The 144,179-nt window shown below is 34.9% G+C and overlaps 6 protein-coding genes, 1 long non-coding RNA gene and 4 pseudogenes across 7 annotated transcripts; 7 read left to right on the top strand and 4 right to left on the bottom strand.

Annotated features, from left to right (window-relative positions):
* Positions 1–24,289: 24,289 nt before the first annotated feature.
* LOC126710674 (small nucleolar RNA snoR118) lies at positions 24,290–24,367 on the top strand (annotated as a pseudogene).
* A 3,419-nt stretch (positions 24,368–27,786) lies between these two features.
* Positions 27,787–27,878, top strand: LOC126710670 (small nucleolar RNA snoR118; annotated as a pseudogene).
* A 5,054-nt stretch (positions 27,879–32,932) lies between these two features.
* LOC126708485 (uncharacterized) lies at positions 32,933–38,061 on the bottom strand. The gene is made up of 8 exons (XM_050408278.1): positions 37,507–38,061; positions 37,068–37,355; positions 34,936–35,021; positions 34,282–34,765; positions 34,131–34,183; positions 33,481–34,015; positions 33,141–33,352; positions 32,933–33,056 (listed from the first exon to the last, which is right to left on the bottom strand). The coding sequence occupies exons 1-8, from the start codon at positions 38,059–38,061 to the stop codon at positions 32,933–32,935; spliced, it is 2,337 nt and encodes a 778-aa protein (XP_050264235.1).
* A 6,464-nt stretch (positions 38,062–44,525) lies between these two features.
* Positions 44,526–46,038, top strand: LOC126708909 (dehydration-responsive element-binding protein 2A-like). The gene is made up of 2 exons (XM_050408907.1): positions 44,526–44,684; positions 45,128–46,038. The coding sequence occupies exon 2, from the start codon at positions 45,161–45,163 to the stop codon at positions 45,827–45,829; it is 669 nt and encodes a 222-aa protein (XP_050264864.1). The 5' UTR covers positions 44,526–44,684; positions 45,128–45,160; the 3' UTR covers positions 45,830–46,038.
* Positions 46,039–56,577: 10,539 nt separating this feature from the next.
* On the top strand, positions 56,578–57,770 carry LOC126709365 (uncharacterized). The gene is made up of 3 exons (XR_007649372.1): positions 56,578–56,640; positions 56,736–56,798; positions 57,687–57,770. It is a non-coding gene; the product is annotated as an uncharacterized LOC126709365 (long non-coding RNA).
* A 2,345-nt stretch (positions 57,771–60,115) lies between these two features.
* On the bottom strand, positions 60,116–64,579 carry LOC126710006 (probable phosphopantothenoylcysteine decarboxylase). The gene is made up of 3 exons (XM_050410391.1): positions 64,409–64,579; positions 62,135–62,482; positions 60,116–60,649 (listed from the first exon to the last, which is right to left on the bottom strand). Exons 2-3 carry the CDS (start codon positions 62,477–62,479, stop codon positions 60,356–60,358), a joined length of 639 nt encoding a protein of 212 aa, XP_050266348.1. The 5' UTR covers positions 62,480–62,482; positions 64,409–64,579; the 3' UTR covers positions 60,116–60,355.
* A 15,302-nt stretch (positions 64,580–79,881) lies between these two features.
* LOC126708484 (uncharacterized) lies at positions 79,882–92,534 on the top strand. Its single transcript, XM_050408277.1, has 8 exons — positions 79,882–79,968; positions 81,131–81,217; positions 83,524–83,625; positions 84,602–84,766; positions 84,914–84,967; positions 85,055–85,201; positions 91,189–91,280; positions 92,462–92,534. The coding sequence occupies exons 1-8, from the start codon at positions 79,882–79,884 to the stop codon at positions 92,532–92,534; spliced, it is 807 nt and encodes a 268-aa protein (XP_050264234.1).
* A 36,358-nt stretch (positions 92,535–128,892) lies between these two features.
* Positions 128,893–128,970, top strand: LOC126710672 (small nucleolar RNA snoR118; annotated as a pseudogene).
* A 3,407-nt stretch (positions 128,971–132,377) lies between these two features.
* Positions 132,378–132,469, top strand: LOC126710669 (small nucleolar RNA snoR118; annotated as a pseudogene).
* Positions 132,470–137,743: 5,274 nt separating this feature from the next.
* On the bottom strand, positions 137,744–139,256 carry LOC126709598 (uncharacterized). The gene is made up of 2 exons (XM_050409895.1): positions 138,910–139,256; positions 137,744–137,940 (listed from the first exon to the last, which is right to left on the bottom strand). The coding sequence occupies exons 1-2, from the start codon at positions 139,250–139,252 to the stop codon at positions 137,840–137,842; spliced, it is 444 nt and encodes a 147-aa protein (XP_050265852.1). The 5' UTR covers positions 139,253–139,256; the 3' UTR covers positions 137,744–137,839.
* A 221-nt stretch (positions 139,257–139,477) lies between these two features.
* LOC126708483 (uncharacterized) lies at positions 139,478–142,613 on the bottom strand. Its single transcript, XM_050408276.1, has 3 exons — positions 142,479–142,613; positions 141,621–141,908; positions 139,478–139,567 (listed from the first exon to the last, which is right to left on the bottom strand). Exons 1-3 carry the CDS (start codon positions 142,611–142,613, stop codon positions 139,478–139,480), a joined length of 513 nt encoding a protein of 170 aa, XP_050264233.1.
* Between the last annotated feature and the right edge of the window lie 1,566 nt (positions 142,614–144,179).

The following is a 144,179-nucleotide window of genomic DNA, read 5'->3' as shown; positions in this document are numbered from 1 at the left end:
CTCTTCGGACCACAGATTTGGGGGAAATTAACCATTATGCGATTCTCAATAAGCGTTAAAGGTAGCCCAAGTCCTGCACGGATTCTTAGCCACGGACTTGGGAGAAGTCAGCATTGTAATCGTTTTTGCCCAATTATAAAGTATCGCCATTCTAACGTATTCATTCATTATTGCTTGACTTTCAGCAGTAAAATGGCAAAACCAATATCCATTCATGATGAAAACAAAATAGAATAAAGTAACGATATATGAAATGAAATAACTTTTGTCATATAATGTTCAAAGTAACTCAGTTCAGAAACATTAGAAAGGGTCAAACAAAACGAGGCACAAAAAGCAAAACAAACGAATTCCTATACTACGTCCCTAAGGGCCCTAAGTCGGGGCAGGCTGATCATCCGCTGCTGGGTTCTCCGGGGCGATTTCCTGGACTTGGGCAAGGATCTCGCAGATGCGAAGACTATCCTCGGGTGACTGGCCCTGCGTAGCTTGCTCCGTGCCCCTAGTCTCGGGAACAGAGGAATCTGCTGGAAGAGGCTCAGTGGAGGCGACCTCGCCAGGAATCTCACGTATTTTCGCAGGGAAAAAGATGTTCTCAGCTTTCCTGAGATCAGAATCTGCGGGGACGGCTGGTCGATCCATGGCCACGTCCCAGGTCGAAGTGACGTATTCCCTGCAGACGGTGGCGACTTCCTCGGCCAGTCTCTCCTCAGTATCGTGGACTCCACGTTCATATGAAGCCGCCACAGCTTTCTCGGCAACCTCCCTGGACAAGCGAGCTTCCTCCTTGGTCCTTGCAAGCTCAGCCTTAAGCTCCGAAACCGCCTGTTGCTCCGCTGCAAGTCTCTCCTCAGAGTGATGGAGTTGCTTGCGCAGCTCGTCAGCTTGTTTTTCAACATTTTTCAGGCCAACCTCTCCACTCGCATTGGCCTTCTTCACCTCCTTTAGCTCATTACCCTAACGATCAAAATCTCGTTTGAGATCGCCAGCGGCCCTCTCAGCTGCAGAACGGGACTGAGCCTCTTTATGCATATCCTCACGGGCCTTCTTGGCCCACTCCTCAGCAACATAAATTTGTTGAGTGACCTGCGCTCGGACGGAAATGAAGACGATATCAAAACAAGACAATAAGAGGGTACTCAGTACAAAGACAAGATAGAAGATTCCACTTACCATGGCCATGTCCCTCTTCAGTGACATGAAAAGTTCTGGGTGACGAGTCTTCCTGAGACCCTCCATGTCACGGGGCAAGAGAAGAGGCTGTTGCAGCGCCTCGACCAAGAATGAAGCCTGCTCTCGCTGGGATTCCCATAGGGTCGCATCCCAGAGGATTGGAGCGCCGTCTAACTCGATCCGAGGAGACCACGTTCGTGGTCCCCTCAAAATGGCTGCCTCTTCTCGGCTCTCAGTGGACCTGGTCCTTTTCTCTCGGGGCTCTTTCGTTTCCTTGCCCTTCTTTTTAGGCCCGGCCTTCTCACGGGCAACCTCTCCCTCCTCCGTCTCTTCTACAGGCCTTTTTCGCCTTAAGTTAGGCATAGGCTGCAGCGCCGCATCTGATGAGGGAGGGGGAGGAGGAGCGGGAGCTTTGGGGACGGTCTGTCCCTTCGAGACTTCCTTGGAGGTCTGCCCCTTGGACCTGTTAGATAGAAGACCCCTGAGGCCAGTCCTCGGCTGGAGATCCATTCCTTCTTCTTCTTCTGTGTCTTCGCTGATATCAGGTTGTGCGATGACCAAACCAGTACCAGGAGCCGCTGAGGCGCAGTCTAACTCAGCGTCAGAGTCGGAGAGCTCTACTATTCTGACCGAAGCCTCCCCTTCCTCAGTAAATTGAAACTGGTCTATCTGATCCTCTAAGGATGAATGTGAAGAGCCAGCCTCCTCCTCTGGGATAACTACTAGGGGAAAGGCACGTTGGGGAGGTAACTGAATAGGAGGCAAGTCTGTGGCAGCGAGAAACCCTGGTATGGAAACGTCAATGCGTGCCAACCTCGGACTGCCAGCCCTTATAGCTTGTCCGGCTTCCACCTGGGCTCGAGTGAGTGGAGTGAAGTCCAAAATCAAGGGAGCCGACCGTAGTTGTCCGTCCTCGCTAACGAAGATCTCGGACCTCAGGAGGTAATTTAGGGCCGGGATATTGACCAAGCTCAGCCGAGGGGATGTTCGCTCCTTGTCTGCGAAGGCCGTTAAAAGGTTTATGTTAGTCCGAGGAGACATGCAACCAAGCCAACAAGTTTAAAATAAAAGAAAAATGAGGGGGAGGAGCTTGAAACTAAAGTCCTCCCCACGGAATCTAGTTCTACGACACCCCACCTGGCGTTCCCGCCCTAGTCGGACAGTGAGGGCCGTCATGCCATGGTCCGGAGACGATCAAATGGTCGTCCTTCAAGCCTTTGCTGGACTTCGGAAGGCAGGATATCAACCTCACTTCGTCAGTCCTGGACTTTAGATAGTATGAGTCGCCGAGCCTATGGCATTCATAAAGATGAACCACGTCGTGCCATGAGAGGCCAAGGTTCATCTGATCGTTCAGGGTTTCGACACACCCCAGGATCCGGAATAGATTAGCGGTGCATTGATGGGGGGCCAATCTATGACCACGTAGGTAATCCCTAGTTATTCTCCCCATTGGAATAGTCATTCCTCCTTCCACAAAGGCTATCATTGGAATTGCGACTTCCCCTGTTCTCCGCTTGAACAAAATGTCCTCCAGATGACAGTACTCTAAACCTACCTCCGGTGGGATACGATATTTCGCCCTGAAGCCCGCCATACCGGCCGGAGAATCTACCATTTTCTGAAGCCTACCCATCCCCTCTAATCCTAAAAACGACTTGAAGGCAGTATGATTAATGAAGAATAACGGAGAAGAAGTGTGCACTTACGGGTAAGAAGCTCAAAGGAGTCTTCAAGAGAATGGCAGCGGAAGTGAGAGCGGACTGAAGGAGAAAGCTCTGAGACGTTCTGAATATTGGAATGCTCGTCAAAAGTGAGGGACAAACGTCCTCAAAACCTATTATACTCGGAAGGAGTTGAACAGACGCACTTACGTCTAAGGCGAGTGAAACGCTGTCCACCGTAGATCCGGCCTTCAACCGTTGGATCGGACGAGTGTAGAACCTCGAAAGCTGCGGTTACTTTCCCCTGGGTCATTAAATGCCCTCAACATTAATGAGGCACGTGAAGGCATGCTCCCCCCCTACACGTGTGAAGCAGTGATTCACCACGAACTATCTAGTGAGTATCAAAATCTCGCCTTTTCTCCTCGGACCCAGAAAAAAGGCAGGAATTTTGAGGGGCTATTGTGGGGGTAAAATCCGTCAGTCGACGTTGGGCCATAGTACATGTACTAATCCCAACCACGACAAGAAGAAAAGGCATGGGCATAGGATATCCCGGCCCAACCATGTTGGGCCGGGCCTGCTTAGGGGCGTCCGAGGAGGAGTACCTCCTCGGACTCGCCAAGTGTGTGTCCAATTCACACCCTATACATGGCGAAAAGTCATCCAATACGAAGGAACAGTGCATGACGTTCAGGGAGGGGGGCAACCACAATTGCCGCATTAAATGCCAAGGAGCTACTTTTCCAGCCGCATTAATGTGGAAAGGACAGGCGCACAGAATCATCTTGGCCAGTGCAACTCACAGAAAAGAGGGATGATGTCCTATGGGACAGGCACTCAAGTAGAGGCCCAGATGATTAACAAGTGTAGGGTCGTGATCTTAGGAAGGATGCTATATAAGAGAAAGAGATCACCATGGTCAAGGGATCGCAAGGAGGAAGAAGAAAAAGATATAAAAAAGAGAAAGGAGTTAGAGAAAAAAGCAGAAGATACAGCCCCACGGACTGTTATTCCAAAAGCTTGGAGGATTATCTCTACGTCCAACTGGTTGCATGGCTTGTTCATAATTACGTTCCCGCTGTCAAAGACCTAGTTCTGTAACCTACTCTCTACAAATTCATTGTTGAGGGACTTTTGGGCCAGAACCACCCACCTGTTGGGCCTGAGCCCCAAAAACTGCCCTTACAAAATTAATGAAACAACTAAACAACAATAATTAATAATTTTATTAATATTTCAAATGAACTTATAATTTATTTTTTATTTTTTTTTAGAATTATGGACAAATATTTGATAAGAAAACCACGTACCCAAGATTCATCTCCTATACAAGATTCATTTTCTGTATAAGATTCATCTTCATCTTCTAAGTGAATTCGTGTTGACTTTAACTTAGAAAATCTTCCTTCAGATCCTGGGCTACGACTATGAGAAAAGATATCATCTTATCATCCTAATAATCATGATGAAATAAGAAGATTTTATTTACAAAAAGGCCCTTGTCAACCTGTTTTCCAAAACCATGATTACCTTCTAACATATTTTTCTGGAAAGCCCCATCGATTTAGGTCTGAATGATATGTAAATAGAAACTGGTTGGAATATAGTATAGACAAGGATGTTGTGAGAGACCGCGCCCCCGGCCCGTTTTATAGGATGTTGGGCCAAACCCACGTGAATGGGTGGAGTCGTGTTATTGCCTCTCAAAATGGAGGTTCGACTAGTTATATTTTCCTCTCTAAATTAAGGGTTTTACAATGGAGTTGCTACTTATTTAATTATTGAGACAAATAAAAAAACCAAAATTGAAAAATTCCTCATTTTATTAATTTTCAATTGAATTTACATTGATCATAGGAAAATTACATGGCTTTAGTCCTAAATACAATCTAAGATAAAGTACATAGCTTTGTTTCCTAGTTACAATCTAGAAATTGAAAATTACAATGATAAGCATTGGTCTATCAACCCTTGATCTAAGTTCGGAAGTTATGTTACAAAGTAGGAAGGTGTTAGGCACTCACCTTGCCCGGTGAAACCGGTCTTCTAGACTATGGTGGCACATATTCATATCACATCATCCAATATGTTATCCATCAATTTGCATGTTGAATTCATCATGTGTGCATGTGATAAACCCTAATTCCATTTATTAAGCATGTCATTTTGATTGAAAAATAAATTTTAGTGAATGTGTGTAGATGATGATATCCTAAATTCAAGGATTTGAATGAATTATTAAACAAACATGTTTTTCATATTTTCATATTTTTTATGTGGATTTAAGATTAAAATTAGTGTTATACATGAACATGTAATGAACAACCAAGAGCATGTGAAGAACATATAAGAACAATTAAGAACATTCAAACATATTCAAGGAAATTTAAATGATTACTATCATGCTTTAATCTTAAACTCTCATCATGTCAACACAAAAAGCAATTAGGAAAATGGATTATACCTTCATGCAAGATCCATATGGTAGAAAATGAGACTTATGAGGGAGGTCCTAAGGGTGGAGGAAAAGAAGAGCTAGGAGAGAGAGAGTGAGTCTCATTCAATACCTTGAGTCTCAGGAAGATCAAGATATGATAAGATTACTCAACTCCACTAGAACTCAAGAGAGGAGAAGAGAGAGGGGCTTTTTGTGTGCTTTGAAATAAAGGAGATGAGAGGTTTATATAGTAATGGTGGAGTAAATATGAATGGAAGACCATTTAATGAGGGTTAACAAAGAATCATGAACTTAGACCTCATTTTAGCCTTTGAGGAAATCTGGTGCATCAAATGTGGAGATTGGTAAGAGTGAGGAGCAAGCCAAAATTCGGTTTTCCCGTAGCTGCTGTAACAGCCTGTAGAACCAATTTCGAAAAATCATATTTGACTCAATTCTGATCTGAATTGTCTCGTTCTTGTACTCAAGTTGAAACCCCAAATGTTTAGTTTCTAGGAAAATTAACCTCATTCACAGATTTAAAATATTCTGAGAGATATCAATGAAATAGTGAGCAGAGGTCATTTGTTAGAAAATTATTTCAACACAATTAACATTAATAGATCCCAAATTAGCTCCCAATTAACATTAAATGGCTCTAATCACTCTCATTTCAGACTTAATTGGTTTCCAATTTCCCCTAATTAAAAGATAATTGTACAAATTACTTATTGAATAATTAATGTTTATCTATCTAATTAATAGGTGTATGCAATCTCACCATAAAATGTAGTCCTAACCAATCAAATTATGACACATTATTAATCTCAAATTGATTATAATTATAACCAATTAGAATCAATTGTTCATAATCACATATAGTCGGACTCAATTTGTGATAGTGCATCTCGACCATTAAAACTTAATTTGATGATAACTTTCAATCTGATGGTCCGATTAGGGCTTACGACCAGTCGATTTGATCGTTACAACATCAAAATCATTTTGGTGAAGTGGGATTAAGGACTAGTGACCAGAATCAAGATGCATATTTCTAAGGCGAAATTACCCTTTTACCCTCCATGTGAGGTTAATTACGGGTTGCAAAATGAGATGTTAACAAATGCAGTATTTTGTTTATATTGCTACCTATTTGGGCAAGATGTTGGTAAGCAAGAAAGAGGTGAGACTTTTGTAATGAAGGGATTCAAACTTTGAAATCAAAAAGAGAAGTTAAATTCCCATGTTGGAGGAGTTAATAGTGCTTGTAACCAAGTTGTCAAGAAGAGTGAAGATTTAGTGAATGAAAAACAACACATTTAAAGTGTTTTGGTTAAGCAATTAAATCAAGATAAAATTGAATATCAGGTTCAATTAAATGCAATAGTTGATTTCATAAGATTCCTTTTATGTCGGGGATTAACTTTTCATGGTCAAGATGAATCTCAAGATTCAAGTGATAAAGGAAATTTCCTTGAGCTTCTACAATTTTTGGGGGATCACAATGTATCTATCATTGAAGTGCTGCAAAAAGCTCTGAAAAATTGCAAGTTTACCCACCATGAAATTCAAAAAGACATTGTGAATGCAATTGCATGTGAAACATCCAAAGCCATCATCAAGGATCTTGACAATGGGTTCTTTTCAATATTAGTTGATGAGTCACATGATATCTCAGTAAAAGAACAAATGGCCCTCGTTCTTCGTTATGTGAACAAAAAAGGAATTATTATAAAGCGGTTCCTTGGTATTGTACATGTAGCAAGTACCACTGCTTTGTCATTCAAATATGCTATTGGATGTTTACTTTGTAAACATAATTTGAGTTTATCGAAACTACATGGGTAAGGTTATGACGGGGCTAGTAATATGAAAGGTGATATCAATGGTCTCAAAACTTAAATTTTGAAAGAGAATAAGTCAGCATTTTATGTCCATTGTTTTGCTCATCAAGTTCAATTGACTCTTGTTGCTGTTGCTAAAAATAACATTAACATTGCTAATTTTTTTAATGTGGTTAGTAATTTAGTGACTGTTGTTGGAGGCTCTTGTAAGAGACGAGATGCTCTTCGAGATGCATAATTTGCCAAAATTAAAGAAGAATTAGCGAATGATGTACATAGAAGTGGACAAGGTTTGAATCAAGAGACAAATCTTAAACGTCCTAGTGATACATGTTGGGGATCATATTATGGGACTATTCTCAACTTGATTTTGTTGTTCTCTATTGTTATTGATGTACTTGAGATTACTGAAGATGGCCTCTCTGACCAAAAAGTTGAAGCTCGATCTATTATGAGGTTAATTCTATCTTTTGAATTTTTCTTTCCTCTACACTTGATGAAAAACATTTTAGGGATCACAAATGAGTTGTCAATAGCATTGCAAAAAAAAAAAAAAAAAAAAAAATCAAGATATAGTAAATGCTATGGATCTTGTTAAAGTGTCTAAGCAACGATTTCAAGTAATGAGAGATAATGAATGGATATCTTCATTGACTGAAGTGTCTTCATTTTGTACCACACATGATATTCCTATCTTGAACATGGATGAAATATTTATAGTTAGTAGGAGGCTGCAACGCAACACCTAAGAAAATACAAATTTATATCATTATCGTGTTGAGCTATTCTACTTAGTCATAGATTTACAATTTCAAGAGCTTAACAATCATTTTTCAGAGGTAAATACCAATTTGCTACTTTGTATGGCTTGCTTGAATCCAAGTAATTCATTTGTGGTTTTTGATAAGAAAAAGTTGATATGTCTAGCAAAGATCTATCCATCTGATTTTCTTGGGACAGATATCTTAGCACTTGGCTCTCAACTTCAAAATTACATTTTTGATATGCACAGCAATGACTTCTTTTTAGAGCTTCAAGGAGTTGATGAACTTGCTGAAAAGTTAGTGAAGACAGAGAAGCACGAGACTTATCTATTAGTCTATTTGCTTGTGAAGTTAGTGTTGACCCTTCCTGTCGCTACTGCAACAGTAGAAAGAAGTTTTTCAGCAATGAAATATATAAAGAATGAACTACGCAATCGAATGCGAGAACAGTGGATGAATGATTGCTTGGTTGTGTACATTGAAAGAGATGTAACTTGTAGCATTGATAATGAGACTATCATGCAATAATTTCAAAATATGAAAACGCATAGAAGACAATTGTAAACTTTATGTATTTGCATGTTTTTTGATTGTTGTTGTTGTCAATATATGAATTTCTCTTTTTATTAGATTATGTAATTTATGCTTCTTAAGGAATGTATGGGCCCTTTTTGTATATGGTATATTGGGCTGCCTCCTGCGGTAATAGGCTGGGTTGCTTCCTGCGGTGATGGGCCCTAGTGTTTCTGAGCAAGGGAGCTGGGGCCGGTCCAATTGTAACTTAACTTGGGCCGATTTGTGCACAAACTTATGCCTTGTCTGCTAGGAGTAAATTTACGGCAAGCAGAACTGTGGCAGACGAGTTATGATAGGCAGATATAATAATAACTAAAACAGAGTACTTTGACTTTTTTAAATAAATGGCTACGTATTCCCTGCTAATAAAGCATGATTACAGTCATAATGATATTAATCACAGAAAAATGAAGAAAATATTATTGGCTATTCAAATGGGCATAAATTAAGTTTTAAGCTTAGTTTGTCGCAACAAAGCCAAAGAGGAGAGAACGCCTCTTCTCAATGCAAATAATCTCCCAGGAAAAAGATCCTGCCGTGAGGATTAATGGCTTTGAAGGAGTCGGACCTGAATGGTTATTGCCCAAAAAAGAAAGAGTTCTTGTTTGCGTTTTGGAAGAAAGTAAGATTTAAAAAGGGAGAGAGGGAAACCAATCTATTGATGCATGCCCATTGAACTAACTCTCTTTTTTCTTAGTTTTCCTTTCTTTTCTTCTCTTTTTTCTTTCTTATCTTTTTTCTTTTCTTCTTGCTCTGTTTTTTTCTTTTCACTCTCGAAAATATACTCCGTTTTCCTCCCCTTTCTACAGGGCACGGCAAGAGCCTTTTTATAGCGCCTGCCGTGGCTAGTGTTTTACCATCTTGCCCCTTAACTGTCTTTGTCTGGTCTGGGCGTACTTGCCGACCACCAGGACTGTGCAACATCCACCCTTGCCAGACAGAGGCAGGTTTGTTTTGTTCCTCTGTATACCGTAACATTTCTTCCTGCCACGGTATTAATGCTTTCTCTTTCTACTCTCAAAGCATGCACCCAACGGTTCCCCCTCAAACTTGCCTCTTTTGGATGGTCTATCATCCCAGCAGGACGTGCCTCCCAAAAGAGGCTTGGGCAGGAGCCGCAAATAGATCTTTTCCCTCTCCCCACCACCAAACCATACCCCCTTTACCTCTTACCTCTAGCCCATGACCCCACCATGTCCTATATTGGCTGGATACAGGCTAGTGGTGCTTGGGCCTTACGCGTGCTTCCCTTTCAAATTTGTCCAAGAGTCTGTCTGCTGCTCATGCGTCTGCCGCGACCTGGAGACTCTCCGTCTGCATTTCCTGGCCTTTCATGTGTGCTTTCCTTTGGTTTTTCGCTCCATTCAAGAGCTGGGTTTTGTATGATGATGGGCTTTACATTTTTTTGGCCCACTTTTGATTTTCTTTATTGCCTGCCACGTTGAATTGTTATTCTTATCGTAATAATTTAATCCTGCTGGACCTCTTTTTGGGCTCCTATGTCCCTTTGGGCTTTTCCTTTGGGCATCCATGGCTCGATTGCTTTCTTTGGGCTTCCTCGGCCCGTTTTCTAATTCCACACTCCCATGGGCTTTTTACTAACTTCATTGGGCTTCCTCGACCCAATAACCTTATCCTTATTTTTGGGGTTCATGGGCTTGCCATAAACCCCTTACTCTCTTAGTTTGCATTGTCTTGGGCCTACGGCGGCCCTTTCTCACTTTTCTACCTCATACTCTGCCCATGGGATACTATTTCTTTCCTTCCTGACTTCTTTGAGCCCGCTTGCCTCTTCAAGACCCATTTATTTATTTGTTGGACCTATAATCCATTATTCCTGCCGCTTGGGCCTAATGAGTTTTTTGCTATTTATCTTGTCAATTCTTTGTGGCCCTCATTATTGGGCTTTTCTGTCTGCCTGGGCTTCCACAAATGGCCCTCAACAAGGAACATTCTGAGAAAAATTACTGTCTTTAGTGATCCACATGCACAAAATCATAGAAACCTTTTACTGTGAAATTACTCTTTAAAAAAAGATATGTTAGCAAATACATTGACAATCAATATTATTTTCATACATTTTATTAAACAATTAAATAGAGAGAAATCAAGAATTAGAAACCATGTAAGCTCCTTTACTTTGCAAAAATTCAAAGTAAAAGAGATATCAACAAAAACACTTGCAATCTATTAATGAAAATTTAATATCTACAAATACTAAGACAAATGGTGATTATTTTTTTTTTTTTTTTAAATTTTCCTATGGTTTATCAACAACCAAACATTTGAAATCAAGAGAAAGAAACACTAAACAAACAAAACATCATAGAGCTGGCGTATAACTACATAAACAAAAAGAAATATCAAAATGCACAGAACATAACCCATAAAACAAACTCACAAATAAATAATTTGACAAACAACTAATGAAGAAAAGAGTACGTACGTACCTATTGGATTGAGCAAGTTAAAAAGAAAAAAAGAGAACACCCATTTAAGAAATTGACATTCAAATATATACTACCTACTAAATGGATATGTTTGAAGAAGATGAAAGTTTAAACCAAAGTGGAACCAAACCATGGATTGTTAACCTTAGATCTTCCCTGATGAGGTTTTATGACAGCATTGCCTTTTATTTTTGACATTGTTTGTGTTAGAGATATATTAGCCCATTTAGCATAGGCTCAAGCCTAATTCTACTTTGTATATAAGCCAAGTCTCCTACTTGTACTAGAATTATATTAGTCTAGGGTTTAATCTACTAATATATTCTCATGTTATGGTTCATTATAAGTTGTAACACAGGTTTTTTATTACACTCTTATATAATAAAGATGTAGTCCTTAAGGATTTCCTTTGTGAACGTAGGCCATAAAGCTAAACCACATAACTCTCATGTTATTGTATTCCTATTTTATGCTTCCCTCTTCCACATCTATTCAAGCATATTCAACATAGAATATATCATAATTCAACAATATGTCATTGCTAATATTTAACAGTTTAGAAGATTAAAAAAAATGGAAGATCTAATTGAATAATACGTTGTAGTAGTCATTCTCCTTGTTTGGAAGGTTTTCTTTTTATATATAAAAAATAAAAAAATAAATAAAAAATAAAAAATCTTATCATGTACTCTCAGAATAATTTTTATAGTTTTTAAAAAAAAAAAAAAAATTATTATCCATTATGCATTTATAATAACTATAGTGTGGAATGCATTTATAATAATTATAATGTAGCATTATTGAAGGAAATTAATGGCTATAAACGTGTGTTGTCAATTGTGATTTGTGATGCCACTAAATAGTTTTTGAAGTTTTTTCTTTTATTAATTGTTGGTTTAATGCGGCATCTCTCAATTTGGAAGTTTTTCCCCTCTTTTGTAAATATTGGATACTCTATTGTCAGCGGAACATTTTTGGTTATGTTTTTTAAAAATAACTATTAGTTATTATGCATTTAAATTTATGCAAGGCCTGTTACAATTTAAAAAGTTAAGAACCGCCGTGTACCCTTAGGCCTTAGCACAATAGTTACTCCATAAATATAAATACTTGTGAGGTGTGAAAAAATAAAAACCAAGATTCAAGTCTCTAGAATGAAGTTTTACATGCCTATATACTTAGATTAGACTAGAGTAAAATTTTTATTTTGTATCAAAAAAAAATTAAGAGATTAGTGATTCAATTTAATACTAAAGCATAGAGGAAAGAGAAGATTGATAGTCGGAGGGAGAGTAGGAATGAAACATGAAAGTGAAACAACCGAAATAACAATTTAAAAAATAAATAAACTAAATAAAATCATTGTAGTAGGCATAACGGAAAAGTAATCATTGTTCAATACCTGAACATAAAAAGAGTGGCAGGAAAATATCAATGTATGTAGGAATCATTGAATGATGCAAATAAAATGCAGAATATTTTTTTTCTTTTTTTTTGTGTGAAAATAGAATAGAATGGAATAAAATCAAGTAATCATATTTGAATGTTTTAAAATAAAGAAATGGCAGATAAACAATCTTGTTTGGGAGTAACATAGAAGGAAAGTAAGACAATCATTTTTTCACAATATTACTATTAAACCTTAATTTTAATATAAAAATCTAAATATATAGAAATATTTTAGGAGTTTTAGTGAAAATTTCAGTAAACTTAATTTTAGTCCTTTCAAATCTTACAAATTTCTAGAGGAATGAAAATTTGAAATTTTAAGGGAATAGTGAAAATTGACCAAATGAGTATTCCTACCAATCCATTTTATTTCCTTCTATTTAAACTTCTAAAAAAGATATTAAAAGGAATATTTTAAAAGAATTCTTTTTCATTTTATTCCATTCTTTTCTCTTCTCCCAAATTAAGTGAGATGTCATTAGTGGTTTTCGAATTAGCATACCTATAGAGAATAGAGACTAATTGGTGATTACACATAAATATGAACTTTGCATCTTTGCATACAACAGTAACTAGAGAAAAATTTTTAGGTCCTCTATGGAGGATAGCTACTTTGGTCCAACCATCCATAAGATTTTGCTACATATTTAAAATGCTGAATCAATGGCTAAGTCATGTCAGTGTTGTTTACTTTTAACTTATAGTTATTTGTTTTATTGTTTCGCCGATGAAATTGTTGTAAATGATGTTTTAGTAGATCTAGAGTTCATATATGTTCTTTTCTTTTCAAAAAAGGAAAAATATAAGTAAAGATTTTTGGTTGGTCATATTGCATGTGAGTTTGGATAGCGGCAGGTTACACATTTTGCGTGTCTGAGTTTTTTTTCCTAGGTCCCGTGCACCATTCACGGGACCCACAAGTACGCTGGTAAAATCAACTTTAAAACTGGGTCCCATGGCATTATTCACACATTTAAAAATTATTTTGCTACAATGTTTTCAGTTTTCTACGATAAGCAGTATTCAAACAAAACCTTGCATTTCCTATTGGCCTTCTCATAATTTGTTGATTTTAATGAGTATTCTAGTCCTAGTCATTGCACGGAAATTTCATTATCCATTATTAAATTCAATAATAACCCTAACAATTAAATTATGTTGACTGATTTGCACAATTTGGGATTGTGCATTTCAATTTAAGTTCGTAGGCTTTCAAATGTGGCTTTCCTTTAAGTGTACTTCAAAACAATTACATATTATGTTCTTTTGTTGTGGGTTGGTTCTGAAGATTTGAAATTTGATTGAAATTTGGTTTTTTGTTGTTTGTAAGCAATACTTTGGTTTTTAATTAGAACTAGGCAATACGCGGGACATGTTATTAGCGCAATATTTATCTCATTGGTTTTCGATTTTGTAGAGGCTTTAAATCTCCTTATTTTTCACTGTTAATTGGAATAAAAATAATTATAAAAAATGAAATAAAACATTTTACCATTTCAGTTGGATCTAGCTATTTCATTAACTTCAAAGATTTAATTCTAAAGATTATTTCTATTATCCCTATAATGATTGCACCTATATATATTTAACGATATTAAGATCAATATTATCTCTATAATGATAACACCTATTTAACAATAGCTTAAGGGCTAATCATGAAGTATAAGAATTTGCAACATTGGCAGCTTTTGTATGGTGAGCCCCATCCCAGCTTATGCATTTTAATTCATTGACACCCCCATGTGACATTAGGAATTTAGGATTGTAATTGTACAGTGTCCTTCCATAGCCAAAACATGCCATTAACGGTTTCTCAAAGCCCTTCAAAGTATTAAGTATTAACCACTTAATTGGTTGGGAATCAATAGAAGATTATCCTTTACAATCTCATATTGACCCTAAATAAATGTGCCATGCCTATGGTTGCTTAAATTAAATACAGGAGTACAGATGTAGAAAAGCCCTTGCTTACCACGTTCGAAGTTCACGGATTGCAGAATGTGCATGACACAGGAGTGTACCATAGATGAGAATAATCAATATATATATATATATATATATATTTAAAAAAACAAACAAACAAACACTTGGATCTTACGACTTTAAAAGTAAATAATAATGCATGAAACAATGATACAAACAGTCCAGGGCTGATATTTTCTTTAGTTATTAACTGTTCAAATGGAAGTTTAAATTTGAAAGGCAACCATGAGCCATTATAGGGAAGAGGAGAGAGAGTGTAACGGTCGTGGGTTGCCATGAGACTGTTGGTGTGCACAGGCCAAAGAGAAGGGTTGAGTATTGGGGAAGGTAAACTTAAGGGTCGTGTATTTAGGGTGAAGGATGGAAGACAGTATGCTCAGCATCGTTTTACCAAGATTAAATAAACTTTCTTAAAAAAAAGAAAGATAAAACTTAGTTACAGTACTTTAGTAAGGCAAATTTAAAAAATAACACCTAAGTATAGTACCTAAGTTTTGCACACAAAAAAAGTATAAAGAGGGGCTTTGAAACTTATACTAATTTCAGTAATTTGATTTGCAAAATGACATCGTTGGGCTATGAGTAAGTTTAGGAGTGTTTTTTTTTTTTTTTTTTTTTTTTTTTTTTATATAAAAAAAAAAATAATGTGAGTTCAATTGAATCGTTTAGAATAATGAATATGATGGGTTTTTAAAAACAGAAAGAAAAAAAAATGTGAAGAGGCTCTTGACAAAAAATAAAAAATAAAAGGGCAAATTACAACTTTCTCACTTGTGCTTTGATCGAAATTTAAGTTGCTTATATGTGATTTGAAATTTAACATTTTAAGAGGTTGTCTGGTACTAGATTTTAAACAATAGTTTTTAGTGTTTTTAACACTGAAAGATGTATTTCCACGACACTTTTTAACCAACACATATTTTCACAACATTTGAACAACGATACTAGAAATCTCTAACCAAATAGGCTCTTACTCGCCTGAGTTTTAACTGAAATTTAAGTTGTCTATCTATAGTTTGAAATCTCATGACACAAGTGTTCTGCTGGATTCTTTTTTATCTTGTATTGTCATGTATTTTGTGTTTTTGGAGAAGAGTGACATAAAAATGGAGCAAAGTTACATATTTAGCCATATTTTTAATAGAAGTGAGTTACAGAACTCTAACTGAGCTAATCTCAAATGGGTAAAGTATCAAAATTGAAATCACAAGTAGGTAATTTAAATTTTGATCAAATCACAGGTAATTAAGTTGTAATTTACCTAAAAATAAAAGAATTCGCAGAGGTAATATAAAAATCAGAGTAATTATAGGAAATATATATGGATAATTATGGGTATATAAATTTACGATAACATTTAATGATAAAAGCAGAGTCATTAGTGACATGTGGCCACCATTTTTTTTTTTTTTTTTTTTTGAGAAATTGACATGAATTAATTAATTTTATGTCTAAATCATGTTAAATATGGATAAAGGTTAATTTGTAGAAGAAGCATACACAACACATGACAGAACCTAAAATTGGGTTTCTGTAACCAATAATAGTATGACAAGGTTTTTAATTATGTATCAAACATAACTAATAAATCATGGTTAACTTACGCTACTATATTTTCTTAAAAAAAAAAAAAAAACTTATTCTACTATACACATATGAGCATAGTCATAATAGTGAGCCTATACAGGAGAATGTAACACACCACCAAAAAAAAAAAAAAAAAAACCCTACTATGGAGCATCCTCATCCCATCATTTGGAAGTCCCACTCAATCATCTCCAAATGAAATGACACCTCAACAATAGGGGCATGTAGAGGCTAGAGCCAAGTAGGGTGCAATGCAACTGCGATGGAACACATGCCTGCATGGTGGAAGACTCGACAACTCATCTCCATCAACAAAGCAATGCAGACAAATACAACACTTCTCCGTGTTATAGGGAACATGAGACCCATCATGAAACACAATCACAGGAATCTGGGAGTAAACTCTAATCCTAATAAGTCCATAATGGTATGCCACGTAGAGCATCGACATAATGAGCGCAAAAACACAAGTCATGACAACTAGTGCAGGCACATAATGATAACGCCAAACACTAAGTACGCTAGGCTCACACTCAAAAGGAAGTGAAATAATTGCATCATCCATGTCAAAATCTCTGCAAAAAGAATATTAATTAATGTAAGCAAATTCTCAAATAGAATTTTTTTTTTTTTTAATGCAAAAACAAGAATTTGATTGTTCTTATCTAATTTTCCTCTAGTGTTTTATCCATTCTTTGGATAGACACAAAAACTTAATTGTCAAATAGGTAGGGTTTGGGTTGGGCATAAATGGAGTGACTACATAAAACTCATTTACCCATTATAACCTATTTAACCAGCTAATTATAATTCAAACCCAACCTAACCCAATTATTATAGGTAAAACTCAACCCACTCAATTACCCATTAATCAATGAATAAATACAACTAAAATACCCCTAAAACCTCTAAAATAGCCAAAATATCTCTAAAAAAAAATCAAAATACCCCCTTAAAACTTGAAAAATGACCAAAATACCCCTAAAACCCTCTCAAATGACCAAAATACCCCCCAAAACTTAAAAATAACCAAAATACTCTAAAACTTACAAATAACCAAAATACCCACAAAACTTTCAAAATGACCAAAATGCCCCTAAAACCTCCAAAATGACCCAAATACTCCTAAAACCTCCAAAATACCTTGTACACCGTAAACAACAACAACAACAAAAACTAAAATACCCCTAAAAACTCTAAATTGATTAAAATAGCCCCAAAACCTCTTAAAAAAAATACCCCTAAATCTTTAAAATGACCAAAGTACCCCTTGAAACCTTAAAATGACCAAAAATACTCATGAAACCTCTAAAATAACCAAAATGGCTCCAAAACCTAAAAACAATAATAATAAATAAATAAAATAAAATAAAATCATGAAACCTCAAAATGACAAAAAATACCCATAAAACCTTTAAAATGACCAAAATACCCTGAAATCTCAAAAATGACCAAAATAGCCTCGAAAGCTCAAAACGACAAAAAACCCATGAAACCTCTAAAATGACCAAAATACCCTGAAATCTCTAAAATGACTAAAAATGCCTCGAAACTTCTAAATGACCAAAACTTTTCTTGAAATTGCCAAAAATATAACTTATTGGTCATGCTGAAGGTTTTAATGTTATTTTGGTCATTTTAGATATTTCAAGGGTATTTTGATCGTTTTAAAATTTTGGGGGTATTTTAGTTGACTCATCTGACGGGACCTCCATAAACTCCTCCAATGACTTAATGATATTAGATATGGCATGTCATTAATGTTTTTTTAACCATTAGATTTAATGAAAATCAATAGTTTAAAAAATGCGTAACTTGAACTCATCTTATATATATATATGTATGGGTTGGGTTTAAGTTACCCCTAATGTAACTTTAAACAATATTACACCACCCAAAATTTTTTAATTAGATATGAATTTTGATATATCCATCATTAGATTACATTATCTTTATATATTTTCTATACTTGCAAAATTTCAAAGTGATTAAAGACTAATAGTCATATTATCAATCAATTATTTAAATTCAATTTTTTATAGTTTAAAATAATGCATGGAAGATAAATTTATGGATTGAATAGTAAATAGCATCAAATTGATATGAAAATTGGCATGAATGTTAGGGTCCAAATTACACTTGGTGTGACTCTGTAAAAGTTATACAATTTTTACACCATAGATCACTGAGAGATCTAACGGCTAAAAAAACATAGTTGACTATTTATTGCTTTCCAACTATTTATGTAATTAATAGCAAACTTTTTCTCTCTCCTTAAAAAAATTTGGTTTGCAATGCAATTGTAAGTGAGTGAACAACCATTGATATCTCCTTGTTAGGAAAACAAAAGCTACGATATAGTTAAATGCCATATCAAGCCGCGGATTACTAAAGATGAGATCTCTACAATGTCTATTTTTTATTTTTTTTTGGGTTAAGAAATACTGAAACAGTGTCAATAAGGAAAACTTTCAGTAAAATTAGTACTTTAAAATTCAGGATATGGCGGGGTGACCTGCAAGTTTTTTTTTTTTTTTTTTTTTTTTTTTTTTTCCTGAGAATAAAAAAAATCTTCATTGTATGTGCAAATGTGTGATGAGTCTAATATATATAAATATATATATATATATATATATTTATATATATATTTCTAAAATCCTTCAACCAAATAACACATGTACATGTTTTATTATTTTTATATTTACTCCAACATATTTTTAACTATTTTCGCTGATCAAGAACAATAAGGGTATGTTTGGTAACTGTTTTTTCCCCTTATTTTCTGTTTCCAAAAACAATTTTCTATTTTTGAGACTAAAAAACTTGTTTGGCAACCCAAAATGGACAAAAAACAAAAACCGTTCTCAAAACTCATTTTGTAAAAGAAACTGAAAACATGTAAAATGTTGTTTTCAGTTTCTAATTTTCAAAAGTCAATAAAAATACGCATTTATTTTAATGAATTTATCTCATTTAATAAGTTAACATTAAAGTTCAAACCCTAGTAATAACATATTTTAGTATTTTCTATTTTTTTCTTCAAAAAATTATCTTTTTAATTTCAACTAACCAAACATGTTTTTGATTTCAAAAATATAAGAAAATTGTTTTTTTTTTTTTTTTTTTTTTTTTTATATATTTCCAAAAATAAGTTTTTGAAAATAGAAAACAAAAACTGATACCAAACATAACCTAACATTCTACTTAACAACAATTTCAAAATACGTGACATGATAAAAGCAAGCTAATAGTTTTTAAAAAGTAAAATATAAACTAGGAAGAGCATTCTCATCAAAAGTGGGATAAATGCTAAAAGCTATTTTTAGTAACAAAACCACTAAAAAGGCCCCTACATCAATGGTACTAAATTTTAAATTTTTTAGCACCTTATTATAGTAAGATGTTATTAATAACACCCTACTGTAGCAAGTTGCTACTCATTTTTTATTATTTTTTTCCCCTAACGAGAATGCTCTAAGAAATATAAACTCATAGTATATACCTGATGGGAATGCTCATATGCTAGCACTTAGTTTTTTTTTTTTTTTTTTTGACAAAACAAGAATTATATTATAGTTTAATTTAAGTGTATATGTATGTGAGGGTTCTAGTTAGCTTAACCCTTAACTGGTAAAGTTTCTGAATAAAAAATTTGTGTTCAATTCTTGCCTACCAAAAAAAAAAAAAAATTATGTATATGTGTGTGAAGCTCTCTCATTAATATTGCTTCCTCAACTTATCCTTTTTATTCACATTTCTTCTCTTCCTATTCTATAAATATGCGTAAAGAATTTTATCTAAATTTTGTCATGATAATTATTAAATTAAAATAAATGTATTTATATCATTAATACATGATAATTAATTAATATTTGACATAAATGCAAAAACTTAATGAGATGAAAGGTTAAAATATATGATGATTAATTGTTGTTTTGACATAAATGCAAATTATCAATGACGTTGAGGTGGAAATTAAATAAAGAGAATATTCTCTTTTTATCTCAAAGAATATATACCATACCATATATATATTAATTGATTTTTTTGACATAAATACAAATTATTAATGAGGCGGAACGGTGGAAGTTAAATAAAGAGAATATTCTCCTTTCTTTTCAATATTTTTTAATTTGTATATAAATATCCTCTCGTTTTTTTATTTTTTTTTATTATATATATATATATATATAAAATAGAAATTCTACTTTAACACAATCTAAGTATATATATAAGATATGTATGTGAATCACCTTCTTGGAGGCTTGAATTCTAAGGGCACGTTTGATACATTGTAATGATTATTACATGGGAATAGGAATAAGTATTATAAGGGATACATTAAGTTGGAATGTAATAAGTATTACTATTAATTATTTTGGTGACCATTTAGGAATAGAATCCTGAATATGCATCTACAATTTAGTTGAGTATAACAAGAAGGTGTAATTAAATTATTTTTAAGTCAAATTTCCTAAAATACACTTATTTTAGGGTGTTCAAAATAGTGCTAATAATTAACAATAAATTTTTTTTTTTTTTCCTTTTGAAGATGTGACAACTAATAGCCTTTTAGGAAACTTTTTAAAAAAGTTATTACATAAGGTGAAGGAATAGATATTCAGTACTTTTGATAAAGAATAGTTATCCCTCATTTTGAAGAATAGCTATTCATAAGGAATAATTATTTATTGTAATAAAAACATAACAAAACAACCGAATAGTTATACCATAAGAATATATATTACATTACAGTGTCTATTACAGTCTACTAAATGTGCCCCAACTCTTACCTAGGGATGACAATGGGGCGGAGCGGGTTCGAAAGATGGGGTCTTCGCCCTTGCCCCACAAGATTTTGTCTTGCCCCATCCCTGCCCCACCCCGCATGAGGGGGAAAATTTTCTTGCCCCGTCTCCGCCCCTAGGGGCCTCGCAAAACCTTGCCCCATCTCGTAAAACTCTACTACTTTTGTTAATTTGTCCTACAATTGGTACATTTTTTTTAATGAAACCTATTTCATTAATAAAAATATACTTGGAATTACAAATGAATTTATCCCATCAAATTAAATCAATTTTTAGAAATAATTGAATAATATATCAAAGTGTTTAACAAGGCAATCATAAAAAATAAAAAAATCTCATAGTATAACATATGACAAAATAAAGGCAAAGAACCACATTGGGAAGAATAAAATAAACTAATATTGATATCTTTATTTAAATAGTAGGGTTTTAAGGTATGAAAATTTTACAATTTACAATTATAACCCTTAATTATGCGGGGCGGGGTGGGTTTAAAAAGTCTAAACCCATCCCTGCCCCGCCCCGTGGTGCAGGGCTAAAGTTTTGCCCCATCCCCACCTCACCACGTTTGTGGGGCGAAGCAGGAAGAGGCGGGGAAAAATTGTCATCCCTACTCTTACTCCCTACATCCCATAAGTACTTATACTTGTGAAGGGTATGCGATGGTCCTTCTCTAGTATTTTAGTATTGTTGGTACTTACTATATTACCAAATTCCATTAATTTTAGAATACATGTCTCATCAAGTAGGATGGTATTTATAATTTTTCCTTATAATTATTAAAGATATACAACATGTAATCCATATTAATTTTTATGACAAAATGCTTAAATTTTGACTAAATTATATTACTCCTTTTGGCATTATAATTATTTATTGAGAAAAGTTGTCATTGTATACAATTTATAAATAAAAAAATCAAAATCAAAATTTATTTTAATTCAAAGGGGCTTGATGTTGGTTTGCAAAGATCAATCATATTGTCGACATTGATGGAGGGCCGATTGTTACTGCAATTATTCTAATAAAACAATAACACTTTATTTATAAGGAAAAGTTAACAGATGTTCTAAAAGTATTGGTTTGCAAAAACAATTGTTTTTTGTTACAATTTTTTATATTTATCATGAAAATGGTATTAAAAATTTCATAAAATGATCCATTAACAAATGCGCACCCATTAATTAGACCTAATCTTTCAATGGCAGAACTAGGAATTTCTTCTGGGGGGGGGGGGGGGGGACCTAAATATACAAAAGGCAAGACTTAGGTACAATATCTAGATGCTATTTCTTAGGTTCAAATCTTAAAATTTTGCCATGTGTCTTTTTTCTTATGGAATGAAAATATATTTTTTAGTTAAGTCAACACATGGCAAAATTTTAAGAAGTGAATTTAAGGGAATAGTACCTAAGTTACTGTATATAAGTTTTGTTCATGTACAAAGGGCAAGACTTAGGTATAGTATTTAGGTGTTGTTCCTTAAGTTCACATTTTAAGATTCTGCCATGTGTCTTTTTTCTCATGGGATAAAAGTATATTTTTTAGTTTAGTCGTTACATGGCAAAATCTTAAAAGAGAATCTAAATCAAAATATTATTACATCAATGAGCTCTTTTATGGTAATAAAATCTATATTCTTAGACTTTTATATTTAAGCATTTTAATGAGTTAAACATCTAAAATTTCAATATTTGGGATGAAGAATTGAGCAATAATATAGAACGGACCACAGAAATAGAGGTGATCTAGACTAGGCCCAAATCCCTTCTCTAGGGTATGAATTCCTAAAGAAGTTCTCAGCGCAATGCAAGACTCATAGGTGAGGTAGCCATATATGTTACATTTCAATAACAAACCTTTATATTTAAGAGCTTATTAAGATGGTTCGAAGGGCACCAAAAAATATTTTAAAAAATGTCATGCTAAAAGGCAGCTTTTTTAATTTGTTAACAATCCACTTCCTGTATAAAGAAAAATGTAACTAATGACTATGGAGAGAGTGAATTCTTATACAAGCCTTATACGAAACTCCTCCTTCACAAGATCATCAAGTTGCCTCATAACCTACAAAGGATGTCCTTCTACTGATTTGGGCCTCAACCAATTTATCATCAATGAGACTTGAGAGTGACAATGTTCCTCTTAAAGTTATGGCATATGATATTTGGTGGGTTCTTCATGCTACTTGGAGTATATAATATTAGGCGGTTTGCTAAAAGATTTAGAGATTTCAGTTATTATTGTAGTAGGAAATAGCAGAGTCATGTTGCTTATATACTTTGGCAAAGGAGGTGTTAATTGTAACTCCTAGATTTGTGTAGAAGATTGTCCTAACTTCCTTTTGCCTTGTCTGTTACATGATATGAATGAATTTAATACTTTTGTTTAATTTTTTTTTTTTTTAAATTGGGGAAGAGGATTTGAGTATGGTTCTTTTTACTAGAGTTGAAATAATATTACTAAAAACACAAATAACTAACTAAATAAATAAATTTGTAGTTTCATTTTGAGTCTGTCTAAAGCCATAACAAATTTCACAATGGTTGAAGTGGTGACTTGTAATTAAATTATAATAGATATGAATATATGATGTTAAAGATGATTTTGATCTAGGTAAAAATATTACTTTAGTCTCTACATTTTAGGGTCATAGTCAATTTAGATCATTCATTTTGGTCAATGTTATTTTTAAATTGCAACCAATCTAATCGTCAACTTACTAACGGAAAATACATATATGACAAACGATTTATACAGTTGGCATACTTAAGATTTATGTGTCTAATATAATAATAATAAAAATATAGAGACCAAATTGACTGTAAGTTAAAAATTGATTGTGAACTCAAAATCTAGAGACCAAATTGACTGTAATATGAAAATAACATAGAACAAATTAACTACTACAAAAATATAAAGACAAACTTAACCTTTGATTTAGAAGTGATATTATAAATGCTAGTGCCACAAGCCCACAATGCTAGAGCCAGTCCATGTGAACACAATATCAGTGGGCTTTCTTATTTTGTAACAGACCAAGGAAGGCCCAAATCTTCAAACAAAGCCTATTCGGGAAAGCAAGGTTTTTTTTGGGTAAAATTATCCACTATAAAATCCAGGAATGGAAACCTAATTTTATCTTCTCTCTTCAGTCATCACCTTGCTTTCATTTCCTCTGTCTCTGTGTTATAATTATTGTTTGGTAGAATAGTCCTTAATTTTTTGCCCAATGATGTACACCAAAATTTTATTGAGCGGTTAGGCATGGTTTTTCAATTCATTATCAGATCTTTACTCAACACCACCTTTCACTACCACCACAACCACGACCACCTTCTACTCTTCTTTTATCATATATATATATATATACACACACAAAATTTATTTTCTATGGTGGTGGTTTGTAAAGGCTTTTGATGAATGCCCATTGCCTTAAAAAAAACAACCGTGGATGATCATTCAAAGCTATGAGATCTGAGGGCCTTTTTTTTTTTTTTTTTCTTTCATTTACCTGCATTTCTTATATCTGGGTTTTTGTTTTTGTTGTGAAAGATGATAAATGCACTGGGCTCTGAGAAGTTTTTATTTATTGATGGAAATGCAGACTAGAAAGCTGTTTCTGATACTCCATAAATTTTTTTTATTATATATATTGTTGGGTCAAAATTTAGTGCATTGAAAATACCCATATGCACCCAAGTAATTTATCTCTATCTGCGTTTGTTCAATGATTAAAAACTCAATTGATTTTCTTCATCAGCCTTTACTATGTTTTCTCTGTTGTCATCATCATTATTATGAGATATGGCTATAGCTATGACTATGAGATATGGGGGATTTATCTCAGTAGTACCCTTCTCCTATTTTATTAGAAATCTAATGTTTGAATTCTTGAACTGCTAGATGGTGATTAGAAGTACACTATTTGACTCAGTCAATTCTAACTTATTAGTTTGTAAAACCTTTATTGCTCCCTTGTTCTTTAATTCCTTTTGGTTGTAAGTGGTGCTTTTGGTTACTATTCATGTTCCAATTAGATTTTTTTTTTTTTTTCAAATGGTGAAATTATTTCATACTTGCTTGCTTATTGTTATTTCTTTTAAACTGTGGCATGTTATAATAGTAAAAAAATGAATTTTGACAATAAACTTTGGTCAGTCACACACCTGTCTTAAGATTGACATTAATTTTAGGCATTTTGGTTCCTTTTCTAAAATGCATGTGGCTCTTGCTTGGCTATGGTTATAGTAGGTAATTTCTGATTCCTTTCCAATTTCTACCATTTCTCTAGATGTTTTAGACTACCTATTTTTTTCTCCTAGTATTCCTCAATTGATGAGGTCACTTATTTGATTTCTTTAACCCTTAATTACATTGAAAGAGCATTGAAGCCGTTTCATCTGCCCAATGATGACTTCAAATTGCACTGTGACAGTTATTTTGATTTTCATTTTGAACCCCCATCGACGCATCCAGTGAGCCCACCAGCATGTGTTCTAGGCTACTAGTCGCTGTTGGCTGCTGGTTGTGGTTGTGGTGGTGGTGGTGGTGGTGGTGGTTGTTGTTGTTGTTGTTGTTGTTTTTGTTTTTGTTTTTGTTTTAAAATGTGGGAAGGCTCTTAATGAAAATCATAAGCTTCACTGTTCACGAATACATGGTCTGAGGGCTGCAGCAGCTTCTTTCCCCGTAACCAACTTTTTTCCTCCTTAAAATTGATATATTTTTGTCTTTTTAAATTTTTTATTTACTCCATTTAGCATTAAAAATTTAAACTTGTGTTTCGCATTGAGGTCTTTGATGGTGATGGTTAATTGGAGTCTTAGGCATGGTCATTTTATCTTTGTTCAATGGGTTTTTATTTTGACAAGGTTCTATGTTAAGTGTATCTTTGTTCAGTGGGTTTTCTAACTCAAAAGTTTTAGTCAAGATTCTTAAATAAGTCTCCATGTGAATTTTGTCTCTGGCTCTCATATCATTATGTATTCTATAAACTTGCGAAATATTATTTGTCAGACTTTAATTGGACCATGTGATTATGCTTCTCCATTTCCTGATTCTTTCATGTACAGGTTAAATATTAATTTACATTTGGCTATCTGAGTTTAATTTTTTAGACCATATTTACTTGATTGCAGATTTGTAGTAGCCTTGGATTTTTCATTAACAAAATGTTTGAATTATGTGTTCTTTTCATTGTATTGTTACCAAATTATCTTAATGTGTTGAGTTAAACAAGTATATATATTTTTATTTTTTCCCTTTAATGCTTGATTCTTGTCAGTTTGTTTTTTTTAATTGGCAAATTAATAATTTTGATTTCCTAAACTAGTTATTTGGATGGTTTGACTATACTATCCTTTTTATTTTCGTCAATTTTTGGCATGCTACATTTCCATACTGCCCTATGATAGACTTCTGAACTATATTCATCGGTTGCATGGTTTCAATTTATTGATAGCCTTTGCGCACCACCACCCTGTTTTGTCCGTTATGTAGTTGTGTGTGTATGAGGGTATGTATTTGTATATCCTTGGTGGTGTGCGGAGTCTTTTGATGATTGGCATTTGCATTCCGTAGATGATTTTGTCAGAGCTATGAGATCTGAGCTCTTTCATAGAGAGCATACATGTTTATGAGGGTCAACTGTATCTAGACCTGGTCTAATGTCAGACACTGTTAAGTTGTATCCTTTTTTGTTGCATAAATTCTTGTTCCAAAAGGAAGTAATTGTCTTGATTACTCAATTTGACCCATGCATCTGCAGTTGGTGGAATGTTTCAGATCCAAAAGCACTGATTAGGGCCTTTGGTAAGGTTATGGACTTATGGTATCAATTACCTCTTTTACTGTATATTATATTGCTTTTATTTATTACTTATGTGACTGAATATTTCGGCTGAAGGTGAAAATATTGTATATCACTGTAGTTTTCATTAGATGTTAAGATTTAATTAAATGGTTTATGCACTGGGCTCTGAGAGATATATTGCTTCTTTAGATGGAGTTAGACCTAGAAAACTCTATATCTGAACCTACCTGAAACAATTGCTGTATCATGTTTTGATTGTTGGAATTTGGGATATAGATGATCTTCTGTCTTTGGTGACGAATATCCTAAATCCACGCCCATTCCTCTCTCGTTTGCCTCTTGAGATTTTTAGTTCTCTCTCGTTTTTTTTAATAATTTATGTTTGGTTGCTAGGAAAACGAAGGAAAATTATCCCTTTTGTGGGATTTATAGGATTTTTTTTATCTGGGCCTTGTTTTGTTGTAAAGTTGTGATATTTTTTTTTTTCATTTCCATGATTGTAATTTGTACTAAATACAGTGAAATTGTTGAATAGGTTATTTGTTTTGGCTCGTATTATAGATTGGGCTGTGTGTTTTTGTTTAGTTTTTGCCTATGCAAAAAAAAAACTTGTGTGGGCCTTAGCAACCTATTTTGGAAATTAGGAAGGTCCATGTGAACTCAATTTTAGTGGTCTTTCTTATTTTGTAAGAGACCAAGGAAAACCTAAATCTTCAAGCAAAACCCATTTTCAGAAAGGTAGGTTTCTTTTTGGGTAAAATTGTCCACTATAAATAAACCGGACCATCTTGACTGTCCACACATGGAACCCTAATTTTAGCTTCTCTCTTCAGTTTTCACCTTGCTTTCCTCTGTGTCTTTGTTTTAATTATTGTTTGGTCAAATAGTCCTTCATTTTGCCCAATGATGTACAAATCAAATTAATTGAGCAGTTTGGCATGGTTTTTATTCATTATCAGCCCTTTACTCACCACCACTTTCATTACCACCACAACCACCATCTACTCTTCATTTAACATACATACATACATATATATATATATATATATACACACACACAATTTTGTTTTTCTTTGGTGGTGGTTTGTAAAGGCTTTTGATGAATGCCCATTGCCTTAAAAAACTGTGGATGATCATTTCAAAGCTATGAGATCTGAGGGCTTTTCTTTATTTTCCTTTACATGCATTTATTATATTATATTATGTGTTTTGATTTGGGTTTTTGTTGTTGTTGTTGTGAATGATGATAAATGCACTGGGCTCTGAGCAGTTTTAATTTATCACTGCATTATTGATGGAAATGCAGCCTAGAAAGCTGTTTCTGATACTCAGAATTTTTTATATGTATATATAGTTGAGCACATTGTAAAATTTGCAAGATTTCTTGTTCTTTGAATTATTCTATGTAATGTTGGGTCATAATATATTTTTTAAAATAGTGAAATTCTTTCATATTTGCTTGCTTATTGTTGTTTCTTTTAAACTGTGGAATGTTATAATAGTAAACAAATAATTGACTATAAATTTTGGCCACACCTGCCTTAAGATCGACATTAATTTTTTGCATTTTGGTTCCTTTTCTAAAATGCATGTGGCCCTTGCTTGGCTATGGTTATAGTTGGTAATTCCTGATTCCTTTTCTATTTCTACTAGTTTGCTAGATATTTTTAGACTATTTTTTTTCTTCACTTATTTGATTTCTTTAACCCTAAATTGCATTGAAAGAGAGTTGAAGACCTTTTCATGTGCCCAATGATGAATTTAAATTGCATTGTGACAGTTATTTTGATTTTCATTTTGAACCCCCATTGGCTCATCCAGTGAGCCCACCAGCTTGTGTTCTAGACTACTAGTTGCTGCTGGCTGTTGGCTGCTGGTTGTGGTGGTGGTTGTGGTGGTGGTGTTGGTGGTGGTGATGATGATGGTTGTTGTTTTTGTTGTTGTTATTGTTGTTTTTATTTTTCTTGTTTCAAAATGTGGGAAGGCTCTTAATGAAAATCATAAGCTTCACTGTTCTTGAATACACGATCTGAGGGCTGCAGCAGCTTCTTCCCCGTAACCAACCCTTTTCCTCCTTTAAATTGGTGTATTTTTGTCTTTTTAAATTTGTTGTTGCATAAATTGTTGTTCCAAATGGAAGCAGTTGTCTTGATTACTCAATTTGACTCATGCATGTGCAGTTGGTTGGATGTTTCAGATCCAAAAGCACTGATTAGGGTCTTTGGCAAGGTTATGGTCTCAATTACCTCTTTTACTGTATATTAGGTCTGTTTGGGATCTGTTTATTTTGTTGAAACTGAAATCTTTTTGCTGAAAATAATGTTGATAAAGGTAAAAGTTAGCTAAAATAGTATAGTGAGATCCATGAATAGTACCAAAAAGTATAGTGGGGCCTATGAATAATAGTAAAAATAAGCCGAATAATAAAATAAGTTGGCAAAAATCATTTTTGCCAAACACACACATTATATAGCTTTTATTTATCACATATGTGACTGAATATTTTGGCTGAATGGTTTATGCACTGGGCTGTGAGAGTTACATTGCTTCTTTAGATGGAGTTAGATCTAGAAAGCTCTATATCTGGATCTACCTGAAACAATTGCTGTATCATGTTTTGATTGTTGGTATACGGGATATAGATGATCTTCTGTCTTTTGACTAACATACTTAAATTGTGGAGAGATTTTTTATTATTATTTTTAAATGATGTTGCTTTGTCTAAGTTATGCCTTCTGTATGATTGAAGTCTTTGAGCTTCACAGTATTTACATCTGCCCAATGATGAAAAATAGTCCTGTTGAGCGGTGCTTTTGTTTTCTCCTTTTTAGCCTCCATCTCTACTGCCACACTCACCATCATCATACGCTGCTGTTGCTGTTGCTGCATCTTCTTCTCCTTCTTCTTCTTCTTCTTCTTCTTCTTTATTATTATTATTATTATTATTATTTTTTTTTTATTGGTTTTGGTAGATGTGGTAGTGGTTGGTATTCTTATTGCCCTAGAAGATGTTGAATGGCTTTTAAAGAGAATCATAAGTTTCACTGTCGGTGAATCATTATAGCTATGAGATCTGAGGGTTGAAGCTTAGTTAATTTTTTTCCCTTGAAGCATTTTCTTTTACAAGTTTTGGTTCCAGAAGTGTTATATATTATCCAGATATCTTTCAGTCTTACTTTACTTTATTCTCTTACACTTGTTTTATATAAACTTTCAGATTTTGATTGCTAAATATGTAGTAAAAGTTATGGCTACAATTTGTATGTTTGCATAGCTGCTACTCCTTGAGTACTTTCAGTTGATCTTAGGTTTGTGAAGTAGCCTTGGATATGGTGCTGTAGGTTTATCATTAAATATGATATCACCCACCATCCATTTTGCCCAATGATGTACAACTCAGAAGTATTGAACGATTGCATTGTTTTCATCCATGGTTGCACTTTTTGCACCACCAAATGGACTGTGTGTTTGTGTGTGTGCGCGCGCGCGTGCGCACGTGTGCTTGTATTTGTGTTTACTATTTGGTGGTGTGAAAAGGCCTATGGTGAAGCCAGTGGCATTAATCAGAGATGATCTGTTTTAAGCTATGAGATCTGAGGACCTTGCTTTTAGCATTTTCCTTTTGGGTGGTTTCGAGTCATTTCTCTGTAATCTGTAAACCTTGGATGATGTGTTTTGAGATAGAGATCTATGGTCTTTTCTTTTTTAATTGTATTTATTTTCTAAATGTTATTTTATGTGTGTTGGGTGTGTTTCACATAGTGATTTGCTTTGGAAAATGAAACAAGGATTGGTGAGAAATATTTAGTTTAACTTTACGGTTTTTTTTTTCTCTCTGTCTCTCTCTGGGTTATTTACCCTGTGATTTGAATTTATGGGGATTCCAGTGTTGTTTTTTGTTTATTGATTTTCATTCTCTAGTTTGTTTTCATTTTTTGATTTTGTATTGACTTTACTAAAGCATGGTCTTGTTAAATACACAAAGGATGATGTTGAATAGCGAGTTTATAGTTTGCTGAGGTGGTCTCTTGTCATGTCTGTTCTTTTAGTCCAGAATCAGTGGAGCATGTATTTTTCTTGTGTGGACAAAACCCTCTTCCGCCTGCTTAATTTCTTCATGCCTGGTTCAGGCTCCATCGGTGATTAGGTTAAATACCTGTTGTACTTGTACCTAATAATTTAGTGGTTACTCAGAGATTTACTTTTATTTGTGGCTATTCTACGTGACCAAACATGGGTGCTACAATCTAGTTTTTGACAATGAATGAATCCTTGTAAGCTGGTCCTCTCCATCAACAGGGTTTTTCCTGCTCCACAAACATGCTTGGTCTTCCTTGGTTCCAAGTTATCGTAAACCTGTTCATTGAACCTTTACCCAACAGGGTTGGTTGAAGTTAATTTTTGGTGCTGCAGTTTGTATTGATTGTATTTCTATTCTTGGTGTGCGGTCAAAGTAAGAAACTCTTGGGGAAGCTCTTGTGGGCTGAAGTAAAAGTTGTGTCGTTTGCAATCTTTGAAGAGAAGAATCCTTGGATATGATGTCATTTTTGCGGGGCATTCCCGGAATCTAATCACTTGTTTGAGAGACTTATGTACCCCCAACTGGACTAATAATATCTAGGCCTAGCTGATGCCTCTTTAAATTTTTTGGATTTCTCCTCTCTTTTGTGCACATGGAAGCCGATATGGCTCGTCACTTGTTAGCCTGTTGGGCACAATTGTACATGAAGGGGCCTTATCTGGGTCATCCTAAATGGTTTGGGCTCCAAGGCTTCTTTTCTCAATAAATGAAATTATTAGTTGTAAAAAAGTGTTATGCTTTCCTCATTGATTTGACATATACCTCCTGGATTAAAATGTTGATTATTTGAATTGTGTATGTGTGGAACGTAATGAGATAACTGAGTTTTAGTAATGGCTATGTATCATTTTATTAATGTCATCGATGACAATTTTTTCCTCCCCTCGACTCTCACCTTCCAACATATGAATAAAAGTTTGAAGATATACTGATAAATGGAAAACAACAAAAGAAACTAGAGATCGATCGTACACAACTTCTCCTGAATCTTCTCCTGAATTTTTAAACTGACGGAAAATTGGTTTTTAGTAAAGCAGCATTAGGATCGTAATTATGATCCTGGTATACCTCAAAAGATCCACTAACCATTTACAATGCAGCATACTAAAAATCTAAGAGTTCGGAAGGCCACGGAAAAAGGGACAGCAATGTGTTCATGGCAACTAGACTTGATTGGAGAAAGGAAACGCAAGCAAGAGAGAAAGTGACACAGGGTCTTCATCACCATCTTTATTGTTTTTGTTTGTCTGTGGCTCAGAATGCTTCTCCTGGTTAATTTTATTGTCCATTTTACAAAGAAATTAAGGCATGACTCCCTGTTTCTTTAATTTGTTTTCGGGTACTTGCCCCTCTGTGGAAGATTTAGACATATCATATTCCCCACATTTTCTGAAATTATCCCCGGAAAAGGTAGTTGGACTGACACCATTTCTACCAAATGGAAATCTATCTGTAGAATTCTTTGTGCCTCTAGAACTACTCTTCATCCTCTTGAATTCACGTTCTTGGTCCACAATATGTTCACTACTTTCTTGAAAACATGGTTTGAGATTCATATCCTGCTTCCTAGTATCTCTTTCTTGTCTCTGCTAGAAGAAAAAGCTTCATCAGTACTATACTGATATTCTAAGGTAATCAGCACGTTTATCTATTATTTAAAACCGGAAGAACAAATTAAATTGCACATTTGCCATGATTTTACGGTAAGGAACATAACATATTGGCCTTCGAATAAAAGTTAACTGACATTTTGGTAAAAACAAATTGGAGGTACTTAAGTTAAAACCAAATCAAGATGAGAAATAGATAAATCGATAATTGAAGAAGCATATATATTCCAATCAATCAAGCATCAAATCTTTACTTGGCATTATGTACAAGTTAATTATATGCTACACTACATACAATGAATTCCTCAAATTCAGTAATTAATCCTTTCTTTTTAAACAAAAACAACCAAGTGCATTCTAAAAATATAAAATATAGAGTGGAGTAGTACTTCTATAAACCAAGTCACTAAACAGAAGAAGAAATTTAAAAAATTTCATTTAAACATTGGGTATTTACTGAATGTAGTATATATATGTGCGTGTGTGTGTATGATTACCATTTGGGAACTCTGTATGTCTTGTAAACAACTAAGCCTTCTTCCACGAAATACACCCCATAAAAACAACAGTTTATTCCAACTTGCCAAGGACAAACAGGGTAATTTAAAGACGTGAATGAAAATGTGTAAGTGGATCCCTATATAACATTTGTCATTTATATGGAAGAAAATTAAGCTAAGTACAACTTACGCTAAGAATTTTCAGGAAGATAATTAGATGAGAAAATTAATAGATCAACTCCGTCCAAATTTCCTTTGAGAGCCATGTCATTCTTAATCATGCATTTAAGCAATCTCTTGTAGTTTCTTCCATAGCTGCATAAAAGAATTTGGAAATATGTATTGAATGTCAGCATGAGGGGAGCACTTTAATTCACAAAAGCAAATGCCAAAACAAACCTTTCTAAGTCTTTTGCAAAAAAGTAGAGTGCAATATTATCTTCTGTGGCATGATTTTGAGAGAACTGAGTTGGCCAAGCACTTAAGCGAGGTACTTCCTCCAATATAATTTTTTGAGGAAGCTTGAGAACTACTTCAAGAACTTTAGGTGAAGCATTAGTTGATAAGTGTGCTTGCAGCCCATAACAAGAACTTGGAAGTTTTTCACTTCTCTACATTTCAAATTCCCCTCTGCATGAAATGTTAGAAGTTTTTGCATGAGACATTTTTATCGAGGCACAGAAGTGACTTCGAGTTTTATTAAAAAAAAAAAAAAAAAAAAAAAAAAACACACACACACACACAGCAATGAACTTTCAGAAAAGAGCAAAAGACCATACTGCCAGATGCAATGACTCTGGGGAACAGCAGAAACTTGAGAAGGAATGACTGTTGTAAATGAGGTAAAGTTTCTCAAATAAGGCCTTTCATTGGAAGGAAATGTGGTATTTGAATTATTCGTTTTTATTGAACATGCTGCTTCTGTGGAATGCTCAATATGCCGGCTCACATCATCAAATTCGTTTTTTAAGCCTTTTTTAGCAAGATGACTAAATGCATTCAATGAATTGTTTGATTGTTCATGACCCTCAACTACCTCAATATAATGATATTTGGATCCTGATGAAAAGGTTTCACCACGCGATACAATTTCATTTCCACTCATTGATGCAGAAACACCAGAATTAGCAACTGGTGAACTAACTTTAGATTGTAACACAGATGTATACTTCCCTTGAGTTGAGTTCCATTTTGCATGGTTTAAGTTCTTCAAATCCTCAACAAGAGAAAAATGGGAAGCTAGTGGTTTAACCTTCGCATCAGTAGCATTTGAGCTAAATGACATAGATTTTCTCATCATTCTGAAACATTCTATTCTCTTATCCTCAGCAGCAGTACTATTGCTGGAAAATTTTTTCTTTTGGACAACAATGTCTTTTGAAAGTTGACCTTTCACTTTTTGAGTCCATAATGTCGAACGATTTTGACTTAAAAAAGAGAACCTGTGAGGTCAATATTTTTAAATTAAGTGAACTAAATCTCAAACAAACATTATAATGAACAAGTCAACACATGATTAACTTATCCCACTGCAACCAACTTTGTTATTTTCAGGAATATAATTTGAAGATTGGTTATCTAAAGAATTAACTTGATGGTCTGGCTTCATTTTCGACTTACCCGAGTTCTTAAATGAAGAGTCACCACGAAGTGGACCTCGTCTGAAGGTTCTTGATGCCCCAGATAATTTCACATTTGTTTCAAGAGTCCTTTTTGTCGCCGTTACAGCTTCTATATTGCTTGCAGGTTTCTTAGCAGAGAAGAGAGAAGAAGAATTTACTTTCTCTGTTTGGTTTTCCTTGACACCTGATTTTTCTACATTCAATTTTAAACCATCCTTACATCTTAAAGTGCTAGAATTTCCAGAGCTTTCCATACTTTTATGCATGAATGATGCTTTTGATGTTCTAGCTGCTTTTTGATCTTTATGTTGATCTCCTTTTTCAATTCTCTCCTCAAGCATGCACTCTTCGCACAACCAATTGCCTTCAGGAACTTTATCCAGCACAACACACATGCAATAGCTGTTTGATAGAAACCAGAAAACCACAAAAGGTCAATTTTGTCACCTTCCCAAGGGCAGACAATGATGGAACACTCATGCAGGAAGTTTTCTTTTAAAATTTATTAAAAATATGTGTGTGTGAGAGAGAGAGAGAGAGAGAGTCAAAGATTCAGAAGATTAGTCATTTACATGTGCTCTGCCACATCACTGCATTTGCTACAAATAGCAAGCAACTCCTCACGTCCTGCATCTCCACAGATATCACAAACTCTCATCTGTTCAATTGCAAAAGGAAATTAGTCTGTCAATGTTTTTCTTATAGACAATATATAAAAGAACTACAGAGATCCTACATCCATGATCCATGAAGAAGAAAAATGATGATGGACAAGTAAGCAGACAGACATATAGATTTACATGCAAAGGCGCACGTATGACTTAAGTCAAAACTATAGCTTGGCTTCATCCAAAAGCAAGTCAAAATATAATATTTTAAAGTTTTAACTTTATTCATGCAAATATGTGTAAAAGTTTTGAATATATTTAATGGTGCAGTACTAGAAGTCATAATTTTGTTAATGATGGTTTTATCAAATTCTGTAAGTAACAAAGAATATCCAACTTTCACTATCAAATTTGGTGAGATACCAACATGTTGGATATGTCCAATAAGTTCACATGTATCAATTTAAGTCTAATATATATACACTAATTTTATTTGTGTCAAATCTATAGCAAGTTCTCTCCTCCAACGTGATGTGTTGCAGGCGAGTTTAGGAATCAACCTTTCCAAAATTTGTAGGTAAAGTTGCTTACCAATCAAATCTCCTATTTGCAGGTAAAGTTGCTTATCAATCAAATCTCCTTGACCAGAAAAAGTAATCTATAGCCTTGTGTATTGAGAGCTTCATGTAACCTAATTTCATCTAGCCAGCATAGCAGTTGATAGCAGTGGTGGAAACAGTGATGACTGTATAACCTATTTAAAATTAGTTAAAGTATTTCAAAATAGGAGGAAGAACAAAAGGCATGTTCATCACAGTGGTTGGAAGGGTTATAATTGCGGAGAATGGACTGGAGGTTGTCGCTCTAGATGGAATTTAATGGGAAAAATGCTCATGGAAGATGGCCTGTTCTAGATCTATGGCCTCGGTGAAAGCATTGAAAGAGCTAAATAACCTAAATTTGATAAATGGACAAGTCTTTCGAATTTGTGAAGTGGTATGAAAATGATCTTAAATACATTGCTAACTTAAGCTATTCATTCCAAACAGCACCTAGAAATTCGATTATTGAAACATAATACTAGACTGTATAACCTCCTTCAAACATTAAAAAACAATCAATGAATTTTTAGGTGAGGTAAAATTTGTACCCTAGGTTTATTACATTAGGTTCCCCAATTATATTCCAACATATAATTGCATTACAATAATTATTTTTTTTTTGAGAGAGTTGAATTGAATTTGATTGTCCTTGTAAATAATAATACTATTTATGTTTTATTGGGCAATGCAATAAGGTTTTTGAATATAATTGGGGAACGTAATGTAGTGCACCTAAGTCAATGTACCATTGAGCCTAAGATACTAAGATACTGTATGTAATTTTTGTCCTATTTGGTGATATAGAAAATACAATAGTAATAATTTATTTTATAATACCAAAAAAGAAATTAAAACCAATCATATTCTACAACTGCTTATATGATTAACTCCAATTAACTCAATATAACCTTATGGCCATGCTCATTATATCAGCCACAAATTCACCTTTGCAAATTAACTCTATATAGGGAAATATTTTCTACTAAATCATTGGTAATAAGGTCTATCCTCCTACCTCAAATTTTACTCTTACTTACTAGTGCATTACTTGATTTTCATTACCTATGAAAAGGCTGTCTTAGATGACTTCCTCATTGCCAAGTCTAACTCCTAAAAAATGCATACCTTTGTGATTCTGCTTTCCATCTATTACCATCAATCATAAAGTGATCTCAAAAAATAAATAAATAAAGTGATATCAAAAAGAGCATAATGATAACAAAGTTAACATGTTGAACAATATATTTGTCAGTAGCAAATATAATTGAATAAAGATACAGTTTCCAGAAAGCAACAATATATAGTTGAATAAAGATACAGTTTCAGGTTCATTGAAACTTCTTTTTAATCGTTTGAGTTTTTAACAGCCAAATAGAAACTTAATAAACAATTCGAATTAGATTTCATGATATCTCAATTAGGTAGATAAGCAGTCCACTCAATGCCATAATAGTATATAGCTGTAAAATATACCAAGAAGGAAAAATTACATACTTCATACTCCAATGTAATTGATTTATCATTATAGCCAGCAAGCTGGGATTGCGAAGGATGCTTCCATTTATGGGGTTCCCTAACCAACTCGCTAGAATTCCCAACCTCGACCTTTTGATCTGAACACGATCCAGCTTTAATTACTAGGTTTCCACAATTCATTTCAGTATCATCTTTCACAGATCCAGCATGGATATTCACATCCTGCAATTGACCACCAACCCTGAATGTTGTCAATTTTGTTAATGATGATTCCGCCTGTTCCTCAGAGCAATTAGAAGGCTCTCCCTGAAAATAAACACATAAATTTCAAATCTATTATCATGAAAAAATTGATTTGCCAACTAATGAAGAATCTAAAAGACACACCTTTAGCGAGCTGGCACCGCCAAAGAAATCTCTTATGGAAGAAATTTCTGATTGAAAAATCCGCTACTGCCTGTGAAGATTCTCTGTTTGGCCTCCAAGGATGATTAGTGGTCACTTTGTCAAAATGACTACTACCCCGATAATAAAAAGAAAATTGATCATTTATAGCCTTTCTATCTGTAGGAGAACCATCAATTACAGCTGAAGTACATGATAAATTCTGCATGTCACTAGCACTAGTTTTTGTGTCGTCTGATCTACTGATGCACGATATGTTATCCCCAAGGCCCTCTAATTCTTTTTGCTTCTGTAGATGATTTGAGTATGTATGAGGATAAACTATTTGTGGTTTAGGAAAACCATATTTGTGGTTTACAAGCATCTCAATGTTTTTTGAAACGTCCATAGACCTTAAAGCAGCTTTACTTTCTATGTTTTCAGAGAATGAATCACGACTCGAACATGCTCTAAAAACGTTACTCATCTCACTGCTTGCGTGCTGTCCACCGTTGCATCCACAACTTGATGAAGGAGATAACAGTTCAACATCACTAATATAGCTCCCAAGTGTTGCCTTTTCCTTACATGTGGTTTCATCTGAAAACTCATTGGCCTTTGTGTCCATTAGTGATGCCACTTGTTCAAGATGCATACAAGATGAGCATGGGGCAGCGGACACGTGCATTTACTGCATCCTTCCCTCTTTTGAAATCTCTTTTTGGGTAGTTGCATGTCCTAGATTCTTCTCCCATTTGAAATGTATAGCTTGAGAAATGTCTATCAAATTGTTTTTCATTGACGGATGATCCCTGATATGAATGCTACAGAAAATTAAAACCACAAAAGGAAAATCTGTATATATATACAAAATTGTTTACTTATGGCCGATGCCTAATGTTATATTTATATGAGCATAAGGGTTATCTGATATGAATGCATGGTGCCATATTTTGCAATTTTGGACACATATATAAGGCAGGAGAACAATGCAGTATTTTAATAAAGAGAAAGGAAAGATACAGTGTAATCAAAGAAAACATTTGAAAATTAAATAATTTAGTAGACTATATAAGGTATATCTTAACCATGTATTGTTAATTAATCAGGTCATCTACTCAGGAAAATATCTTTGTAAGCTTAATTATGTAATGTTATTTCCTTGAAACCTTAAACAGGTTTAAAGTGATGAACTCAATCACTCAACAAAAGAAGTGTACTAATGGACTCACTCCACCCAATTCATCTCTCTTATCATGCGTGGTGATGGGGGTTTGGTGGCTTTAATGGCCAGTGATGGTCAGCAGTAGTTGATGGGTGAAACTTCAGGTGGGTTTGGAGCAGCCATTGGCAGCATGATAAGGCTCGGTTGGGTGGTTAATGTAGGTGACTAATGGTATCATGGACTCTTGGGTGTAGGTTGACAAGCGGAGTTTGATAGGGACAGGGTTGGCATGGGGAATTATACCCAATTTGTGCATTGGGGCAAGATTAGGGCACCCATGCCCTGGCCCCCTCTTGCCCCATTTCCATCCTTACAAGAGGACAGTCTAAAAAACTATTGAAAATATGCAAAAATTAGGCTCAATTCCCTTGATTTCAAGTTGTCTTTTCCCAAACTAATGCCTTTGACTTTGTTACAAATCTTTGACAAAATTGATGTCACATTGATTAAAAGTATACTAGGATAATGCATATGAGGTGGGAGAGGGAAATCGTAATTGGTTTTGGTATGATCCTTGGAGTGGACACCTTCCTCTAAGGGAACTTTACCTTGATCTATATGCTTGTTTTGTTTCTAAAGAAGCTATGGTATGTGTTGGTTTCTTCTCAAGATGGGAGAGTAGGAGCTGGAATTTACGAGCTTTTCAGGATTGGGAGTTGCAGGATGTGTATTTTTTCTTTAAGTTTCTTTATTCCAAATTGCCTAGTGAGGAGGGAGATGATAGATTGAGTTGGCGGCTGAGCTTTTGACGTATGTTCCTGTTATAACTCTATTTCTAGTTTCCTCACTATTTGTTTCCCATGGAAGAGCATCTGTTGTGTAAAGACCCATAACAAGGTGTTGTTTTTTTTTCATAGGTAGTAGCTTAGGGTTAGATTCTTACCATTCATAACTTTGTTAAGAGTGTACTCCCCCTAGTTAATTGGTGTTGCATATGTCGATGTTATAGGGAAACTATGGTTTATCTTTCACTTCACTATGAGCTTGCTCATGCGCTGTGTAGTGAAGTTTTCTTGATCTTTGGGATTCAATGGGTGATGCCAGAGAAGGTAGCATCTCTTTTGTTTGGGTGGAGGCATTGGTGGTGGAAACATTCTTCAGATATTTGGAATTTGGTACTAGTGTGTTTGATGTGGATAGATTGGGGGCAACATAATAGCCACACTTTTGAAGATGTTACGACACCATAGATCAGTTGATTTGATTGGTCTCGGGTTTGGAGGTTTATGCAATGTACTTCTATTTTTGATTTCCAACACTTTGTTAGAATTTCTATTTGATTAGCTTGTAATTGTTTCAAGTACTATGTGCTCATCATTGTCTTTATCAATAATATTTCTATTACTTATCATAAAAAAGAAAAGGTCTACTGGTATGTCCAAACAAACATTCACCTAGATATACTATCATTGCAAGAGAAATATCTTCAAAAATGTAATAAGTAACACCACAAGAATACCATAAAAAACTTCATAATAAATAACTATGCCAAAATAATATGGTTCATCATGTTTAAGCAAACAATAGGATCCACTTCACCCAAAGGCCCTCCCTCCTATATGAAATCCTCTTTCAAAATTGGTGTGATCTAAAATGTAAGTCAAATGTCAATATTCATTATTGATTGTGTCTCAATACCAATGCTATTAGCTTTTACTTAAAAAAAGAAAAGAAAAAAAAGAAGAAGTACCAATGCTATTAGAGTAGTACTAGAATCGCAACATTTTCCATAATTTTTTATTTTTTTATTTGCAATTGTTGATATGACCAGTTGTGATTGGAACATTACTTTCACATGGCTCCACCACTAACACCACTTTTATTATACAACAATTATAACAAACCAAATCAACAATTATGAAAAAAGAAGAAGCTATTAATAATATTGTGTCCCTATAATTATTGATACTATTACTATAGCAATAAAGTGACTACTGCAAACGCCTACAAATTTACAACGGCATTTAAGCAATCCTTTTGATTTAGAAAGTTTTGTCAATAAACCTTTCAAATAGAGACTAGAAAGTAATCAAAAGTAACTTGGTTGTTATTTCTTGTATTTGGTTATCATTACCAATAAAATGTAAGGGGGGGAAAATAAATAAAAATGTTCGTACAAACTATTCATTTAGAATTGATATGACCCTGAATTACTTCAAGCAAGATCAAACACCTAAATGGTACAACATTATGTTGACATATTGATGTTGTCATAACTTTTGCTTGATATTCCCAACAAGCAAAGAACAACTAAATGAATTGATCAACATGCATTATTGAACTAGACTGTAAACATTCATATCATCCCACAAAATCATCATAGAACTGTAAATTGATCTCAATCACAATCTTAAACCCACTCAAATCAATTGCAAACTATAAAAATACAATTTCTGCACTCACCAAAAACAAAAAGTAAAGTAAAGAGAATACATTTTCCCTTAATATGAAAGAAACTTATAAAACCCAACAAAAATAACAAACCAAATACATAAAACCTACACCAAATGGTCACAATCAAACTATAAATTTCATCAAAATCACAACTTGGAATCCAAAACCATGACCAGTTGAATCCAAACAGGAACTAGACAAAAAATAAACCACAGAAACAATAAGAATTCAGAAAGAAACACAGAGAGAAGCAGCAAAAGTACATGCCTTTGTTGGTTGCTCAAACTCCTCAGTACCACCATACATCTCTTTCATAGTCCTAAACTTGACTTTCCTTATACCTTCCAACAATGATTCATCAACATGACCACCGGTACTTATGTACACACACTTTAAGAACAAGAACCCACTATTTATAGACTTCCTCAAAATCCAACAACGCACACAAAATTATGAGTCCTGAAATGAAAGATGTGTGTGTATGTTGTTCTTGCCATATATACCATATTGCTTAAAAATGGCAAGCATTTTTTTATTATATATATTTTTTTCTTTACTGGGTTGCTTTCTTTTAGAGGGGTTGGTTTTTTCTTTTTATTTATATTTGTGTGTGTGTGTGTGTTGTATATGATTTGGTGCTTTGCATGTAAGGAAAATAGCAAATAAAATAGCACCACGTAATAGACCTATATGGACAATTGAAATATTTGCCAGGTGGAAGAAAATGAATGAAGGAGAATAGTACTAGGAAATCATCAAAGCAATTTATTATTTTAAAAATATTGAGGGCGTGTTAGAAAGATATTAGAGACCATTCAAAATATGACACGTTTATGACGTGTGTAAGCTAATACTATGTAGCTGCTATAACTGATTCATAAATTGTAAAGGCCTGGTGTGTGTGTGTGTGTGATGTGTCATGGACTGTTTCATCTTTGTATACATGGCGAGCAAGGGCAGTGGTAGTACACGTATGGAATGTTTCATAAGATTCTTGTTTTTCATTTTTAATAAATCCTAGATGTAAATTGTTACTAGTTTTAATTTGAACCAAAATAAAATTATTTTTTAAAAATGTTATATTCACAATATTCTCATAACACACTAAATCCTAAATAAAAAATTCTTATTGGCTTGTGGGTAAAAAAATAATTTCAATTGTGAATTCAAATTAAAACTTGTAAGTAGTAACAACCATCACCTATGATTTGTTGTGAAAGTATTATAAAAATGTTGTGGATGTAGCACTTTTTTTCCCCCTAGTAACAATCTGGTACTTTGAATTTGTTATGAAAATATTGTAGACATACATTTTCTCTTTTATGAATAAAGCTACGGAAAAAATATTTTCACAAGTTGTGTTCTAACTTATGTCAATCTCTGTTAGGTCAAAAAAGAAAATAAAATAAAATAATAAAATATTAGACTTTGGAACCCACCACAACTAAAAACAATGGTATTGTAAAAAATGTTATAACAGTTTGTTGTATCTTTAGACTTCATCTATTTTTACAATATTTGCATAATAAAGTATTGGTATTAAGTTGTTCGTAGATAAAAAAAAGTGGCCTAAACAAATAGCAATAACAACTTATGATCTAAGTTTTATTATTTTAAAATTATTATGAAACTATAGTGACTTGAGCACTACTCTTTGTTGTGTTATCACTCTCACAAAATAGTGTTATGGAAGTGTGTGTAACAAACCTCTAGTTTTTTTTTTCCTAGATTTATTAGAATCAAATGTGGTTATTAACTTCCACTTAACTAATTAAAACGTGGCTGCTTTTCTAGCACTTGTAGTGTGAGGGTTTTTGGAATATCATGACATTCTAAATGAGGGAAATTTGAGGTAGTATTTGCAATAGGTTTTTCCGAGGCATTAATAAATTTAATGTTATGGAGTGAGGGTCTCAATATGTTCGGTTTTCAAGGTGGTGGCTTTGATCAAGTCATTATATATGTGTAATGATTAAAGAATCGAGAGCGCTAGGTGGCAAACAATAATTTGATCTATACTTATGAGACTTTGTTAAGGAGTGGCTAATAACACTAGAATATTGTATTTTAAAACATTCAAAATGCTATTTTAGCACACCTAAAAGTAAAAAAATGACATGCATTAAATGTGTCACATGCTAATTTTTTTTTGCATTATATTGCTACTCTCTCTCTCTCTCTATACTGTTTGTGGTTGTGGGTTTGGTGGTCATCAATCTCGCTATTTGGTTCAACTTAGGGTTTCTGGCTAAGGCTCGCAGCTGATGGGTTGTGGATGTGACTTGCCATTAATGGTCAATTTTGGATTGTGGTTGTGTCGTAAAATTTGGGATGATTATTTGTGGGTCGTTGTGGTGGTGGTTGAGTTGATTTTGGGTTATGGTTACGATTTTGATTGATTTTGAGTGGTGGTGGATTACATTCTAATTTATTTTATACCAAGTGTCATTTTTTATTTAAATTATACATGCTCTAAATTTGTTGTAAGTGTTCATCCAATTTAAAATTACTCCTTAACCATTATACTTCAAGCTCATTCTACACAACTTTCTAACCCATTTGAAACTGATTCAATTTTTATTACCAAAAATTATTTATTAATTAAAGTATGAACTTCAATGAAAATTTTATCATGTTCAAAAAGGCTATTCCTTTTCAATAGTTTTTCCACGGTAACTAATTTTTAATAAATTATTTGAAAAATCTAAAAATTAAATAGCATTCCATCACAAAAACAAAAATTACATTTTAAGTACATAAATAGATTAACAAACTAACTTCTCTTTGTTTTTACTTCATAAAATAGTGTAGTCAAAAATGAAAAACTAGACACTCTACTAAAATGATATCTCACAAGGTTTTTTCAACAATAAAACCTTTAGTCTCGGCCAAATTTTTAGTCCAACTATGGATCCTTAATAGATTAGTTAGGTTTGATTACGTGTATTCTTTTCTTCCATTCTATTATATTAGAAGTTGTACTTTATGTTACTTTTCTCACTGATGTGTCCTTTTTAATAATAATTTTACTAATTATATATATATATATATTTACACTATCTTTTTTTGTTCCCTCAACCTAGATCAATTCATTCATTTTTATGGGTACATTAATTGCTTTTGTTTGAACATATGGCCAAATAAATATAGAATAAGCTTTCTTTTTTGAGAGAAAAAAAAAAAAAAAAAAAAAAAAAAAAGGGGAAGTTTTTGTTTACGTTTTGGTTTTAGTTGTAAAAAGTACACTATAGGCGGACTGGACATTACATAAAAGAAACTGGAAAAGAAACGAAAACCCTAAGATTTCTCTCTAACTAAAAGGTTTTCCTTGACCGTTTAGGTTTTGAAATTTACTTAGTAAAATCGAACGGTCCAAAAGCGCCACGCCATAAAGAAAACTCTAATATCTCTCTCCTTAACCCACACGAACTGACAACTAGGGAAGACTATAAATACGCCTCACTCCTCACTCTCTCTCTCTCTCTCTAGGCTCAAGCTTTCTCTCCAAGAATCCAAAACAAAAGCTCTCTCTCTCTCTGACTCATAAATCAAACCTCACTTAACGCAGGAAAGAAAGACCACAAGTTTACAATCATTGCCGTTGGGGTTTCACTCTTCTACGACTAAGAGAGGTTCGTTAATTTTTTGGAAAAATTCTACTTTTTTTTTTTTTGAATTTCTTCTGTTCTATATTTTATTTTTGGGTTTTCTTTATATTTCTTGTTTGAATTTTTCTGGGGTTTGTTGCAAAAAGGTTTTGTGATTTTTCCAGTTTGGGAAATTCAAATATTGTTAAGGGTTTCAGGGGTTTTGTTGAATCTCTGAGAGGTTGGGTTATTTTTAAACAATTTCTGATTTTTTAAATTTCCTTTTTTGTTAAGGGTTTCAGGGGTTTTGTTGAATCTCTGAGAGGTTGGGTTATTTTTAAACAATTTCTGATTTTTTAAATTTCCTTTTTCTGTTTTGGGTTTTCTTGATTTTTTTCCTGGGGGTTTGTTGCAAAAGGGTTAATGTGATTTTTCTCTTTGGGAAATCCAACATTGTTATCTGAATCTCTCTGTTTTTCGTTGAACAGAGCAATCATTGGAGTTTTCTGGAAAAGTCTCACATGGGTTATCTTGATCAAGGTGTGCCCATGGAATCTTCAAAGAAGAGGAAGACTAGAGGCAATGGATTGTCTGTGGCTGAGACATTGGCCAAGCTTGAGTCTTATGGTGATGATGCGAAACGTGCTCGTAAATTTTCCTCCAAAGGGCCAAAGAATGGGTGCATGAAAGGAAAAGGAGGGGCTGAGAATTTACAGTGTAATTACAGGGGGGTTAGGCAAAGGACCTGGGGCAAATGGGTTGCGGAGATTTGTGAACCAAATAGGGGGAAGAAGCTCTGGCTTGGGACATTTGATACTGCTGACGATGCCGCCTCTGCTAATGATGAAGCAGCAAGAGCAATGTATGCTGCCTCGGCTAGACTCAACTTTCCAGAGTCTGTTTCCACTATGTCAGGTCCTACTCCTGCGGGATTTGAGGCTTCTGCTGATGAAAGTACAAGTAGTTTGGTAAAGGATGAATCTACTGATAATGGACAGGAGGAATTGCTGGCTTTTTCTGAAAATGAGTTATTTGATGCGGCAGAACTTATAGCACTATTAGAAGATAATCTTGACTTCACAGATTCAGTACTGGATTTTGGTTTTGATGTGAATCAACTTAGATTCCCTGACACTGAAGCTGACTTGCCAAGTTTGGTGGACACTGAAGGAAGGGATGAGCCTATGTGACAAACTACTCTGTGGATAATGGACTTTTCTGTATATGAATATTTTGATGTGGGATGACTTGGGATAGGGAATTTAGTTTGTTGACTTCATGTAAATGAAAACAAAGTTTTGATCATTATTTGTATTACTTATTGAAAAGTTTTGGTAGGGTATTTGTATTTTCTTAACGATTCTGGTTCAATATAATTGTTCATTTTACAGTCTCCTCATTCTTTTCTTTTTACCTCAACGTTCTTTGTTTTTTTCCTCAACTGATAGGTTGCTCTGTGTTTCTATAACTGCCTGTTAATGTGTTTCTATAATTGCTATATGGTAGAGGTAGTGTTAACTCTGAATACACATTCCTATGGTTGGTGATGCTGTCAAGATCAGTTATTTTTTATAAGTTTTTTGCTTTTTACAAATGGTACATTCTTGAATTTTGATTGTTAGTGTTTTGGTTCAAGATGTTCCTCACATCTGGAATATTCATTATCTGCATTTGAATCAAAAGCTAAGTGAGAGGATAAACGGAGGAACTGAACTGGGACGGCCTTGAACTAGGAGATTAGTATTGAAAATGTGTCAATTGAGGGGCCACTGTCAAGTAAATGAGATTGAAGGTTCATTGTGGATGCTTCGTGGTATGGCTCAAAAGATGCTAAGAGCTTTGTATTGCTTGTATATTATCGTTTAAGATTGGGAGGAGCCATACTTTGGCCTCAATTTTCTTCTTTTTGGCAAAATAAACAAATCACTGTTTAGTATGTTTGTTGCTTGATTGATGAGCTAATAGAAAAATATGAGCTGCTGGTTGGTAAAATTAGTGAAAGTACTTTATTTGGTGTATTTATTTGTTTTCTATGAATACAGTCAGACAGGAATTTTCTTATATGTGTGTGTGCATGTGTGCGTGTGTTTCTTTTAGGCATGAATTCATTTCTTCTGAGTCAGATCACATACCCACAAATTCTATAACCCATAGTTTAATGTGGTATTGTTTACCTGCCATGCTAAAGTTGCTTTCTAAGCCAGGAGCATAAGTTTTTAAGTAACTTTGTGATCATATGTTGAATTCATTTCTGACGTGCTTATTCCTCCAATCTAGGATTGATGTTTTGAATTCTGTAGTTAACTGCGCAAATAACATTGTAATTATGCTAGCTTTCCTTGTAAAATAAACGTTCTTTACCAGCATCAAAGCTTCTGCAAGAACAAGGTAAGTCTTCAATAATTGGCTTGCCTAAGTTAATTCTCCTATAGAAGCTAAGACTAGAATACCTATTAAGAGAATTTCACCAGCACAAATGGAAGAGAGGAAGAAAAAGGGACTCTGTTATAACTTTGATGATAAATGGGCACCGGGTCATAAGTGTAAGAGTGCTAAGCTATTTTTGTTAGAAGGTGTAGAGATAGTTCCATCTTCAGGGGTGCAGATTACTGAAATGGAAGAAGATGGTATGGAGGGTGTCATTAAGTCTCAGGATGAGGGAATAGAAGAGGCTGAGATTACTCTGTATGCACTTGTTGGTAGTCCCACTCCAGGCACAATAAAGGTTAATGACATGATTATGGGAGAAGGGTTGATCATTATCTTAGATTCTGGTAGTACTCATAACTTCATTGATGCTGCTTTGTTGCTTAAATTATCAAAACACAAGGGGTATGTAGAGATGTGGCGATACAGGTGCAAGGTTATACTTTTATGGTGCAATTACATGTGTTGCCCTTAGGAGTTTGTGAAGTGGTTTAAGGAACTTATTGGCCCAGTACATTAGGAGTAATCAATTGGGATTTTAAGCTCTTGACCATGAAATGACATCATTGTCAGAAATAGGTTCTGTTAGAAATAGTCAGAGTCCATTTGCTTCTCCTGTCCTATTGGTGAGGAAGGCAGATGGATCTTGGAGAATGTACATCGATTATAGAGCTTTAAACCAAGCTACCATTAAAGACAAGTACCCTATCTCTGTTATTGATGAATTGTTGGATGAACTTCACGGGGCTTGTCCCTTTTCTAAATTAGACTTGAGGTCAGGATATCATCAAATTAGAATGAGGGAGTAAGACATCCCTAAAACAGATTTTCGAACTCATGAAGGCCACTATGAATTTTTAGTGATGCCATTTGGGTTAACAAATGCCACCTCAACATTTCAATCTTTAATGAATGAGGTGTTTAAACCATTTCTTAGAAAGTTTGTTTTGGTTTTCTTTGATGATATTCTAGTTTACAGTAGATCTTTGCCTGACCATGTGGAGCATCTTAGAACTGTCTTGGGGTTATTAGCTAAACACCATTTATATGCCAAGAAATCCAAATGTATGTTTGCTTGTGAGGAAGTGGAGTATTTGGGGCATCTCATCTCAACAGTGGCCTGTCCTTAACGATGTCAAGCCTTGAGGGGATTTCTGGGTCTCACTGGTTACTACAGGAAATTTGTTAAAAGTTATGGTCAGATAGCTCCCTTGACTGCTGTTTTGAAGAAAAACTCTTTTGTCTGGTCCGACCTTCCTGCTCAGGCTTTCCAACAGCTCAAGCTTGCTATTTCTAATCCTCCAGTGTTAGCCCTTCCAGAATTTTCCAAGACTTTCACTGTGGAATGGGTTTGGTCTTGGTGCTGTTCTAATGCAAGATCAAAAGCCTATTGCATTTTACAGCCAAGTCTTAAAAGGTAGAAGTTTGGTTCTTTCCACTTATGAAAAGGAGTTCCTTGCTGTGGTGGTAGCTGTTCAAAAGTGGAGGCACTACTTGGTGGGTAAACCTTTTGTTATAAAAACAGATCAGCAGAGTCTTATATACTTGATGGATCAAAGAGTGGGTACTAGAGCTCAACAAAGGTGGATTACTAATTTTGGTTACAATTTTTTGGTTGAGTATAAGAAGGGTAAGGAAAATGTTGTAGCAGAAGCTTTCTTAAGAAAAGGGGAAGAGTCCATGGATGTTTCTACTGCTGATTTGTTTTCTGCAGAGGGTGATGAGAGTATTTCGAGTACAATGAGCCGAAGACATAAGACCTTAGGAATTTAAGAATTTTAATTTGCAATGACATATTTGAAAAAAAATGGGTAATTAAAATACTATCTTATAGATGTGAATGATTGCTCTACAGGGTGTTCCCAGCAGAGGCTTGTGATGATCTTGGAGGAGAATTTCATGAACCCGATTATCAGAAAGGAGTTTACTAAAAATCCGATTCACAAAGGGAAGTTTGTGATGCTAATATCTAAGGGTCATCTTCTATTTTCCCTTCTTGGTTTTGCTGTTGATGTTTTTCTTTTGTTTATGTTGTGAAAAACTATAACTTGGCAGTGATTGTAACTATGAATAATGATGCACTCGTCTTAGAAGCTAATTATGTAACTTTCTTTCGGCAGAATAATATCATGGATGAGTCAAACAAACATTATGGTGAGTTAGTAGTAATGGGAAATCTAGTTATAGATTGTTATTATGCATTGAAAAGAATTGCCTATGCTTGCCTATTTTGATAAACATGAATTTTCAGTTTTAAGTTTTAGATATTAGAGACTGCCAAGAAGTTCTAGTCCTATGATGCAATTTCGTTTGCTTGCGAAGGCACCATACCTTAGAAATTAAAGCTTCCAAGATCCAGAATATGATGCACATTGAAATTTTGAATGATATCTGAATTGTCCATTACCTATTTACCTTAGAAAAAATGTACAAATTCAAACCAAAGGAGAGCAGCATCAAAGTAGTAATAACCTGATTCCTACTATTTCTTTCTTAGGGTAACCAATTCGTCTGCATAATCAATATGTGATCCAAGATTAAGACAAAAAATTGGAGCTGAATTTATAAAACCCCTGCTTATTAAAAAATTTGAAGTAGTGAGATTCAAATCATATACCAAAAGATATAAATACTATGAAGTTTTAAGCATTTCTACAGAATTAGAAGTTGCTTTGTGACAGAAGAGCTCCAATACTGATGGTGACATGGTAGAACTCAGACACTTAATTAGTTCAATCAGAAGAGAGTAATTTAACAACTATATTTTCGTAGACTGAATCTACAAACAATGTTACTGTTCACTGTCTTCAGTTATCCCCTCCAAAATCAGATACTGCAAAGCTATGGAGTACTTTGCAGTTCTGATACTCACTGAGCTGCCACTACCTGAATTGCTATTGATTTTCAAATAAACGATCCTAAGCAACCACCAGGAGCACAACATCCCAATACAAATCATGTAATTTACAATGAGATTCAAAAAACAGCACAAAAGTGCACATAATCAGAGAGAAATAGATAATCAGGCATTATCTTTCATGACCAAAAATGGTCATGACAACCAACCTTTAATCGTAAAAATAGTTGGAACCCATAGAAGTTAAGAAACAAATATTGTTAGTACTTTTCCTAAAAGAATATTAAGCTAATCACTTGAATGGTAATGTCAACCTGCTCACTCACTTAGCATGATTAACTGGGTTGTGACATAAAGCTAGAGTCTCTTCCACGATGATTATTCTATTTCAGTTTTTTTTATCATCTGAATTTCCTTTTTCTACGCCCAACCACTTTGATGATGAGTTGCGAATTCCTATTTGAGATATGAGTTTGAGTCGGCTTGCTGAGATCTTGAGGTTATGATTATTCATTTTTATAGGCCTCCTGTTACCTACAGACAAGAGATTAGGCAGTCAGAATAATATCTATCGGATTTGGAGTCTTCCCATCATGAACCATTGGATTTCTATGGTTCCAAAGAGACTATATAATGGTGAAAAGGGATTGGAGATACGAGGTCTTCTCTTGATTAACTAAATCTTTTCTTATGATGCAGGTAGAAAGCCATTGAATGGCAAGGGCTTGGTTTAAACTTAAGGTATAGATTGAGAGATGAGAACCATGCCATACAGCTCTTGTGAAACCTATCAAACTAATCAACTATGAAGATAGTTGTGATACAAAACCCTTTAGGTCTATGTATATTTTCTTGTATCCGAGCTCCTCCCACCTAGTAGCAACAAGTTGCACCAATTTCTTCTCTTCAATAGCTTTCGGTTTTCAAGTCTAGATGTTGACTATAAATCCAATCTTTTGTATTCTTTAAAGCCACTTGAAGGTTCGGAATTGCCTTTGTGGTTTCCAACACCAATCCAATACACACAAAGGAATCAAGATGTTTGGTCGGGTTCTCCTCTCAAAGGGTAAATTAATTTGGAAAGGGTGAAGGTACGGAGGCTACAAAGATTTTTCTCTGAAGGGGACATGATAGTCTCAGCCTTCTCTCTACATTTTTAGGGTTAATCATGGATATATTAGTCACAATTGAGGCTTGATTGGCTATAAATACAATAAAGAAATAACCAAAGTTTTTCTCTAGTGAAAATTCACTAGAACCAAATTCAGACCCCTTTCAAGCAAATATATTTGGGTAATTATTTTCCGAAATCTGTTGAACTTGCCTAACATGAGATTGTCGCTCAAGTGAAAATCTTACTATAGCACTTTATACACTGTCATCTTACATACTTGATCTTCTTTGACACAATGCAATTACAAATGAATTAAATTTCAATGTATATTAAATAATATGATTAGAAAAGAAATATAACAAAATTTATTATAAAATGACTTCTTCTTCCTTCTTTTTTTTTGAGAAACCATTATAAAATAACTAGATACCAAATGCAATTACTGTCATGTCAATAATATTATAAATAGGTTTCCTAATTTTTTGTTACATGTGTTTAAAATGTGATACTTCAGTTTGTAAAGCATATATAATAAAAATTGTAGTGCCTATTATTCTAAAATAATGGGTATTAGATTTTTTTTTTAATAGAAACGATGGGTATTAGAAATGATTAGGTGTAGTTGGGCCTATTTTTTAATATGTGATTTGATATTGTGGCATATTGAGATTGAAGGGTATAAAACTTGAATTTTACACCACATTTTTATAAATTTAATCTCTTCTAATATACATATAAATATATATATATATATATATATTGTAAGGACTTAATTTGTAACGACCCCAAACTGGTATTGGGTTCACACGTTTAAGGCCCAAACAATAAAATTTGTAGAGCGTGGGCTAAAAGGCAAGGCCTTAGTCACCGGATAGTGGTTGGCCATGGCGTTCATGATGGACGCACAGAGGTGAACTTAGCGTATCTAATAAGACTTTTCCCCCGGCATGGCCTGAGCGGCTCCGATCCTTAGACCTCGTCCGAGGAGCTCCATGTTCTTATTATTCTCCGCTTTTTTAGGATTCAATGGCTTGGGAGACGATATGTTCCCCCCCCCCCCCTGACTTCTGAATTGCTTCTCTTTCCTTTTTATACTAGCCTTTACCCTTCCTCCAACGTCCACATGTAGGTTCAACTTTTCAGGACTGATACTTGTCCCATCAGCCCATACCCAAAGTGGTTGGGGGTGGTTGTAAAAGTTGAAAAGTATTGCTCTATCAGACACAGAGTATTTAATTGCAGTAATGACAGCCTTTCCTTTGTCCTTTGTCGCCATATTGTCTAGGGGTCCTTTTTCTCCATCAATGTGGAGGTGTTCAGCTTTTCCTTAAACTGTTCCTATACCGTATTTGCCATTTCTTTCAGGAGCGCTTTGGGATGCCGATGACAGAATCATCATCGGCTATATCTCTAGGCCATTTGGACTTTCACTGTATGTCCTCGGCAATGTCCCTCCTCGGCTCGAGCCTTGGGCCCTAACGCAAAGTGGGCCGGGGTCACAAGTTCTCTGGCCCTATATATATATATATATATATAAGGCCAAGACATCACTTTTATTTCCCTAGTAATTTAGAATTTGGACATCAAAGTCATTCCCCCAAATAAGTAAATACTAGTTCTATATATTTTGCTTTGTGAGCATTTATTTTTAAAAAGAAAAAATCAGTTCATCTTATTAAAGGAGGCTGTAGTACAGAAAAAAATCAGTTCATCTTATTTTTCTTTGTAAATCAACTTGTAGTACAGAATTAACATCTTAGGGAAGAAAATATCTTCCATCCAAACTAATAGGTTGGGACATAAAATAGCTCTACGTGCCAGTGCGTTCCATCTAAGGACAATTTTTGGGTCTCTGACTTGTAGGCTTGTAGCTGAGTCCAAAGTTGGGCAGATAAAATCTGAATGGTATAAATTATCACACACCTGGATTCTTTGTCTCCAGACTCTGGAGTCTCACCATAGTCACACGAAAGTGGAACCGTTTGATTTGAATAGATTAGTCTGTATTCTGTTTTGGCATGTACCTTGGTACACTCATATTTTTCAAATGATGTAAAGAAATATTCTCATTTAGATATATTCCATTTTACTTAACCAATTATATTACCTATCAAAAGAAAAATCTCATTCAGATACTAATTAACAAAAAATTATTTAAATTTAGGGCTGTCCATGGGTCGGGCAGGTTGGGTTTTTGCCCAACCCGCAACCGACCCATACAAGATCGGGTGGTCATTTTTCAACCAGAAACCGACCCATAACAGTAACGGATTTGTCGGTTTGGATTGTCGATGGGTGGTTGTCGGTTTCAGGTGAACCCAATTATCATTGGAATCCTTCAAAACACGGCGAGATCTCACCAGATCGTGCGAGATCTTGCCAGATCCATCCAAGATTTGGTGAGATCCCATCAGATTCGGTGAGATTTTTGCCAAATTGTGATGAGAAATCACTGGTTCGGCCAGATCCGTTGTTTATTGTACCAGAAATCAACAGATTTAAGTGAAAAAGTTGCCGAAATCTGGAAAAAGTGGTTGAAATCTGGGAAAAAAAGTCGGAATCTGGAAAAAATGGCCGGATTTTAATGGACGTCGGACAGGTCGGGTTTCACGGTTTTAGAGGAAGAGATCCGACACCCGACCTGCTAGCATCGGGTTTTTGGAGTCGGGACCCGAGTCTGACCACCGGAGCCATCGGATTGGGTGATTCCAGGTCGAGTCTAGGCGGGTGGGCGGTTTATTTGGACAACCCTAAATAAAGTAATAAACAAAGAAAGAAAAGTGAAAACATGGGAACATGATCTCTCTATTTTAAATATTGTCAATATTGTTTATTTCAAGATTCATATTAATTTATTTATTTTATCTAATACTTTATAGATTATCACGTTGTTTAATTGATGTGTCAATCTATACACCTTTCAACAAAAATAACAAGAAGAATTTAATTCCCAACTCTTTGGGGTCGATTATGGATTCTCAACAAATTAGTTGAAGTCAATCACTAGTAAGGGTGCAACCTAGTGGTTGGAAGTGTTTGGATGAGTTGTAGACCCAAATATTGTGAGTTCAATCCCAATAAAGAGTTCCCTTGAACTCCCAATATATGGTTCTGGTGGGTGAGGTTGTGTATTTATGTTTGCTCCTTAGGGGAGAGTTCAAAGAGCCCTGCCTTGGTGAAGTTCTTCGTCAAAAAAAATTAGGGTCGGTCATATATATTATTTTCTTCCATTTTATTTTATTTGCAACTATATTTTCTTTTACTTATCTAATTGATAAGTTTTTTTTTTCTTAATTCTACCAATGTAATTTTGAATTTTCGTCTAAGTTGTTTCATTTCCCCAACTTGTACTTATTCATTCTTTCTTATTGGTGTACTCGCCTTTGAAAGTTTGTATACCTTTAAATTTGTAAATTTTAATTTGAAACATAGTTAGTAATATATGACACTTGTAAAATGCAATAAATATATGGACGTGTATAAATTTGACATCTTTCAACAAAAGTACATATAAAAAATTCAGCATAAAAATACAGAAATAGAGAAATAACAGTACATATATGTATTTAATAACAGTACGTTTATTATTGAAAAATTTGCCATAAAAAATATTGAAACATTTTTCATATACTTTTTTTATTAGATAAATACAATAATCTCTTTGTATTATGTTTAATAGAAGCTTCTCAACATTCTTATTTGAAATAATCTAATTACTTAAAAAAGAAAATTAATTCAATAATATTTAAAAATTCAACAATAACAAAGAAATGAATAAATTAATTAATAGTGTTTGGTATGATGTGAAAAATAAGAAATGAAATGTAGGTTGAGTTATAAAGTAGTGTTTTAAAATAGATAAAATAGATTTAAGAATTGCTTAAAACTAAAATTATAACTGGCAAATAGGTTAGCTTCAAATTGGCTTTGCTTTAGATTTTTACCATCTTCTCTATCCCATTTTTCGTAAGAGATTGTTTCAAGTACAATTTATATCAGAAATTGAATTTATAAATTGAAGGTTGCGTTTGTTTCGCTTGAAAAAACTTTTAGGAAATTATTTTACACCCTTGTGTGTGTTTGGCAGCTATGGAAAATATGATCAACGGAAAATCATTTACGCTTTGACTGGAAAATAAGCCACTTTGAGCGTAAAATCATTTACGCTTTGATTTTACCTTCAAACAATTTCCGGAAACCACACTTGAAGAGAGAGAGCTCGAGCACACTCCTCACACGGTCCAAAACCCATCTCTAAGCTCACCTCAGCCAAGCTCCAACTAGCCCAGCCAAGCTCCGGCTAGCCCAGATCGTGCTGTCCTATGGTCCAAAACCCATCTCCAAGCTTGCCTTCAAACCATTTCCAAAAAAAAAAAAAAAAAAAAGAACTAAACCGAGAGAGAGAGAGAGAGAGAGAGAGAGAGGCTGGTCACTGTCAGAGAGTGAGAGAGAGCCGCCCATCGTCAGAGAGAGAGAGGCCAGTCACCTGAACTTGAGATCGACTCCACTGTCATCTAGGTCATGCCTCTCACTACCGATTTGCCCTGTTTCTCTCTTCCTCCCTCTGCCACCCATGTCACCGATCTACCCTTTGTCTCTCTACCCATGTCGAGCAAACCACCACAAGATGAGCGACCCACTGTGACCCAGTCTCCTCCACCGTGCGATCTTGCCTCTGCCACCTCTAGATTGAACCCAATCGCCTCTCTCTTTCTTCCTTCTTCTCTCAATTTGACCGGATTTGATAAATTTTTGTTGTTGTTGGGTTTTGTTTCTTTTGTGTTTATCTACTGAGAAATGATATTATATATTTGTTTGGAAGCTGAGAAAATGTAAGCAACAAGTAGAAAATGTGTATTTTATAGTATTTTCAAGAATACAACCAAACACCAGGAAATATTTTTCAAAGTATTTTTTGAAATGCAACCAAACACTTGAAAATATTTTCATTTCCCGATAATATTTTCACCTGAAAATATTTTACACTTGGAAAATATTTTACACTGAAACAAACACAGCCGAAATAAATGCCTTTGATTTTGTATCATTGGTATTAAACGTGTAAGTATGCACAAATTTTAATTTATTACATTCGTACGAAAAGTATTGTATATGTTATGCATGTATATTAACTAACTAGGATTTGAATTATAAAAATAAAAGAAATAGAGAGATGCAGACAATTCAATAGTTTAATTCTCTTCACTTTTTTTCTTTTTTTTCAAGAGAGTTTTAACTTATGGTTGTATAGGTGGGGATTGAATCTCAAATTTTTTATTCAATAATTAGAGATTTTATTAGTTGAGCTAATTCTCTTATTTATTCATTCTTATAGGAGTTTCATCTCTCCTCTCAAGCACAGGTCAGGAGGTGTGGACAATTCAATACATCGAAAAAAAAGAAGAAGAGAATTTAAATTCTTGACGTTGGTTTTGAATAATAGATACAAAAGAGAAAAGTAAGAAATGTGAGTTATATAGTGTGAGTTTGTCAAAAATTATTTTTGCCAACTTATTTTACTATTTAACTTATTTTTGCTACTATTCAGAGATGTGAAGGATGAGGAGCTATGGAGCTTCTTTTATGGAATGTCTCCTTGGCAGGTATATATCTAAAAGCTGTGTGGTTTTGACATATGTTTTGAACTTCAATGGATACAGTGTAAAGGAAATGGCTTAATTATCATTCCTCTTCGTAGTTTATACTAATTGTTGCTGCAAGCTCAGTGGGAGAGGAGCTATTTTACCGAGCTGCCCTTCAGGTCTGTTCTTATAAAGATGTTTATTCTACCCTTTATAGAGTAAAAGATACTATGAATTAGTCTTGGGAATTGTTGTCAACTTATTCCTAAATCTTAGCCTTCAAAACTAGCCGATCTGAGTTTCCTGTCAGTCTATTTCACACTGAGGAGTTGTAATCCTTCAGATATAATTTTATTAAAGTCCGGGAATAACATTGTAACTTAGGAACAAATGAAGCGCGGTCATCATGTCTATGATAAAAGCATACTGAGTAACCCAGGGGGTTCGCCGAGTTGGTTGGACTCTCGGTCTTAAAGTGCTTATACTGGGCTTGACTGGGTGTGCTCCCTAGTTCGAGTCCTGCTACCTACATTTTGAAAAGAATTCCCTGGACCAGCGCTTTACCTTTTCATGGGCCCATCCGGCACAAACAGTGATTAGTCTCTGATTGAAAGCCTTAAGGAAATACGGTAGAAAACAAAAAAAAAAAGCATACTGAGTCAATCTGTTTTGAACTTTATGAAGGCCCCAAATTAAATATTAATTTGTGTGGTTTCAGCCGAACTTGTTACTTTTTGAGCAATGTAGAAGCTTTAGAATCTAGTCCATCCACTTGCTTTTTAAAATTCCAAGATTTTGGATACTGCTTTGCTATATTTAGCAGAGTTCAATATATTCTTATTATTTAATCACATTCATACTAAGAAAAATTTTAAACTACGTTTCTTTTTTCATAATTTTGTTGAAGTACTTGCCCTCTTATATTGCCTGTATCTCAGAAACCATGAGAGTTGTACTGTTAATCAATCACTTTTATGCCAGAAATATTTAAACTATTATCGTTTTATTTCTATTATGCTTTGTTTCATCATTACTAATATATGTTTCCTTTTTCTCCAACTTTGTAGGGAGCGTTGGCTGATATATTTCTAAGGGGCACTGATCTAGTAACTGATGCTCGAGGAATGGCATCTCTGGTATGTGCCCTAGTCACGTTCCTTGCTGTCATTAGTAGTAATAATGAAATATTCATTTTATTCCTTAAAACTAAATTGTTTTAAATTGTTTCCATTTCCTCTCCTCATATTCCATCTCCCTCCATACAATATTTAGGAAGAGCCAATTTGGTGATAGTTAGCTGGTATGGTGACAATTATTTATGTGAAGAAATGTGTCCAAAGAAGCTCAGGTTGATACCAGATGACCTCTTGGCCATCGAGAAGGTCAAGGAGTTTCTTGAGTGGTCAATCTTACGGTTGTGGATGAAGGAGTGGCTAGCATACTCCCATTGGTACTACGGTAGTACAAAATAACTACGCATCGGGTTGGACTTGGTTCTAACAATTGACAAATTCACTTGCTTGTCATTGATACTATGGTAGTTCAAAATAAACTATGCATTGCGTTGGACTTAGTTATAATACATATTTTAAATTTAAATTAACACATTTATATATAAGAAATAAAATATAAGGAAAATGTTAACAAGCACCGACCGTGCTTGTTAAGGTGCAAAAAAGACCCAAAAAAAAAAAATCAGAAAAAGTCAAAAAAGACACCAAACGGTACTTATAAAATTGAAAAAATAAGATAAAGTTGTAAATAAGACAAAACAATTGTTAAAAAATTTTCAAAAAAGTTGTTAACGGGCACCTATAACACAACCCAATAAAATAAACCTTGGTGTTATTGTTTCTATGTCATACAGCTCTAAATCTGTCTCCAAGAAATTTCTTCCACTGCAATTCTGAACTCCTATTTCTTTCTTCTTATGATAAGCAATGGTTACCTTCTCATCCAACATTTGTTGCTCAAACAATTATCCTTCCTTCTTCATTCCCATATCTCCAAATTCCTACTTATTCCACTTCTTCAAGAGCTTTCAACTTTTTTGATAAGACAAAGTTAGGAAGACCAACAAAATTGTACTCACTCCATCACGATTGTAACTTGTCCACAAAACCCTCTGTTTTGAGACAAATGTTTAAAGGCACCTCTACCCTGTAACAAATCTCTCAATTCTACCAACATTGGACGATGGTTTGATATAGGTTATGGAAGCATTTTTTTTGTATGGCATACGTAAAGTGTTCTTCCCAATCTATCGAGACCAATACTCGATGTATTCGAGACATAGATGGTGTATCTAAACTATTTGACCAGTGTACCTACTTCTCTCTCTGATTGTAAATCAACCAAATTAAACTCTATAATCACATTTAAAAACTCATGCATAGATGAATTAAACTTATGAGTCACAACCTTCACTTGGATATCGAATGACATTAAAATTCCTTGCCAAACACCATGGCTCCTGCCACTTTGACATCTCTTCTTTGGATTTGTCCATAAACCATCTCTAAGATTATCCTCATTAGGCCCATTCGCTCACTATATGCCCATTGGAAATTGTCCTCTTATCCTCTACATTATTCAAGACGCAAGACAAAGAACTAGTCCACTTAAAGCCTCCATTTTTCTGACACCATATCCCAATAGCAATATTCCTCATGCTATTTGCACAACTTCTAACAACACCAAGTCTGTAATAGTACAAGATTGATCTTATACTCCATAAGATCAATCTTTGACTTTCATAAACAAAAAAAAAAAAAAAAAAATCACATTTTCATTACCTAAACATGTTCTTTTCCATTGATCTTTTGCGAGGGTTGTTCAATTCTCCAATATTCCATTTAAAAATTACTATCTTCATAAGCACAACTTTAGTAACCCTGACCCAAGCTGATACTCAACTCTCCTTCAACTACTACTAGCAAGCTATCCTTCATCATTCACCGTGGAGAGAATTCTTAGGCAACCCATAGGTTAGGTTGGCCTCACAGTTGGGGGATGGGATTGGTCGACCAACCAGTTTGGTCACTCACCAACCTTTTAAGTCACCTCTTTGCGAGGCTCCCTCAGTTGTGAATATTAGCATAATAACAGAAGAGCTGGTTAACTTCAATTTTTAGTCTTGTAACCATTTTGGTAGCTGTGAAAGAACCGTTCAGTCTATTAGATTTTGTTGCACTGATTTGGCTGACAGATTTATTTCAAGCTCACAAACCACATCCATAAATCCCCTACTGATCTACTAGCTTTAGTTTCACAAATATTGATGGGGAACCACGATCACTGCAGAATTGCCATTCAAAAGTTTTTTTTGTTTATAAATCAAAGGCAATTAACTCCAGCTTAGTAGGGGTGATTTTGAGTTACGGGTTGGTTCATTTGGGGTGGTAGTTGATTTGCTGTTTGGACTTTGGCTAGGTGGTGGTGTGGTATTTGGTTTTTGTGAGAACAACAAACCAAGCATAACTGAAAACATGAAATATGCCAGATAGAAAAACCATGCTTATTTAATTCATTATCATTCCTTTCCATTCATTTCTTCTATATCTATTCTATTCTATTCCATTGCTATACAAGATTTAAAGGACGACAACAAATCTAGCATGTTATGCATAAAATGCAAACCAGCTCTTCCATTACCCCTAAAAATAGAAACTCTTTTCTTTTCTTTATTCCTTTCTCTTTTTTCTTTAATCAGTAAATGCCAGCTTTGCAATACTAGTTACTGAATATTACTGCCACCTTGTTGAATCTTTGACTCTAAGAAAAGCCTTACTGTTGAGTATATTACAGAAGGTTCAGCCATTGCACCATTGCCATAATCCCCACAAGCCAGCCTCTTTGTGACAGGAGGGATGAGAGAAATACCAAGCTCATCAATTAGCATGAGATGTCGTTCTGTGAAAGGATTGTTCCACATGAATGTGTTCATAGCAGGTGCAACAAAAAGTGGCTTGCTGTAATCCCATGCTCGCACAATGCATGTCAGTAAATTGTCACACAATCCCCCCGCGATCTACAATTACATCACAGCAAATATTTAAGAAATAAGCAGGGATTAAACATGTGATTATTGCAAAACTCTTGAAAAACAAAATTCAGAAATAGGTGTAGAGAAAAAGCCCATAGGAGCCAGATGATGTCATTCTAGACAGTGGATGTACCTTAGACTCACAGTCTCTACCACTTCAATTAACATGCACACATAGACATAAGTTTGTTTGATGCACAAAATAAAAAGGTAAATTACACCAACCTTGAGATTTCACGAAATGACACTCCCCCAAACTATAAACAAAAGGACAATCCCCACCTTGACATTTGTTTAAATGCAACCAATAAATCCATGCTTTCACCTTTTTTTTTTTTAAAGATTTCTAATCCTTTATATGAAACATACACTAACCGAATACAAGCACTGGCAGAGGGAGGGGCTATGGCCCCCTGGATTCTAAAAAGTCCCTCCTCCCTCTTATAATTTGTGTGTGTGTGTGTGTGTCGCTCGCTCTCTCTCTCTCTCTCTATATGTACACACACACATATGTATACATATAATTTTACCAATGCCCCCCTCCCCCAACCCCCAGATTTTAGCAAATTGTACCATATTTATGACATTTTAGTTTGGTCCCCCTAAAAACAAATTATGGCTCCAACACCGTACAAGTATGGTTCCCCCTATTTATAACCTTAAAAACAGGAGCCGAAACAAATTCACAACATAAATACATGGTCCCAATCATTGCTTAGATGAACATGGAAAATAACTTACTCCCAATAACCATGAGTCTGTCTGTGTCATTCACAGGGTTCTTAGACCAAAAAAAATAAGCAAAGACTGAAATGAGCATTATTTAACAATAGTACCTTCGCAAGTCTACAAGAAAAGGCACAACAGGAGCAAGGTGGCTTGGTAGTTCACAATGCAAAAAATGGATCCTTTACACCCAAAACAGCAAGGAAAGGTCACAAACAAATGTATTCCCTAAAGAATGGGAGCAAGAACAAGGAAATGAAGTAGTATTCTTTTGTATATAGCATGAAATATCTTTTAATAAGCTTATTCAGAATGAATTTCAGATCTTCAATGCATACCTTTACAATTTTTTTTTCCTATTTAGTATTGTGAGAGATCTACAAAATAATGCATGTGTGTATCAAATCAATGAAATAACTAATTTTCAATGATGAACCAGACAAATAACTTGACCTAGTTGCATAATGAACCAGACATATTGCTAGTACAATTGGCTCCCACAAATAATACGTCCTTAAACTAAGAAACCACTTTTATGCATTCTCTTTTCCTTTTAACTCATCATTTTCAAGAACCAATTTGGGGACTAGAGGCACTAAATTTCCAAGTTGTCGCAGTAATCAACAGTTTTAATGAGTGTGTGCTGTTGCCAGTAACATGCACTCACCTATATCATACCATTTCCAGTTTCTAAAAGTTAACAGCAAGAGGGACAATTTTTCTGAAATTTCTCAAGCGTATTACCTTGCCAAGTGTGTTGGCTGACAATGGAGCAATGACCATAATATCAGCCCATCGGCGTAGCTCAATGTGAAGCACATTATCACCAATTTTCTTCCAACTAGACCATTCATCATCATCCGTATAAAGAACTACATCTTTAGGAAGAGATGCCCTATCTATGAAATGTAAAGACGCTGTTGTGGCAACTGCTCTTACCTCTGCCCATTCTGAAAAACAATGGCAGAGATTTCCAAACTTTATCCCAGCAACACTTCCACTAGCAGCAAGTAGAATCTGTGGCTTCCTGGGAGCAGCATTGACGTGCATTGGCTCCGTTTCTTCACTTACAGGTTCTGAGGATGACATAACCTATTCAAGGGGTGCCAACAAGCAACATAGAGCCCACAAGCAAATCAACTTGTAACAAACCTTTGACTAGAATTCATAATACCTTTGCAAAAGTAATTAACAAGAAATGCTTTACAAAGATTCTTAAGAAAGTAGAGCCAAAATCTGAAAAGGTTTACACTTTATCAAGAGATACATGCACAAATCAATTGAAAATAAAGAGCAACAACACTTGTGCATGTGTGTGTGTGCTCAGGGGTACATGTGTGAATTAAAGGTTCATTAATAATGCATGAAAGCAATTATTGATTGTTCCATTTCATTGCTCCATGGAGAATAAACACTCTTCACAACAACAATAAAAAGTAAGAGGAAACCAAATGTTGTAGAGTCAGTATGCTGAAAGCATCTCTAACCAAAATATATGAAACTGAAACATAGTTGCTCTAGGAGGAGCCATAGGTGCAAAGTTATATGGATGTATAAGCTCAAAAAGCTATTTGTCCATATAAATAGTTTGGGATAGCTTAAGATTTTAAATGTATAAGTAGAGCTGTAAGTGAGTCAAGCCAAGCCAAGGATAAACAGTTCATGTTCGTATTTTGTATGTGTGCCAATCTCAGGCTCATGACCAAGTTCAAGCACATGTTCAATCTTGATTTTTTTTTTTTTTTTCCTTTTTTTGTAAAACAAGCTCAAACTTATTCATGAGATTCTTAATCACATTATTCTTTCTTCATAAAAATATCAAGGCTGTATTTTCTTTTTTATCCTTTCAGAAATCTGTTTTAATTATTAGTTACTAGATTAAAGTTATGATTTTATTGTTTGAATTAATTAGATAGACTAATTTTCATTTATGATCTTATAAATTTCAACTAACCTACGTTTAACGATGAAATCAACTATATACATTATCAATGAATTAAAAGATTTTATATCTTATGATATTATCTACAAATTTAGACAATGCAGTATGAATTCTACATAAGCATGTTCATACATACATAGACAAACTTCATGCTTATAGGCTAGTTCACGAATAATATAATAATGTATGAGGTTGACTTGTTTAAGAATCAAGCACAAAAGTGAGCCTAAGCTTAGGTTGATCACTAAATGAACGGACAAAAATAAGATTGTCGTCAAACTGAGCCTCACTTATTTATAAATAGCTCGGCTCATTATAACCCTATATATTTGAAATTGAATTGATCACATATGCACCTTTTCAAGCTACACATACTTGCACCTGCAAGAGTACAATTTTAAGTGCATTATCACAGCTCATGCAACAACACCCCCCTCCCATCCCAAGCCAAAAAAGAAAGGGTAAGGCTTAGGTCTAGTGCATGTAATGCACTGGACCCGTTAAAATGGGGACACATGTCCTAAAGTGAACATGTGTCATTATCTCAATTGAGCGCAATTGGACACCGGACCCAAAAAATAAAAACACCCCACCCCACCAAAAGAAAAAACTCTTATACTCAAGAAAGGCAGCTACTTGCAACTGACAGATGGATTCCTTTTTCCATCTCCATATTATTGAGGAACTACTAATGAGAACACCTCATCACAAGTTGCAAAATAATGGATTCAAGTTGAAGCTAATCATAGACAGTACTGTCATCTACATGATACAAAGCCACTTTCTTGGGACCAGCTTTGAGGAAAATAAGACCGTGACAAGTATTTGCGTTTCCACAGAGACCTTCACGATTGGGGTTCCCCCACTATTTACCAAAAAGAAAGGAATGAATTTTGTATTGTTGGTCATAAAGAAGACTCATTTGAGCCTGAGCTCATTGGCAAACACAAACAATAATCCCGGAAAACGTAGTGAACCTTTTCTAAAGAAGAACATGGATTGGAATTTGAAGTGTAAAAAAAAGAAAGAAAAAAAGAGTGTGATTATAGTTGAAGAAGACAATAATAATGACTTACCTTAATAGTAAAGCGAGTATATTTTAAGGTTTTTGGTCCGAAACTGAAACGAGGCAGACGCGATTGAGTTTCGCTCAACGAGGAATGCTTTCCATTTGTCTCCTCACTCTGCTGCTCTGTTTCTCCAAAAGCTACCGTCTATTCAACATTTGAATCCCCTGAGGTTATTATTTTTATAGTTTTATTATTTTATCAAAGATAAACTGATTCATTAGGAAAAAAAAAAAGTATTCCCAAATCAAACTCAAAATTACTATTGATTTATACTGTTGAAGATCCTATATCCATTTTTTTTTTTTCCTAATGAGCCAACAACAAGTTTTAATTTTTTAATTTCAAAATTGATGCCACCGCAACCAAATTTTGCCATTTTTCTACGTTAACCACTTAAGCATTAAGACGGACATATGTTAAAGCAATAATTATACACTAAATTAACATATTTTGAATATTCGAAAAAAATGTTTAACATTCTAATTTGATAATTACAAGAATTTGGGTTAAAAAGAAAAAGAAAGAAAAAAAAGACTAATGTAACGTTCGCAACATTCTTACAATAATTTTATAATAAATCATATATGGTAAGATGTTACTGAATCGGGCTTATATAAGATTTTTTTTTTTTTTTTTTTGGAGAGATTATTACAATATGCTGCTAACCCACAGCTCAAACATTTTCCCCCCAGTTCCCCAAACACTCTATGCATGAGGAGGTGCCAATTCAGCTACAAGGCATTTAGCATGTTCCATAAAACTTGTTGTAAAAATGTTGTGAATGTAGAATTACCCCAAAAATAATTATGACCCTCCAAATATAATCATTAACCCCTTAAATAAAAAAAATAAAAAATAAAAAATAAACTTAAACAACAACAGTTATTAACCCATGCTTTTTTTGGCTTTGTAATCGTAACAATTTTGCTCTTTTCAGAGACTTAGCTTGCAGTTGTAGCAAGTATCATATTTTTCTTTCTCTCACTCTCTCTCTATTATCATTTTAGACTCTCACTTTATTACTCTCATTTCAGCATTTTCAGTTCCTATTTTATATCTTATCAATCAATTTTTTTTTTTTCTGTGGTTTTTTTTTTTTTTTTTTTTTTTTGTGATGTTGATATATTTAATTTAAGTTATCTCTTCATTTTAGGTTTTTTAGTGACCACCCTAGAAAAAATTGCTAAAGCAGCAACTACTAACTGTGAAGCAACAGTTGCAGCTTAGGGCGGCAAGAAGTGAAAGACCAAATTCACTTCGTTTGGTTATACCTATTGGTTATGTGGCTAACCAGATAATGCGGCCACTTTGTGCATTTTTAGTTGTGCACAAAGAGTTTATCTTTGAAACAAAAGTCATTATGCTGAAGATGGAGAAACTAAAAAATAAACTAAAATTATAGGGTAGTTTCTGTGTAGAAGCTATAGGAAGATTCTGGGGATCTTGCTTTATTTTGGAAACATTGGGTAGAACTTGAACTTGAAGTGATTTTCAACAATAAAAATGTTATAGTATGTCTTGTGTACTCGGAACCTTCGACTGAAGTTTGGATGTTATTACTCAAGTTGCCAATAGAGACTGATTTTTGAGCTTAATGATAGAGATCATCTCAGCCTTTGACCGACCTGGGTTATTGGTGGGTGATTACAATAGTATCACCTCTTGTGAGAGCCTAGAGAAAGAGGAAAGCCTGGCCTTGGAATAGGAAGAATGATAGATTAGGAAAGAGCTCAAATGGAAACAAGATTCACATGAATTGTGGTTAAAAGAGGGAGATTGTACACTCATCTAACCCTTCCTTTCCTGATAATCTTGAGAACCTTATTGAGCCTTGTATATTGGAGGAAGAGAATGAAGACTTAATCTGGGTTCCTACTACGAAAAAAAAAAAAATGGAATGCCTGGCCTTTTCTTTGGAAAATATTAGCAGATAGTGGGACAACAATTGGTGGAGGCAATTTAGGGGTGGCTACTCAAAGAGCACAACCAGACATTTATTACATTAATCCCTGAAGTTCAGGGGGCTTGCAAGTTTGGCCAGTTCAGGCCAATAAGCCTTTGTAACTTCTGCTATAAGGTCATATCTAGAATTGTAGTTGCTAGAATTAGACCACTACTAGAAAGAATGGAAGCCTTCGAAGAGCTATCGACGTTCAAAGTATCGTCGGAAGCGGTATAAAGAGCAACACGAGAAGTAGTGGTCTAGTGAGAAGAAAAAGTGCAGCGAGAAGCATAGCAGCCGTCGCCCAAGCAAGGGTGGCAAGGAAAGGCGTTGTTACAAGTGCTACAAGATTGGTCACTGCGCCAAGCCTACTGCGGAGCTCGCCCTTCAGTTTCCCCTCTTCTCGGAAATCAGAGGAAAATCTCTCATCTGATGACCCTGAACAAGAAGGAGCTGCTCTCGATGTGAGATCAGCAGCAAAAGAAAGAAGAGGAATTGGATGCCCCAGAGCAGCAGCCCCCGGATAAGCCTTAAAAACACACACACACAACGGACCGGGCACAAACAAAAGAAACAAGAAAAGGGCCACGAATATGATCCTATGTTCGTTTTCGCGCTCGAAGCAACTAGGCTATCAGGGATCCACGGCCTTTCTTCCGTTTCTCAATATCAAGAATGATAGATGAAAGTGAAACTCGAGTGGCCTTCATTCCAAACAGGAATATAGCAGAGAATATTCTTCTAGCCCAAGAAGAGTGGTGCACACTTTCTCATCTTCTAAAAGGAAAAATGGTTATCTAGGCTTGAAACTGTGAAATACACAAGCCTAGAAAAATGGTTTTTGGAAGTAAGACACAGGTTGATATATCTAGATAACCTGTGAGTGCACAAGAAGTGGTGCACACTTGGGCTAGAAGTGGTGCACACTTTTTGGAAGTGAGACACACATTTTGGAAGTGAGATGAATCTAGATACAACAGGAATCAAGATTGGTTTCAGTCAATTTACTTTATAAACTTAATATATTAATGTGTGTCTATAGTGAAATACACAATCTTGATTAATGGTGGGAAAGGGCTTGAACCTGCTAGGGGGCTAAGGTAGTGAGATCCATTATCTCCCTACCTCTTTATTTTTGGCAAGTTAAGTTTTGGCAAGATTGATTAACGAAGAAAGAAACCAGGGCGCCAAGCAAGAGTAAGTGAGAACTTTAATGGGCAATTTGAGTAAATATTGTGTCAGGTTTGGGCAGAGCATCAGTATGGATAAGTCTGGGTTGTTTTCATCAAAAGGGGTTCATGTCCAATTCTTAAAACATGTGCGCAATCAATAGGGACTAAAGAAACTCAATCAGAATGCAAAATACCTCGGGGTTCCACTGTTTTTTACTTGATGCAGAAATAAGACTTCAATTATCTAAAGAAAATCTTGATAACAGAATTGGAGGCTGAAAGCAAGACTTTTGTCATGGATGGGGAGAGCAACTTTAATCAAATCGGTAGGCCTTGCCACTCCAACCTATACCATGTCAAGTTTCTTAGTCCTAAAAAACCTATGTGAGGAGATGGATGCTATGGTGAGAAAATTCTAGTGGAAACCAAAAAAGAAGGGCAACCATTGGGACCAACTACGCCAAGCAAAGAGAGAGAGAAGAGTGGGGCTCAGACAATTTTATAATTTCAACTTAGCTTAACTTACAAAGCTAGCGTAGTGGATTGTTGAAAGAAAAGAATGCCCGTGTATCCAGAATATAATTGCTAAATACAAAGTGGGAAGGAACTGGCTAGAAAGAGAACCACCTAAAAAAGCCTCATGGTCATGGAGGAGTGCGGAGAAAGCCAAATCTTTACTGACCTAGGGAGCCTACAGATTAATCAGTAATGGAGAGAGTACTCTCACTTGAGACGATCCATGGATCCCAAACTTACCTACTTTCAAACCTGTCCCAAAATCTCCAGATTATAGAGATAAGTGTTTAGTGGTTTCCCAATTATTAAAGGCGGATGGATCAGAATGGGAGTAAGCAAAACTTCATATTTTGTTTGATTACCAAACAGTAGATGCAATCAAGAAGTTGCCAGCATGAAGGGGGAGTGGTTAGGATAGTGGATTTGGACAAAGGCTGCAAATGGAAAACAATCAATAAAATCAGCCTACTGGGATTTAACAGCCTCAAATGTTGGCAGTTCCACTGTCGTGAATCTTGTGATGACAAATATTTGGAAAGCCAAAATACATGAAAGACTATAAAATGCCTAGTGTAAGATAATAATTCATACTTGGCATTTTATAGTTTAATTTACTAAGATGGCAAGAAAAGCCCCCACAGATAAGAAAAAAGTAAAAGAAGCATAAAAATGGCGGAAATCAAAGATAAATATCTAAGACTAAGAGCATAAATAAACTCAAGAGAGAGAGAGGAACTAAATCTTGGATGAGCAAAGGACCTAGAAACTCAAAATCCAAGCTTAAGCTTATGCCTCAAATGCTCTGCTATAATATTTACTTCTTGATTGCAATTGGCAAATTAGTGATATTTAATGCTATGTTCCAAATGACAGAGTCCAAAACAAAAATATCTAGTCTAGTGAAGATAACAAAGAAAATAAATACAAGTATTGTGATTGTAAGTCATAGAATGCTGAACATCACCATCTTCTTCCTCCTAATTATCAAGGTGGCATCCAATCAGAGAGATGCTCTCTCGAATGCAAGAGTAAACTCCAATCAGTGTTGGTGGTCTCGACATTCGCATCCGCAGGTCCTCGTTGTTGAAGCTTCTTGATTCGAAACTTGTACACCATGTAGACCATCAACATAATGATGGCAAAAAAGCTGACCGCGACAACAAGCGGACTGCAATAATGACGCCAGACACTGAGTTCGCTGCGCTCAAACTCAAAAGGAATGACATCATCCATGTCAAAATCTGCAAAAGGAATATTAAAATTTCTTTAAAACTTGTTTATATGATATGATCGTATGCTTGAACTACCAATTGACACCAAAGAAACTAATATACAGAGTCACAGACCCATCAAGGAACAAACTGATCAAGCTTAATTGTTTAAACTTAAAAGAATCACAACTTCATACAATTTCTGAAATTCACCAATTTTTTACAAAAGAACGATTACCCCAAACGAGGTTGTTAAAATTGGGATCCTACGTAAGATTGTTGAAGGTATGTGAGATCGTAGATCGTAGGATCGAATTGCGAATCGTAAGATCCTATATATTTTCAGATTTAAAGCAAAAAACATATTAATAATGACTTTGTATGTTGAAAAATCACGTAAATTTTAAATTCATCCATAAAAAAACTAAGATTTGCATCATATGACGTAATTTGCAGATCATGCATTGCTAAGTCTATACTAACGAAACAAATATAATTAAGTTTTGACCCAATGTATCTATAAAGTTCAATAAATGTTTAATTAGCAATCAAATACCAAAATATTTATCAAAACATATGGAAAATATTTTCCAAGTTCTAAGTTCCAAGTTTGAAATCCAAAATAAGTTAGCAAATGGAAACTAGCTAATTACAATATGAAATCCAAAAGCAAGATGAATATTAAGGTGAAGTGAACATTTAATTATTCCCATTCTAAGATTCTTATAACCACCATCCTAAATTCCTAATCATCATCATCCATTTCATCATCTATGTAGACATTATATATTTGTATACTAGAGTTGCAAAAGACATCAAGATACAATTTCACACTCAACTATTCAAGTTATACCACTCAGTAACAATTAAAGAACATGCTCAAAAAAATCAATCAATCAATATACAAATACAAGCATAACTAATAAAATTATATATAAAAATATATTTTAGTAATATTAGAACATAAATTAGTATATTGATCAAACAAATTTAACAACATTATAGCTTAAAAGGCAGCAAAGCCAACATCAAATTCTTTATTTAGAAATGATGAAGCATTCATTCATTTTAATTACAAGTGAACTAGAATCTAGAAAACATTTGTTTAGGTTTTACATATTTTTATAAAAAAAAAAAAAAAAGTTATACCATCACAACATGAAAATATAAAAACCCTTAAAGTTTCATCCAAACAAAAAATTTATCCCATAAAAAAAAAAAAAAAAAAAAAAAAAAAAAAACCAAAATATTTTGTTTTTGGTAGGATCGGTAGGATCCCATATGATCCTACTACGATCCTATATGATCCTACACGATCCTACATACGATTCTACCATTTTTACAATCCTAGTGCGATCCTAAATGCTTTGGTGAGGTGGGATCATAAAATCGTGCAATCTTACGATTCAAATCGTGATTTTGACAACCATGACCCCAAATATCCAAATACACATTTGAAAGTCCACATATAGCTATATATATTCACAAACACATACATATATGTACTCTCAAGATTCAACCAGAACAAACAAGAATAAATCACAACTTTCACATGTAAAAGATTTATTTTACCTAATTAATGAAATCAAGCTAGAACAGAGGAGTGCGGTGGCCGACGAGGGAGAAAGGCAGAGATGAGAGTGAGGTGAGCTGCGATTTGAGTTGAGTACTACGGTGGTTAACGATGGAGAAGGGCTAGGGGTGTGCAGCCAACCCACCGATCCGCCAAAACCGACTCGTCCCAACCTAACCTACCGGGATGGGTCGGTTTTTAGGGCTTGGTGGGTTGGGTTGGGTTATAACATTTGTTTTGATAGCAGGTCAGGTTGGGTTTGGATCATAAAATTCCAAACCGGACTCGATCCACCCATATATTTAAAATATATTATATAATTAATAATTTTTTTTAAATAACCAGCTCTTCCTCCTATTCTATATAAAAGCCAATAATAATGTATATTAGTTCATATATTAATGTATAATTGAGTTGGAATATTAATTCATATATTAATGTATATTTTGTTTATCAACTCAGGTCGCATGTGTGATATATATATATATATATTTTTTTTTTTTGCTCAATTTAATAATAATAGTAATAAAAAAAAGTTATCCAACCCATGGGTTCAACCCAACCCAACCCGACCTATGTGGGTTGGGTTAGGTTGGACTTATGTGATGGGTTGAATTTTTTTTAACCCACCATAGTGGGTTGGGTCAAAAAATCCCCTCAACTCGACCCGGCCCGACCTATGCACACCCCTAAAAAGGGCAAAGGTGAGAGTGAGGCAACTGAAGTAGTGAGGTGAATTTGAGAGAGTGAGCTTAAGGAAAGACTGAGGGTTTGGTTTCTATTTTAACCCTTTGAGGAACCAAAATGATGTCGTACAGGGAAAAAAACAAAAGACGTAGTGATTTAACTCCAAAATGGTGCCGTTTAAGGCTTAAAAAAATGGACTTGTGAGAGCTGCTAGGTCGGACCACGGTTCGTACGGGTCCTTACTTTTTTTTGCATAAGACAGTTCTTGATGTTAAACAGACCGCAAGAGTTAATAGTTTGAGATTTTCCCGGTCAAACCATTTCAAAACCATGTGCACCACACCACCATTACTGGTGGTGTTTATTACTGGTGTCACCACCACTAGTGGCTAGCAGGTCCCTTCCTCTCTTTCTCTCTAATGTCTTCTTCATCTTTTTTATTTAATTTATTTATCAATTCATCCATTCAAAGTGTGGACACATTGGGGAATCGAAGGCTAACTCCATATAACTTCAAATTGGACACGTTCTGTTTCTAAGTCAATGAAAAACAACTTGACCATATGGTAACAAAAAATTGTGCCTCTCTACTGTAATTTGGAAATATTTATGCAACATTAGGGAAGAGTTAGGTCCAAGTTTTGTTACAATTTGTGCACACACACACACACACACACAAAAACCCAATTGGGAAAATGAATAGCCAACCAATGCATGGCATAGTGCTAAGCATAGTTGAAGTAGATTTATCTATGGTCAAAGCTGATTTGTGGCAGGTGTTAAAGTTGATAGCTGAGATGAGAGTGGAAGAAAATAGTTTTAATTGACGAAATGGTGGAGAAAGAAAATGGGGAAGTTGATTATGTAGTATAAGGTGCAAACTTGACATTGTTAATTTTGGTAGAAGCTATGATTGATGGATTGTAATTAAAGGGACAAAGACTCATTTTTGCAAACTATATGTAACCTGATAAGGGGAATTTTTTGAGAAAATAAAAGTTGTTGTTGATCTCCAAAGACCCGTTAGCTCTATTATGCATACTGACGACTTCACGCAAGATGAAGCCATCAATCTCTAAGCTGAAGACTTCACAAAAGATGAAGTTGTCAGTCTCTAAGCTGAAGACTTCATGCAAGATGAAGCCATCAATCTCTAGCTGAAGACTTCATAAAAGATGAAGTTGTCAGTCTCTAAGCTGAAGACTTCATGCAAGATGAAGCCGTTAGTCTCTAAGCTGAAGACTTCACAAAAGATGAAGTTGTCAGTCTCTAAACTGAAGACTTCACGCAAGATGAAGCTGTCAGTCTCTATGCTGAAGACTTTACGCAAGATGAAGCCGTCAATCTCTAAGTTGAAGACTTCACAAAAGATGAAGCCGTCAGTCTCTAAGCTGAAGACTTCACGCAAGCTGAAGCCGTCACTCTCTAAGCTAAAGACTTCACAAAAGATGAAGCCATTAAGCTGACGACTTTATCTTCTGACCTGTTGGCATCTGCGCCTAGACAGGGAGAAAGCTGAAGGTAGGAAAGGATCCCACGAGATATGTGTATTAATGAGTGATAAGGATAAATTTACAATATTAGAATCACCAATGAAAAGGGATGAAGCGAATATGGATAAAAATAATGCTTACTCATATAAGGCATAAGCTGACGGTTACATGTAAAACCGTCAGCTTCCATTAGTAGGTGTCAACAAACAAAGTGTAGGGAGTTCGCAAAACACACTTGAGGGCAGACACCAGTAAGGCTGAAGGATGTAGGGTAAGCTAACAACCCTGATGCAAGTTTACTTGTTGCTCATGATTGCATATATAAGGAAATGTCTTGCTCTCCACGTTTGGCGCTACTTAAAAGGATTCCTATAAGGAAAGGATTCCGCCAAATACGCCCAAAGAAGACTCCTATAAGGAAAAGACTTCTAGTCCAAGGAAGAGAGGTCAACCCTCTACTAGTATAAAAGCCCTAATACCCTCATCAACCAAGGTACGCATAATTCACCCCAGCTCTAGTACTCTAGAGTTGTAAACAAGATATTTCTCTAACTTGACAGTTGGAGGGTATTTGGCCGGTACCACACCGGTACTCCTCTTAAGGTCTTCAGTTTTTGTGTTGTACAGGTTCTTGTCAAGAGCACGTGAGGACCATGTGGCTCACTGGTGATTTTTTCGGCATCATCATAACCAATGGGGTTGGTGATGAAGGGATTCGAGGGCCTATAAATGGCTAAGGGAAAGGTGGTAGTGGAAATGGACTATGGTGATCATGGTGAATTGGTGATCATGGTTCTACCTGAAAATCAAATTGCACTGCTCAAAACTAAAGTAAGCTTGGAAGGAATTGGAATATCGTTTGAAATAAAATCGCAAGAAAAGAAAGATAGTACTGATATACGTCAATTTTCTCTTTTTAGAGCATTAGTTATTGAGTGCAAGTGTTTTTTTTTTTTTTTTTTTTTTTTTTTTATCAAGGAGTGCACTTAAGTGAAGTCAATGTAAACACAGGGAGTAGGTGAGTGCAGATATAAAAATCTAGGTATGTAAAGGATAAATAAGTTGTGTGTGCTACCTTGTTGTTTCGTTTCCCTTTGCTTTGATCTGTGTTATTGCCTTGCTTCTTTATTTTAGCTGTTCTTCTCTTCTGTCCGTTGTACCTCCTGAGCAATTTTAGGAGGGAAAAAATTGGCCTTTGCCCTTTTTAAAAAAACAATCCAGCATTTTGTCATCTTTCCCAAACTAATTAGGGAAATGCCCCTCTTTTGAAACTCGATTTTCTCAAAATCGAGTTAAACCCTATAGTGGCGTTTTTAAGGAGCCTATAGTGACTTTTTAAGGACCTATAGTGGTGTTTTGTAACTTAATCTCCATGAAATCGAGTTATAGGTAAAAAAAAGAAAAAAAATTGCATGTAACTTGACTTTATGGAGATCGAGTTAAAAAACGCCACTATAGGTCCTTAAAACGTCATTATAAGCTCCTTAAAACGCCACTATAGGGCTCCTAAATTTTTTTTTTTTCATAACTCGATTTTGAGAAAATCAAGTTTCAAAAGAGGGGCATTTTCTTAATTAGTTTGGGAAAAGGGGTAAAATGCTGGATTTTTTTTTTTAAAGGGGCATTTGTCCATTTTCTCCATTTTAGAAGTATACTTCTTTTTTATTTTTTTGGGCTGTTGTTGTTGCCTTTTAAGTCTTTAAGATCAACCTTAGCTTGATTCTAAAAAAAAAAAAAAAATCAACCTCAGCTTAGTCACAAAGTTATGGCATTTTTATTTTTTTGTCCTTCTAATTTTTCTGTAGCACATGTTCTTTCCCTAAATCTGGATCGACTATAAAGTCTATGATGTGTATTTTGAATATTCAGAGTACACATCATAGACTTAAAAAATCAAAGATGAAAAAGTGCCATGTCAGCTAAAAATTTGAAACAAAAAGAAAACAAAAAGAACAACTGACTCTCTATCTCTCTTCGATTATTTCTCTCTTCAAAAAATCAAAGATCAGATCAAAATTTTTTTTTATTCCAAACTGAAATTTCATTCAATTCAAAGATGAAAGTACATTAATTAGAAAGACAAAGAAGGTACAGATTGTAGAACATGCAATACCCCCAAATGGTTTTGTACCAAGGTGGTCGATACCGTACCGGTTCATGTACCGGTATCGAAACGCCAATGTCTTTCGGTACAGAAAAAAGCCTTTTTTTTTTTAGTTTTGTAATTTTTGAGTTTTTGTAAGGGCAGAATGGTAACTTACTTGCATTAACTTATTAGTATTATTTGTTTTCTTAGTATGCAATGAACAATTAAGTTTTCTGTCTTTTGTATTTTTTTTTTGTTTTTTTTGTTTTTTTGTTGATGCTAAAGTCTAAAACCATGAATAATTTATTTTGAATTGAGGTCATGTTTTATGGTAAACTTTTATATTTATTATAATATATATATAAAATTGCAGTAAACCTAAATAGTATACCGGTATTGACAGGTACCGAAATATATAGTTTCACTAGTCAAACCAGTACAGCCTCCAATATGAGATTGACTCCCTTGTTTTGTACCCTTCCAAATTTGCGTATTGGTGTTCATTAGGCCATTTATACTAGTTTATGAGCTACCTTGTTATTCTCTAGCTAGGTGTTGGAAATTGGCAAATTGGAAAGCCTTGAATAATATGATTAATTGACCTCACTTCTTTTCAGAGTTTATGGCTTGATTCATAGTTAAAGCATCACTTTCAAAAATTGCTTTCGAAACTCCTATTTTTGGAGCCAACATCACCATAGATCTATGTAGTTTTCTTACACAAATCCAGCTAAAACCATAAATCTAAGCTCATGTCAATGAGTGAGTAATAGAGAGATCCAGCCAAAACAACAACAACAATCAAAACCCATATAAGTTGCTGGGTTTGAAAGGGGTGGATGTGGGTGGGTCGGCCACCATGGACCCATTTCTGAACAAGGGATAGAAGGGTTTTACAAGTGGTGAAGGTGGTGCCGTGTTTTCCTATTGCGGTGGCTAGACTGGTGGTGTTGGTGGGGTTGCGATGGCGGTTGGGAAGAGAGAATGAGATATTAGAGGAAAGAGAGGGAGAGGTTAGAGAGAGAAAGATTTGGATTTTTTTTTTTTGTTGCTTTTTTAAAGCTAATTTGGCATTTTTTATGTTAACTAAAATTTTTAATATTATTTTAGAAGCCACATATGCACACCATTTGCCACATAGGAATTTCTGTTAGTGAGTTAACGATATGGACCAAATTGACTACAAGTTAAAAATAACAGGGACCAAATTGACTGCTACAAAAATATAGGGACCAAATTGATTGTGACCCTAGAATGTAGGGACCAAAATAGTGTTTTTGCCTTTATTAATATAGTCTTTTCTATATTTGATATGCTTGATGTTATTTATTTATTTTGATATATATATTAATATGATTTTGGGTTGATATAATCGGTTCTATTTGTTCTTGTGTCTTTATTTTATTCTTATGTTATATTAACATGTTATTTAAGTGATGTTAGCTTGAATATTAATATTTGTTTTGTTTAATGATTATGATTCTTGTTTGTTGTGTTAACATGATTATAGGTTAGTTTTATGTGGTTCTTAGTTTAGTACTTAGGGTTTCTAACATGCTTATTTTTTAAGACTTTTTTTTTTTTTTTAAGAAACAAACACACACACACACACAAGGGAGAGAGAAAGGGGTTCTAACACAAAGGAACACCACAACTCCACTCAAAAGCCATGATAACTTTTAAGGGAGGGAGGAGTGAGTTATGCATTTTTTTTTTAATACCTTTGTTTGTTTAAATTTGCAAAAACGTGATTTTTCGGATTTCTGTATGAAGGAATAAGAGACAAAATGTTGCATCTCTAGTTTAGTTTGTGTTATATATATATATATATATATATAGGGTTAGGTTCAAGTTACACTTGGTGTAACTCTAAACAATGTTACACCACTCAATATTTTTTAATTGGATGCGAATATTGATAAATCCACCGTTAGATTACATTATTTTCGTATATTCTTCATGCTTGCAAAATTTCAAGGTGATCAAAGATTAATAGTCATGTCATCAATCAATTGTTAAGATTCAATTTTTTATAGTTTAAAATAATGCATAAAAGATGACTTTATAGAATAAACGGTAAATAGCATCCAATTGATATGAAAATTGGCATGCATGTTAAGAACATGTAGAACATGTAATTTAACGGATGGATTTTCAAAATATTAATTTAATAACAAGTTATTAGATGGTGTAACATTGCTTAGAGTTACACCAAGTGTAACTTGAACCTAACCCATATATATATATATATATAATATGTTGTAATATATTTACCAAAATGTGCCTATTGAAAGGTCATAAACCTTCAAATTTGATATACCAAAAGGTGTCTATTGAAAGGTCATAACATTTAATATTGGTTATACCAAAAGGTGTCTATTGATCCAAAAAATGCCTATTGAATGAAAATGTGTCTATTGAATAAAAATATGTCTATTGACTGAAAAGATTCCTATTGAATGAAAATGTATCTATTGACTGAAAATGTGTCTATTGACTGAAAAAATTCCTATTAGGTGCAAAGGTGCTTATTGAAAAATGAAAATGCACAACTGTTCGTTATTTTTAAATGTATATATGACATTAATTTATGTAACTACGTGACACAATGAAGAGTAGTCAACAAAAAGTCAAAAGTTTCGCTTTTATATTATATATAGATTATTTATGTTTAATTGTTTTCCATGTTTGTTTTAGTCTTTTTTCCATGTTAGGTTTATTTTGTAGTCTTTCCTTATGTGTGTAATTTAATAGTGATCTTTTTCTTTTTTAGTATATATCTTTTTAATTCTGTTCTAATGTGTTTCCTTTTCTGTTTTTATTTGTTTCCTATAATGTTGTGATGCAATCTTTACCATGTTGTGTGTGTTATTCTTTTAAGTGAATGATGTATGTTTAGGTTAAGGATTAGAGTTCTCTTAATAAACTCTTTATTTAAACATGTCCTAGGCTCCTAGCAACACATAATGGAGGCCGGCCTACAAGCGGGACAGTCTTGGGTGCCTAACACCTTCTCAAGTCATACCAAAAAATCTGATATACAGATCTATGCATGTAAATACTAAAAGGCCCAATTTGGTTCCTAGACCTAAACTAGGTGGCGACTCCCAATTCCTCCACCACCAATCCATTCAGATGAGGCATACTTCCCAAAGGGGGACAAACCACGCAGCGTGAGTCAGGCGCGAGAAGGTGTGCTCACACATAGCCACGTAGTTTACTTAACATATCTTCCCTTTTGCCAAAAAAAAAAAAAAATGTATTTAAGGGAATTTTGGAACAGCTGAAAAGTTAATCCAAAATGGATAGTAGGTTGGAAAAATTATAGAATACTAATGCGTACTCCTGGGGAAATTATTGCCTAGTCCCGGACTACAAGATCAGCATGCTGACCTTGTAGTCCCAGTCAATAGGAGCATGCCAGCACATTAAAACTTGCTTATCTCAGTTGAATTGCCACATTAGCCCGTGTTGATGATCCTAACATCTGTTTAACCATGAAACGGTGAAAGCAAATTCAAAATTTGGGAACGTGAATGGTGGGCTCAAATTTGGGTTTAATTAATGTGCTGCAAATTTCAGAATCCATATCTCTCTCCATTTTCTCCCTTTTCTCTTCTCTTTAGCTCACTTTCTTTGTTCATTTTCTTGATTTTTTCTTCAGCTTCACCAAACTTTAAAATCCCTGTTTCTACCATACTTTTCTGTGGGACACCCATGGCCGAATCTCCATGGTTGCATCAGCCACCAAGTCCCACACCACCACCACCAGCTATGCTTGTCCATGTGACCTCCTATCTTAAAGCTTTCTCATCTCTCTCTCTAGCCCAAATGTGGCTGATTTATATTTGATTTGATTTTAATGTTGTTTTTTAAATGCACAGATGATGTTTGTGAAAATACCTATTAAAAACTTTGTTTCCAAGGATTTATAGAGTTTTATTTGAGAGCAAATATATCACCACAAATAATTAAACATTCTTCCAAAACATAAATTAAATCAAAACAAGACAAAACAAAATATACCTTTATAACTTTCTAAGTCCAGTATTTCTACCATGGTTTTACTTGAAACTAAAAAAAAAAATCGTAACTTGTTCCTTTTTGTCCGCCATTGTCTTCAATTGAGAGCTTATGTTGCTGTCAATATTCTTTATGGCTTTTAAGCCTTTGTCTTCTACTGAGAACCCTATTTATTTTATTGATGTGGGCCCAAACCTTTTAACTGAGAGTTCATGAGGGCATGCGTGAATTTATTGAAGGAGTGCCCCTGTTAAAAATTTCCAAACGTTAACAAGAGCTGGTAGTCCTGCTGAAATAAACAAGTTTTAATGTGCTGGCATGCTCTTATTGGCTGGGACTACAAGGTCAGCATGCTGACATTGTACTCCGGGACTACACAATAATTTTCCGTATTCCTAACCCATAATTCATGTAAGAGGGGGAGTACGCATTTATGGTAATCCGGGAGTAATCAATAATTACCCATTATAATGTATTTAAAACGGGTAATAACAAAAGAAGTGACCTTATATTTGTAATGACCATTAAATCTATAATAACTAAAACAACTAATATTTTCTCCTAATGATTTTTTATTTTTGGAGGGGGGGGGGGGGGGGGGGGGAGGGAGAGGGATGAGCATTAAATCTAATAATAATATATTGCTTATAATAGTTACCAAACAAGGCTCGGTTTATGTCTAGTAGGTTACAACACGTATTTATAGGTTAGGAACATGGGAAGATGAATCAAAAGGACGGTAATATTGTATGTTGAGTGCTGGCTTACGAGTAAATATGGGTTTACATCTCTTAGTAGTTCTAAGTCTTTGTTTGTGCTACAAAGCTGTTGGAGAAGGAATAACCAATGTGAAGCCAATTCAGGTACTTACATTTAAGTTTTTAAAAACTAATATCGTATTTAGAGATTGTTTTCAAATACTGTACAATGTTTTTATTCCTGGTGAGACCTTTATATGTTTACAAGCAAAAAATCATGCTTAAAATATGGGAGAAAATGGGCTTTTGCCCTTTTTTTAAAAAATATCCAGTAAAAAAATTATTATTATTATTTTTTTTTTCTGAAACTCGAGTTCCATGAACTTGAGTACTTTACATGGAACTCGAGTTCATGGAACTCGATTTCCAAATTTTTTTTTCTAAGTCCATGTTCACTATAACTTGATGTTCCAAAAACTGAGTTATATATTTGAAACTAATTAAGGGCATTTCCCTAATTAGTTTCAGACATGGGGCATTTTGCTGGATATTTTAAAAAGAAAGGACAAAAGCCCATTTTCTCCTTAAAATATGTATATGTTTCGTTTCGTTGAAGATTTTTTTTAAAATATCTAAAAGCGTTGATATAAAGAATAATTGAAAAAAAAGTACATAGTGGTATGTATAAGTAAATTACAAATTTCGATAAATAATTCAATTTAGTTCATAATTATGTTGTTTTGATTGAAGTTCTTATATATGAAGGTTTTTTTCAAGAAAAATAACAAACAATATTATTCATTTATATTTTTATTTATAATTTTAAAATTTTATTTTTTTACTAAATCATATGTGTGTAGAAAAAGGTAGTGAAATTTGTCTTTTGTTTTAAGTATATAGGAATAAACAGATACTGTCAAATACAAATAATATTTTACTCAAACGGATCATTAGTATTTATTTTTATTGATCTAACAATTAACACAAGCTATTTGGATAAGAGAGTGAATAATTATCCAAATGTAAGATTGCCTTGATATATAAATAGAAATAAAATTTGAGATGTCAAACCATCAATGGCATATATGACAGATATAGTTTTAATGGTAATAAGCATATTTATAATTGACACTAGGAAAACCCAGGCATGCATTTCTTGATAAGAATTTGTTTACAAATTTAGCAGGAAAATATAATAAATTAGATTACTAAAGTCAATTTTCTATTTTTCTCATCTACTTGCTTCAGATATATTAAAATCTATTGTTATATTAACCATTTTTATTTCAAAGATCCAAGACTGATTTTTTTTCTTTCACTTGTACAGCAAAGAGATGACCGTGAATTTGATTGTGTGGATATATACAAGCAACCGGCTTTTGATCATCCTTTACTTAAGAATCACAAAATTCAGGCACCACTTGATCCCTCGTATTTTGTTTTCCTTTATTTTTTTATTTTTCTAAAAATTAAAATAATGTTCTAAATAATTAGGATTCCACAATATCTGCTTAACAAACTTCTTGCAAATAAAGCCCTAAAGTTAGGATTTTTTTTTTTTTTTTTTGACAAATGAGAGTATTCAAACCTCTTCAAGTATCTATATATTTCTTTGAGAATATGCAGTCCCCCCATCCCACGCACACTAAGTTATTACAGGGAGTTTTGGATATCATGAGACCTTAGAAATCGCTAAATTGACTCCTTAGGGTTAAGTTAGAATTTCAAAAATGATTAATTTTATGTATTTGACCGTATTACTTAAAGTTTTTAATTAATTTATAATTTGGAACACCTAAATAGTGGATAGCAAAGAGTGATAATTTTCCTAATGGTAGCAATTGTATAGATTATTGGTAGACTATGCAAATTTATCATTCGTGAGTGCCTTATTTTATAGAAAAAAAAATCATAGTTTGTCATTTTTTTAATGTATTTTTTGTATGTATAATGCAATAAATTTATTTGATGTTTCATTTTTCAAATCATATACTTTATGATACAACTTATGTTCTTAAAATTATGTGTCTCCAAATTCTACTACAAATATAAAATTCTATTACCATATAATTAAAATAAATTTAAAATTCATTTTATCAATCAAGTCTCAACAATTAGCGATCACACTCTAAAATAGGGATGTTCACCAAAACGTACAAACCACAAAAATCGCACAAAAACTACTCATAAAATGAAATAACCGCACCACACTGCAAGTAACAATGCACCGCATCGCATGATGCAGTGCAGTTTGCAATTTTATAATAAGAAAATCACACAAACCGCACCGCACCCTCTCTATATATTAATATATTTATTTATTTTTAATATTAAATATATTATTAATAGTTTAATAACCTTAACTTTCAAAAAAAAAAGGTTTGATAACTCTAGCAAGTGTTGACTAAAGAAAGCCAGCCCAAAATGAAGAAAAAGTAGCTCAATAGTTTAAAATTTGGTTCAAAATAAAGGGAAAAATTAGTTTTGAGCTAGGTAGGAAAAGCCCAAAATTTGAAAAATATGCCGAGTTCAAACCGTTCATACCGCATCTTATACATCGCACCACACATGTGACTACAAAAATAAGATACAATGTAATTATAGTTTTAGCTAAACTGCATCGCAAAAGGCTATGCTAAAATGGCCCAAAACCACACCGCAAACACCCCTACAACATTCTTTACCATCTATCATCAGACCAAAACACTAATCAGTTTTTGATGTAGGCGGAGATTGAACCCCAGATCTCTTATAAAACCATCAAAGACTTTACCAGTTGAGTTAACTAAAACCCACAAAATAGTATCTTATTAATTGTTAATAAAAGCAATTAATTTTTAAATTAATGTCATTACTTTTTATAGTTGTTAGAATCTAATTATTTAATATCATTAGCGTCCTCTCGATCAAATTTAGATCTTCTACTCACTCAAAAGAACTATATTACTTCTCCGTTATTCATAATTTTTTAATTACAATTACTTTATTCTTATTTAATTTTTAATTCGTGCTGAGTAGTTTTATTTTATTCTAATTATATAGAATTTTAGTTCATTTAAATTAACATATTAATTTACCAAACTTCATTTAAAATTAACTTTCACAAAAATAAAATTCCCTCCAACTTAGTTCATAAAATTATTTGGATCCAGTTTTCCCATTTTCTTATTATTTTAATGTACAAATAATTCAATTGAAGACTTAGAGTTACCCATGGGCTTACCCAACTGTACCGTGGGGCGTGGGACAATGACTGCTACATGTGAGTCCCCTTTTTTTTGTCTCAGAAAATTTAAAAAAGAAAAAAAAAAGAAAAAAAAAAAAAAAAGAAAAAGAAAAAGACTTAAGAGTTATTACTTTGAACCTCAAATGGACAGCTTACAAAGTTGCCAATTTGGGTTGTGTTGGTTCGGCCTTCGCTCTCACAGCCCAAAATGCCAATAGCAAATGTTGGAAATATTCAGATAGCCAAAAAGATTCAAGTTAATTATTTGCTTGAGAACAGTATCTTATTGTGATTTCTAGTTTTCTATGGTCTTTGTCTCCACAGTTAAGGTTGTTCTGCACATATTGCTTAGATACCTGTGACTTGTACTAAGTAAACATTTTTATTTTCCCTCTTTACTTTTATTTTTTTTTGGGTGTGTATTTTGTATTTACCAATTTAGATTTAACTTTTATTGTTTACTAAACTAACATGCAATTAGTTTAACTTTACAGATGGCTCCAAGTTTTTCTGGAAATGTGCTGAATAATTACGACACCAAAATTGGTAAATTTTCCAAAATTGGCCTTCAAGATGAAGGTTGTCCACCAGGAATGGTACCTATTATGAAGATTAAATCCAATCACCTAAGAAATGAGTATTCTCACTCAAAATATCATTCTAAAAATTTTACAGACGATAACCCGAGCCAACAAGTAAGTTAACTATTTATATTCACTTTTTATTACTATAAAACACAAATATATTTAAATGGAATATTCCGTACGTGCTCAAATTCTTATGTTTTATTTATTTTTTTCTTTTCTATTTCAATGACCTTGTGGTTTAGTGGCACTTTTTTCACCTAACCTATATCACTTGCCTGTCATATGATATGAATGACCACCTGTCTATAATGGCAAAAATCCAATTTAAAGACAAAACTTGGATTTTGACTATGAATAAACGAGGCTGTCCTAAAAGCATCATTTGTTTCTTATACAATCAACAACGTTTGAGTTTGTGAATATAATAATTGGGTAAATTGTATGCTAAAACTCTATAGCATACAATAAATTTTACAGATAATATATATCATTAGCTAATATTATAAGGCCAAAAGGTGTTAGTGGAATTATAAAACTCTTAACAGTTGGCATTACAAATGCTTTATAATGTAGAACATCATTAGTCTAAAATAAAAAATAATTAAATTTTTTGTAGGTATATTTTTTTCTCAATAATTATAATCTTCAAAATTTAACATGCATTCTACGATTCGAATGCAATGTTCTCTTATTTATTTGTTTCTTTAAATTTTTGTAACCACCCTCCACTCTCTGGATATCAATCTATACCTACCAGTATCACCTCCTAGTTAACATTGTCAAATCTTTAAATGAATTTTTTTGGTATGTCATGTATTGACATAAAATGATAAAAACACTGAATTTTATAGGGGAACTTTAACATTAATAAAATATAATTTTCTAATTCACAGTATTTAAATGGTGGCTATTGATGGCACAATTATGTTAAACTAGATGTAGTTCATAAGCTAATTCTTTTTTCTTTTCTTTTTTTGGTTTCTAGTTTGCTACATATCACACAAAATCGAATAATAGAATTAATCATGGTGCTCGGGCGATCATCTCTTTGGAAAATCCAAGTGTGGAAATGGGCCAATACAGTATGGCTCAAATTTGGGTTCAAAAGGGACAATTCAATGGACTTGAAAGCATACAAGCCGGTTGGGCAGTAAGTGACAAAATGTATTTCTGTGTCTCTTGAATAATCAGTTCAATATATATACATAGATTGATGTCATTAATAATATAACCTTTCTTTATATTCCATATTACACTGTTAGAAAGGATTTTTATATCATGGTATTGACATTCATAGGTGGATCCAGTGTTATACGGTGATAGTCGTACACGAATAACAACATATTGGACAGTAAGAACCAAATCATTTTCATTCTTACCTATAGTGTTTATAAGTACTTTCATGAATATATCCCTACTTTCGCTTATATGTTTACAGGTAGACAACTTTGGGAAAACTGGTTGTTTCAATTCTGAATGCCCTGGGTTTGTACAAGTGCATCCTCGTCTTCACCCTGGTTCGCCTTTCGCCAATATTTCTGTATTTCAAGGACAACAATTCGTTACTGATATTTTGATAGCTCAGGTAATACATTGTCCATTAAAGTGAGAAATCATGCTATGATACATCATTCTTTTATTATATAAATCATTTATGATATTATTTTTCATTTAAAATATTTACTAATAGAACTTCAACAAAATTGTAAGTGTCATTTTTTTTCTATATAGGATAGAATTTCAACTTATGACGGTTACTTCATAATGATTGTTTTTTATCATCAAGCCAAGACAACAAATTGTTTTTGGTGTTGACGGAGTTTGAACTCCGAATTTATATTTACTAACAAGATATTTTACCAATTGAGCTAACATAAACTCATAGATGTCATTTTACTTTACTAATAAAGCCAATATATTTTTTTAAAACATAACGAATCACACCTATATCATTAGACAATGGTTGAAGGGAAAAGAGAATACTATGTCTCATTAAATAGCCCAAATACCTAAGAGACAATCCTATGGACCAAGAAAAAAAAAAGTGGAAACAATCACATTGATAGTAATTTCTCATAAAATTATATGTATATTATAATTATTGAAAAAAAAATACTAAACCAAAGATTTTTTGCTTAAATGCGAAAATGTTTGTACTTTTTGATTGACATTGAAGCACTCAATGAGAATTTGTTTTGTAGCACTCAATGAGAATTTGTTTAATAAAAGAAAGTATGATAAAGGAAAGATTCAAAACTTGGATGCATTTATTTTTTACCTTAAATTTTTACTTATGATACACTAAGTGTGCTCTCTATAGTCACAACCGATTCACCAAAACAGAGACATAGACTTTGAGTTTGACGGTAGAAAGTGAAAGCGCAAATGATAGAATCAATTTATGCTCTGTTTGTTTCAGTAATGATGTTTTCTAGAAAATTAATCGTTTTTCAAGAAGCATTTTCTATAAAACTATCTCATTTTCCAATGTTTGATGGTAACTTTAAATGAGTTAAAAAAAAATAAATAAATAAATAACCCTCCTAACTTCCCTTATTTAGCTTACCGTGAGATAGAGTTGTTTTCCAAAAAAATTTAATGGAAAAAAATTTCTAAAAATAAGCCATACTTTTTATATTGACCAAAAATAATTTTCCTCTAACTTATCTTTTTTTATGCGACCAAATACTGGAAAACACGGAAAATTATCTTTACACAAAGTTTTCCATCGAAACAAACAAAACGTTACAAAAAAAACACTGGAACCTTTTTTTGCTTTACCACATAATAAGTACAAAAAATAAAATAAAGGCTAGATTGCAAACTACACCCTTAAAGTTTGAGAGTGTTTGAATTTTACACCCAGAAGTTTGATGGTATTTGGATTTTATACCCTGACGTTTCAAAATTTGAATTTTACCCCCCAACATTTTAGGGCTGTTTGGATTCTATTCCATAAAGTTTAGGGGCATTTGGATTTTATACTCTGAACTTGAGAATGTAAAATCCAAACACTCTCAAATTTTATGGGTAAAATCTAAATTTTGAAATTTCAAGGTGTAAAATCTAAACACTCTCAAATCTCATCCCTAAAGTTTGGGTTCAATTCCATGTTGCCCACATGTTACAAATCTTGGCTCTAGTATGTATATGCTTGCATTGATTGGTAACAGTAATTGCCCAGGCCAAGCATACACATGTCTTACTTTATACTTATAGCCCGGTAGCATGCATACACCCACACCTTGGCCAGTACTATAAAGAACAAAGTTTGGAGAGAAACCCTTCAAGGTTATCGTATATCTCTTTTTTTGGTGTGAATTTTGAAAATTTAACCGCTGCAGTTTATGTGTTCCTTATGTTCTTAACATGCATATCAAATTTCTTTCAAATTAGTTGTTATTTATTATTCGATCAATAAACTTATTTTTTTATTCACAATTTTAGATAATAAAAACTTGAAATTTTAACATTTGATTGATGACGTAGCAATTGATTTTTGATCTTAAAATTTTGCAAGCATGAATGATATAATAAGAACATGCAATCCAACGGTTAGATTTTCAAAATTCACATTCAATATAAAAATATATGATAAGTTTGAAGGGTTTCTCTCCAAACTAGTTTGGAGAGAAACTTTGTTCATTCTTAACATATATATCTGAAGCTACCCAGTCTGCGATGCTTATGACATCCCAGTTCGCATGCATAATTGCACATTTATGTAGCAAAACCTTGTCCTATTACTATTTGTACAATTTTGCATCCCTACCCACAAAAAAATCCATATATGAAGCTACCCAATTTGCGATGCTTATGACATCAATTCACATGCACAATCGCACACTTATGCAACAAAACCTTGTCCTATTACTATTTGTACAACTTTGCATCCCTACCCACAAAATCGCATTGTTATGTCACTGGCTTTTGATTTGGTCAATTTAGTAGACCTTGTCCTAAAATCTCTCTCTCTCATATAATATGAGATTAAGCAGTGACTTTGTTCTAGAGAAATTTAGATTTCTCTTCATGTGATTTTGGTGAGAGAACTCTTTGGGTGTATTTGGAGTTTAGATTTTGTGGAAGTGCCTTTGTGTTTAGTGCTTTCAGTGAGAGAGCTTTATGGGTGTATTTGGGGTTTGGAACCCTGTAAATCTTTATGCTTTGTGTAATTGTCTTTTCCATTTTGCATAACATACTATTATTTGGTTACACACCTAATAAATAAGTATCAAATGCATGTTTCGTTGCATTGTAGATGTATTAAATAGTAGCTTACATGGCAAGTTTTAATTGGTAGAACATAAAATGGAACACAAAAAGTGGTACAAAAGATTTGTATTATTTGCTTTCCTACACTCTGCTGCAAAAAAGACTGCTAATTTGTTTGCTGCTTCTAATAATGCTTTTCATTTTAATCAAAGTCATTTTCATTTTATTTTAGTTAAATTTTTCACATTTCAATGATTTTTTCTTCTAAATTTTAAAGATAACATCTAAGACTTATAGTATCAAAATATTCTCATTTGTTGACGTTTCTTATACTTCATGCAGGATAAAACAAGCGGTCATTGGTGGTTTACACTGGATAATCAAAAAATAGGATATTGGCCCAAAAATATTTTCACTCTCTTAGCCAATGAGGCTCGCTTTTTTCAATTTGGGGGCGAGGCATATAGGAATATAAATAAGCCGTGTCCACCGATGGGGAATGGTCATTTTCCAAGCAGGGTTTTGAAAGAATCAAGTTATTTTGTACAAATGCAATCTGTCAGTCCAGCATACAATTTATTGGATATAGACCCCATTATTATGGATAAGACCATTAGCAATGTAGGATATGACTTGGTACCTTGGGGAAATCAAGGTGGAAATTTGAAAATTGCCATGACATATGGGGGACCTGGAGGGAATTGTGGTCAATAATAGTTGGTGTATGCAAAATACAAATAAGTTGGTGTATGCAAAATACAAATAAAAGGAACAAATGTACTTGGTCTTATGCCTATGACACAAGAGTGTTCAATGGCCTGTTTGGATAAGTTGTTTTAAAAGGTACATTTTCAAAAAATAGCGTTTTTAAAATGAGCATTTTGAAAACTCAGTTTTTAAAGTTACATTTGAGCATTTGGTAAAACATGTTGCTCTAAAATTGTTGTTTTGAAAAAATTACAAAAAAGGACACGACAGGCTATGCTATAATGATAATAATAAGAGTAGTAATATATATTTTTTATTTAATAATTCAATAATAAGAAAACGTCCCATAAAATGGAACCATATTATAATAATAAAAAATTACACAAGGACACCTAATTTTTATCTTTCCCAATGTCTGTCTCCTACTACCTCAAGCTTCTTCTCCTTCACTTGTTGGGTAGCTGGACAAAAATCCTCTACTGCCAATCACATGGTCCGCATCTAACCTTAGTAATTTCTAAAAAAATCGTTCAATTGCATCCAAGTTTCTCCAGAGTCATCTTCTTTGCGTCACCCACAACCTCATCCCATACCAAAGTAATTTTTGCTTGCGCTCCAATTTTTGCATGCCCAAAATATTCAGTTAATGAAAAAAGCTAGAGAGAAGAAATTTCATCAAAGCCGAGCAAAATTAGATAGTGACAAGGCCTAGAGGAGATAGATGATAGCAAGGTTGCGCCCACAGGTAGCAGGCAAGACATTATTATTTGAGGTTATTTTAGGAATTTCAAGCTTCAACCAACTATGATAGTTGCGTTTTTTACTTGGTTTTTTAAAAAGCTATCCACCGTTGTGCTTTGCAAACGTGAATTTTCAGAGTTTTAAAAAACGTAGGGCCCGTTTGGTTATAGAGTTCAAAAATTATTGTTTAAAAAGATGTGAAAATTGTAGTTTAAAAAGTGTTATTGAAATACATGTTTTTAGTGTTTATAAAACAAAAAAATGTGTTTGGTATCATGGTTTAAATAACATGTTTCAGTGTTCAAAAACATAAAATATGTGTTTGGTATGTGTGTGTTAGATGGTAAAAAAAAGCTGAACAAAGTACAAAATAAATATTTTTTAAATCGGCAAAGTACAAAAAAAAATATAAAATATTGTTTAAATGCTGCCGGGTTGTGTCTGTGTGGGTGAAAAAGCTGACCGGTACTGTTCAACTTAATTACAAAAATGCCACTCAGCAATGGTTTTTGTTGTTCAAAATCAGTCCCAAGCTTATTTCAAAAACTATTGTTTTAAACATATGTTTTGAGCAATATTTTTTAAACAATACTTTTTGAAATCAATGACCAAACATATTTTTTTTGTTTTTGAACAATATTGTTTAGTGTTTAAACACTAAACAATATGTTTTGAAATCAATGACCAAACACCCTCGTAATTTTTCAAAAAACGTAATGCCAAACGCATAGCTTCTAGTGTTTTTTTAAATCAAAAACGCAAGTTTTCATTTAGAAAACGCCCCACCAAATGGAGCCAAAGAGTAATAATTTGCTAATGGTAGGGGTTTATGATGACTATGGAAGGGTGATTTGACAGTGAATGACTGTTTTTTGAATGGTAAAATAAGAGTTTTAGTATGGATTTCATGGGTTTTTGGGGATGAGTGGCTACTTTAGCAAAAGTACTCCAAAATGACACTCTAATAAGTACAATATTATTAGTGCAACTGCATCAATTGATGCAAAGTCTCGCAAAATAGAAAAAATTTACTCATTTTACACATTTTGAACAAAAAAAAATACCCACATCAGTGGGTGTAAAATTGTGCATTTATGCAAAATTGCTACAGTAACCGTGCATATATATTGTAGCTGTGCATATCATTATTTTATATATTTTTTCTCTCACCTCTCTTCTTTCTCCATTTGACTTCTCTCTTTCCCTCTCCCTCTTCCTCTGAACAGAACAAAACTGATCGACCACCGACCACCTAATTCAGCAACCCACCACCACCCAATCCAGTAACCTACCACCACCATCACCATTACAAGATTGCAATACATAATAAACCAACCAAAAACTCAAAGGAAAATCAAATAACCCATACACGGACACACAATAGAGACGTAGAGAGGGAGAGATCTGACCGAGATCAACTGTGGCAGAGATCAGTTGTGGTGGGTCTTTCTCTTTCACACTTTCACTTCACTGACTCCCCCTCTTTCCTTCTCAACCTAGGGTTTTAAAGACTTGGGCTTTGGTATTTTTTTTCTTTCAATTCCATCCCCCAATTCCCAAATCAAAACCCAGACAGCATAAACAATCACAGATCGTGTTTCATTGAAGTGGGCCACGTATTCAGCGACGACTTGATGACCAATAACAAAGCCAGAGAGACAATTTGAGTGAGTATAGGTACATTGTACACTTTACCAAACCAGAAAAACACCATAGCCTACTTGACAACTTCAGAGGGAGCACAGGGTAAAAGACTAAAAAGTCATGCGCGGTTGTTGATCTCGGTTAGAGAAACCTTAAAAATTCAAGTTCTTGATCTTGGTTGTTGATGATTTTTGAAGGTTTTGATGGTGTTGATGATTTTGATGATTTTTGGGGTTTGATGATTTTTATTCTTTGTTTGATCAGTGGGTGAAGGGAGAGCCTGATGATGGTGCACAGTCTGCAGTGGCTATGCTTGATGATGGTGGATTGATCGTTGATGGTGGCTTGGGTTGTGTGTGAGTGGATTTCAAGAGAAGAGATAAGTGTGAAGAGTGAAGGAAATAATAAAAAATTGTAAAAGAATGAATATTTTATTGAATAAATGTGTAGAATAGACAAACTAATGTGGGTGTTTTGTAAAAGGGCAAAACTTAGATACAGTACCTTAAGTATCCCTTTTAAAATTGAGCCACCTGTCTTATTAAAATAACTTAGCTAATGGTGTTAACACCCTCTCTTTCTCTAATTCTATTAACTATATACCTCCATCATTTCACTCTCATCTCAAACTTGAAGATCTCTCCACCACTGAATCTCCATGGCTACTGTCAAGGGCGGCCACAACAGGCCACTATTAGCCACTCTCATAGTCTCTTTTGGGTTTGCCCTTCTCGCTGAAGTCTAGCCTAGGACCCAAGGCTAAAAGCCTAAAACCCATAAGCTTTGCAACCATCGGAAGCACACCGATGATGCGGTGGCCGCCAATCGTCCTCCTCCTCCTCTTCTTTTTCTTTGTTTGTTCTTTAGTTTTCCTTTAATTTATCTTTTCTCCTCTCCTCGTTTGATTTTATGTGGATTTGGGGATTGGGTTTATTTTGGTTGTTAGGACATGATGGTTTTGGTTGGATTCCAAACATGGGATTTTTGGGTATGGTCATTCATAGATCTGTGATTACATGAAATTGTTCATTGTTCGTTCAAGTTCTTTGCTTCTTTAACTATGTCCCTAGCCACAGACAAGAAGCAACAAACCTTTAGTTGACAACGCAGTGCACATAATTAAGTCAACCTTTTTGTTCTTCTAATCTTGATTTCTGATGTGCATGAAATATATACAATAAAGTACTCACATATCTACATATTTAGCCTTACTTTTATGTTATTTTGTGACTGATTATATAATATCTTTGTGTTGCAGGTAACAAGGGCTTTACATTACATGCAAAGTGGGGCTAGGCCAATTGAATCAAGCCAACTTACATCCAGATAGGCATGAATTCAAGAAAAGACCAACCCAATTAAATTTAAGTCTAATTGGAGTAAGAAATCAAAGAAAATTTGCACCAAATCCAAGTCCAATTCGGATTAGGATTCCAGCCTGCATGAAATATATACAATAAATTACTCACATATCTACATATTTAGCCTTACTTTTATATTATTTTGTGACTAATTATATAATATCTTTGTGTTGCAGGCAACAAGGGCTTTACATGCAAAGTGGGGCTAGGCCAATTGAATCAAGCCAACTTACATCCAAACTGGCATGAATTCAAGAAAAGACCAACCTAATTAAATTTAAGTCCAATTGGAGCAAGAAATCAAAGGAAATTTGCACCAAATCCAAGTCCAATTCGGATTAGGATTCCAGCCTGCACATCAGTTAGTATTTTTGGCATAACTTTTGGCTCAGATATCCAATTGAGATGATTCAAATTGGGCTGGAACTTTAACTTAAAGGGCTACAACTTTGTAGTTACCAAAAGTCAGAATTATGAATTTAAATGGGCCAAAATCGTCGGTTAAGTGAAGCCTAAAAATCTGAGATTTTCTCCAAATAGGAATTCAACTTGTAATAGGATTCCTTGACCTATTTAAAGGCTCTCTCGGGCAAAATTTAGAGAGGCTAGTGCTAGGGCTGAGGGCTGAATGCATGGAGAGCTGCGGCTGTGGCTACCTCTTTGGTTTTCTTCCATGATAGTTAGTTTTATTTATTTGTCTAATTTAATGCTTAGTATTTTATTGTTTTGTGTTTTCTTAAAATTACTGTGAGTAGCTAAATTTATAATTAGGGTTGAGGATGAAACCTTGTTAAGGATTATCAGTAATATTTATGTGATTTGATTTTTCCCACAATAATTGTTCTTTAATGATTTAAATTGTTCTTGCTTCATATCAATTGACTAAGATGGGATTCTAGATATGAGTTCAATCATGTTTTTCTCATGGTTTAGGATTTGTCTTAATTAATTGAATGTTTGGTTTATTAATTCTTGATTATAAAATTGGATATCGCTTGTGATTTGTCTGTCAATGGATACAATTTATGATTCGATTTTTAGAATTGGATATATCTTGTGATTTGTTTGGCTACAGATACAATTGATGATTTGATTTTATACCTAGGAAGCAAAGGAGAGCATGCTTTAGATTTTTAAACATAAGTTTTAATGATGATATTTACCATGATAGCAAGATTGATTTCTAGATTATCATGTAGTGGTTGGGAAAAATTAATGATCATAAATATATGCTGATATGACTTACAAGGTGAATTCCAAAACCTTAATTCCTTTCCCTTGATTATTTACATCTTTTTATTGCTTTATATCTTTTGCTTAGTTTAACTATTTGCTTAGTTCATTTAATTTCAAAACAACCAATTTTTATTAAACTAGATTAGGATTAATTTGGTTAAGATTTGATTTAATTTTCCTACGTTCATTCAAGTCCCTGTGGGTTCGACCTCGTTCTTGTCAAACTATACTTCGGTACGGTTTGTATACTTGCGAGTACTTTAAAATTTCACAACAATTTCTTTAAAAATTTAGAAGTCTGAGAGATTCAAAAGTTAAAGAGGTTGGGTTTTCTCATGGGTTATCTAACATCTTGGGAAACTGAAAACAAAAGTGAAAAGAAAGAGACAGATAAATGGACTGTGTTAACACCGTTAATTGAGTTATTTAGTCAGACAAGTGGCTGAATTTTAAAATGGGTACCTAAGGTACAGTATCTAAGGTATTGTATCTAAGTTTTGCCCTTTGTAAAAATAGATGTGTAAAATAGAAAAAGTAGATTTTTTTTGCAAAATTTACAAAATTTTTGCATCAACTGGTGCATTTGCACTTACTTATATAAAAATACAAATTGTGTTGTCAACAATTAGTATCTTCAAATAAATGATAAAGAATGATGATCCCCACAAGTAGCCATTGGAAGCTTCAAACTCTCTCTAGTCAGGGGCGGCGCCACGTTCAGGCTAGGGTGGTCCTAGTACCACCCTAACTTGAAAATTTTTTTTATATATAATAATACAAAAATTTTTATTTGTCTACCCTTCAAAAAATATTTGAGAACACCCCCAGTTTTTTTTATGTCAGTAAAATTAAATTTTGCTCCATTATTTGTTCTACTTTCAAGCAAAAAGAAAAAGCCCCAAAAAAATTTTGAACTAAAATCTGGAAAAAAAAAAAAAAAAAATTGTAACATAGTAAGCCCACCCTAGGGAAAAAAAGCCCAACATCAATCCTAAACAAAACTAACCCCAAAAAGATTTTTAAATCAAAATAATTAAATTTTTATTAACTAAATACCCAACCGGGCCAACCCAAACGGATTCTCAAAAAAAAAAAAAAAAAAACCCAACCAAAACCCAATACGCGTTCGCTGATTGCTCATATGGTAAAGCAAAAATGAAATCAGAAATCCTAAACTAAAGGAAAAAAAACCTCATCAACGACAACGACCAACGGACCAAGCACATTGGTGTGATGGCGCCTCCGCCTCAAACTCGAGCAACAAAGCACATCGGTCATCGAGCCTTAAACTCGAGCAATAGAGCACACCGAGCATTGGTGACAACGAGATCGAAGATCGATCTGATTGTATTAGACATTGCTTCACTTGCGACACTTGGCCTTGAGTCCTCACCTCGATGTGCTACCGCGGCACCACCCCTCAGGCCTTAAGGTGTAGACACTCAATTTTGCATGCATAATTTAATCAAGGAAGATGGCTAGAGTGACCATTCATATACCTGAAAAAATCATAATTTCATTACATGCATTAATTCATTCATTGCATATTATAAAAATGATCTTGAGATTCTAACAGTTGCGATGGTGTGCCTGATTCCAAATCGAACCATTGGATTGAAATATATTGCATGATCAGGTTTGCACGGTTTGCATGCATTTTGTTTGGATAGAACCAACCACAAATGATTAATTTAAATTAATTCTAATTGGTCAAGCAATTAAAATTAATTAAATAATTTTGTGATTAGTTGTTAATTAGTGTTAAAAATAGGCTTGCTTGCATGGGAATAAAAAATGATAATTAGATAACTACAAAATTGTGGATAATCAAGACTTTTTGGAGTATTTATTTACAAGATAATCATTCCTGAAAAGGACTGAATTATCAGAAAAATAGTTTAATTTTTAGAATATGGATTAAAAACACATCTAAGTGCAAGCCCCGGCTTAAAAAACCTCATAAAAGTAGTCTAAAATGAACCAAAACTAGAACATGGGACTGGCACCCAAAAGGGCCATTCGGCACTTTCCAAGTGCCGATTGGCACAAATGCGGGCCCCGGCCCGAGGGCACTTGGATTGAGATAAACCTTACATTTTTCAATTTTTTAGAGATAAGGACACATCCCAGTTCATATTTTGACCATTTAGCTAAATTTTCGAACATCCTAGCCTCTATAAATAGAGGGGGCCTCTCAAAATTCAGCACACTTTTTCATGCTCTGTGACTCCCCTCTTTCTGACTGTTCTCTTCTTTTATTTTCCTTCCTACGTTAAAGACGTTCTGGAGGCTTTGACCTTAGGAATTTCTTTCTTGTAGGCAAAAGATTTTAGGTTTCAAAGAGAATTGAATAAATTTCTTTGAACTCTAAAATATTCCTTCAATAAGAAGATCACGCTCATGCAAGAGGTAGTTTTTCTTTTCTTTTTTATATTCATTTTTATTAATTCTACTTGATGATGCATGAATAGGTTTAGGATGTCTTTTATTAATTTGATTTCTGATGTTGTTGCCACGTGTTGTTTAAACTTTTCTTTAAATATGTCTTTAGATGATTCTTTTGTTGTTATGATTTCTCTTTTGATCTCGAAAATCTGCTAATTAACAAAGATTTATAAAAAAAATAAAAATAAAAATAAAAATAAAAACTAAATCTAATTTGAATTTTTCAGATCTAATTCTTTTCAAAACTCAAAACAGATTTGTATTTTCATTAAATATAGATCTGATTTTTTACACACCAAAACTTATCTGTATTTTCATTAAATACAGATTTGAATTTTTTTTACACATCAAAACTGATTTGTTCATTAAATATAGATCTGATTTTTTTTTTACACACAAAACTGATCTGTATTTTCGTTAAATACAGATCTGATTTTTTTTAAGAGAATTTTCTTTGTCAACAAAATAGCGGATTTTTGAAATTTAAGAGAAGAAGTCAAAAGTTGAGATGGTTTTTTGTTTGATGCATGTAACATAGATTTGTTTCATGGGTGTAGTTGCTCTTCCAAAAAAAAAAAAAAAAAAATCTTTTTCTTATTTACAAAACAAATTTGATTTTTTTTACATAGAAACTAAAAATAACTTTTTTTAAATTTGCTCCAAAAACACATTTGATATTTTTTTAGCAAAAATCTAGTTCTTTCTATTTACACAAAAATAAATCTGATTTTCTTCACAAAACTTGTTTTTTTTTTTATCTACACAAAACAGATCTGGTTTTTTTTAATGAATCAAATCAAACTTTTTTATTCACAAAAACATATATGAATTTTTTCCTAAAAGAGAGGATACATTCATAAGATAAGTTTATATGAGTTAGTTTGGGTCAATGTTTGTCGTGTATGTTCAACATATCATTCATATCATGCATAAAGGGTATATTGGTCATTAGTGTCTAGAAGACCAGACTCTGTCTGGGCAGAATGGGTGCCTAACACCTTCTCATTCTCTAACTTAGCCTTCAAATTTAGTTCTTTTGGATAGGTAGATCTATGCCTTGTCTTTCTTTTATTTTTGGGTAGATTTTAACTAACACCCAAAGCATTGTAAGGTTTAATTTACCAAGATTGTATTTATCTTTATTCAATCAATGACAATGAAGTTTCTTGATCATGCATCTTTGTATTTAGTTTTTTCTTATTTTTTTGTATAAAAAAATAAGTGGCGACTCCACACCACTTACCCAAAGAGAGAGGTGCCCTTAAAAGCACTTGAATCTCTTTTTGTTTTTTTTTTTAGAGCAACCTTTGCGGTCTCTCACACAAGGTATTTTAGTTCTTTACTTCTCTCTCTTTTTCTCTTAGATCTTTGGGTTTGCTATGCTCTGAGAGTGAGAGTGAAGCTCTCTCTCTCTTTCTCTTTGAACTGAAATGAGACTCTCTCTCTTTATCTGATTCTCTCTCTTTCTCTTTGAACTATAATTGCCTTTACTTTATAATTTTATTTGACATTTTGACTTTATCCGTTTTTTAGTTTGTCATTTTGTGTATTGTGAATTTTGTGTGTTGTGAATGTTTTATATCTTTAATGTTTTGTGTAATGTTGATTGGTTCTTGTGACTCTTATCTGTTGAGTGGGGGGCGGATGGGGGCCGTGGGGTGGGATATTTGAATTGGGGAAGTGGACAGGTAGATGTAGTAAAGGCATGCAGAGGCAATAAAGGCTAATTGACCAATACATTATAAAAGACAAAAAATTAAATTATGTTAGGCACTAGGTAGTGGGTTGAGCCGTGGATAATGCATATGGGGTGTGTGCTAATGCACACTGGGGTGTGTTCTAGATTGCTAGTAGTTAGTAAAGAAAAATAATGAAGCAACTAAAAAACAATAATTAATAATTTAATTAACCAATACATTATAAAAGACAAACAAATTAAATTATGTTAGGCTAAACAACAATTAATAATTTTGTAATTAATGAAACAACAATACAACAAATTATAGTTTATAAAAGACAAACAAATTTGTGGGGGTAAAATCCGTCAGTCGACATTGGGCTATAGTACATGTACTAAGCCCAACCACGACAAGAAGAAAAGGCATGGGCATAGGATATCCCGACCCAACCATGTTGGGCCGGGCCTGCTTAGGGGCGTCCGAGGAGGAGTACCTCCTCGGACTCACCAAGTGTGTGTCCAATTCACACCCTATACATGGCGAAAAGTCATTCAATATGAAGGAACAGTGCATGATGTTCTGGGAGGGGGGCAACCACGATTGCCGCATTAAATGCCAAGGAGCTACTTTTTCAGCCGCATTAATGTGGAAAGGACAGGCGCACAGAATCATCTTGGCCAATGCAACTCACAGAAAAGAGGGATGATGTCCTATGGGACAGGCACTCAAGTAGAGGCCCAAATGATTAACAAGTGTAGGGTCGTGATCTTAGGAAGGATGCTATATAAGAGAAAGAGATCCCCATGGTCAAGGGATCGCAGGGAGGAAGAAGAAAAAGATATAAAAAAGAGAAAGGAGTTAGAGAAAAAAGCAGAAGATACAGCCCCACGGACTGTTATTCCAAAAACTTGGAGGATTATCTCTACGTCCAACTGGTTGCATGGCTTGTTCATAATTACGTTCCCGCTGTCAAAGACCTAGTTCTGTAACCTACTCTCTACAAATTCATTGTTAAGGGACTTTTGGGCCAGAACCACCCACCTGTTGGGCCTGAGCCCCAAAAACTGCCCTTACAATTGGCGCCGTCTGTGGGGAGAACTTGTGTCTCGACAAGTGAAACAGTAAGGGATGGAAGGATCAGGTTCGCGCCAAACCGGACGTGCAGAATCTCAACGACAGGACAACTTTGTAAACCTTGAACGAGCGAAGGACCAAGATAATCAAAGAGAGGGCAGTGTGAACACCTCTCACACGAGTAGAAGTCGCTCGAAAGGGAAAGATCACGCGTCCCACCAGCACAACGAGCGGAAGGCTCTACAGCAAGAGATTGATGATTTGAAGAAGAAGCTGCGTCGAGCCCAGCAAAAACATCCTTCGCCCATTTCGGATACTAGCAGTGATGAGGATGATGAATACAGACGAAGGACGAGAACCCCTCCGAGCAAGACGTTCACCTATGAGGAAGAGCGGCCTCACAAACGCGGTCGCAAAAGCCCACCTTACCAAGGCCTGGTCAATGACGCCATGAGCAAGGCCCTGGATCGAATCTCCCAGTCGCCATTTACCCGTAGAATAGAGAGGGCGGTGCTTCCTCGGCGATTTAATCAGCCAACGTTTACCCTATACAATGGTCGAACTGACCCAGTGGAGCACGTGAGCCAATTCAACCAAAGGATGGCCGTCCACTCCAGGGACGAGGCGTTAATGTGTAAGGTGTTTCCATCCAGCCTGGGACCCCTAGCCATGAGATGGTTTGATGCCCTCCCACCGAATTCCATAGACTCTTTTAAACAGTTGACGCAGGCTTTTGGTTCCCGCTTCATCACCAGCACTAGAGTCCCTCGGCCCCTCGATTCCCTCTTATCCTTATCCATGCGAGAAGGAGAAACGCTGAAGGCCTACTCGGACAGATATTGGGAGACGTACAACGAGGTAGAAGGAAACCACGATGACGTCGCCATCAGTACCTTCAAAAGGGGCCTGCCGACAGAGCATGGCTTGAGAAAGTCTCTCACTGGGAAACCAGTCACTAGCGTGCGACAACTCATGGACATGATAGACAAGTATAAAAGGGTCGAAGAGAACCAGCAGATTGGGAAGGGAAAGGCGAAGTTTGTCCCTCAGGAGAGGAGGGACTTCAGGTCGGACCGCTTCAGTAGCAGTAATAAGCCGAGGAGAGATTATATGGAACAATCTGGACCTACAGGGGCTCAGGTAGTCCACGCCGTGTTCCGAGAACCATTGCACGAGATCCTGGAGAAGGTAAAGCGCGAACCCTTCTTTCAATGGCCGAATAGGATGGCAAGCGACCCCTCAAAACGCAATCAGAATCTATATTGTGCGTATCACCAAGAGCCTGGTCACGTCACTGACGAATGTAGGAACCTGAAAAACTATTTGGATCGACTTGTCCAAGAAGGGAAGCTAAGGCATCTGTTGCACCGCCCTGAGCAGTCAAATGTCGATACCAGGCAAAGCGCCTTAAGGCCACCCATAGGCACGATAAATGTCATTTTTGCAGCACCTGGGAGAACCGGTTCCGGCCCGTTCAGAGTAATGTCAGTGGGTAGGTTCCCGACAGAGCCAGGCGAAAGGGGATCCAAGAGAGCCAGAGAGAGGGCCCTGCCATTAATTGGGTTCACGGAGGAGGACAAGGAGGGAACTATTCAACCCCATGAGGATACCCTAGTCGTGACGCTCAGAATAGGAGGTTATGACGTCAAGAGGGTGTTAGTTGATCAGGGTAGCGCCGTGGAGGTGATGTACCCAGACTTGTATAAGGGGCTGAATTTGAAGCAGGAAGACCTGTCGCCATACGATTCACCCCTGCTTAGTTTTGAGGGAAAAGTCGTCATCCCAAAAGGCATGATTAGGTTGCCTGTGCAAACAGACTCAGAAGTAGTGGAAGTGGACTTCATCGTGGTGGACGCATACTCCCCCTACACAGCCATTGTGGCACGGCCATGGCTTCATGCATTAGGGGCTGTGTCGTCGACCCTGCACCAGAAAGTGAAATATCCGTCAGAGGGCCGAATCAAAGAGATAGTAGCGGACCAAGGAATGGCCAGGCAATGCATGGTATCGGCAATTTCTCGACGATCAAGCAGCGGACCCTCCACTTCAGCCGGGAATAGCTTATAGCAATCAAGGACTCCGGTCCTAGCTATGGGTAATGAAGGACCGGCCATGGAGGTGAGCTGTGAAGAGCTGGAGAAAGTGCTCATCGGATCAGACCCCGAGAGATTTTTCCAAATTGGCTCGGAATTACCAGCACAGGAGAAGTCGGCGCTAATTAATTTTCTACGACGAAATGAGGACGTATTCGCCTAGGATCCTTACGAAGCCCCCGGGGTTGACTCAGACCTAATACGCCATCACCTTAACGTTAATCCGGCTATTACACCAAAGAAGCAGCCTCCCCAGCGCCCGTCAAAGGAGCATGCGGACGCTGTGAGAGAGGAAGTCGCAAAATTGAAGAGAGCTGGGGCTATCAAGGAAGTATTCTACCCCGAATAGTTGGCGAACACAGTCGTGGTGAAGAAGAAGAGCGGGAAATGGCGGGTCTGTGTGGACTTCACGGACTTAAACAAGGCCTGCCCGAAGGATCCTTTCCCGATGCCACGAATAGACCGACTGGTAGACGCAACTGTCGGGCATCCCCGAATGAGTTTTTTGGACGCTTTCCAGGGCTACCATCAGATATCCTTAGCCACCGAAGACTAGGAGAAAATTGCTTTTGTCACCCCAGTTGGCAACTATCATTACAAGGTTATGCCTTTTGGCCTGAAGAATGCCGGGTCGACCTATCAAAGGATGATGACTAGGATGTTTGAGCAACAGATGGGAAAAAATGTCGAGGTGTATATAGAAGATATGGTAGTAAAGAGTAAATTGGTGACCGACCACATCAGAGACCTCGACGAAGTGTTTCAAATCCTGAGAAGATACAAGCTGCGACTGAACGCATCCAAGTGCTCATTTGGAGTGGGATCGGGGAAATTCCTTGGCTACATGGTAACCCACCGGGGAATCGAGGTTAACCCCGACCAAATACGGGCCATTCATAGTATGCAGCCTCCTCGGAATCCCAAAGATGTCCAGAAGCTTACCGGTATGATAGCAGCTTTAAACCGTTTCATCTCCCGCTCAGCGGACAGATGCAGACCTTTTTTCCTCCTATTGCACAAGTGGAAGGGTTTCGAGTGGACTGAAGAGTGTGATTTAGCATTCCAACAGCTCAAGGAATACCTCGCCCGACCACCGATCATGTCCAGTCCCGAGGTCGATGAGGTGTTGTATGCATACATCGCAGTCGCCGCTCATGCGGTGAGCCTAGTACTAATCCGAGAGGACAACGGCACGCAGCGGCCCGTGTATTACGTAAGCAAGTCGCTACAGGAGGCGGAGACCCGGTACCTCCCCCTCGAAAAGGCAATACTGGCTGTCGTGCAAGCTACAAAGAAGCTCCCCCATTATTTTCAGGCACATACAGTGGTTGTGCTAACCCAACTTCCACTGAAATCAGTCCTCCGTAGCGCCGACTACACGGGGAGAGTAGCTAAATGAGGAACCATCTTGAGCGCCTTCGACATTAGATACATGCCTCGCACCGCCATAAAAGGTTAAGTCCTCGCCGATCTGGTAGCTGAATTTGCGGAGCCTACCTTGGAAGGGGTGGAAGTGTCGGGATCACCGAGTGACGATAGGAAATTGGTCAGCATGATTTCTCTGCAAGAACCCGATAAGTGGAGAGCATACATCAATGGTGCAGCAAACCAAAGGGGCTCCGGGGTGGGGCTCGTTCTAATCTCTCCCGGTATAACCTTGGAAAAGTCATTGAGACTGGGATTCCCAGCAACGAATAACGAAGCCGAGTATGAGGCACTGCTGGAGGGGATGTCCATGATCCGGAGGTTGGGTGGAAAATGCGCGAGCATATTCTCGGATTCGAGGCTCATAGTGGGGCAAGTAAGCGGGGAATTGGAGGCGAAAGATGAAAGAATGCAACGGTACCTTGCCCAAGCTAAACGCCTACAAGCCCACTTCGACGACTTCTGTTTAACGCATATACCCAGAAGTGGGAATACCCACGCCGATTCTCTGGCAACACTGGCCACCTCCTCGGCTCAGCCCCTTCCGCGGGTTATTTTGGTCGAAGACCTCTGCCGCCCCACGGAAGAGGAGGCTAACGGTATTCGGGTACACAACGTCGGTGAGGGACCAAGCTGGATGGACCCTCTTGTCCGGTTCTTGAAGTACGACTCCTTACCGGATGACAAAGTCGAGGCTGACAAAATCAGAAGGAGAGCTCCTCGATTCTGGTTATCCGAGGACTCCAAGCTCTACAGGCGTTCATTCTCAGGGCCATACTTGCTGTGTGTGCACCCAGGGGCTACTGAACTCATTCTGGAGGAGTTGCATGAGGGGATTTGCGGAAGCCATACGGGGGGCCGGTCCCTCTCCCACAGGGCTATGACACTGGGTTACTGGTGGCCGAGCATGCATAAGGAGGCTCTGGAATATGTGAAGAAGTGTGATCAATGCCAAAGGTTTGCTTCGAATATACATCAGCCGGGTGGGGTACTTAACCCATTGTCCAGCCCTTGGCCATTCGCACAATGGGGCCTAGACATAGTAGGTCCGTTCCCCAAAGCTGCCGGGAACAAGAAGTTTCTTCTCATCGGCACCGATTACTTCACGAAATGGGTCGAGGCTGAAGCGCTGGCAAACATTAAGGATGTTGATGTCAAGAAGTTTATCTGGAAAAATATCGTCACCAGGTTCGGTACCCCACACACCCTAATCTCGGACAATGGCCTCCAATTTGATAGCAAGGCCTTTAGGGAATATTGCAGTGAACTGGGGATTGTCAACCGATACTCTACACCAGCCTACCCGCAGGGTAACGGACAAGCAGAGGCCATCAACAAAACCATAGTGAATGGGCTGAAGAAGAGGTTGGACGACGCGAAAGGGAGGTGGGTTGAAGAGCTCGCCCATGTCTTATGGATGTACCGCACCACGCCCCGCCGATCCACGGGAGAAACCCCCTTTTCGTTGACCTACGGGGCCGAGGCCGTCATCCCATTAGAGATAAACTTTCCCTCCCAGAGGACTACTACATTCAACCCCATTGCTAACAACGGGCTTCTAGAAAAAAGCCTGGACCTCCTCGAAGAGAGAAGGGAATGCGCAATGGTGCACCTAGCTCAGTATCAACAAAAGCTCAAGCAGGGCTATGACGCCAAGGTGAAGTCGAGACCCTTGACGCCCGGGGACCTAGTGCTGAGGAAAGTCTTGGGCAACGCGAGGAACCCTACATGGGGAAAGCTTGGACCAAACTGGGAGGGCCCATACCGTATCACATCAGTGGCTGGCATTGGAGCGTACTTTTTGGAAGACTTGGACGAACGTGTAGTGCCACGTCCGTGGAATGTAAATAACCTGAAAAGGTACTTTTATTAATGAAAAACACTATACTTGATACCGTTTTACTGTACAATTATTTGGGATAAGTGTTAAACAGAACCCAAGTCCTTCATGGCTCCTCGGACCACAGACTTGGGGGAAATTAACCACGCAACGATTATCAATAAGTGTTAAACAGAACCCAAGTCCTGCATGGCTCCTCGGACCACAGACTTGAGGGAAATTAACCACGCAACGATTCTCAGTAAGTGTTAAACAGAACCCAAGTCCTGCATGGCTCCTCGGACCACAGATTTGGGGGAAATTAACCACGCAACGATTCTCAGTAAGTGTTAAACAGAACCCAAGTCCTGCATGACTCCTCGGACCACAGACTTGGGGGAAATTAACCACGCAACGATTCTCAGTAAGTGTTAAACAGAACCAAGTCCTGCATGGCTCCTCGGACCACAGACTTGGGGGAAATTAACCACGCAACGATTCTGAATAAGTGTTAAACAGAACCCAAATCCTGCATGGCTCTTCGGACCACAGATTTGGGGGAAATTAACCATTATGCGATTCTCAATAAGCGTTAAAGGTAGCCCAAGTCCTGCACGGATTCTTAGCCACGGACTTGGGAGAAGTCAGCATTGTAATCGTTTTTGCCCAATTATAAAGTATCGCCATTCTAACGTATTCATTCATTATTGCTTGACTTTCAGCAGTAAAATGGCAAAACCAATATCCATTCATGATGAAAACAAAATAGAATAAAGTAACGATATATGAAATGAAATAACTTTTGTCATATAATGTTCAAAGTAACTCAGTTCAGAAACATTAGAAAGGGTCAAACAAAACGAGGCACAAAAAGCAAAACAAACGAATTCCTATACTACGTCCCTAAGGGCCCTAAGTCGGGGCAGGCTGATCATCCGCTGCTGGGTTCTCCGGGGCGATTTCCTGGACTTGGGCAAGGATCTCGCAGATGCGAAGACTATCCTCGGGTGACTGGCCCTGCGTAGCTTGCTCCGTGCCCCTAGTCTCGGGAACAGAGGAATCTGCTGGAAGAGGCTCAGTGGAGGCGACCTCGCCAGGAATCTCACGTATTTTCGCAGGGAAAAAGATGTTCTCAGCTTTCCTGAGATCAGAATCTGCGGGGACGGCTGGTCGATCCATGGCCACGTCCCAGGTCGAAGTGACGTATTCCCTGCAGACGGTGGCGACTTCCTCGGCCAGTCTCTCCTCAGTATCGTGGACTCCACGTTCATATGAAGCCGCCACAGCTTTCTCGGCAACCTCCCTGGACAAGCGAGCTTCCTCCTTGGTCCTTGCAAGCTCAGCCTTAAGCTCCGAAACCGCCTGTTGCTCCGCTGCAAGTCTCTCCTCAGAGTGATGGAGTTGCTTGCGCAGCTCGTCAGCTTGTTTTTCAACATTTTTCAGGCCAACCTCTCCACTCGCATTGGCCTTCTTCACCTCCTTTAGCTCATTACCCTAACGATCAAAATCTCGTTTGAGATCGCCAGCGGCCCTCTCAGCTGCAGAACGGGACTGAGCCTCTTTATGCATATCCTCACGGGCCTTCTTGGCCCACTCCTCAGCAACATAAATTTGTTGAGTGACCTGCGCTCGGACGGAAATGAAGACGATATCAAAACAAGACAATAAGAGGGTACTCAGTACAAAGACAAGATAGAAGATTCCACTTACCATGGCCATGTCCCTCTTCAGTGACATGAAAAGTTCTGGGTGACGAGTCTTCCTGAGACCCTCCATGTCACGGGGCAAGAGAAGAGGCTGTTGCAGCGCCTCGACCAAGAATGAAGCCTGCTCTCGCTGGGATTCCCATAGGGTCGCATCCCAGAGGATTGGAGCGCCGTCTAACTCGATCCGAGGAGACCACGTTCGTGGTCCCCTCAAAATGGCTGCCTCTTCTCGGCTCTCAGTGGACCTGGTCCTTTTCTCTCGGGGCTCTTTCGTTTCCTTGCCCTTCTTTTTAGGCCCGGCCTTCTCACGGGCAACCTCTCCCTCCTCCGTCTCTTCTACAGGCCTTTTTCGCCTTAAGTTAGGCATAGGCTGCAGCGCCGCATCTGATGAGGGAGGGGGAGGAGGAGCGGGAGCTTTGGGGACGGTCTGTCCCTTCGAGACTTCCTTGGAGGTCTGCCCCTTGGACCTGTTAGATAGAAGACCCCTGAGGCCAGTCCTCGGCTGGAGATCCATTCCTTCTTCTTCTTCTGTGTCTTCGCTGATATCAGGTTGTGCGATGACCAAACCAGTACCAGGAGCCGCTGAGGCGCAGTCTAACTCAGCGTCAGAGTCGGAGAGCTCTACTATTCTGACCGAAGCCTCCCCTTCCTCAGTAAATTGAAACTGGTCTATCTGATCCTCTAAGGATGAATGTGAAGAGCCAGCCTCCTCCTCTGGGATAACTACTAGGGGAAAGGCACGTTGGGGAGGTAACTGAATAAGAGGCAAGTCTGTGGCAGCGAGAAACCCTGGTATGGAAACGTCAATGCGTGCCAACCTCGGACTGCCAGCCCTTATAGCTTGTCCGGCTTCCACCTGGGCTCGAGTGAGTGGAGTGAAGTCCAAAATCAAGGGAGCCGACCGTAGTTGTCCGTCCTCGCTAACGAAGATCTCGGACCTCAGGAGGTAATTTAGGGCCGGGATATTGACCAAGCTCAGCCGAGGGGATGTTCGCTCCTTGTCTGCGAAGGCCGTTAAAAGGTTTATGTTAGTCCGAGGAGACATGCAACCAAGCCAACAAGTTTAAAATAAAAGAAAAATGAGGGGGAGGAGCTTGAAACTAAAGTCCTCCCCACGGAATCTAGTTCTACGACACCCCACCTGGCGTTCCCGCCCTAGTCGGACAGTGAGGGCCGTCATGCCATGGTCCGGAGACGATCAAATGGTCGTCCTTCAAGCCTTTGCTGGACTTCGGAAGGCAGGATATCAACCTCACTTCGTCAGTCCTGGACTTTAGATAGTATGAGTCGCCGAGCCTATGGCATTCATAAAGATGAACCACGTCGTGCCATGAGAGGCCAAGGTTCATCTGATCGTTCAGGGTTTCGACACACCCCAGGATCCGGAATAGATTAGCGGTGCATTGATGGGGGGCCAATCTATGACCACGTAGGTAATCCCTAGTTATTCTCCCCATTGGAATAGTCATTCCTCCTTCCACAAAGGCTATCATTGGAATTGCGACTTCCCCTGTTCTCCGCTTGAACAAAATGTCCTCCAGATGACAGTACTCTAAACCTACCTCCGGTGGGATACGATATTTCGCCCTGAAGCCCGCCATACCGGCCGGAGAATCTACCATTTTCTGAAGCCTACCCATCCCCTCTAATCCTAAAAACGACTTGAAGGCAGTATGATTAATGAAGAATAACGGAGAAGAAGTGTGCACTTACGGGTAAGAAGCTCAAAGGAGTCTTCAAGAGAATGGCAGCGGAAGTGAGAGCGGACTGAAGGAGAAAGCTCTGAGACGTTCTGAATATTGGAATGCTCGTCAAAAGTGAGGGACAAACGTCCTCAAAACCTATTATACTCGGAAGGAGTTGAACAGACGCACTTACGTCTAAGGCGAGTGAAACGCTGTCCACCGTAGATCCGGCCTTCAACCGTTGGATCGGACGAGTGTAGAACCTCGAAAGCTGCGGTTACTTTCCCCTGGGTCATTAAATGCCCTCAACATTAATGAGGCACGTGAAGGCATGCTCCCCCCCTACACGTGTGAAGCAGTGATTCACCACGAACTATCTAGTGAGTATCAAAATCTCGCCTTTTCTCCTCGGACCCAGAAAAAAGGCAGGAATTTTGAGGGGCTATTGTGGGGGTAAAATCCGTCAGTCGACGTTGGGCCATAGTACATGTACTAATCCCAACCACGACAAGAAGAAAAGGCATGGGCATAGGATATCCCGGCCCAACCATGTTGGGCCGGGCCTGCTTAGGGGCGTCCGAGGAGGAGTACCTCCTCGGACTCGCCAAGTGTGTGTCCAATTCACACCCTATACATGGCGAAAAGTCATCCAATACGAAGGAACAGTGCATGACGTTCAGGGAGGGGGGCAACCACAATTGCCGCATTAAATGCCAAGGAGCTACTTTTCCAGCCGCATTAATGTGGAAAGGACAGGCGCACAGAATCATCTTGGCCAGTGCAACTCACAGAAAAGAGGGATGATGTCCTATGGGACAGGCACTCAAGTAGAGGCCCAGATGATTAACAAGTGTAGGGTCGTGATCTTAGGAAGGATGCTATATAAGAGAAAGAGATCACCATGGTCAAGGGATCGCAGGGAGGAAGAAGAAAAAGATATAAAAAAGAGAAAGGAGTTAGAGAAAAAAGCAGAAGATACAGCCCCACGGACTGTTATTCCAAAAGCTTGGAGGATTATCTCTACGTCCAACTGGTTGCATGGCTTGTTCATAATTACGTTCCCGCTGTCAAAGACCTAGTTCTGTAACCTACTCTCTACAAATTCATTGTTGAGGGACTTTTGGGCCAGAACCACCCACCTGTTGGGCCTGAGCCCCAAAAACTGCCCTTACAAAATTAATGAAACAACTAAACAACAATAATTAATAATTTTATTAATATTTCAAATGAACTTATAATTTATTTTTTATTTTTTTTTAGAATTATGGACAAATATTTGATAAGAAAACCACGTACCCAAGATTCATCTCCTATACAAGATTCATTTTCTGTATAAGATTCATCTTCATCTTCTAAGTGAATTCGTGTTGACTTTAACTTAGAAAATCTTCCTTCAGATCCTGGGCTACGACTATGAGAAAAGATATCATCTTATCATCCTAATAATCATGATGAAATAAGAAGATTTTATTTACAAAAAGGCCCTTGTCAACCTGTTTTCCAAAACCATGATTACCTTCTAACATATTTTTCTGGAAAGCCCCATCGATTTAGGTCTGAATGATATGTAAATAGAAACTGGTTGGAATATAGTATAGACAAGGATGTTGTGAGAGACCGCGCCCCCGGCCCGTTTTATAGGATGTTGGGCCAAACCCACGTGAATGGGTGGAGTCGTGTTATTGCCTCTCAAAATGGAGGTTCGACTAGTTATATTTTCCTCTCTAAATTAAGGGTTTTACAATGGAGTTGCTACTTATTTAATTATTGAGACAAATAAAAAAACCAAAATTGAAAAATTCCTCATTTTATTAATTTTCAATTGAATTTACATTGATCATAGGAAAATTACATGGCTTTAGTCCTAAATACAATCTAAGATAAAGTACATAGCTTTGTTTCCTAGTTACAATCTAGAAATTGAAAATTACAATGATAAGCATTGGTCTATCAACCCTTGATCTAAGTTCGGAAGTTATGTTACAAAGTAGGAAGGTGTTAGGCACTCACCTTGCCCGGTGAAACCGGTCTTCTAGACTATGGTGGCACATATTCATATCACATCATCCAATATGTTATCCATCAATTTGCATGTTGAATTCATCATGTGTGCATGTGATAAACCCTAATTCCATTTATTAAGCATGTCATTTTGATTGAAAAATAAATTTTAGTGAATGTGTGTAGATGATGATATCCTAAATTCAAGGATTTGAATGAATTATTAAACAAACATGTTTTTCATATTTTCATATTTTTTATGTGGATTTAAGATTAAAATTAGTGTTATACATGAACATGTAATGAACAACCAAGAGCATGTGAAGAACATATAAGAACAATTAAGAACATTCAAACATATTCAAGGAAATTTAAATGATTACTATCATGCTTTAATCTTAAACTCTCATCATGTCAACACAAAAAGCAATTAGGAAAATGGATTATACCTTCATGCAAGATCCATATGGTAGAAAATGAGACTTATGAGGGAGGTCCTAAGGGTGGAGGAAAAGAAGAGCTAGGAGAGAGAGAGTGAGTCTCATTCAATACCTTGAGTCTCAGGAAGATCAAGATATGATAAGATTACTCAACTCCACTAGAACTCAAGAGAGGAGAAGAGAGAGGGGCTTTTTGTGTGCTTTGAAATAAAGGAGATGAGAGGTTTATATAGTAATGGTGGAGTAAATATGAATGGAAGACCATTTAATGAGGGTTAACAAAGAATCATGAACTTAGACCTCATTTTAGCCTTTGAGGAAATCTGGTGCATCAAATGTGGAGATTGGTAAGAGTGAGGAGCAAGCCAAAATTCGGTTTTCCCGTAGCTGCTGTAACAGCCTGTAGAACCAATTTCGAAAAATCATATTTGACTCAATTCTGATCTGAATTGTCTCGTTCTTGTACTCAAGTTGAAACCCCAAATGTTTAGTTTCTAGGAAAATTAACCTCATTCACAGATTTAAAATATTCTGAGAGATATCAATGAAATAGTGAGCAGAGGTCATTTGTTAGAAAATTATTTCAACACAATTAACATTAATAGATCCCAAATTAGCTCCCAATTAACATTAAATGGCTCTAATCACTCTCATTTCAGACTTAATTGGTTTCCAATTTCCCCTAATTAAAAGATAATTGTACAAATTACTTATTGAATAATTAATGTTTATCTATCTAATTAATAGGTGTATGCAATCTCACCATAAAATGTAGTCCTAACCAATCAAATTATGACACATTATTAATCTCAAATTGATTATAATTATAACCAATTAGAATCAATTGTTCATAATCACATATAGTCGGACTCAATTTGTGATAGTGCATCTCGACCATTAAAACTTAATTTGATGATAACTTTCAATCTGATGGTCCGATTAGGGCTTACGACCAGTCGATTTGATCGTTACAACATCAAAATCATTTTGGTGAAGTGGGATTAAGGACTAGTGACCAGAATCAAGATGCATATTTCTAAGGCGAAATTACCCTTTTACCCTCCATGTGAGGTTAATTACGGGTTGCAAAATGAGATGTTAACAAATGCAGTATTTTGTTTATATTGCTACCTATTTGGGCAAGATGTTGGTAAGCAAGAAAGAGGTGAGACTTTTGTAATGAAGGGATTCAAACTTTGAAATCAAAAAGAGAAGTTAAATTCCCATGTTGGAGGAGTTAATAGTGCTTGTAACCAAGTTGTCAAGAAGAGTGAAGATTTAGTGAATGAAAAACAACACATTTAAAGTGTTTTGGTTAAGCAATTAAATCAAGATAAAATTGAATATCAGGTTCAATTAAATGCAATAGTTGATTTCATAAGATTCCTTTTATGTCGGGGATTAACTTTTCATGGTCAAGATGAATCTCAAGATTCAAGTGATAAAGGAAATTTCCTTGAGCTTCTACAATTTTTGGGGGATCACAATGTATCTATCATTGAAGTGCTGCAAAAAGCTCTGAAAAATTGCAAGTTTACCCACCATGAAATTCAAAAAGACATTGTGAATGCAATTGCATGTGAAACATCCAAAGCCATCATCAAGGATCTTGACAATGGGTTCTTTTCAATATTAGTTGATGAGTCACATGATATCTCAGTAAAAGAACAAATGGCCCTCGTTCTTCGTTATGTGAACAAAAAAGGAATTATTATAAAGCGGTTCCTTGGTATTGTACATGTAGCAAGTACCACTGCTTTGTCATTCAAATATGCTATTGGATGTTTACTTTGTAAACATAATTTGAGTTTATCGAAACTACATGGGTAAGGTTATGACGGGGCTAGTAATATGAAAGGTGATATCAATGGTCTCAAAACTTAAATTTTGAAAGAGAATAAGTCAGCATTTTATGTCCATTGTTTTGCTCATCAAGTTCAATTGACTCTTGTTGCTGTTGCTAAAAATAACATTAACATTGCTAATTTTTTTAATGTGGTTAGTAATTTAGTGACTGTTGTTGGAGGCTCTTGTAAGAGACGAGATGCTCTTCGAGATGCATAATTTGCCAAAATTAAAGAAGAATTAGCGAATGATGTACATAGAAGTGGACAAGGTTTGAATCAAGAGACAAATCTTAAACGTCCTAGTGATACATGTTGGGGATCATATTATGGGACTATTCTCAACTTGATTTTGTTGTTCTCTATTGTTATTGATGTACTTGAGATTACTGAAGATGGCCTCTCTGACCAAAAAGTTGAAGCTCGATCTATTATGAGGTTAATTCTATCTTTTGAATTTTTCTTTCCTCTACACTTGATGAAAAACATTTTAGGGATCACAAATGAGTTGTCAATAGCATTGCAAAAAAAAAAAAAAAAAAAAAAATCAAGATATAGTAAATGCTATGGATCTTGTTAAAGTGTCTAAGCAACGATTTCAAGTAATGAGAGATAATGAATGGATATCTTCATTGACTGAAGTGTCTTCATTTTGTACCACACATGATATTCCTATCTTGAACATGGATGAAATATTTATAGTTAGTAGGAGGCTGCAACGCAACACCTAAGAAAATACAAATTTATATCATTATCGTGTTGAGCTATTCTACTTAGTCATAGATTTACAATTTCAAGAGCTTAACAATCATTTTTCAGAGGTAAATACCAATTTGCTACTTTGTATGGCTTGCTTGAATCCAAGTAATTCATTTGTGGTTTTTGATAAGAAAAAGTTGATATGTCTAGCAAAGATCTATCCATCTGATTTTCTTGGGACAGATATCTTAGCACTTGGCTCTCAACTTCAAAATTACATTTTTGATATGCACAGCAATGACTTCTTTTTAGAGCTTCAAGGAGTTGATGAACTTGCTGAAAAGTTAGTGAAGACAGAGAAGCACGAGACTTATCTATTAGTCTATTTGCTTGTGAAGTTAGTGTTGACCCTTCCTGTCGCTACTGCAACAGTAGAAAGAAGTTTTTCAGCAATGAAATATATAAAGAATGAACTACGCAATCGAATGCGAGAACAGTGGATGAATGATTGCTTGGTTGTGTACATTGAAAGAGATGTAACTTGTAGCATTGATAATGAGACTATCATGCAATAATTTCAAAATATGAAAACGCATAGAAGACAATTGTAAACTTTATGTATTTGCATGTTTTTTGATTGTTGTTGTTGTCAATATATGAATTTCTCTTTTTATTAGATTATGTAATTTATGCTTCTTAAGGAATGTATGGGCCCTTTTTGTATATGGTATATTGGGCTGCCTCCTGCGGTAATAGGCTGGGTTGCTTCCTGCGGTGATGGGCCCTAGTGTTTCTGAGCAAGGGAGCTGGGGCCGGTCCAATTGTAACTTAACTTGGGCCGATTTGTGCACAAACTTATGCCTTGTCTGCTAGGAGTAAATTTACGGCAAGCAGAACTGTGGCAGACGAGTTATGATAGGCAGATATAATAATAACTAAAACAGAGTACTTTGACTTTTTTAAATAAATGGCTACGTATTCCCTGCTAATAAAGCATGATTACAGTCATAATGATATTAATCACAGAAAAATGAAGAAAATATTATTGGCTATTCAAATGGGCATAAATTAAGTTTTAAGCTTAGTTTGTCGCAGCAAAGCCAAAGAGGAGAGAACGCCTCTTCTCAATGCAAATAATCTCCCAGGAAAAAGATCCTGCCGTGAGGATTAATGGCTTTGAAGGAGTCGGACCTGAATGGTTATTGCCCAAAAAAGAAAGAGTTCTTGTTTGCGTTTTGGAAGAAAGTAAGATTTAAAAAGGGAGAGAGGGAAACCAATCTATTGATGCATGCCCATTGAACTAACTCTCTTTTTTCTTAGTTTTCCTTTCTTTTCTTCTCTTTTTTCTTTCTTATCTTTTTTCTTTTCTTCTTGCTCTGTTTTTTTCTTTTCACTCTCGAAAATATACTCCGTTTTCCTCCCCTTTCTACAGGGCACGGCAAGAGCCTTTTTATAGCGCCTGCCGTGGCTAGTGTTTTACCATCTTGCCCCTTAACTGTCTTTGTCTGGTCTGGGCGTACTTGCCGACCACCAGGACTGTGCAACATCCACCCTTGCCAGACAGAGGCAGGTTTGTTTTGTTCCTCTGTATACCGTAACATTTCTTCCTGCCACGGTATTAATGCTTTCTCTTTCTACTCTCAAAGCATGCACCCAACGGTTCCCCCTCAAACTTGCCTCTTTTGGATGGTCTATCATCCCAGCAGGACGTGCCTCCCAAAAGAGGCTTGGGCAGGAGCCGCAAATAGATCTTTTCCCTCTCCCCACCACCAAACCATACCCCCTTTACCTCTTACCTCTAGCCCATGACCCCACCATGTCCTATATTGGCTGGATACAGGCTAGTGGTGCTTGGGCCTTACGCGTGCTTCCCTTTCAAATTTGTCCAAGAGTCTGTCTGCTGCTCATGCGTCTGCCGCGACCTGGAGACTCTCCGTCTGCATTTCCTGGCCTTTCATGTGTGCTTTCCTTTGGTTTTTCGCTCCATTCAAGAGCTGGGTTTTGTATGATGATGGGCTTTACATTTTTTTGGCCCACTTTTGATTTTCTTTATTGCCTGCCACGTTGAATTGTTATTCTTATCGTAATAATTTAATCCTGCTGGACCTCTTTTTGGGCTCCTATGTCCCTTTGGGCTTTTCCTTTGGGCATCCATGGCTCGATTGCTTTCTTTGGGCTTCCTCGGCCCGTTTTCTAATTCCACACTCCCATGGGCTTTTTACTAACTTCATTGGGCTTCCTCGACCCAATAACCTTATCCTTATTTTTGGGGTTCATGGGCTTGCCATAAACCCCTTACTCTCTTAGTTTGCATTGTCTTGGGCCTACGGCGGCCCTTTCTCACTTTTCTACCTCATACTCTGCCCATGGGATACTATTTCTTTCCTTCCTGACTTCTTTGAGCCCGCTTGCCTCTTCAAGACCCATTTATTTATTTGTTGGACCTATAATCCATTATTCCTGCCGCTTGGGCCTAATGAGTTTTTTGCTATTTATCTTGTCAATTCTTTGTGGCCCTCATTATTGGGCTTTTCTGTCTGCCTGGGCTTCCACAAATGGCCCTCAACAAGGAACATTCTGAGAAAAATTACTGTCTTTAGTGATCCACATGCACAAAATCATAGAAACCTTTTACTGTGAAATTACTCTTTAAAAAAAGATATGTTAGCAAATACATTGACAATCAATATTATTTTCATACATTTTATTAAACAATTAAATAGAGAGAAATCAAGAATTAGAAACCATGTAAGCTCCTTTACTTTGCAAAAATTCAAAGTAAAAGAGATATCAACAAAAACACTTGCAATCTATTAATGAAAATTTAATATCTACAAATACTAAGACAAATGGTGATTATTTTTTTTTTTTTTTTAAATTTTCCTATGGTTTATCAACAACCAAACATTTGAAATCAAGAGAAAGAAACACTAAACAAACAAAACATCATAGAGCTGGCGTATAACTACATAAACAAAAAGAAATATCAAAATGCACAGAACATAACCCATAAAACAAACTCACAAATAAATAATTTGACAAACAACTAATGAAGAAAAGAGTACGTACGTACCTATTGGATTGAGCAAGTTAAAAAGAAAAAAAGAGAACACCCATTTAAGAAATTGACATTCAAATATATACTACCTACTAAATGGATATGTTTGAAGAAGATGAAAGTTTAAACCAAAGTGGAACCAAACCATGGATTGTTAACCTTAGATCTTCCCTGATGAGGTTTTATGACAGCATTGCCTTTTATTTTTGACATTGTTTGTGTTAGAGATATATTAGCCCATTTAGCATAGGCTCAAGCCTAATTCTACTTTGTATATAAGCCAAGTCTCCTACTTGTACTAGAATTATATTAGTCTAGGGTTTAATCTACTAATATATTCTCATGTTATGGTTCATTATAAGTTGTAACACAGGTTTTTTATTACACTCTTATATAATAAAGATGTAGTCCTTAAGGATTTCCTTTGTGAACGTAGGCCATAAAGCTAAACCACATAACTCTCATGTTATTGTATTCCTATTTTATGCTTCCCTCTTCCACATCTATTCAAGCATATTCAACATAGAATATATCATAATTCAACAATATGTCATTGCTAATATTTAACAGTTTAGAAGATTAAAAAAAATGGAAGATCTAATTGAATAATACGTTGTAGTAGTCATTCTCCTTGTTTGGAAGGTTTTCTTTTTATATATAAAAAATAAAAAAATAAATAAAAAATAAAAAATCTTATCATGTACTCTCAGAATAATTTTTATAGTTTTTAAAAAAAAAAAAAAAATTATTATCCATTATGCATTTATAATAACTATAGTGTGGAATGCATTTATAATAATTATAATGTAGCATTATTGAAGGAAATTAATGGCTATAAACGTGTGTTGTCAATTGTGATTTGTGATGCCACTAAATAGTTTTTGAAGTTTTTTCTTTTATTAATTGTTGGTTTAATGCGGCATCTCTCAATTTGGAAGTTTTTCCCCTCTTTTGTAAATATTGGATACTCTATTGTCAGCGGAACATTTTTGGTTATGTTTTTTAAAAATAACTATTAGTTATTATGCATTTAAATTTATGCAAGGCCTGTTACAATTTAAAAAGTTAAGAACCGCCGTGTACCCTTAGGCCTTAGCACAATAGTTACTCCATAAATATAAATACTTGTGAGGTGTGAAAAAATAAAAACCAAGATTCAAGTCTCTAGAATGAAGTTTTACATGCCTATATACTTAGATTAGACTAGAGTAAAATTTTTATTTTGTATCAAAAAAAAATTAAGAGATTAGTGATTCAATTTAATACTAAAGCATAGAGGAAAGAGAAGATTGATAGTCGGAGGGAGAGTAGGAATGAAACATGAAAGTGAAACAACCGAAATAACAATTTAAAAAATAAATAAACTAAATAAAATCATTGTAGTAGGCATAACGGAAAAGTAATCATTGTTCAATACCTGAACATAAAAAGAGTGGCAGGAAAATATCAATGTATGTAGGAATCATTGAATGATGCAAATAAAATGCAGAATATTTTTTTTCTTTTTTTTTGTGTGAAAATAGAATAGAATGGAATAAAATCAAGTAATCATATTTGAATGTTTTAAAATAAAGAAATGGCAGATAAACAATCTTGTTTGGGAGTAACATAGAAGGAAAGTAAGACAATCATTTTTTCACAATATTACTATTAAACCTTAATTTTAATATAAAAATCTAAATATATAGAAATATTTTAGGAGTTTTAGTGAAAATTTCAGTAAACTTAATTTTAGTCCTTTCAAATCTTACAAATTTCTAGAGGAATGAAAATTTGAAATTTTAAGGGAATAGTGAAAATTGACCAAATGAGTATTCCTACCAATCCATTTTATTTCCTTCTATTTAAACTTCTAAAAAAGATATTAAAAGGAATATTTTAAAAGAATTCTTTTTCATTTTATTCCATTCTTTTCTCTTCTCCCAAATTAAGTGAGATGTCATTAGTGGTTTTCGAATTAGCATACCTATAGAGAATAGAGACTAATTGGTGATTACACATAAATATGAACTTTGCATCTTTGCATACAACAGTAACTAGAGAAAAATTTTTAGGTCCTCTATGGAGGATAGCTACTTTGGTCCAACCATCCATAAGATTTTGCTACATATTTAAAATGCTGAATCAATGGCTAAGTCATGTCAGTGTTGTTTACTTTTAACTTATAGTTATTTGTTTTATTGTTTCGCCGATGAAATTGTTGTAAATGATGTTTTAGTAGATCTAGAGTTCATATATGTTCTTTTCTTTTCAAAAAAGGAAAAATATAAGTAAAGATTTTTGGTTGGTCATATTGCATGTGAGTTTGGATAGCGGCAGGTTACACATTTTGCGTGTCTGAGTTTTTTTTCCTAGGTCCCGTGCACCATTCACGGGACCCACAAGTACGCTGGTAAAATCAACTTTAAAACTGGGTCCCATGGCATTATTCACACATTTAAAAATTATTTTGCTACAATGTTTTCAGTTTTCTACGATAAGCAGTATTCAAACAAAACCTTGCATTTCCTATTGGCCTTCTCATAATTTGTTGATTTTAATGAGTATTCTAGTCCTAGTCATTGCACGGAAATTTCATTATCCATTATTAAATTCAATAATAACCCTAACAATTAAATTATGTTGACTGATTTGCACAATTTGGGATTGTGCATTTCAATTTAAGTTCGTAGGCTTTCAAATGTGGCTTTCCTTTAAGTGTACTTCAAAACAATTACATATTATGTTCTTTTGTTGTGGGTTGGTTCTGAAGATTTGAAATTTGATTGAAATTTGGTTTTTTGTTGTTTGTAAGCAATACTTTGGTTTTTAATTAGAACTAGGCAATACGCGGGACATGTTATTAGCGCAATATTTATCTCATTGGTTTTCGATTTTGTAGAGGCTTTAAATCTCCTTATTTTTCACTGTTAATTGGAATAAAAATAATTATAAAAAATGAAATAAAACATTTTACCATTTCAGTTGGATCTAGCTATTTCATTAACTTCAAAGATTTAATTCTAAAGATTATTTCTATTATCCCTATAATGATTGCACCTATATATATTTAACGATATTAAGATCAATATTATCTCTATAATGATAACACCTATTTAACAATAGCTTAAGGGCTAATCATGAAGTATAAGAATTTGCAACATTGGCAGCTTTTGTATGGTGAGCCCCATCCCAGCTTATGCATTTTAATTCATTGACACCCCCATGTGACATTAGGAATTTAGGATTGTAATTGTACAGTGTCCTTCCATAGCCAAAACATGCCATTAACGGTTTCTCAAAGCCCTTCAAAGTATTAAGTATTAACCACTTAATTGGTTGGGAATCAATAGAAGATTATCCTTTACAATCTCATATTGACCCTAAATAAATGTGCCATGCCTATGGTTGCTTAAATTAAATACAGGAGTACAGATGTAGAAAAGCCCTTGCTTACCACGTTCGAAGTTCACGGATTGCAGAATGTGCATGACACAGGAGTGTACCATAGATGAGAATAATCAATATATATATATATATATATATTTAAAAAAACAAACAAACAAACACTTGGATCTTACGACTTTAAAAGTAAATAATAATGCATGAAACAATGATACAAACAGTCCAGGGCTGATATTTTCTTTAGTTATTAACTGTTCAAATGGAAGTTTAAATTTGAAAGGCAACCATGAGCCATTATAGGGAAGAGGAGAGAGAGTGTAACGGTCGTGGGTTGCCATGAGACTGTTGGTGTGCACAGGCCAAAGAGAAGGGTTGAGTATTGGGGAAGGTAAACTTAAGGGTCGTGTATTTAGGGTGAAGGATGGAAGACAGTATGCTCAGCATCGTTTTACCAAGATTAAATAAACTTTCTTAAAAAAAAGAAAGATAAAACTTAGTTACAGTACTTTAGTAAGGCAAATTTAAAAAATAACACCTAAGTATAGTACCTAAGTTTTGCACACAAAAAAAGTATAAAGAGGGGCTTTGAAACTTATACTAATTTCAGTAATTTGATTTGCAAAATGACATCGTTGGGCTATGAGTAAGTTTAGGAGTGTTTTTTTTTTTTTTTTTTTTTTTTTTTTTTTTTATATAAAAAAAAAATAATGTGAGTTCAATTGAATCGTTTAGAATAATGAATATGATGGGTTTTTAAAAACAGAAAGAAAAAAAAATGTGAAGAGGCTCTTGACAAAAAATAAAAAATAAAAGGGCAAATTACAACTTTCTCACTTGTGCTTTGATCGAAATTTAAGTTGCTTATATGTGATTTGAAATTTAACATTTTAAGAGGTTGTCTGGTACTAGATTTTAAACAATAGTTTTTAGTGTTTTTAACACTGAAAGATGTATTTCCACGACACTTTTTAACCAACACATATTTTCACAACATTTGAACAACGATACTAGAAATCTCTAACCAAATAGGCTCTTACTCGCCTGAGTTTTAACTGAAATTTAAGTTGTCTATCTATAGTTTGAAATCTCATGACACAAGTGTTCTGCTGGATTCTTTTTTATCTTGTATTGTCATGTATTTTGTGTTTTTGGAGAAGAGTGACATAAAAATGGAGCAAAGTTACATATTTAGCCATATTTTTAATAGAAGTGAGTTACAGAACTCTAACTGAGCTAATCTCAAATGGGTAAAGTATCAAAATTGAAATCACAAGTAGGTAATTTAAATTTTGATCAAATCACAGGTAATTAAGTTGTAATTTACCTAAAAATAAAAGAATTCGCAGAGGTAATATAAAAATCAGAGTAATTATAGGAAATATATATGGATAATTATGGGTATATAAATTTACGATAACATTTAATGATAAAAGCAGAGTCATTAGTGACATGTGGCCACCATTTTTTTTTTTTTTTTTTTTGAGAAATTGACATGAATTAATTAATTTTATGTCTAAATCATGTTAAATATGGATAAAGGTTAATTTGTAGAAGAAGCATACACAACACATGACAGAACCTAAAATTGGGTTTCTGTAACCAATAATAGTATGACAAGGTTTTTAATTATGTATCAAACATAACTAATAAATCATGCTTAACTTACGCTACTATATTTTCTTAAAAAAAAAAAAAAAACTTATTCTACTATACACATATGAGCATAGTCATAATAGTGAGCCTATACAGGAGAATGTAACACACCACCAAAAAAAAAAAAAAAAAAACCCTACTATGGAGCATCCTCATCCCATCATTTGGAAGTCCCACTCAATCATCTCCAAATGAAATGACACCTCAACAATAGGGGCATGTAGAGGCTAGAGCCAAGTAGGGTGCAATGCAACTGCGATGGAACACATGCCTGCATGGTGGAAGACTCGACAACTCATCTCCATCAACAAAGCAATGCAGACAAATACAACACTTCTCCGTGTTATAGGGAACATGAGACCCATCATGAAACACAATCACAGGAATCTGGGAGTAAACTCTAATCCTAATAAGTCCATAATGGTATGCCACGTAGAGCATCGACATAATGAGCGCAAAAACACAAGTCATGACAACTAGTGCAGGCACATAATGATAACGCCAAACACTAAGTACGCTAGGCTCACACTCAAAAGGAAGTGAAATAATTGCATCATCCATGTCAAAATCTCTGCAAAAAGAATATTAATTAATGTAAGCAAATTCTCAAATAGAATTTTTTTTTTTTTTAATGCAAAAACAAGAATTTGATTGTTCTTATCTAATTTTCCTCTAGTGTTTTATCCATTCTTTGGATAGACACAAAAACTTAATTGTCAAATAGGTAGGGTTTGGGTTGGGCATAAATGGAGTGACTACATAAAACTCATTTACCCATTATAACCTATTTAACCAGCTAATTATAATTCAAACCCAACCTAACCCAATTATTATAGGTAAAACTCAACCCACTCAATTACCCATTAATCAATGAATAAATACAACTAAAATACCCCTAAAACCTCTAAAATAGCCAAAATATCTCTAAAAAAAAATCAAAATACCCCCTTAAAACTTGAAAAATGACCAAAATACCCCTAAAACCCTCTCAAATGACCAAAATACCCCCCAAAACTTAAAAATAACCAAAATACTCTAAAACTTACAAATAACCAAAATACCCACAAAACTTTCAAAATGACCAAAATGCCCCTAAAACCTCCAAAATGACCCAAATACTCCTAAAACCTCCAAAATACCTTGTACACCGTAAACAACAACAACAACAAAAACTAAAATACCCCTAAAAACTCTAAATTGATTAAAATAGCCCCAAAACCTCTTAAAAAAAATACCCCTAAATCTTTAAAATGACCAAAGTACCCCTTGAAACCTTAAAATGACCAAAAATACTCATGAAACCTCTAAAATAACCAAAATGGCTCCAAAACCTAAAAACAATAATAATAAATAAATAAAATAAAATAAAATCATGAAACCTCAAAATGACAAAAAATACCCATAAAACCTTTAAAATGACCAAAATACCCTGAAATCTCAAAAATGACCAAAATAGCCTCGAAAGCTCAAAACGACAAAAAACCCATGAAACCTCTAAAATGACCAAAATACCCTGAAATCTCTAAAATGACTAAAAATGCCTCGAAACTTCTAAATGACCAAAACTTTTCTTGAAATTGCCAAAAATATAACTTATTGGTCATGCTGAAGGTTTTAAGGTTATTTTGGTCATTTTAGATATTTCAAGGGTATTTTGATCGTTTTAAAATTTTGGGGGTATTTTAGTTGACTCATCTGACGGGACCTCCATAAACTCCTCCAATGACTTAATGATATTAGATATGGCATGTCATTAATGTTTTTTTAACCATTAGATTTAATGAAAATCAATAGTTTAAAAAATGCGTAACTTGAACTCATCTTATATATATATATGTATGGGTTGGGTTTAAGTTACCCCTAATGTAACTTTAAACAATATTACACCACCCAAAATTTTTTAATTAGATATGAATTTTGATATATCCATCATTAGATTACATTATCTTTATATATTTTCTATACTTGCAAAATTTCAAAGTGATTAAAGACTAATAGTCATATTATCAATCAATTATTTAAATTCAATTTTTTATAGTTTAAAATAATGCATGGAAGATAAATTTATGGATTGAATAGTAAATAGCATCAAATTGATATGAAAATTGGCATGAATGTTAGGGTCCAAATTACACTTGGTGTGACTCTGTAAAAGTTATACAATTTTTACACCATAGATCACTGAGAGATCTAACGGCTAAAAAAACATAGTTGACTATTTATTGCTTTCCAACTATTTATGTAATTAATAGCAAACTTTTTCTCTCTCCTTAAAAAAATTTGGTTTGCAATGCAATTGTAAGTGAGTGAACAACCATTGATATCTCCTTGTTAGGAAAACAAAAGCTACGATATAGTTAAATGCCATATCAAGCCGCGGATTACTAAAGATGAGATCTCTACAATGTCTATTTTTTATTTTTTTTTGGGTTAAGAAATACTGAAACAGTGTCAATAAGGAAAACTTTCAGTAAAATTAGTACTTTAAAATTCAGGATATGGCGGGGTGACCTGCAAGTTTTTTTTTTTTTTTTTTTTTTTTTTTTTTTCCTGAGAATAAAAAAAATCTTCATTGTATGTGCAAATGTGTGATGAGTCTAATATATATAAATATATATATATATATATATATATATATATATATTTATATATATATTTCTAAAATCCTTCAACCAAATAACACATGTACATGTTTTATTATTTTTATATTTACTCCAACATATTTTTAACTATTTTCGCTGATCAAGAACAATAAGGGTATGTTTGGTAACTGTTTTTTCCCCTTATTTTCTGTTTCCAAAAACAATTTTCTATTTTTGAGACTAAAAAACTTGTTTGGCAACCCAAAATGGACAAAAAACAAAAACCGTTCTCAAAACTCATTTTGTAAAAGAAACTGAAAACATGTAAAATGTTGTTTTCAGTTTCTAATTTTCAAAAGTCAATAAAAATACGCATTTATTTTAATGAATTTATCTCATTTAATAAGTTAACATTAAAGTTCAAACCCTAGTAATAACATATTTTAGTATTTTCTATTTTTTTCTTCAAAAAATTATCTTTTTAATTTCAACTAACCAAACATGTTTTTGATTTCAAAAATATAAGAAAATTGTTTTTTTTTTTTTTTTTTTTTTTTATATATTTCCAAAAATAAGTTTTTGAAAATAGAAAACAAAAACTGATACCAAACATAACCTAACATTCTACTTAACAACAATTTCAAAATACGTGACATGATAAAAGCAAGCTAATAGTTTTTAAAAAGTAAAATATAAACTAGGAAGAGCATTCTCATCAAAAGTGGGATAAATGCTAAAAGCTATTTTTAGTAACAAAACCACTAAAAAGGCCCCTACATCAATGGTACTAAATTTTAAATTTTTTAGCACCTTATTATAGTAAGATGTTATTAATAACACCCTACTGTAGCAAGTTGCTACTCATTTTTTATTATTTTTTTCCCCTAACGAGAATGCTCTAAGAAATATAAACTCATAGTATATACCTGATGGGAATGCTCATATGCTAGCACTTAGTTTTTTTTTTTTTTTTTTTTGACAAAACAAGAATTATATTATAGTTTAATTTAAGTGTATATGTATGTGAGGGTTCTAGTTAGCTTAACCCTTAACTGGTAAAGTTTCTGAATAAAAAATTTGTGTTCAATTCTTGCCTACCAAAAAAAAAAAAAAATTATGTATATGTGTGTGAAGCTCTCTCATTAATATTGCTTCCTCAACTTATCCTTTTTATTCACATTTCTTCTCTTCCTATTCTATAAATATGCGTAAAGAATTTTATCTAAATTTTGTCATGATAATTATTAAATTAAAATAAATGTATTTATATCATTAATACATGATAATTAATTAATATTTGACATAAATGCAAAAACTTAATGAGATGAAAGGTTAAAATATATGATGATTAATTGTTGTTTTGACATAAATGCAAATTATCAATGACGTTGAGGTGGAAATTAAATAAAGAGAATATTCTCTTTTTATCTCAAAGAATATATACCATACCATATATATATTAATTGATTTTTTTGACATAAATACAAATTATTAATGAGGCGGAACGGTGGAAGTTAAATAAAGAGAATATTCTCCTTTCTTTTCAATATTTTTTAATTTGTATATAAATATCCTCTCGTTTTTTTATTTTTTTTTATTATATATATATATATATATAAAATAGAAATTCTACTTTAACACAATCTAAGTATATATATAAGATATGTATGTGAATCACCTTCTTGGAGGCTTGAATTCTAAGGGCACGTTTGATACATTGTAATGATTATTACATGGGAATAGGAATAAGTATTATAAGGGATACATTAAGTTGGAATGTAATAAGTATTACTATTAATTATTTTGGTGACCATTTAGGAATAGAATCCTGAATATGCATCTACAATTTAGTTGAGTATAACAAGAAGGTGTAATTAAATTATTTTTAAGTCAAATTTCCTAAAATACACTTATTTTAGGGTGTTCAAAATAGTGCTAATAATTAACAATAAATTTTTTTTTTTTTTCCTTTTGAAGATGTGACAACTAATAGCCTTTTAGGAAACTTTTTAAAAAAGTTATTACATAAGGTGAAGGAATAGATATTCAGTACTTTTGATAAAGAATAGTTATCCCTCATTTTGAAGAATAGCTATTCATAAGGAATAATTATTTATTGTAATAAAAACATAACAAAACAACCGAATAGTTATACCATAAGAATATATATTACATTACAGTGTCTATTACAGTCTACTAAATGTGCCCCAACTCTTACCTAGGGATGACAATGGGGCGGAGCGGGTTCGAAAGATGGGGTCTTCGCCCTTGCCCCACAAGATTTTGTCTTGCCCCATCCCTGCCCCACCCCGCATGAGGGGGAAAATTTTCTTGCCCCGTCTCCGCCCCTAGGGGCCTCGCAAAACCTTGCCCCATCTCGTAAAACTCTACTACTTTTGTTAATTTGTCCTACAATTGGTACATTTTTTTTAATGAAACCTATTTCATTAATAAAAATATACTTGGAATTACAAATGAATTTATCCCATCAAATTAAATCAATTTTTAGAAATAATTGAATAATATATCAAAGTGTTTAACAAGGCAATCATAAAAAATAAAAAAATCTCATAGTATAACATATGACAAAATAAAGGCAAAGAACCACATTGGGAAGAATAAAATAAACTAATATTGATATCTTTATTTAAATAGTAGGGTTTTAAGGTATGAAAATTTTACAATTTACAATTATAACCCTTAATTATGCGGGGCGGGGTGGGTTTAAAAAGTCTAAACCCATCCCTGCCCCGCCCCGTGGTGCAGGGCTAAAGTTTTGCCCCATCCCCACCTCACCACGTTTGTGGGGCGAAGCAGGAAGAGGCGGGGAAAAATTGTCATCCCTACTCTTACTCCCTACATCCCATAAGTACTTATACTTGTGAAGGGTATGCGATGGTCCTTCTCTAGTATTTTAGTATTGTTGGTACTTACTATATTACCAAATTCCATTAATTTTAGAATACATGTCTCATCAAGTAGGATGGTATTTATAATTTTTCCTTATAATTATTAAAGATATACAACATGTAATCCATATTAATTTTTATGACAAAATGCTTAAATTTTGACTAAATTATATTACTCCTTTTGGCATTATAATTATTTATTGAGAAAAGTTGTCATTGTATACAATTTATAAATAAAAAAATCAAAATCAAAATTTATTTTAATTCAAAGGGGCTTGATGTTGGTTTGCAAAGATCAATCATATTGTCGACATTGATGGAGGGCCGATTGTTACTGCAATTATTCTAATAAAACAATAACACTTTATTTATAAGGAAAAGTTAACAGATGTTCTAAAAGTATTGGTTTGCAAAAACAATTGTTTTTTGTTACAATTTTTTATATTTATCATGAAAATGGTATTAAAAATTTCATAAAATGATCCATTAACAAATGCGCACCCATTAATTAGACCTAATCTTTCAATGGCAGAACTAGGAATTTCTTCTGGGGGGGGGGGGGGGGGGACCTAAATATACAAAAGGCAAGACTTAGGTACAATATCTAGATGCTATTTCTTAGGTTCAAATCTTAAAATTTTGCCATGTGTCTTTTTTCTTATGGAATGAAAATATATTTTTTAGTTAAGTCAACACATGGCAAAATTTTAAGAAGTGAATTTAAGGGAATAGTACCTAAGTTACTGTATATAAGTTTTGTTCATGTACAAAGGGCAAGACTTAGGTATAGTATTTAGGTGTTGTTCCTTAAGTTCACATTTTAAGATTCTGCCATGTGTCTTTTTTCTCATGGGATAAAAGTATATTTTTTAGTTTAGTCGTTACATGGCAAAATCTTAAAAGAGAATCTAAATCAAAATATTATTACATCAATGAGCTCTTTTATGGTAATAAAATCTATATTCTTAGACTTTTATATTTAAGCATTTTAATGAGTTAAACATCTAAAATTTCAATATTTGGGATGAAGAATTGAGCAATAATATAGAACGGACCACAGAAATAGAGGTGATCTAGACTAGGCCCAAATCCCTTCTCTAGGGTATGAATTCCTAAAGAAGTTCTCAGCGCAATGCAAGACTCATAGGTGAGGTAGCCATATATGTTACATTTCAATAACAAACCTTTATATTTAAGAGCTTATTAAGATGGTTCGAAGGGCACCAAAAAATATTTTAAAAAATGTCATGCTAAAAGGCAGCTTTTTTAATTTGTTAACAATCCACTTCCTGTATAAAGAAAAATGTAACTAATGACTATGGAGAGAGTGAATTCTTATACAAGCCTTATACGAAACTCCTCCTTCACAAGATCATCAAGTTGCCTCATAACCTACAAAGGATGTCCTTCTACTGATTTGGGCCTCAACCAATTTATCATCAATGAGACTTGAGAGTGACAATGTTCCTCTTAAAGTTATGGCATATGATATTTGGTGGGTTCTTCATGCTACTTGGAGTATATAATATTAGGCGGTTTGCTAAAAGATTTAGAGATTTCAGTTATTATTGTAGTAGGAAATAGCAGAGTCATGTTGCTTATATACTTTGGCAAAGGAGGTGTTAATTGTAACTCCTAGATTTGTGTAGAAGATTGTCCTAACTTCCTTTTGCCTTGTCTGTTACATGATATGAATGAATTTAATACTTTTGTTTAATTTTTTTTTTTTTTAAATTGGGGAAGAGGATTTGAGTATGGTTCTTTTTACTAGAGTTGAAATAATATTACTAAAAACACAAATAACTAACTAAATAAATAAATTTGTAGTTTCATTTTGAGTCTGTCTAAAGCCATAACAAATTTCACAATGGTTGAAGTGGTGACTTGTAATTAAATTATAATAGATATGAATATATGATGTTAAAGATGATTTTGATCTAGGTAAAAATATTACTTTAGTCTCTACATTTTAGGGTCATAGTCAATTTAGATCATTCATTTTGGTCAATGTTATTTTTAAATTGCAACCAATCTAATCGTCAACTTACTAACGAAAAATACATATATGACAAACGATTTATACAGTTGGCATACTTAAGATTTATGTGTCTAATATAATAATAATAAAAATATAGAGACCAAATTGACTGTAAGTTAAAAATTGATTGTGAACTCAAAATCTAGAGACCAAATTGACTGTAATATGAAAATAACATAGAACAAATTAACTACTACAAAAATATAAAGACAAACTTAACCTTTGATTTAGAAGTGATATTATAAATGCTAGTGCCACAAGCCCACAATGCTAGAGCCAGTCCATGTGAACACAATATCAGTGGGCTTTCTTATTTTGTAACAGACCAAGGAAGGCCCAAATCTTCAAACAAAGCCTATTCGGGAAAGCAAGGTTTTTTTTGGGTAAAATTATCCACTATAAAATCCAGGAATGGAAACCTAATTTTATCTTCTCTCTTCAGTCATCACCTTGCTTTCATTTCCTCTGTCTCTGTGTTATAATTATTGTTTGGTAGAATAGTCCTTAATTTTTTGCCCAATGATGTACACCAAAATTTTATTGAGCGGTTAGGCATGGTTTTTCAATTCATTATCAGATCTTTACTCAACACCACCTTTCACTACCACCACAACCACGACCACCTTCTACTCTTCTTTTATCATATATATATATATATACACACACAAAATTTATTTTCTATGGTGGTGGTTTGTAAAGGCTTTTGATGAATGCCCATTGCCTTAAAAAAAACAACCGTGGATGATCATTCAAAGCTATGAGATCTGAGGGCCTTTTTTTTTTTTTTTTTTTTCATTTACCTGCATTTCTTATATCTGGGTTTTTGTTTTTGTTGTGAAAGATGATAAATGCACTGGGCTCTGAGAAGTTTTTATTTATTGATGGAAATGCAGACTAGAAAGCTGTTTCTGATACTCCATAATTTTTTTTATTATATGTATTGTTGGGTCAAAATTTAGTGCATTGAAAATACCCATATGCACCCAAGTAATTTATCTCTATCTGCATTTGTTCAATGATTAAAAACTCAATTGATTTTTTTCATCAGCCTTTACTATGTTTTCTCTGTTGTCATCATCATTATTATGAGATATGGCTATAGCTATGACTATGAGATATGGGGGATTTATCTCAGTAGTACCCTTCTCCTATTTTATTAGAAATCTAATGTTTGAATTCTTGAACTGCTAGATGGTGATTAGAAGTACACTATTTGACTCAGTCAATTCTAACTTATTAGTTTGTAAAACCTTTATTGCTCCCTTGTTCTTTAATTCCTTTTGGTTGTAAGCGGTGCTTTTGGTTACTATTCATGTTCCAATTAGATTTTTTTTTTTTTTCAAATGGTGAAATTATTTCATACTTGCTTGCTTATTGTTATTTCTTTTAAACTGTGGCATGTTATAATAGTAAAAAAAGAATTTTGACAATAAACTTTGGTCAGTCACACACCTGTCTTAAGATTGACATTAATTTTAGGCATTTTGGTTCCTTTTCTAAAATGCATGTGGCTCTTGCTTGGCTATGGTTATAGTAGGTAATTTCTGATTCCTTTCCAATTTCTACCATTTCTCTAGATGTTTTAGACTACCTATTTTTTTCTCCTAGTATTCCTCAATTGATGAGGTCACTTATTTGATTTCTTTAACCCTTAATTACATCGAAAGAGCATTGAAGCCGTTTCATCTGCCCAATGATGAATTCAAATTGCCCTGTGACAGTTATTTTGATTTTCATTTTGAACCCCCATCGATGCATCCAGTGAGCCCACCAGCATGTGTTCTAGGCTACTAGTCGCTGTTGGCTGCTGGTTGTGGTGGTGGTGGTGGTGGTGGTTGTTGTTGTTGTTGTTGTTTTTGTTTTTGTTTTATAATGTGGGAAGGCTCTTAATGAAAATCATAAGCTTCACTGTTCACGAATACATGATCTGAGGGCTGCAGCAGCTTCTTCCCCCGTAACCAACTTTTTTCCTCCTTAAAATTGATGTATTTTTGTCTTTTTAAAATTTTTATTTACTCCATTTAGCATTAAAAATTTAAACTTGTGTTTCGCATTGAGGTCTTTGATGGTGATGGTTAATTGGAGTCTTAGGCATGGTCATTTTATCTTTGTTCAATGGGTTTTTATTTTGACAAGGTTCTATGTTAAGTGTATCTTTGTTCAGTGGGTTTTCTAACTCAAAAGTTTTAGTCAAGATTCTTTAATAAGTCTCCATGTGAATTTTGTCTCTGGCTCTCATATCATTATGTATTCTATAAACTTGCGAAATATTATTTGTCAGACTTTAATTGGACCATATGATTATGCTTCTCCATTTCCTGATTCTTTCATGTACAGGTTAAATATTAATTTACATTAGGCAATCTGAGTTTAATTTTTTAGACCATATTTACTTGATTGCAGATTTGTAGTAGCCTTGGATTTTTCATTAACAAAATGTTTGAATTATGTGTTCTTTTCATTGTATTGTTGCCAAATTATCTTAATGTGTTGAGTTAAACAAGTATATATATTTTTATTTTTTCCCTTTAATGCTTGATTCTTGTCAGTTTGTTTTTTTTTTATTGGCAAATTAATAATTTTGATTTCCTAAACTAGTTATTTGGATGGTTTGACTATACTATCCTTTTTATTTTCGTCAATTTTTGGCATGCTTCATTTCCATACTGCCCTATGATAGACTTCTGAACTACATTCATCGGTTGCATGGTTTCAATTTATCGATAGCCTTTGCGCACCACCACCCTGTTTTGTCCGTTATGTAGTTGTGTGTGTATGAGGGTATGTATTTGTGTATCCTTGGTGGTGTGCGGAGTCTTTTGATGATTGGCATTTGCATTCCGTAGATGATTTTGTCAGAGCTATGAGATCTGAGCTCTTTCATAGAGAGCATACATGTTTATGAGGGTCAACTGTATCTAGACCTGGTCTAATGTCAGACACTGTTAAGTTGTATCCTTTTTTGTTGCATAAATTCTTGTTCCAAAAGGAAGCAATTGTCTTGATTACTCAATTTGACCCATGCATCTGCAGTTGGTGGAATGTTTCAGATCCAAAAGCACTGATTAGGGCCTTTGGTAAGGTTATGGACTTATGGTATCAATTACATCTTTTACTGTATATTATATTGCTTTTATTTATTACTTATGTGACTGAATATTTCGGCTGAAGGTGAAAATATTGTATATCACTGTAGTTTTCATTAGATGTTAAGATTTAATTAAATGGTTTATGCACTGGGCTCTGAGAGATATATTGCTTCTTTAGATGGAGTTAGACCTAGAAAACTCTATATCTGAACCTACCTGAAACAATTGCTGTATCATGTTTTGATTGTTGGAATTTGGGATATAGATGATCTTCTGTCTTTGGTGACGAATATCCTAAATCCACGCCCATTCCTCTCTCGTTTGCCTCTTGAGATTTTTAGTTCTCTCTCGTTTTTTTTAATAATCTATGTTTGGTTGCTAGGAAAACGAAGGAAAATTATCCCTTTTTGTGGGATTTATAGGATTTTTTTTTATCTGGGCCTTGTTTTGTTGTAAAGTTGTGATTTTTTTTTTTCATTTCCATGATTGTAATTTGTACTAAATACAGTGACATTGTTGAATAGGTTATTTGTTTTGGCTCGTATTATAGATTGGGCTGTGTGTTTTTGTTTAGTTTTTGCCTATGCAAAAAAAAAAAAAAAAAAAACAACTTGTGTGGGCCTTAGCAACCTATTTTGGAAATTAGGAAGGTCCATGTGAACTCAATTTTAGTGGTCTTTCTTATTTTGCAAGAGACCAAGGAAAACCTAAATCTTCAAGCAAAACCCATTTTCAGAAAGGTAGGTTTCTTTTTGGGTAAAATTGTCCACTATAAATTCTACGGACCATCTTGACTGTCCACACATGGAACCCTAATTTTAGCTTCTCTCTTCAGTTTTCACCTTGCTTTCCTCTGTGTCTTTGTTTTGATTATTGTTTGGTCAAATAGTCCTTCATTTTGCCCAATGATGTACAAATCAAATTAATTGAGCGGTTTGGCATGGTTTTTATTCATTATCAGCCCTTTACTCACCACCACTTTCATTACCACCACAACCACCATCTACTCTTCATTTAACATACGTACATATATATATACACACACACAATTTTGTTTTTCTTTGGTGGTGGTTTGTAAAGGCTTTTGATGAATGCCCATTGCCTTAAAAAACTGTGGATGATCATTTCAAAGCTATGAGATCTGAGGGCTTTTCTTTATTTTCCTTTACATGCATTTATTATATTATATTATGTGTTTTGATTTGGGTTTTTGTTGTTGTTGTTGTTGTTGTTGTGAATGATGATAAATGCACTGGGCTCTGAGCAGTTTTAATTTATCACTGCATTATTGATGGAAATGCAGCCTAGAAAGCTGTTTCTGATACTAAGAATTTTTTATATGTATATATAGTTGAGCACATTGTAAAATTTGCAAGATTTCTTGTTCTTTGAATTATTCTATGTAATGTTGGGTCATAATATATTTTTTAAAATAGTGAAATTCTTTCATATTTGCTTGCTTACTGTTGTTTCTTTTAAACTGTGGAATGTTATAATAGTAAACAAATAATTGACTATAAATTTTGGTCACACCTGCCTTAAGATCGACATTAATTTTTTGCATTTTGGTTCCTTTTCTAAAATGCATGTGGCCCTTGCTTGGCTATGGTTATAGTTGGTAATTCCTGATTCCTTTTCTATTTCTACTAGTTTGCTAGATATTTTTAGACTATTTTTTTTCTTCACTTATTTGATTTCTTTAACCCTAAATTGCATTGAAAGAGAGTTGAAGACTTTTTCATCTGCCCAATGATGAATTTAAATTGCATTGTGACAGTTATTTTGATTTTCATTTTGAACCCCCATTGGCTCATCCAGTGAGCCCACCAGCTTGTGTTCTAGACTACTAGTTGCTGCTGGCTGTTGGCTGCTGGTTGTGGTGGTGGTTGTGGTGGTGGTGTTGGTGGTGGTGATGATGATGGTTGTTGTTTTTATTGTTGTTATTGTTGTTTTTATTTTTCTTGTTTCAAAATGTGGGAAGGCTCTTAATGAAAATCATAAGCTTCACTGTTCTTGAATACACGATCTGAGGGCTGCAGCAGCTTCTTCCCCGTAACCAACCCTTTTCCTCCTTTAAATTGGTGTATTTTTGTCTTTTTAAATTTTTTGTTGCATAAATTGTTGTTCCAAATGGAAGCAGTTGTCTTGATTACTCAATTTAACCCATGCATGTGCAGTTGGTTGGATGTTTCAGATCCAAAAGCACTGATTAGGGTCTTTGGCAAGGTTATGGTCTCAATTACCTCTTTTACTGTATATTAGGTCTGTTTGGGATCTGCTTATTTTGTTGAAACTGAAAACTTTTTGCTGAAAATAATGTTGATAAAGGTAAAAGTTAGCTAAAATAGTATAGTGAGATCCATGAATAGTACCAAAAAGTATAGTGGGGCCTATGAATAATAGTAAAAATAAGCCGAATAGTAAAATAAGTTGGTAAAAATAATTTTTGCCAAACACACACATTATATAGCTTTTATTTATCACATATGTGACTGAATATTTTGGCTGAATGGTTTATGCACTGGGCTGTGAGAGCTACATTGCTTCTTTAGATGGAGTTAGATCTAGAAAGCTCTATATCTGGATCTACCTGAAACAATTGCTGTATCATGTTTTGATTGTTGGTATACGGGATATAGATGATCTTCTGTCTTTTGACTAACATACTTAAATTGTGGAGAGATTTTTTATTATTATTTCTAAATGATGTTGCTTTGTCTAAGTTATGCCTTCTGTATGATTGAAGTCTTTGAGCTTCACAGTATTTACACTGCCCAATGATGAAAAATAGTCCTGTTGAGCGGTGCTTTTGTTTTCTCGTTTTTAGCCTCCATCTCTACTGCCACACTCACCATCATCAATACGCTGCTGTTGCTGTTGCTGCATCTTCTTCTCCTTCTTCTTCTTCTTCTTCTTCTTCTTCTTCTTTATTATTATTATTATTATTATTTTTTTATTGGTTTTGGTAGATGTGGTAGTGGTTGGTATTCTTATTGCCATAAAAGATGTTGAATGGCTTTTAAAGAGAATCATAAGTTTCACTGTCGGTGAATCATTATAGCTATGAGATCTGAGGGCTGAAGCTTAGTTAATTTTTTTCCCTTGAAGCATTTTAATTTACAAGTTTTGGTTCCAGAAGTGTTATATATTATCCGGATATCTTTCAGTCTTACTTTACTTTATTCTCTTACACTTGTTTTATATAAACTTTCAGATTATGATTGCTAAATATGTAGTAAAAGTTATGGTTACAATTTGTATGTTTGCATAGCTGCTACTCCTTGAGTACTTTCAGTTGATCTTAGGTTTGTGAAGTAGCCTTGGATATGGTGCTGTAGGTTTATCATTAAATATGATATCACCCACCATCCATTTTGCCCGATGATGTACAACTCAGAAGTATTGAACGATTGCATTGTTTTCATCCATGGTTGCACTTTTTGCACCACCAAATGGACTGTGTGTTTCTGTGTGTGTGTGTGTGTGCGCATGCACACGTGTGCTTGTATTTGTGTTTACTATTTGGTGGTGTGAAAAGGCCTATGGTGAAGCCAGTGGCATTAATCAGAGATGATCTGTTTTAAGCTATGAGATCTGAGGACCTTGCTTTTAGCATTTTCCTTTTGGGTGGTTTTGAGTCATTTCTCTGTAATCTGTAAACCTTGGATGATGTGTTTTGAGATAGAGATCTATGGTCTTTTCTTTTCTTTTCTTTTTTAATTGTATTTATTTTCTAAATGTTATTTTATGTGTGTTGGGTGTGTTTCACATAGTGATTTGCTTTGGAAAATGAAACAAGGATTGGTGAGAAATATTTAGTTTAACTTTACGGTTTTTTTTTTTCTCTCTGTCTCTCTCTGGGTTATTTACCCTGTGATTTGAATTTATGGGGATTCCAGTGTTGTTTTTTGTTTATTGATTTTCATTCTCTAGTTTGTTTTCATTTTTTGATTTTGTATTGACTTTACTAAAGCATGGTCTTGTTAAATACACAAAGGATGATGTTGAATAGCGAGTTTATAGTTTGCTGAGGTGGTCTCTCGTCATATTTGTTCTTTTAGTCCAGAATCAGTGGAGCATGTATTTTTCTTGTGTGGACAAAACCCTCTTCCGCCTGCTTAATTTCTTCATGCCTGGTTCAGGCTCCATCGGTGATTAGGTTAAATACCTGTTGTACTTGTACCTAATAATTTAGTGGTACACTCAGAGATTTACTTTTATTTGTGGCTATTCTACGTGACCAAACATGGGTGCTACAATCTAGTTTTTGACAATGAATGAATCCTTGTAAGCTGGTCCTCTCCATCAACAGGGTTTTTCTTACTCCACAAACATGCTTGGTCTTCCTTGGCTCCAAGTTATCGTAAACCTGTTCATTGAACCTTTACCCCACGGGGTTGGTTGAAGTTAATTTTTGGTGCTGCAGTTTGTATTGATTGTATTTCTATTCTTGGTGTGCGGTCAAAGTAAGAAACTCTTGGGGAAGCTCTTGTGGGCTGAAGTAAAAGTTGTGTCGTTTGCAATCTTTGAAGAGAAGAATCCTTGGATCTGATGTCATTTTTGCGGCGCATTCCCGGAATCTACTCACTTGTTTGAGAGACTTATGTACCCCCAACTGGACTAATAATATCTAGGCCTAGCTGATGCCTCTTTAAATTTTTTGGATTTCTCCTCTTTTGTGCACATGGAAGCCAATATGGCTCGTCACTTGTTAGCCTGTTGGGCACAATTGTACATGAAGGGGCCTTATCTGGGTCATCCTAAATGGTTTGGGCTCCAAGGCTTCTTTTCTCAATAAATGAAATTATTAGTTGCAAAAAAGTGTTATGCTTTCCTTATTGATTTGACATATACCTCTTGGATTAAAATGTTGATTATTTGAATTGTGTATGTGTGGATCGTAATGAGATAACTGAGTTGTTTAATGGCTATGTATCATTTTATTAATGTCATCGATGACAATTTTTTCCTCCCCTCGACTCTCACCTTCCAACATATGAATAAAGGCTTGAAGATGTACTGATAAATGGAAAACAACAAAAGAAAGTAGAGATCGATCGTACACGGAAAATTGGTTTTTAGTAAAGCAGCATTAGGATCGTAATTATGATCCTGGTATACCTCAAAAGATCCACTAACCATTTACAATGCATCATACTAAAAATCTAAGAGTTAGGAAGGCCACAGAAAAAGGGATAGCAATGTGTTCATGGCAACTAGATTTGATTGGAGAAAGGAAACGAAAGCGAGAGAGAAAGTGACAGAGGGTCTTCATCACCATCTTTATTGTTTTTGTTTGTCTGTGGCTCAGAATGCTTCTCCTGGTTAATTTTATTGTCCATTTTACAAAGAAATTAAGGCATGACTCCCTGTTTCTTTAATTTGTTTTCAGGTACTTGCCCCTCTGTGGAAGATTTAGACATATCATATTCCCCACATTTTCTGAAATTATCCCCGGAAAAGGTAGTTGGACTGACATCATTTCTACCAAATTCGAAATCTATTTGTAGAATTCTTTGTGCCTCTAGAACTACTCTTCATCCTCTTGAATTCACGTTCTTGGTCCACAATATGTTCACTACTTTCTTGAAAACATGGTTTGAGATTCATATCCTGCTTCCTAGTATCTCTTTCTTGTCTCTGCTAGAATAAAAAGCTTCATCAGTACTATACTGATATTCTAAGGTAATCAGCACGTTTATCTATTATTTAAAACCGGAAGAACAAATTAAATTGCACATTTGCCATGATTTTACGGTAAGGAACATAAGTTACATAACATATTGGCCTTTGAATAAAAGTTAACTGACATTTTGTTAAAAACAAATTGGAGGTACTTAAGTTAAAACCAAATCAAGATGAGAAATAGATAAATCGATAATTGAAGAAGCATATATATTCCAATCAATCAAGCATCGAATCTTCACTTGGCATTATGTACAAGTTATATGCTACACTACATACAATGAATTCCTCAAATTCAGTAATTAATCCTTTCTTTTTTTAAAAAAAAACCAAGTGCATTCTAAAAATATAAAATATAGAGTGGAGTAGTACTTCTATAGACCAAGTCACAAAACAGAAGAAGAAATTTAAAAAATTTCATTTAAACATTGGGTATTTACTGAATGTAGTATATATATGTGCGTGTGTGTGTGATTACCATTTGGGAACTCTGTATGTCTTGTAAACAACTAAGCCTTCTTCCACGAAATACACCCCATAAATATAACAGTTTATTCCAACTTGCCAAGGACAAACAGGGTAATTTAAAGACGTGAATGAAAATGTGTAAGTGGATCCCTATATAGCATTTGTCATTTATATGGAAGAAAATTAAGCTAAGTACAACTTACGCTAAGAATTTTCAGGAAGATAATTAGATGAAAAAATTAATAGATCAACCCCGTCCAAATTTCCTTTGAGAGCCATGTCATTCTTAATCATGCATTTAAGCAATCTCTTGTAGTTTCTTCCATAGCTGCATAAAAGAATTTAGAAATATGTATTGAATGTCAGCAGGAGGGGAGCACTTTAATTCACAAAAGCAAATGCCAAAACAAACCTTTCTAAGTCTTTTGCAAAAAAGTAAAGTGCAATATTATCTTATGTGGCATGATTTTGAGAGAACTGAGTTGGCCAAGCACTTAAGCGAGGTACTTCCTCCAATATAATTTTTTGAGGAAGCTTGAGAACTACTTCAAGAACTTTAGGTGAAGCATTAGTTGATAAGTGTGCTTGCATCCCATAACAAGAACTTGGAAGTTTTTCACTTCTCTGCATTTCAAATTCCCCTCTGCATGAAATGTTAGACATTTTTGCATGAGACATTTCTATCAAGGCACAGAAGTGACTTCGAGTTTTATTAAAAAAAAAAAAAAACACACACACACAGCAATGAACTTTCAGAAAAGAGCAAAAGACCATACTGCCAGATGCAATGAATCTGGGGAACAGCAGAAACTTGAGAAGGAATGACTTTTGTAAATGAGGTAAAGTTTCTCAAATAAGGCCTTTCATTGGAAGGAAATGTGGTATTTGAATTATTCGTTTTTATTGAACATGCTGCTTCTGTGGAATGCTCAATATGCCGGCTCACATCATCAAATTCGTTTTTTAAGCCTTTTTTAGCAAGATGACTAAATGCATTCAATGAATTGTTTGATTGTTCATGACCCTCAACTACCTCAATATCATGATATTTGGATCCTGATGAAAAGGTTTCACCACGCGATACAATTTCATTTCCACTCATTGATGCAGAAACACCAGAATTAGCAACTGGTGAACTAACTTTAGATTGTAACACAGATGTATACTTCCCTTGAGTTGAGTTCCATTTTGCATGGTTTAAGTTCTTCAAATCCTCAACAAGAGAAAAATTGGAAGCTAGTGGTTTAACCTTCGCATCAGTAGCATTTGAGCTAAATGACATAGATTTTCTCATCATTCTGAAACATTCTATTCTCTTATCCTCAGCAGCAGTATTGCTGGAAAATTTTTTCTTTTGGACAACAATGTCTTTTGAAAGTTGACCTTTCACTTTTGAGTCCATAATGTTGAACGATTTTGACTTAAAAAGAGAACCTGTGAGGTCAAAAATTTTAAATTAAGTGAACTAAATCTCAAACAAACATTATAATGAACAAGTCAACACATGATTAACTTATCCCACTGCAACCAACTTTGTTATTTTCAGGAATATAATTTGAAGATTGGTTATCTAAAGAATTAACTTGATGGTCTGGCTTCATTTTCGACTTACCCGAGTTCTTAAATGAAGAGTCACCACGAAGTGGACCTCGTCTGAAGGTTCTTGATGCCCCAGATAATTTCACATTTGTTTCAAGAGTCCTTTTTGTCGCTGTTACAGCTTCTATATTGCTTGCAGGTTTCTTAGCAGAGAAGAGAGAAGAAGAATTTACTTTCTTTGTTTGGTTTTCCTTGACACCTGATTTTTCTACATTCAATTTTAAACCATCCTTACATCTTAAAGTGCTAGAATTTCCAGAGCTTTCCATACTTTTATGCATGAATGATGCTTTTGATGTTCTAGCTGCTTTTTGATCTTTATGTTGATCTCCTTTTTCAATTCTCTCCTCAAGCATGCACTCTTCGCACAACCAATTGCCTTCAGGAACTTTATCCAGCACAACACACATGCAATAGCTGTTTGATAGAAACCAGAAAACCGCAAAAGGTCAATTTTGTCACCTTCCCAAGGGCAGACAATGATGGAACACTCATGCAGGAAGTTTTCTTTTAAAATTTATTAAAAATATGTGTGTGTGAGAGAGAGAGAGAGAGAGTCAAAGATTCAGAAGATTAGTCATTTACATGTGCTCTGCCCCATCACTGCATTTGCTACAAATAGCAAGCAACTCCTCACGTCCTGCATCTCCACAGATATCACAAACTCTCATCTGTTCAATTGCAAAAGGAAATTAGTCTGTCAATGTTTTTCTTATAGACACTATACAAAAGAACTACAGAGATCCTACATCCATGAAGAAGAAAAATGATGATGGACAAGTAAGCAGACAGACATATAGATTTACATGCAAAGGCGCACGTATGACTTAAGTCAAAACTATAGCTTGGCTTCATCCAAAAGCAAGTCAAAATATAATATTTTAAAATTTTAACTTTATTCATGCAAATATGTGTAAAAGTTTTGAATATATTTAATGGTGCAGTACTAGAAGTCATAATTTTGTTAATGATGGTTTTATCAAATTCTGTAAGTAACAAAGAATATCCAACTTTCACTATCAAATTTGGTGTGATACCAACATGTTGGATATGTCCAATAAGTTCACATGTATCAATTTAAGTCTAATATATATACACTAATTTTATTTGTGTCAAATCTTGGTGCAATAGCGAGTTCTCTCCTCCAACGTGATGTGTTGCAGGCGAGTTTAGGAATCAACCTTTCCAAAATTTGTAGGTAAAGTTGCTTACCAATCAAATCTCCTATTTGCAGGTAAAGTTGCTTATCAATCAAATCTCCTTGACCAGAAAAAGTAATCTATAGCCTTGTGTATTGGGAGCTTCATGTAACCTAATTTCATCTAGCCAGCATAGCAGTTGATAGCAGTGGTGGAAACAGTGATGACTGTATAACCTATTTAAAATTAGTTGAAGTATTTCAAAATAGGAGGAAGAACAAAAGGCATGTTCATCACAGTGGTTGGAAGGGTTATAATTGCGGAGAATGGACTGGAGGTTGTCGCTCTAGATGGAATTTAATGGGAAAAATGCTCATGGAAGATGGCCTGTTCTAGATCTATGGCCTCGGTGAAAGCATTGAAAGAGCTAAATAACCTAAATTTGATCAATGGACAAGTCTTTCGAATTTGTGAAGTGGTATGAAAATGATCTTAAATACATTGCTAACTTAAGCTATTCATTCCAAACAGCACCTAGAAATTCGATTATTGAAACATAATACTAGACTGTATAGCCTCCATCAAACATTAAAAAACAATCAATGAATTTTTAGGTGAGGTAAAATTTGTACCCTAGATTTATTAGTATTACATTAGGTTCCCCAATTATATTCCAACTTATAATTGCATTACAATAATTATTTTTTTTTGAGAGAGTTGCATTGAATTTGATTGTCCTTGTAAATAATAATACTATTTATATTTTATTGGTCAATGCAATAAGGTTTTTGAATATAATTGGGGAACGTAATGTAGTGCACCTAAGTCAATGTACCATTGAGCCTAAGATACTAAGATATTATACGTAATTTTTGTCTTGTTTGGTGATATAGAAAATACAATAGTAATAATTTATTTTATAATACCAAAAAAGAAATTAAAACCAATCATATTCTACAACTGCTTATATGATTAACTCCAATTAACTCAATATAACCTTATGGCCATGCTCATTATATCAGCCACACAAATTCACCTTTGCAAATTAACTCTATATAGGGAAATATTTTCTACTAAATCATTGGTAATAAGGTCTATCCTCCTACCTCAAATTTTACTCTTACTTACTAGTGCATTACTTGATTTTCATTACCTATGAAAAGGCTGTCTTAGATGACTTCCTCATTGCCAAGTCTAACTCCTAAAAAATGCATACCTTTGTGATTCTGCTTTCCATCTATTACCATCAATCATAAAGTGATCTCAAAAAATAAATAAATAAAGTGATATCAAAAAGAGCATAATGATAACAAAGTTAACATGTTGAACAATATATTTGTCAGTAGCAAATATAATTGAATAAAGATACAGTTTCCAGAAAGCAACAATATATAGCTAAATAAAGATACAATTTTAGGTTCATTGAAACTTCTTTTTAATCGTTTGAGTTTTTAACAGTCAAATAGAAACTTAATAAACAATTCGAATTAGATTTCATGATATCTCAATTAGGTAGATAAGCAATCCACTCAATGCCATAATTGTATATAGCTGTAAACTATACCAAGAAGGAAAAATTACATACTTCATACTCCAATGTAATTGATTTATCATTATAGCCAGCAAGCTGGGATTGCGAAGGATGCTTCCATTTATGGGGTTCCTCAACCAACTCGCTAGAATTCCCAACCTCGACCTTTTTATCTGAACATGATCCAGCTTTAATTACTGGGTTTCCACAATTCATTTCAGTATCATCTTTCACAAATCCGACATGGATATTCACATCCTGCAATTGACCACCAACCCTGAATGTTGTCACTTTTTTTAATGATGATTCCGCCTGTTCCTCAAAGCAATCAGAAGGCTCTCCCTGAAAATAAACACATAAATTTCAAATCTATTATCATGAAAAAATTGATTCACCAACTAATGAAGAATCTAAAAGACACACCTTCAGCGAGCTGGCACAGCCAAAGAAATCTCTTATGGAAGAAATTTCTGATTGAAAAATCCGCTACTGCCTGTGAAGATTCTCTGTTTGGCCTCCAAGGATGATTAGTGGTCACTTTGTCAAAATGACTACTACCCCGATAATGAAAAGAAAATTGATCATTTATAGCCTTTCTATTTGTAGGAGAACCATCAATTACAGTTGAAGTACATGATAAATTCTGCATGTCACTAGCACTAGTTTTTGTGTCGTCTGATCTACTGATGCACGATATGTTATCCCCAAGGCCCTCTAATTCTTTCTACTTCTGTAGATGATTTGAGTATGTATGAGGATAAACTATTTGTGGTTTAGGAAAACCATATTTGTGGTTTACAAGCATCTCAATGTTTTCTGAAACGTCCATAGACCTTAAAGTAGCTTTACTTTCTATGTTTTCAGAGAATGAATCATGACTCGAACATGCTCTAAAAACGTTACTCATCTCACTGCTTGCGTGCTGTCCACCGTTGCATCCACAACTTGATGAAGGAGATAACAGTTCAACATCACTAATATAGCTCCCAAGCACTGCCTTTTCTTACATGTGGTTTCATCTGAAAACTCATTGGCCTTTGTGTCCATTAGTGATGCCACTTGTTCAAGATGCATACAGGATGAGCATGGGGCAGCGGACACGTGCATTTACTGCATCCTTCCCTCTTTTGAAATCTCTTTTTGGGTAGTTGCATTTCCTAGATTCTTCTCCCATTTGAAATGTATAGCTTGAGAAATGTCTATCAAATTGTTTTTCATTGACGGATGATCCCTGATATGAATGCTATAGAAAATTAAAACCACAAAAGGAAAATCTGTATATATATATGCAAAATTGTTTACGTATGGCCGATGCCTAATGTTATATTTATATGAGCATAAGGGTTATTTGATACAAATGCATGGTGCCATATTTTGCAATTTTGGACACATATATAAGGCAGGAGAACAATGCAGTATTTTAATAAAGAGAAAGGAAAGATACAGTATAATCAAAGAAAACATCTGAAAATTAAATAATTTAGTAGACTATATAAGGTATATCTTAGCCATGTATTGTTAATTAATCAGGTCATCTACTCAGGAAAATATCTTTGCAAGCTTAATTATGTAATGTTATTTCCTTGAAACCTTAAACAGGTTCAAAGTGATGAACTCAATCACTCAACCGAAGAAGTGTACTAATGGACTCACTCCACCCAATTCATCTCTTTTATCATGCATGGTGATGGGGGTTTGGTGGCTTTAATGGCCAGTGATGGTCAGCAGTAGTTGATGGGTGAAGCTTTAGGTGGGTTTGGAGCAGCCATTGGCAGCATGATAAGGCTCGGTTGGGTGGTTAATGTAGGTGACTAACGGTATCATGGACTCCTGGGTGTAGGTTGACAAGCGGAGTTTGATAGGTGATAAGGATAAAAGAGATTGATCATAAAAGATAAGCTGACGGTTTATAGGTGATGGGATCTACTGAGCCGTCAGCCCCCATTTAATGACTGACAACGGGCGAAAGTTGTAGGGAGAGGCACCAGAGGCATCCAAAGGCTGACGGGATTATAAAGCTGAAGGGATCCTAAAGCTGACGGGATGAAGACTGAAGGCATAATGTAAGCTGACGGCACTAGTCAAAGAATGCTTGCTAACCACGTTTGCGTGTATAAGGAAATGACTTGCCCTCCACGTTTTGAGAAACCTAAGAGGGATTCCTATATGGAAAGGATCCCGCAAAATACGCCCAAGAAGACTCCTATAAGGAAAAGACTTCTACTCCAAGGAAAATGGGTCAACCTCTACTACTATAAAAACCCAAGCACTCTCACGAACCAAGGTACGCATAATTTACCCTCTCTAGCACTCTAGAGTTGTGAGAATAGTTCTGACTTAACCTTCGGATGGTATTTGGCCGGCACCACACCGGTGCTCTCTGCTAGGTCCTTTCTTTTTGCTGTGCAAGTGCTGTTTGGAGCGCGCGAGGACCGTGTGGCTTACTGGTGATATTTTCGGCATCATCAGTTGGCGTCGTTTGTGGGAAACGTGTAGTGTAAAGTCATATTACTACTTCCCGAACAAAAGTTGCATGGTGCTCACCCGCTCAATGGCAACCGCTAACGACATTCAAGAAGAGGAACCACTCACGACTGCCCTCGAGAAGCAAGT

The sequence above is a fragment of the Quercus robur genome, chromosome 12 (genome assembly GCF_932294415.1).
Source record: "Quercus robur chromosome 12, dhQueRobu3.1, whole genome shotgun sequence".
Classification (NCBI taxonomy): domain Eukaryota; kingdom Viridiplantae; phylum Streptophyta; class Magnoliopsida; order Fagales; family Fagaceae; genus Quercus; species Quercus robur.
The sequence above is the reverse complement of the archived record's forward strand: the minus strand, read 5'-3'. Positions and strand labels throughout refer to the sequence as shown.

Coding starts and splice junctions, on each gene's coding strand:
- LOC126708485 (XM_050408278.1), bottom strand. CDS start 38,061: ATGGACACAAAGGCCAATGAGTTTTCAGATGAAACCACATGTAAGGAA. Junction 35,022..37,067: donor CAATTACATTGGAGTATGAA/GTATGTAATTTT, acceptor GCAATTGAACAG/ATGAGAGTTTGTGATATCTG. Junction 34,184..34,281: donor ATATTCCTGAAAATAACAAA/GTTGGTTGCAGT, acceptor TTGACCTCACAG/GTTCTCTTTTTTAAGTCAAA.
- LOC126708909 (XM_050408907.1), top strand. CDS start 45,161: ATGGGTTATCTTGATCAAGGTGTGCCCATGGAATCTTCAAAGAAGAGG.
- LOC126710006 (XM_050410391.1), bottom strand. CDS start 62,479: ATGTCATCCTCAGAACCTGTAAGTGAAGAAACGGAGCCAATGCACGTC. Junction 60,650..62,134: donor CAGCCAACACACTTGGCAAG/GTAATACGCTTG, acceptor ATGTAATTGTAG/ATCGCGGGGGGATTGTGTGA.
- LOC126708484 (XM_050408277.1), top strand. CDS start 79,882: ATGGGTTTACATCTCTTAGTAGTTCTAAGTCTTTGTTTGTGCTACAAA. Junction 79,969..81,130: donor CCAATGTGAAGCCAATTCAG/GTACTTACATTT, acceptor TCACTTGTACAG/CAAAGAGATGACCGTGAATT. Junction 81,218..83,523: donor TTAAGAATCACAAAATTCAG/GCACCACTTGAT, acceptor TTAACTTTACAG/ATGGCTCCAAGTTTTTCTGG.
- LOC126709598 (XM_050409895.1), bottom strand. CDS start 139,252: ATGCTTGAGGAGAGAATTGAAAAAGGAGATCAACATAAAGATCAAAAA. Junction 137,941..138,909: donor CTCTTCATTTAAGAACTCGG/GTAAGTCGAAAA, acceptor CATTTCATGCAG/AGGGGAATTTGAAATGCAGA.
- LOC126708483 (XM_050408276.1), bottom strand. CDS start 142,613: ATGGACACAAAGGCCAATGAGTTTTCAGATGAAACCACATGTAAGAAA. Junction 141,909..142,478: donor CGGTGGACAGCACGCAAGCA/GTGAGATGAGTA, acceptor GTTTATTTTCAG/GGAGAGCCTTCTGATTGCTT. Junction 139,568..141,620: donor CAATTACATTGGAGTATGAA/GTATGTAATTTT, acceptor GCAATTGAACAG/ATGAGAGTTTGTGATATCTG.